General features: G+C 41.3%; 1 protein-coding gene across 1 annotated transcript; it reads right to left on the bottom strand.

Moving 5' to 3' along the window:
* Positions 1–33,876: 33,876 nt before the first annotated feature.
* On the bottom strand, positions 33,877–101,536 carry LOC126250762 (probable small nuclear ribonucleoprotein Sm D2). Its single transcript, XM_049951586.1, has 4 exons — positions 101,382–101,536; positions 59,681–59,801; positions 34,325–34,459; positions 33,877–34,112 (listed from the first exon to the last, which is right to left on the bottom strand). The coding sequence occupies exons 1-4, from the start codon at positions 101,384–101,386 to the stop codon at positions 34,008–34,010; spliced, it is 366 nt and encodes a 121-aa protein (XP_049807543.1). The 5' UTR covers positions 101,387–101,536; the 3' UTR covers positions 33,877–34,007.
* Positions 101,537–144,179: the final 42,643 nt, after the last annotated feature.

Raw genomic sequence — 144,179 nt, 5'->3', positions numbered from 1 at the left:
AAACCTATGTAAAACACATAGTTAGTAATCCCACTAATAATGAACATATATTGGATATAATGGCAACAATTAGACGTCTCTTCTTTGACGATGTCCACATCGAAACTGGTATCAGTATCCACGTCACAGTTGTGGTAACAATGATTATCACAGTACAAAGGACAACTAAAACAAGTAGAGATGGATATGTTCAGTAGACTAGATAAAAAATCAGTTGTGTCATATATCAATGAGGAACTTGGAATTTTTAGCACAGGCCAGGAACATGTAGAGGACCTATGGCTCAAGTTGACCTTGCACTGGATAAATATGTACCCAGTAGAACAGTTCATAATGGGAGAGAACCTCCATGGTATGCAGTCACTGTAAGAAACTTCTAAAGAAACAGAGATTATTGCATAATAGGTGTAAAACACAGCATAGGGCTATAGATAGAGAGATACTGAATGAAACGCATTTGGATGTCAAGAGAGCAGTGTGAGATGCCTTCAGCGACTACTGTAGCAGAATACTGTTAAGTGATCTTTCACAGGACCCAAAAAAATTCTTGCCATATGTAAAGGCTGTTAGTGGCATTAAAGTTAGTGTCCAGAACATAGCGAATGAAGCAGGAACTCAAACTGAGGGAAGCAAAGCAAAAGCTGAAATGCTTAACTCCATTTTCAAATGTTTCTTTAAAAAGGAAAACTGAAGAAAATTGCCCCAATTAAATCCTCATACCACTGAAAAGCTGAATGAATAAGTATTGGAATCAGTGGTGTTGAGAAAGACCTGAAATTGTCAAAACTGAACAAAGCTCCAGGACCTGATGAAATCCCTATTAGATTCTATACTGAATTTGCGGTTGAGTTAGCCCCTCCTACAGCTGTAATCTATCACAGAACCCTCGAACAAAAACCTGTGCCTAGTTCTTGGAAAAAGGCACAGGTCACACTTGCCTACAACAAGGATAGTATAAGTGATCCATAAAACTACCGCCCAATATCCTTGACATCGATTTGTTGTAGAGTCTCAGAACATATTCTGAGCTCAAACACAATGACCTCCTCAATGACAACCAGCTTGAATTTCGAAAACATTGATCTTGTGAAACCCAACTCGCACTTTTCACACGTTATGTACTGAAAGCTTTGGATCAATTAAATCAGGTAGATTCAGTATTTCTTGATTTTCGAAAATCATTTGGCTCAGTACCACACCTACGCTTATTGTCAAAAGTAATATCATATGGGGTATCAAGCGAAATTTCGGACTCAACTGAGGACTTTTCGGTAAGGAGGATACAGTATGTTATCTTGGATGGAGAGTAGTCATCAGATGTAGAACTATCTTCAGGTGTGTCCCAGAAGTGTTATGGGACCCTTGTTGTTCATGTCGTATAGTAATGAGCTTGCAGACAATATTAATAGTAAAAAGCAGGCATTTTGCAGATGATGCAGTTATCTATAATGAACAACTACGTGAAAGAAGCTACATAAATATTCAGTCATATCTTGATATGATTTCAAAGTGGTGCAAAGATTGACAACTTGCTCTAAATGTTCAGAAATGTAAAATTTTGCACTTCACAAAACGAAAAAAGTAGTATCCTGTGACTGCATATAAATACCTGGGTATAACTCTTTGTAGGGACATGAAGTGGAATGATGACATAGGTTCAGTCGTAGGTAAAGCAGGTGGCAGACTTCAGTTTATTGGTAGCATACTGGGGAAGTGCAATCAGTCTACAAAGCAGATTTCTTACGAATCACTCATGTGACTCGTTCTAGAATATCGCTCAAGTGTGTGGAACACATACCAGATAGGACACACAGGTGATATTGAATGTATACAGGGAAGGGCAGCATGAATGGTACAGATTTGTTTAATCTGTGGAAGGGTGTCACAGAGCTACTGATGGAAATGAACTGCTAGACTCTTGAAGATAGACGTAAACTATCCCAAGAAAGTCTGTTAACAAATTTTAAAGAACTGATGGCTCTAGAAATATACTACAACCGACTAGGTATCACTCACATAGGGATCGTAAGGACAAGATTAGACTAAATGCTGCATACACAGAGGGATTCAAACAATCATTGTTCTCACGCCCCATACGTGAGTGGATTGGGAAGAAGCCCTAATACAGCCAATTGGGGTAACTTTAAACTACTTTCTTCCGTTTTGGAAAATACTGTATAAAAAAATAAATTACACGTCAGAACAGATATTGTAACATTTTCATCTATAGTCATTGAGTGCTTGGGAAAATAGAAATTTATAATAATTATGCCCTATTACAGAGGAATTTCAATTTTAATACTGGTACAAAGTTACACTGTCATTCAGGTTAACTTTAGATCAGTCTTTAAAAAATCAGTATTTTCCTATATCTAATGCTCTTTGTAACTTTAGACCATGCCTTAAGGAAAACAGTTGTTAATAAGACATAAAAACAAGCAGTGTTAATTCACTATAGAGTGTTTATTTTGAAATATCAATATATTTGTATCCATCTGGCATTGACAGTTCTCAAATTAAGTGAAAATAAATGTAGAAAAAACATATTTGTCACAGTGAATGGCTTGTAATACATATTAAAAATAATAGTGTACACATTTTCTTCAAAAACAGAACACAACACATTCACTAATACTATACAGGAAATAGATTTCCTCAAATATCTTCATCCGATGAGCACAGGAGGTCATCGCTGATTTCAACCATGCCCCTTTTATTAATTTGTTTTATGCAGGATTCATCAGTTTTCTTTAATATACTGTTCTTTCTGTACCAAATTGAATCCTCTCTCTCAGCCCACATCCTAAATTTCCCTTTTTTAACCATGCAACTTATTCTGAATGTCACACAATTACCTCGCACCTCTACTGCAGTGACTTTTCCAGGATAGCATTTGCCCTCATATACTGCAATGACATAGTCATTTACATGAAAGTCACCTTCAGATGTAGAAGGTTGATTGACAACATCAATTAGTAATTCTTCTTCTACAACCATGTTCCCCTCAGCGATAACAATAGGGCTGTTTACAAGTTCCATGTGATCAGTCGTACTTCTGGTCACATCTGATTCAGCTAAGATACAACTTTAGGAAGCATCTGTGGGCAGGTTACTTCGATTGCTGAGTGTTGCAGCACGAGCTCTTATAGCTCCTCTTGTTTTTGGTCCTGATCTTGGTCGTGATGTACCACACTGCACAAACTCTAGGTCACCCCCCGGTTCATTTTCTTCTCCCTCTGTTTGTGATTGTTTCCTCCTTCCATTGTTTCTACTTAGCTCCCTATTCTCATAAAATGCCCTAGCATCTTCTGTAGACACACTCTTCCTTGGTTCTATGGGAAATTTGTACTTTTTGACACACTTCACATTAAGATCTGATTGTCTTATTGTCTCCAAATATTTTTTAAATTCAGCTCCCACACTTACCATCACATAAGACTCATTTCTTGTATAATCAGGGAGACATTGTGAGACTCCATCACAGTTTACAGGACACAGTCCACATTTCTCAAATCCTTTCACTAAATTTGAAGATGCTGTCTGTTCACCTAACTGCAATGTCTTCGCCAGTAGGCCACTAAATGTACCATTTGGGAGACATTGTTTCTTTTTTCCTCCAGGAGTCTTCCTCCATTGAGAAAGAATATCTCTCCAGTTTTTTTTTTTTTCAGAGAAGAAAAATAAGCCACATCTAGCGGCTGCAGAAGATGTGTCGCATTTGGTGGCAGGCAAATGAGCTTAATGTTATTTTGTTCACAAAGCTCCAAAGTTCTGATTGAGATGTGAGAGCAGAGGTTATCTCCAATAATTTCTCTCCTTCCTTCTTTCTTTAAGGCAAAAGGGAGGAAGTGAGTTTGAAACCAGTCATCAAATACTCCTTGTTCCATCCATGCACTGTCAGATGAATTCATTTGTGTTCCAGAAGGTGTATTGTAAATCCAGTCAGTCCATTTTTGCTTACCTTTAAAAATAAGATATGGAGGAAGGAATTCTCCTGCTGCATTCCCACAGAACATGACAGTGAAACATGATTTTGATGTATTCTCAATTTTCTCAAGATGTCGACACATTCGACGAAACACGAGCTTTCCTTTTGCCGGTATGTCATGAAACCCTGTTTCGTCGAAATTGAAAATATTTTCAGCAGGAACTTCTTCTATCTCGTCTTTGTATTTCAGAAAGAAAGTACTGATTATGTCTTCATTTATGGCAGCATGCTTCCTTGAAATAATTACTGTAAATTTGTGAGAAAGTTCAGAACTATGCGTCTCTAAAAAGGCCTTTCCCCATTCCCATCCAGGCATATTACCTGCAAAGCAGCTTACTTTTCTGTTACAGGTGCCAAGACATGACTTAACTATGCACCTCAAGTCAAAGATTGATATTGGAACACCCATGTTACTGACAGTGATACAATGTTGTACAAAAGATCATTCTTCAATCTTGGTAAACACAGTGGGTCTTCCAACTTTACAGCTGTGCTTGTTTTTTAATTTGCTCACGATGGTTTGTCTTGGAATGTTATATTTCCTTGCAGCTTCCCTCTGGCCTATTCTTCCAGTACCGGTAGTAGTTTCTTCTAATATTTTCTGCAGGGTGTCATTCGAATAACGGGTTTTTGTGCCGTGTTTCCTAGTACCTGGTTTTGAAGGTTTCTGCCGTCCCATGGTCTCTAGAAGAAAACTATAGTATGCTTATTTAACTTCATGACTGAGTGGATGCTTAGGATGAATATTTTAGTTTATTACTGAGCCTACAATATTTTTTTAATATTTTACAAACGAGTTACGTAAGAACTTGTTTAATAGTCTACTACAAGTTTCTTTAATTATTGTGATACGAATTTCCGATCTTTTATTCACATTTATTGGTATGTTCAAGCATCAGAGTCACGTAATTCGTGATATACCAAGTCATTTTCTCAGTTTTAATGTTATAACATCTAGATTTATTAGTCTACTTTCAATTTGGTAAACATTATACCACAATCCTGGTAACTTTGTACCGGTAGAATGTTACCCTAAACTGGGCTAGAATCTGCAACTACCTATATAACAGTTATTATCTCGATAAAGTAAAGAATAATTTCAATTCAAATTGCATCATTGTAAACTCAAAGAATTATTTAACTGTTTGCAAATGATACTTTACAGAGAAGCACATTATTTGTACTTACAATCACAAATTGAAAACACTGTTGTCAGAAATTCTCTTCGCAGCCAACACATTCAAAGAATAACAAGAAGCCAAAGAACTTATAGGAAAGTGGAAAGACAGTTGAAATGCGAACTAGAAATCTCAGAGGCAAAAACAGAGCTAATTTTGGTGTATAAGAACGCCAGTAGATGGCACACCAAGCATTTGAAACAAAAGTAGGAAGTGGTACAAAGATACCCTGACTGGTAAAAAGTTACCCTGATTGACTGTAACTGGTATAACGGGATGCATCATCTGCCATGCGCTTCACAGTGGTTTTTGGAGTATAGATGTAGATGTAGATAGTTGATGAAACGAATGACAATGCTGTGAGAAGATTTCTGGGCGATAACATGAAGGGCACTCCGGCTGCGAGTACCAGCGATGATGCGCTACCATAATTTTATACGTCAATGCTCTGTGCTCAGACGAAAACTCTGTTTGCTGAAAAAGAAAGAGGAGCATCTATGTTTTCATGTGATTGTTGGAGATAAGTTTGCATATAAAAGTAATATGAAGTGCAGAGGTCAACATGTAATCGTGATAAACAAGAATAAGAATTGAATTTGTGGAAAAAAGAAGACAAATATCGTTTAAGAATCTTTATTCGATGTTGGATCCTCAGACCTTCATAAAAACTATTAATGTGTTTATCCAATACAGTGCATAGTGATTTCACCGCGAATTAACATGACTGGGCGCATCTGCTACTATCACGGTCCGAACAGCGCGCAATATTTCGACGTCAGCTTGTACGTTCAAGACGTTCCCTAAACGACCAATTTGTTAGTCAGAAGATACCATACTGCCACTGTTGTTCAACCTTATCGTTCTGAAAGTGTTTCCACAAGAGAAAATCTCATGGCGACTGTGAATATTGTAGTTGTTAAGGGAAACAGCATCTTCATCGCGAGTTGTAGCAGTTTTCTCCTACTTTGCCTGACATTCTCTGAGAAGCAGAAACCTCCGACTGCCAACTCATCCTGTACCTGACCCGTTCTTTCCTTACAGCAGCCACGAAGAAAAACACATTCATCTATAGTCACATTTTTTCACAGATTGTTTGTATTAGATTAGTAAAAATAATGTGTGCATCTAGGCAAAAAAATTCAAAAGAGAGTTTTTTTAATGCAGTACCTATATTATCTTTGTCAAAGACGAAAGTCAAGAGCAAGTTAATAAATTAATAATTTTTTTTCTGTATTATTTAGCACTTTATTTTAGCACTCCTAGGATATGTAGCTGGAAACCTGTTAATATATTTCACTGAATTTGGTTAACGTGAGAACCATTCGATTACAGGATTATTGGAAGAAAGATCCTCAGTTTCAAAGTAATGGAATAGTGATGAGCATGAGCAGAGACAGATGAATGATCATCTTATGCTCATTACATCTTGCTATAAATCCACAGCAATGACACCCAAAACTGGATGATCGATGTGAGATATAATAAATTATTACAACAACAGAATGTTATTAATAATTTATTATACAGGAAGAGGACTATATTTAGATGAATCAATGATTTTTTGGAGGAGGGATTGTCCTTTAGACAATATATACAGAATGAAAGGCATAAATAAGGCATGCTATATAATGCAGATGGTTTTTTTTAAACAAGTGCACTGCATGCACAGCGATGCTTGACAATATGGGTGGAAAATCTCATACTGAAAAGGTCTTTCTACATTTATTAGAGGAGAAAATGCATGTTGGTCATCATATTTAATGGATAATTACTAAAATTGCTTTGTGTTAGCTAACACATTATTGAATCTGGAAACACATTGCACTGAGACACTGAGGTTAAATTAGAGGAACACTCCTAAAAACATGGTATCTGCAAAACTGAGTAAAGGAAACACAATTGCTCGCTATTTGCAAGGCTTGATGATTGGAAAATGGAAGAGTAGACGACATTTTAGTTACATATTTACAAAATTTCAGAACACAGTGGCACAAGTGACGATTTCTGGTTGACAAACAATCTCAAAACCGCTGCTAATTATGAAATACAACACGAATATATCTGGTACCGATAGGCAGGATCATATGCTGTCATACTATTTGTGTGAATGTATGACGACCACTGGCGTAAAAAACTATTCTGCGACTTAATTGACATGCTACTTTTCTATTCGCGTTACCTTTGCAGCAAATACTTGGGGAGTAAAATGACAATCTATGATTACAGAATAAAAATACCAAAGACGTTACTTCCCACAATGGAAATTCAAAGAGGCGTGAGAAAGAGAAATAATAATAAAATAGACATTGTGCAAAGCGGGAACTGGCTTAATGGAAAAAGCAATTTATGAGAATGAGATGTAAAAAGTGCGCTGAACATGACAAGTATTCTGACACGCGAGATGAGTGTAGAGACTGTCCAGACACTCCTGGATACTGTCTCAACATCTGTAAGATAAGATACGATTAGCGAGCATTTTATTTTACAATAGATATATGTTAATATTCCCAGAGGGAGTTTTTTCATGTGATTAATGTCAGATTATCTTCCGTTTTGATGTTCTTATTGCTAATTTTTAAGCTTTGCGGAAGATCTGCTTTTTCTCACTGTTTGAATTGTTTCTTTTCATTGACAATAAATCAGAGGAGCTACAGATATTGTCTGAAATAATGCTAATGACACCATATAGTATGGTCCCCAAGAAGGCATCTTATAAACTTTGGGAATGTGGCGGCAGCACCGTCCAACGCACGCAGGGCTGAACTACGGCACTGCCGACACAAGTAGGGGCAGCTGTACCGTTACGCGGAATTTCGGCAACGGTGCGTCGCACACCGGACCGCACGGGAACAAAGCTGCCCCCAGTGCGAGCTAGTCGACGCGACGCGACACACGTCTCCCCAGTTCTTCCGCCGCAGACCACGTGCGTCGAGTCAACGTGACTCCGCCGTAAATGCGCACGCGCGGTCGTAAACGCAGTCGCGCCAGGAGCAGAACATTCGGTGACGCGGCCTTTTGCCTCGCTTGGTCCACGCGGTCGCGCCACGGCTCGTCACTGGAGTGTACACCCTCCGGGATCGGTGAGCAAGCCGTGCCGCCAGTGCAACGCACCCGCATAGACGAACACCAGCGAAGATTGTTATGTGACATTTATTGTAGCGGTAGGAAAAATAAATGTGTCCGGTCCAGAAACCGCTTTAGTCGTTTATTGCCACAAAGCCTCTCCCATGAGCATAGTGCGTGGGCGCGGCGATAAATGCCGGTTCACTGCACATGAGCGACTGTAAGCGGAGATACAACACGTTCCCGCTTCACTGGTGACCCCGACGTGATCTGAGGCTAAAAAAACACGTGGTGACGAACGTTCGTCGGTACGAGAGACGTGGAACCGCGAGTAGGCTTGCGCGTATACGCCCGCGCCGAACAGTGCTCCGTAGTAATTTTTTTTAACTAACTTTTTTTTGTATTGTTTTTTGTGCGCGTTTGTTTTGATCGCAGACTGCTTAGTGTTATTTTTTTTTGTGTGTTTCCCTTGTCGTGTTATTTTCGCTGTGTACTTTCCTCTTGTACGAGTATTCGACTCTGAACTAAGATGGCGACACTAGAGGAGTTGCAAAAGACCATCGAAGAACTGCTCGCACGCAACACGAGGCTAGAGAGTGAGCTCAGTGTAGTCCCAGCTCAGGTGTAGGCAGCGATAGCCGCAGAGACGGAGATGCAGCTGGACGCCGTCGCTATCTTGGCCGACAGGGTGCAGGACACGCTGACAACGGCGCCTAGCACCGCGGCTGCGGCAGCTTACGACTCTGTCCCCCCACCTCCGTGGCGGCAAGCGCCTCCCGCACCCGCATCGGATGCCGACCTGCACCAGCTAGTGCATAACTTGACCGCACAGGTGGCAGCTCTCTCGACGAAAGTCGACCGGTTGGCGCGCACGCAGCAAGAGGGCAGCACGCGCCGCAGCGGCAGCAGACCGGGCGACAGGCGGCGCGGCTCGCGCAGCCGGCAACGCAGCAACAGCCGCTCCAACGGTACCCCGCCGACGTCACAGCACGCACAAAGCGGCTACTGCTGGTACCACGCCCGCTTCGGCAACGAAGCAACCAGGTGCCGCGCTCCTTGCTCGCACCCAAACGCCAGCTGCGACCGGACCTAGGCGCACCCGGCTGCAATATGATATCGAAGCGTCTGTTTATTGCGGAACGGGGCGCAGGCGTGAGGTACCTCGTCGACACGGGCTCGGACCTCTCAATATTCCCCCGTTCTATGTTACGAGACCGCAGGCGGGCCGAGGCACTCTGCCTTACAGCGGCGAACAGTTCCGCTATTAAAACCTACGGCACACACAGCCGCAATATAGATCTAGGCCTACGGCGCACGTTCTCGTGGACTTTTACCGTGGCCGACGTCAATGAGGCGATCCTGGGTGCAGACTTTCTCGGCCACTACGGGCTACTAGCCGACATCGCAAACGGCCAGCTCATCGACGCCATGACTAATTTAAAGATAGCGGGACAGCGCCGGCAGGCTGCATACTACAGCGTTAAACCCGTGAAGTGCCCCGGACCGTACACTGACATTCTGGAACAATTCCCCGACCTCACCCGCCCAGCCGGTGCACCGAGAGACATCAAACATTCGACGGTGCTCCACATAATAACCACACCCGGACCCCCCACATCGTGCCGCCCACGTCGACTCGCGCCTGACAGACTTGCAGCAGCAAAGGCAGAGTTCGAGGCCATGCTGCGGCAAGGCATCGTGCGACCATCGAGCAGCCCATGGTCATCGGCGTTGCACTTAGTGCCCAAGAAAGACAATTCGTGGCGCCCGTGTGGGGACTATCGCGCCCTTAATTCGTGAACGGTGCCGGACCGATACCCAGTCCCACACCTTCAAGACTTCAGCTACGCCTTGGCGGGCTGCGCGGTGTTCAGCAAGATCGACTGCGCAAAGGCGTACACCAAAATTCCGGTGGCGCCCATCGTAACGCCCTTTGGGCTTTTCGAAAGCCTGTTTATGACTTTCAGTCTTCGGAATGCTGCCCAGACTTGGCAGCGGTTCCTGGACGGCGTCTTGCGAGGCTTGCCATTTTGCTTCGCGTACCTTGACGACATCCTGGTGTATTCCAAGTCGATCGGTGAGCAAGCCGTGCCGCCAGTGCAAAGCACCCGCATAGATGAACACCAGCGAAGATTGTTATGTGACATTTATTGTAGCGGTAGGAAAAATAAATGTGTCCTGTCCAGAAACCGCTTTAGTCGTTTATTGCCACAAAGCCTCTCCCATGAGCATAGTGCGTGGGCGCGGCGATAAATGCCGGTTCACTGCACATGAGCGACTGTAAGCGGAGATACAACACATTCCCGCTTCAGGAACAGACGTGGCCGAGATCGTGGAGCCTTATGACAGTTGGTGCGCAAGCTTGCATTTGACAGACTGATAGGAAAAAGATAGTAGTAAGCCACGTGTTGGCTGAGTGTGGCTGCCCGTAGCGGTAACAGCTGTTTCAAATCAAAATGTATATTGATTTAGCTGCTAAGGTCATTAGTCCCTAAGCTTACACAATATTTAACCTAAATTATCCTAATGACACACACACACACACACACACACACACACACACACACACACACACACACACACACACACACACGCCCGAGGGAGGACTCGAACCTCCGCTGGGACCAGCCGCACAGTAACAGTTGTTTAGTTCGTCTGCTAGATTTCGAAGGTCTATGAGTGGACACCATGTATGATAAATTCTGATGCTAGCAGACGACCTACTCACTATGAAAGCACATTGCTGGTATTTCCAGTGCTTGATGCCATAGGAGAGAACAATAGTGGAAAGAACTTCCATGACAGACTAATAGATCTTGTTAAAGGCTGCAAATCAGATATGTTCTAATAAAATGTGAATCCAGTAAGGTACTGGAAACCAGCACTACAGAAATAAGTGGAAAATTACAGCATGTAAGGATTTTACCACCAGTGTGATGAATAGTTTATAAGTCATTCTGTGTTGAGACCTGTCAGAGAATTAAACCAAAATTGTGATAAAGAGTAACATTTTTGAACTATGTGCTGGAATGTGTATTCCATTCTAAAAAAAATCAGCGAATTTAACAATAGGATTAATTTATATCGTAAAAGTAATGGTAGCATTAAAGAACAGCAACAGTTTAAAAAGTAGAAATAGGTTCATAATTAATTGTTTATATTTGTTGACAATGATGTCAACAAAAAGCAACGTTTTTCATGTTAAAAGTGTAATTTATGCGCAAATCAGAGTGTCTACTAAAAATCTATTTTCAGCACTGAAAAACTGATTACATTTGGAAGTGATTTGTACATATCAATACTTGTATGTATTACTTTGCTTGATCAGGTAGCGACTGTACTTGATATGACCTATACGAAAGTACGGCTCAGTACGATGGTTTGGGCAGTATTTGCGAACAGTCTCTGTACGAGTTGGATGGATGGCGAGTTTGCGGTTTCGGGAAGGAATTGAGATTTTTCTAAGTGCCGAGTTGTGGGCTTAGGAAATTTTCGGATGTGGCGCCAGTGAGCATTTGGTAATATTTTCGAGCTGTGGAAGATACTGAACTCTGAAATTTTACCGGTGATCTAGACAGTGGATTCATTTGTGATTTTTGCCAGTTAGCGTCTAAGGACTTTAATTTGAATCTGAAGCAAGATAGAGTTGGATTTGTTTAAGGTTTTAGAATGAACAGGGACCTACCTTACATAGTATCTGGTTATTTAGGTTCTAGCATACAATAAACAGTGAAAATGTTAATAAGTGAATTCATACTAGTGTGCAATAGAGACAATAGGAATAAACTTTATGTTGAGGACTATCTTGTAAGTTAAACCTGAACAATTTTTCAGTTAAAACAATGGTAATGTGCTCCAAACAAATGTTATTGTATCACTGAATCTTGAACTCAGAAACTGAGTCTGTACTTCTTGTACCAAATCAATGTCTATACCAGCACTGTGTGATAAACTAAAACACCTCAAACCAGCGAAATTATTTCGTGTGTATTTTCTTTCAAGGCGTTTCAGTGAATGATTAACATAAAACTTTATGTCTTAAATAATTATTTAACAGAGACTGAAAATAAACAACATGAGATGTGAAGTTTGTCCAGTCTGAAAGTCAAGATGGTATGGAAATAGCAAACATACTGAATAATAACTATATCAGTGCAGTAGAAAACCTAAAATTGGAAGGAAATAGTCAAAAACAGAAGGGTATTAAGGTACCAAAAAGATCATGCAGTACTATGTTCTTAAGACCAGTCACGGAAGATGAATTGCGGAAAACTATACAGAAACTGAAGTCCAAGAAATCAGCTGGTGATGATGAAATATCAAATCACGTAATAAAGCTGGTATGTGAGGAGATAATAACACCACTGCTGAACATAGCAAACTGTTCTTTCAGAGATGCAATTTTTCCAGAAAAACTGAAGATAACGAAGGTAGTGCCAGTGTACAAGAAAGGGTGTAAGGATGATCCCAACAACTACAGACCAGTTTCACTGATATCAGGTTTCTCAAAAATCCTAGAAATGCTTATGTATACCAGATTAGTTAACTATTTGGACAAACATAACATTCTCATGACCTCACAACATGGTTTCAGAAAGGGTAAATCTACAGAATCAGCAATTGTCAGTCTAACAGAATACATTTTACAGTCCTTAGATGAGAAAAAGGTTGTCTCTGCAATGTTTCTGGATCTTTCAAAGGCATTTGACACCATTGACCATGAAATGCTGATACAAAAATTAAGCAACTATGGCATTCGGGGGCAACCAGGTGAATGGATAAAATCATACTTGTGCAACCGCAAGCAGTATGTATCATTAGGAAACTCGTACCAATCAGAAACCAAATCCATCAAATATGGAGTGCCACAGGGTTCGGTAATGGGGCCATTGTTATTTAATGTATTTGTTAATGATATAGGTGTTGAGGAGGAAGAAAAGAAAATATTGTATGCTGATAACATGACAATACTAAATAGTGACCAAAATATGGAACAGCTTGAGAGAAGAGCATACATATCTGCAAATGTCACAGCTCAATGGCTGTTGGAAAATGAACTGGTTATAAATCTAAAAAAGACTATGTATGCAGTGTTTAAAAACAAGGAAAAGGCTGTAGACATGGATTTAGAGGTTGATGGAACAAGGCTGGAAGAAGTAGAATCTGCTAGATTCTTAGGTATTCTTGTGGATAATGAACTGAAATGGAAAAAACATATTAATAATGTCTGTAAGAAACTGAGCTCTGTCATATTCTTAATGATGCAGCTATCACAGTATTCAGACAAGAACCTTCTGTGTACAGTGTATCATGGACTTTTCGAACCATACTTACAGTATGGAGTGACTGTGTGGGGAAACTCAAACAAACAAGAGACAAAACGAGTGTTCACATTACAAAAAAAAAAAAAAAAAAGCAATTAGAACCATTTTAAGAAGAAAGACCTCTGAAACATGCAGAAACTGTTTCAAGAATTTAGGTATCTTAACTTTTTCATCGTTGTATATATACAAAACAATAATGTACATCACAAAAGGTAGTGAGGACTGGATTACAAATGCTAGTGTACACACCCACAATACACGAAAGAAGAATGAAGTACGGAGCATACCCCACCGACTGGCAATGCTAGAAAAAGGACCCCAGTACTCTGGTATAAGACTACTAAGAAGTCTGCCCAAAACCCTGCAAGATAGTGTACTTCACAATGACTTTGCAAAGAAACTTAAAGACTATCTCATTGAAAAAGAGTTTTACAGTGTTGCAGAATACTTATGCCATTAAATTTGTATATATTGTTACTCATTATCAGTGATGTAAAAATGTAAGCTAAAGGTGTAGGAAAATAAGTGATAAAGAATTTTAATACTTTGACATGTCCTATATTACACGTACATTTACTGTACACAATGCAATCTTACAGGATCAAATAAAATTCAATTCAATTCAATTCAATGTCAGACAGTATTGTTAAAACTTAAATATATTGAATGCATAATGTAAAAACTTTCTTTTGTTTTTAACTTTGTTGTTTAGAAGAATATGTATTTGATTTAATATTTTACTACACAAACTTTATGTACCATTGTTAACAAATATGTACACAATTTTGCTGCACAGTGACGAAGAGTGTGAAATCTGAATGTTAAGGTGAATTTTTTGTTATATGTATTTTGAGTTATGTGTGTCTTTGTGCTATGAATATTATTGTGTAGCTTTGTATGCATAAATTTAAAAAATGCAGAAGGGGTGACGTTACGCAAATGTTATGATCAAATTGTTCTGTAACATGTGTGAAACCCATAAGAGATAGTCAAGTTAAACTGGACTAAATTAATCCCCACTACCCAATAAAATATGAATTAGTTCAAGTGGCTGCCTACACATAACTATTTGGATTTTGATTTTATACATTAAATTGCATGCATAGCTAAATGAGAGGCTATTAGAAAAGCAAGCCAAAATTCCAGTAAGAGTGATGAATCCTGTGTAGATCGTAAAACCCTCTGGGAGTCCTCTGCTGCACCATTCACAGAACCACCTACTTGTCTCCCTGTGTGAAGGAAAATGTAAGGGAGCTCGTAAAAAGGCTGGAGTGGTGTTTTGTTTAGTGGAACAAAGACGGATAAAGCTGCCTCACTACAGTGGGCGCCAGGTATTTGCTGCCAGACAATGCAGAATACACCTCAAATGAGTGTTTAAAGAAATCTAAGGACAATCCCTACTGGTTCATGTAGACACTCTAGGAGTGGGAGAAGAGAGTGCAACTGTGCTTAAAGAGCTCTAATTCTACTGGCCAACACATGAAGGAAGGCAGAGAGAGGTGTGGCAGCAGTCGACTCAGTATGAGTACCAACTTCTTTGACTTCCTATCCGGTGTGTGCTCTTGTCAGCTATCAGCCATGTTTTTGTGTCGTTATTGTTATCCACCATGATCTCTGAGTAAAGACGACATTAATAAAGTGTATATCATTCAGAAGTGTGTCTATAGTACTTCCAAGTATAGCGTAGTATTGGAATACCCACAGGATGGCTCCGTTACTGAACATCATGTGAACTTTCCACTGTTATCATTACAGTTTATTGTGAACAATGTTACCCATAAGACTTAATTCCTCATCATATCACACATCGGACATTGCATGCCAACCTCTTTATTCGAGTGCCATACAGAGTGTTGCTGCAAATACACCAAACATGCTTTCTACTATGCACTCACAGCCTCCCACGCTGCCTTCAGTTCCCTAGGTTGGGGTCTGCCACTGCCTCTGACCCTCCACCCACACCCAACCCTCAAAGACAGTCTTTTTGACACTTCGGGTTACAGTGCTACGAATGCCTAGCTCAAGTAAGTGGTGATCAAATAGGATCCTGATGTCTTGTCCCCACATCTGATTGTGCAGCATGCAAGCATCTATCCCTCCCAACCTGTGTGGTCTTTTCAACCTTCAGAGAATGTCACCCTGCCTCTGCTTACTTCGAACATTCCAGAGTCTTTCGTGATTTAACTGCCGCAGTTATTACTACTAAGCTAGTCATGGCTTCTGCGCCATCTGCATTTGCACCTGTCTCTGCCATGATGTGTGATGTCCCAAAGTGCTCCCCCCCCCCTCCTCTGTAGTGGAGACGTGGGGCACCGTACCTTCTTCGCGTGCCACCCTCATCCCATCAAGTGTACTGCCCTTGTCTAGTAAACAGTTTTGTGCTCTAGTGCTGGCTTAGGCCACCCCCCCACTCTCACGTGATTCACCCTGGTCAACTCGGTTCTGGACATAAGCAGCATGGGAGTGTTCCCTGACAGTATGCACTTGGCTGTTTTGACGTTTACAGAGTTTTGACGTTTACTGACCGGAAGTTGGTTTCACGTGACGAGTCATCCTGTTCGAAGACGCCATCCATGTTGATGTTTGCCTTGTGCCCCATTTAACTGCTTTCATTGTTTGTTGCTGCTTTTTGTTATTTCGTTGCTGCTGTTCCGTTTTGTTATTGTTTAGTTTGTTTTGCTAAACGTGAGTGGTTCCCACGAAACGCTCCGTAAGTGTGAGGAAAGCTGTTCAGATTGTAAAATGTGAAAGAACCTCTACGCCCATATGAGGAAAGTTCATGAACGTGACATCCATGTGTCGAAAAAAGACAAAGGCAGTACGGAATTGCATTTATGAGATGCAGTTCATCAAATAACTGCGGATGGCATGAAGTTGAAGGGATACAGTCGGAAATGCCGCATTAGTTGCCCGCAGTGCTCTCTCCGGTTTCTCACCTACGGCACACTGAGAGCACATATTCAAGAGAACCATGATGTTAGTTTTTAGTGCCAAGAGATAGAATTCGGTTGTATTGCACGTTTGTTTTTTTATATTTATTGTGTTAGTCACGTTTTAGTAAATTTTGTTGGTCCCATGTACATGACTTAAAATACTGCCTTAACATTTTTTTCACACTTTGAAGAGTGGAAAATTTCTTCCGAACAATTAAACAATGTTCGTTATGTAATGGATTGTTCAGAGCAGACGTGACTAGAAAAACGTGCCCAATATTACCACCGCCATCGCTCTTTCAATTTCAGTACTAAAGCAACAGATGCCAGGCGTGTCAAAAGTATGGGCACGAATAAGATAGGCAGTACTTGTCCATCCAACATGCAAGTGACAATAACAGACGACAAATGCTGCTTAAAATTTTTTACAAAACATATGGGACACACCCAAGATGTTGGAAGAACATTTCTGCATAGGAACGATGGGGCAGATTTGTCAGGTAAAATGGATAATGTGACACTTACGTACATGAAACAAGAAATTATCAAATTCATTTGTGTGAACAGACATGTAGGGCATATCAATGTGCTTCATTTTTATATCCTTTTTTTTCTTTTTTCAGGACAGCAGTCACAGGGTGTTCCTGTTGGACAACTTCTACAAGATGTGCGAAGTGCACCAATCGCTGCAAGTGTGGAGAGAATCCATCTCCTTGAGAAAAAAGATTTGCATAACATAAAAAGGGATTCTGATATTGGTTATGCAACGAAGAAGCATGAAAATGATGTAGTGATTGTGAAATTGTGGGTTGAAGAAATGAAGAGACAAAGTGAAAACCCGTTACTGTATTTCAAGCAGCAAAAACAAGTGGATCCTAATTTTCAAGATGAAGACCTCATTCTTATTATAATGACAGACTTTCAGGCTGAACAACTTCTAAAGTATGGAGAAGATAAAATACAGGGTTATTACAAATGATTGAAGCGATTTCACAGCTCTACAATAACTTTATTATTTGAGATATTTTCACAATGCTTTGCACACACATTCAAAAACTCAAAAGGTTTTTTTAGGCATTCAAAAATGTTCGATATGTGCCCCTTTAGTGATTCGGCAAACATCAAGCCGATAATCAAGTTCCTCCCACACTCGGCGCAGCATGTCCCCATCAATGAGTTCAAAAGCATCGTTGATGCGAGCTCGCAGTTCTGGCACGTTTCTTGGTAGAGGTGGCTTAAACACTGAATCTTTCACATAACCCCACAGAAAGAAATCACATGGGGTTAAGTCGGGAGAGCGTGGAGGCCATGAGATGAATTGCTTGCTGATCATGGTCTCCACCACGACCGATCCATCGGTTTTCCAATCTCCTTTTTAAGAAATGCCGAACATCATGATGGAAGTGCGGTGGAGCACCATCCTGTTGAAAGATGAAGTCGGCGCTGTCGGTCTCCAGATGTGGCATGAGCCAATTTTCCAGCATGTCCAGATACACGTGTCTTGTAACGTTTTTTTCGCAGAAGAAAAAGGGGCCGTAAACTTTAAACTGTGAGATTGCATAAAACACGTTAACTTTTGGTGAATTGCGAATTTGCTGCACGAATGCGTGAGGATTCTCTACCGCCCAGATTCGCACATTGTGTCTGTTCACTTCACCATTAAGAAAAAATGTTGCTTCATCACTGAAAACAAGTTTCGCACTGAACGCATCCTCTTCCATGAGCTGTTGCAACCGCGCCGAAAATTCAAAGCGTTTGACTTTGTCATCGGGTGTCAGGGCTTGTAGCAATTGTAAACGGTAAGGCTTCTGCTTTAGCCTTTTCCGTAAAATTTTCCAAACCGTCGGCTGTGGTACGTTTAGCTCCCTGCTTGCTTTATTCGTCGACTTCCGCGGGCTACGCGTGAAACTTGCCCGCACGCGTTCAACCGTTTCTTCGCTCACTGCAGGCCGACCCGTTGATTTCCCCTTACAGAGGCATCCAGAAGCTTTAAACTGCGCATACCATCGCCGAATGGAGTTAGCAGTTGGTGGATCTTTGTTGAACTTCGTCCTGAAGTGTCGTTGCACTGTTATGACTGACTGATGTGAGTGCATTTCAAGCATGACATACGCTTTCTCGGCTCCTGTCGCCATTTTGTCTCACTGTGCTCTCGAGCGCTCTGGCGACAGAAACCTGGAGTGCGGCTTCAGTCGAACAAAACTTTATGAGTTTTTCTACGTATCTGTAGTGTGTCGTGACCATATGTCAATGAAGGGAGCTACAGTGAATTTAGGAAATCGCTTCAATCATTTGTAATAGCCCTGTATGTATGGATGGCACTCATGGCATGACTGCATGCAATTTTCAACTTTTTACTGTTGTCGTTGTTGATAGATATGGTGCTGGAATGCCAGTTGCATTTTGTTTTTCAAATAGGGGAGACATGTGCTTACTGTCTTTTTATTTCAAATGTGAGAAAGAAAGGATGGGCATTGTAAAGAGCAATGTGTTTATGTCTGACGATGCACCAGCATTTTATAGTGCATGGTGAGCAGTAATGGGACCTGTGCCAAGCCAGTTGCTGTGTTCTTGGCATATACAACGGAACTGGTCTCAGAATTTAAGGAGAATGAGAAAAAATCAGCAGTGTTTAGTTCACTAAAGCAATTTCAGACTGAACTGGATATAGATGTTTTTAGTTGTAGTCTGGAGAAAGTGCTGAAAGACTTATTGAATGATCCAGATACTGCAGAATTTGACAGGTACTTTCTTAAGATGTACTGCCAGCGAGTGGAAAAGAGGGCATATTGCTTTAGGCACCGATTGGGCATTAATACAAACAATTACTTGGAGTCCCTACATAAAGTAATGAAATACAGTTACCTAGAAGGGAAAAAGTGCAGAAGGCTGGGCAAGTCATTGAACACTTACTGCTCAAGGATCCATGTATCCAACACAGCATGCTTCATGGCTAACCAATTCCTACCCACAATAATACATTACAGTTAATGATATTGAGGTACAGTATATGGAGCTAATCTAACACCATGAGCAAGGAAATATGCAACTACAAATAAATGAACTTTGAGGTACCGTATCCAATCTCACACAGTATTCAGCAAAATAAAAGCAAGCAAACAAACAAACTGTAGGTAAAGTTAGTCTAACACAATCGGGGATTTCAGTCTCGTAACAACCTTGTGCAAGACACGGCATCAATTTGGATATAGTTCACCAAAAAGAACTCTGATCTTGCCACACTCATTGTAATTTAACAGGTTCTGTGAAGCCAACTGTCCACACTCAGGACATGAGACTGCAAGGCCAGAGCTGAATAATGTTGCCCTGAAGTACAGTGCCACTCAATAGTTCCCTGTAAGTGTCACGGGAGTCTGCAATGCTATTTGTTTTATACACACACAAAACAGACTCACCACTGATGTCTTTATGGGACATGCAGCTGTTTTGTAGCAATACAGCAAGCTTTTAAGTTCTGATAGTGAAATAACTTTAACACAAACTTCGAAAAGGACATTCAATCACTGCACTTGTGTGGACAGCTTGGGATCAGTGCAGGGAGTGACAGGAACTGGCAACACTTCCTAAAGCATTCTTTAGGTAACAACCCCCCACATACTGCAACAAAGAGAAGTTTTTCACAGAAAACTTTTGTCTTTGGATGCATACAGTTCGCGATGTGGTTTTTTACCAGGCGATGGGCCATCTGCTGCAGCTTGAGATTGTCTGCTACAGCAGAAGAGCAGCAGGCACGAATGCATTTTTCCACTGTGAGGAGGAGGGCAGTTGCAGCATACAGAGGTCGGTCCCAGTGGTGTTGTGTCTGCAGAGCCAGGGCAATAGTGGCGTGGTGTGCAGTGACATCTGGAGTGCCACCTTATGAGCTAGCTGCAGGGTTAACACCCCACCACACTGCTAGCTGGGGCACGAGGGTTGATGAACGTGTTGGGGTGCAGGGACGGAGCCAAGCAAGTGGCGCAGTGGCATGCTGATGCTCGATCAGGTTGCACACAGTGGACAATGCACAGTGTACCTTCTGCAGGTGGCATAATGTGTGTCCTCTCGTTTTAGGGCCATAGGTGCTTGCTGCTGCTCCTCTTGCTGGTAGATCAGGTCACACATTGCATCAGAGGCACGTGCCAGCGACGCAGGGAGGGTGAAAGGTACCTTGCCGTTGAATGCATGGTGTTGGCACCTCATGACCCAGGTGGGGTGCCAGGGGATGGATCCAGTGGTGGGGGTCACAAGCACCTCTGTTGGGGCAGGTGGTGATGTGAAAGGCAAGGTGGCATCCACTCTCGGACATCAAGCACTGCCTGCCAGGTTAGCAGTTGCGGACAGGGTACCATTTTCATCACTTGGTGCCACATCGATTTCAATGACTGGCAATGGGCAAGGGATGCTGAGACGGTGACTACACTGACTTTAATCAGTGGAGGTAGCACCATGGAGATATACAGAACACATCTTCTCCCTGTGTTGGGGAACAAGTTGTGGTCCTGAATACTATGGGCGGAGCAGTAGCTCACGAGCATCCACCCAGAGCATGACATACGCGCATGTACGGAGGTTCCAATGCGTGAAGGACATGAGCCAGCCATGGCGTCAGGGGTGTGCCAGGTGCAGGTGCACAATGCAATCATGCAGTTGCTGTACAAATGCTGGGGTGTAAGTGGAGGCTTGCAGGGGCTGTGGCTCGAAGGCTCCAGGGACAGAGAGCAGCTGCCCGTATATGACTATGGCGGGGGACACACTCAAGTAAGCTTTGAGTCACTTGCAAGTCCAGAAGTAGCAGCAGGGTAAGAGACCAAGTTACGGACTGACAGGTAATAGCGGATTTAGGCTCCTTAGTATCTCTGCACCATGCTTTTAGTGGCAGGGTGGCAACTAGCCATAAAATGGATGCATGTACCGTCAGATTCCATGATTATTTTAAACAGGCAAGATGTGAATTGTCATCCACATTCCAGTGTCACATAGTGGGGGCACCCAAAATGTGAGATCCAGTTTTCCATCAAAGTCTTTGCCACTGTATCTGCCATGTCTGACAGTGGCATGGCTTCTGGCCACTGACTGAACCTGTCAATGATGGTGGGGATATACCAGTGGCCATCTGAGGGCCTACATTGTCAATATGGGCATGCAAAAAATAATGGTCCACCACAGGGCAGAAACAATAAGGGCATGCACTACAGCTTATCTTGTAGTGCTGGCATGGGAAACAGGTTTGGGCTCAGTTGGTGCAGCAATGTTGGATATCAGGTCAGATGTTGGGTGGGGCGAAATATACTGTGTAGGTGTTTGAGTGCTGCCTTGCATAAGTCGGGGGAGAGGTAGGGGCAGATAGGTTCTGTGGAACTGCATGGGTGGTGGAACTCGCACATGAGTAAGTGCATACTGGGAACGGTATTCAGTTGGAGGTTGAGGCCAGTGTTTGGGCCACTGTGCAGGCTTAGCAGCTGAGGACTGGCCGCCTGAGAAGGAGCCAGGCAATAAAGTTGACAGGTGGCATTAAGGGGACACTAGTGGCAGAGGCAGTAGATAACATTGTTGGTGCCTGACAAATGCTGCATGTCAGTTATGAACAGCACTATATATTCCTGTTGACGGAACTGCCTGGGGAAGATTGTATGCCTTCCTTTCAACGAAAACCTGTTTTAAGGGGGGGGGGGTGAAAACCGTGAAGAGGCATCCTTCCACTAAGAGCAGTTCACCACCTTGCGTACAGCAAGATGCTCACAGTCCAGTGCAGCCCAACTCCACTGTGGTTCAGAGAGCTTCATGGAAAAGAGTGCCAGTGGCTGCCTGTAACTTTCAATGTGTTGTTAAAGGAAGGTGCCTACAGCAGACTGGCTAGTGTCAATAATAACTGCAAGCTGGGTAGTCGGATGGGGGTGGACCAGGAAGGAAGCACATGAGATCATGTTTCATTTTTTGCTTTCAGTGTTGTTCAGGTGGCGCTAGAAAAAGTTTGACATCCCAAGGAAACTGTGGAGCTCTTTAAAAGATGTGGGGTGTGGGAATTCAGCAATGTAGCGGACTTGTCCATTGGGTGGGATCCTACAGATGGTATCCTGTGTCCAAGGAAGTCAATTTCTTGACACCGAAGACTCATTTCTCCAAGCTGATAATTCCTGCATCTTGGAGGCAGAAAAATACCTACTGGAGGCATCAGTGGAGCTCTGTGACATCACACGAGTGGATGAGGAAATCACCCAGGTAGGCAAAACAACCTGAGCCACCACGTAAGACATTATCAAATAAGTATTGTCAGGTCTGGGCAGCATTGGAGAGCCCGAAGGGTGTAAAAACACAGAGAAAGACTGAACACAGTGATTATTGCTGCTTTCTTCATGTTCTCTGGGATGACCAGAACCTGCATAAATGCTGTTGCACAGTATACCCTGCTCAAGACAGTTGCACCAGACAGTCACTCATGTGATAGAATACAGCAGCAGTGTTTGCTTCTTCAATTTTGGTCTGTTCGGGTCATTCCTCAGACGGCAGAAATGTTGGGTACCCAGTGTAGTTGCAATGTACCGGGACGTACTTCCTGCAGGTGCAGGAAGGGTGTGAGGAGGGCAGCAAAGTGGCCTGAATATGACAACTGCTTGATGGTGATATGGGTGATAGTGTGGGATCTACAAGGAATCCAACGGTGGACTGTCATCTACGATTAGTAATGTCAACGAGGCAGGCTGCCATAGTGAGCAATGAAGTCTGCACCAAGACTAGGGTCCATAATGTCGGCCATGGTAAAGGTCTACATAAAATCTCCGCAGCCACGGCACTGGGTGTGGGAGCAGTATGTTGCTATTATGAAGCCATTTGCCACAGTGATGAGAGCGGCCAGCGGAGTGTAACAATTTGTAAAGATAGGTGGAGAGATTGGAGCCCATGTCATGCAGTTAGGCTGTTGGGGAGGATGGGTTCCGACAACTGTGCACAGACAGGCGCTCATAAATAGTGGAGCAACTGGGCACCCATATTGTGTTTGGTGACCATGTGCGTAGTGGTCAGCAGCTTCCAGCCGTTGCAGAAATGCTCGTGATACCTGCAAAGATCACCTACACCTCAAACATCTTGGCTGTCACAATGTCGGTGAGAGGGCGGCACCTGTGTGGGCATGTGCGTAATGCACATGTGCCCTGCATTTCTGACACGGCCCGTTTCACTATCAGCTGGTATTTCAGGCACCAAATGTGCCAGAATGGGAGGCTTGTGATGTTGTTGCACACCTATGTGGCAATCAAAGGCTCGAGCTGCACAACCGTTAGGGGAAACTGCGTGTAGTCACTAGTAATTGAGAAGCCTGTGAATATTGCCTCTGTGAAACAAAATTAGTCAGGGGTCATGGGTATAGAATGGTAACAGGTGGATGGTGGAACAGGCTGGATGGTAGGAGGGAGTATGTGCACCAGGGTGGTGGCAGTCCCTGTGAGCTGCATGATGTGGCCGAGGAAGGTGCGAAAGCCAGCCATATGCACTAGTACGTTGGGGAAGTGGTGGAGGGGGTGGATTACTTACCAGTTGGGGATGAAAAATGGGATCAGACTCACCCTGCAACATGAGGCATCACTCACTGAGTTAGCACTGGAACAGTAGAGTGGTGCACTGCACTACACATGCGGCCCAGTGTGGCGAGCGCTGGTAGAGGAATGTGATGTCAGCAGCTGCTCTTTGTGTGCTTCAGCTTGCCCTTGTAGAAGTTGATGGGAGCCTGCATTGTAGGAATTACGTTCCTCACTAAACACAACCTAATACTATGGGTTTCTTAGATGTGTGCAGGGTAAAATGGAAAGGTAAAGCATTGGAATAATGTAATAAAAAGACATCCAAATATAAAACAACTCCTTTATTGGAACATTAACAGGTGCCATTAAATACAGAATGCATTTACAAAGATAAGTTGCCACGAAAATAGCTATGAACAAAAATTCTCAATGAAGTCAGTCTGGTAATCCCCATCATTCTTGTATGTGTTACAAGTACATGCCAGGTGTGCTCACCATTGTGTGCAGTGGAATCACTTTACACAGCTTTTTGACATGAGAATCATCATTAATGAGCTTGAGGTATAATAAATGGAGATCTTCAAACAATTCTCAAGGAAATATACAAATACAAATAAATGAACCATAAAATAAACTAACACCTAAAGAACATTAAATTACTGCACTCGTCTTGTTGACAGCTTGGCGTCGGTGCAGGACATGCTGGGAGTTGGGGGCACTTCCAGCAGAATTCTTTTAGCAGAAAAAACGTACGGCAGAGAGATGTGTGGCAGAGAAAACTGTTGTCCTCTGATGCATGTAGTTATCAAAAATTTGTACTACTTTATTTAGTAGAGTGAAGAATACCTGCAGTACAACAGGTCATGTGGACATACAACTATGAAGAAACATTGGACTACCGATGTGTAGTTAAAAACACTTAATTTTTCAAATGGGTTACCAAAATAATCATGAACTATTTTAGGGATAACAACCTTTCATACCTGCAGCTTTGTAACAACTGTTAATTAACAGGCAAGCCTCATTCAAAGAAATTAATTTTTACACTTACAATAATGTTCACCTGTCAATGACACACCTTTATTGACAGGAGACATCATCACGGAAACCGCTCTAGAAATATTCAGCAAAAGGGCACAGCAGCCCACTCCCCTCCCTCCCCCCAAGCTCATGTAGAAGTCAAAATGCATGCTCCTAAACACAGGTAAACACATTAGGCAATAATTACAAATGCTCAGCTGGTGTGTGCCAAGTATGTCTGCAACCAGTGTAAGTGTTAAGGTCACACTCAGGACAGAGCCTTGCGGGACTCCACTTTATTGCGGGAAGCAGTGTAGGAATTGCTGGCAAACCGATCACTGACAGAAAAGATTGGATGATTGGGAGCAAGCCACAGAAATCCCAATCACGTAAGGTGGTCATGTCATGAGCTCTTTTGAGTCATGTCGTCCAATTGGTTTGATGCAGTCTGCCATGAATTCCTCTCCTGTGCCAACCTCTTTATCTCTGAATAGCACCCCACATCCTCAGTTATTTGTTATATTTATTCCAGTCTTTCTTTCTCTGAAGTTTTTGCCCTACAGTACCATGGAATTTATACCATTATGTCTTAACACGTCCTGCAATCCTCATTCCTTATCTTTTCAGTCCACCAAATTTTCTATATTCTTCTGTAGCACCACATCTCAAATGCTCGATTCTCTTCTGTTCATGCTCTATGCAGACCAAAGGAGACAGTGACAAGATGCTGAACCATTCTCATGGCAAACTTCAAGCAGAGTAGGTAACCATCCAGAAATCCGCAATGAGTTAGACACAAGGTCCTTTGTTCTGAAGATCCAGAACAGTCATCTGCTTACCATTCAATCAACCACATGCAGAGGACATTGATTTGCAGCTATCCATTTCCAGTAGGATCTTTCCCCCCTGGTTTAAAAAACGTGATACTCTTGCTTTCCCTCCACTGCCAGTGGAAGAGGGTGAGGAGATGGACTTGCCGTCAAGATAGATTTGGTTGCATATAGCAAGAATAAGCTGCTTGCATTGTATAGGCAGATTTTGTACTGATGCTTGGGCAAAGGGCATCAGCAGATGGTCAGTGATGACAGTACAATAAGATCTGAAATCCGCCTTACAGAAAACTTGAATGTCTTGTCACTTTTTGTTGACGACAAATACACCGTAATATGCTCAATGTCTGACAAAGAGTAATGATTCTGCATACAAAACTTTCCTTGCATTTTTTTTTGTTTGTCTTCTTATATGGTAGTGGTTACTGGCCTGGAGATACTTAAAGAGCAGAGCACCTTTCAACAAATGGCTCATGCTGTTTGAATGTCTGTATCACATTTAATGGTTATGGCAATCTCCACTGACAATCATCAGGAAACTTTTGTTATTATTTTTGCTGATGGTAAGATCACTGTGGTTGTGTGTTTGAGGGTCTCCTAATAGTCCCATGATGAGGCATATCAAGTGGGGAATTGCAGAAACTAAGGCAGTCAAGAATCCAATGTAGAACTGTAACCTCCTTGGCACCAAATCGTATTTTCATTTTTAGTGATCTGACATGGGTATTGGTTTGTTAACAGACAAAACACATTTTATTGCTAAATAAATAGGACTGTTGCATAATACAATAACATCTCTTTAATTTAAGAATATTAAAATTTCTTCAAATTCAGGGCAAGATTTGTTGCTTTGATAGTACCTACCATTATACTCCGTTTACTGACTTTTTGAAAGTAATACACTAACAAAGCCCCGATTCAAAACATGCAAATACTAATAGTTCGAATAAATTGAACTTCACACTGAAGTTTCACATTGCTGTAGTGCTTTCTGAATTAACCTTTCACACTTGAATTGTCCATAAGAAGTTTTTATAACTGTTCAAATAAAATGCTCTACTAACAAAAGCTAATAAGAATGTTTACAGTGTTTCAACTACAATCACGCACAACTTCCATGAATAAAACCATTACTCACTATTGTCCTACCAATCATCATAATAATTCCAGACACTTATTTCATTCCTTTGACAAACTGTTCAAATAATTTTTGGTGTGGTCACTACATGACCAATTGATGAGAGACCTGAATGATGACTCCTCGCACACTGATACGATGTTGTACTATGACTGAGGGAGCAATTTTTTAGTATGCACAGTTCAACATTTAAAAACACCTTTTTAATAAGTTACCACATGTGGTTGTCTTACAGGTACCTCAAAGTGTTATGGTCATTAAAATCACCCTATAAAATAAAGGGTCGGACATAGATGGTATTGAAAGAGCGTAACAAGTTTTCCAAGTAGAAAACATGATTCTTCTTTCCTCCAGTGTATTTCCTTATGAATGGATGCCTTGAAATATTATACATGAAGTTCCAAATTGAAAACAAAAAGTTATTTAAAACAGAAATAAGAAGTGATGTGAAATTTTCCATGTCTGTTTATTTTGTATGAAACTGCATTGACACAGGGTGCCGAGAGAAGCTTTTGCCAGTTGATGGAAGTGCACTCTATGAACAAATTTCAAAAACTCTCCACTGACCTACCTTCTACTCAAAGTACACAGATCACTTGTTTGCAATAAAAGAACAAATACTGTAATTACACACTTACTCTCATTTTATCTTTGACACCTGATGGACGCTCTGAAAACAGTATGTAGATAGAAAAATGAATTGAAAACGTTAAATTATTAAATAGTGTGTCAATAAAACTGAAGTTCAATCTGAAAAATTTCATTTTGTAGTTAAATGAGAATAATATAATGGTGTATCTTACAAATTATCAATGATTGTTTAATGATATGTTACTTATGTTTTAATGCACTTGTACAATTTAAAAAACTGTACGTGTTGAAAGGCATTCTTGTGTTCTATGTTACCAATGCCATTTAAGTCGATGTATCTCCAGCAATAATTACAAACAGTATAAAAGAATTTAATATCTTTTTCAGATCTTTGACACAGTACAATTTGACTGTGAGGAATATTTCAAAGAGTTCGATCACACTGCACATTCATGGTCAGACGAATGAAGAAAAGCAATAGTGAAAATAATCTTTATTGCTTAGATGTGTTAAACGGGCAAGGATTATTATGACTTCTTCGAAATTCAATAGAAAAAAGATAGGGGATAGCTGAGAGATCAAATCTATGATTTCATGGGATGTTACCTCTGCCTCTGGTGGGACTTTCCGAAAGTTGAATTAAATTTGTGTGTTATGAAGTGGTTTCAGTCACTAGAGGGTCTCAGACTGCGAAGCACAAGTGCCAGAGGTTCTTTCAGGTTCAATTCAGTTCTTATAATAATATGCTTTGTAATTAAATAGAATAGCAAAAATATTGTAGGGAATCGGGTTTCCTGAAGAGTTATGTAAAAAACAGTATAGTGAGTGCAAGTATTTTAGTAAGGCAAAATGGCAACATTAGCCATTACAGTTCCACTGGATTATTCTTTTGTGTGTGTGTGTGTGTGTGTGTCAGAGGAAAATGGACTGAATGGCTAACTGTGAGATGGTTGTCACCTGTGATTTGGTTGTCATCAACTTGCACAATTTTAACAGTGATGGAAGAGCGAGCCAAGGTAGTCAGAGTAATCAGGACCACAGAGTCCATCTTTCTTTTCTTCTTTTACCTCCTTGTCTTTATGGAATTTGGAATCTTTAATAATATAACCCAGATACGAGTCTGGTACAGATGACAAGTGGTCTGTTCTGCACTCCGATGTTTGCGACTTACCTCTGCTGGCTGTCAGTAGGGTGTGGGGTTGGGATGAATTGGGTAATACAGTGAGTAACGAACAACTTGGCACAAGGGTGGAAGGGGTCGAGGCACCCATTGCAGACATGGAGGTCCGAGGGAGGATGGAGTTCTTTTCCTCACATGAAGAGATGAATGAAGATTGTAATACGGCCCTGTGACAAGGTGGCAGAGGGAGTAAGACTTCTTTGTGAACTGCATGCTGTCACTTTGAGATGGTAAAGACTATAATATTTTTTCAAAAAACTGAATGCAAGAAATTGGATTGATAGCACTTTTTCCTTTGTTGTAAATTTTCCTTTTGAATGAATATTTTAATTTATACTGTAGCAGTAAATACGTCAGTCAGCTAAATACATTCCAGTACCTAGAATAGAATTTGAAGATATTCGAATAATCATTATGTAGTTTTCTTTATTTGGATCTTCAGAGCAGAAGCTGCTCTAAAGAAAAAAAATACTTCAAGTTGTTGAATTTAGATGGCAGAATTGACAAAGTAAATGCCTTAATTGATTAAATGAGTACCAAGAGGTGTGACGATAAGTTAGAGGAGTAACATCTGAAGTTTATTAAAATGAAAAACTGTGTGAAAAACAGAAATAAACTGAACACACTAAAAAATACATTTAGTATTATGATGGAGAGATACGATAAAGTGTAGACAAATAGTTAACCATAGTGACAGTCCTACAGAATATACAGGTAAAAGGTGAAGACCAAACAGACAACTTAAAGTTTAAACTTAAGCAAGGATTCTCAAACTATGGTAATAAAAAACAAGGGGCAGGCACAAAGCAAACTGATAGTGTGAATGCTCTCAACTACTGAATATTACCTTAAGAGAGCTAGCAAATATTCCACAGTAAATCTTTCATTTTACAGCTGAGTGTATGCTGTCACCCAGTTACAGATTAAAACTCCATGCTGGACCAGGACTGAAGCTGTGAAGACATGCCACGAACACTTACAATGATCATACACTATGGTATCTAAAGTATCCAGACACCCACAAAAACATACTTTTTTCATATTAGGTGCATTGTGCTGCCACCTACTGCCAGGTATTCCATATCAGCGACCTCAATAGACTTTAGACATCATGAGAGAGCAGAATAGGGCGCTCCGCGGAGCTAATGGTCTTCAAACATGGTCAGGTGATTGGATGTCACTTGTGTCATACGTCTGTACATGAGATTTCCACACTCCTAAAAAACCCTAGGTCCACTCAGGGTGTATATGACCCGGGATATCCGGGAAAAACCCGGGATTTTTTTAGAATTCCGGGAACTTTTCCTTGTTTTAGTTATCAGTTAAATTTTTGTGATTTTGACTGGTAAGAACCAATACTCTAACGAAGGATATTACCGTATCCTGCTTCTACAGAATAATGCTGCAGCAAAGAAACATGAACGAGAGGAAAAAAAACGAAAATAAAACTTTAGTCGCAAAGGAAATGCGCCATATACAACAACAAAACACAGTGCTCATACAAACGTCTGCCAACCAAAGTGTGTCAAGGGCTTTAGGAAGAATATGCAGTGCTTCCTAATAGCAAATTTCCTCCGATGAGCGTGACATGACAGCTGTTTACATTTGATTCATTTGAGCAGTTGCGGGCGGGCTCTTGCGCATGCGCAGTTGAGTCGCCTATGGGTAGTACCTTCTCCCACTTCTGGCTACAGATGTGTGGCTAGGCGCCACTATCCAATTGCTCCGGTTCGGAAATATCGTAGATCCAGGGCTGATGCACAGAGCAGTCTGAGTTGTAGTGGGGAGGTGGGTAGTCTCCATGTGACCTGTGTTGATGTTTAGTGATTTTGCTGTTTCCTCTTCGTTTGTTGCTCTCACATTAAATGAAAACAAAACTGATTTCTGTGGCCGGGAGCTATGAAATGAATTAAAATACGTTCGCATAATTATGGAAGGCTAGAATATGTTGTTAGTTTCAGGTTTTATTTCCACCTTTTTAACAGTCAAGCATTAATCACCTTGCAGAACAATGAAGTTTTTTTTTGTCGGTTTGGTAAAGAGATTTGGCTTTTATTAATATTTTGCGCTGAGGCAGTCAATTTATTTGAAACGAAGTGTTTAATTTCACACTGTTGGCTAGTTTCAACTGTTCGCTGCATTTCAAGTGCATGTTTTGCATCTTCTAACTCGTATGGCATTATGCCATAATTAAGAACCAAACATGAGCTAATATAGTACTGGTACTCAAGAAAATTTACATCCGAATCTGGACATATGATTGTGCACTTTAAGCCGAATTATGCATTTTAGTATAGTTCATGAAATTTCGATGCTCCTGAAGTATCCTTTGATGTCTTGTTTCTTTTATGACATAATGCAAGATCTTTTAATGTTTTACACGTAAGAACATGCGGCCTTCCAGGGTCATCGTAGCTGCGCAGTCGCAGTGACGCCTGTTACATGGCGCTCTCTGGCAACTGCTGAAGCGAACCAATTTCTAACAGAGCACGGGAAAATATTGCGAATGATGGTTTGAAAAGTGTTACTTTCAAAGTAAATTTCCTTTTACGCAAGATGAACAATGTGCGAGAATGTACGATGAATTTCTTAAATCACAGAGCGTTTCACTCTCATTTAAAAATCAACTCTTTGAGGATGACCATCTAGAAGAATTTCGAGCCCAGAAGATCAGACATTTACGTCGTTATTAAAAATTTTACTGGCACATTTGTGTGATGTATCTTAAAGTGTAACATGCACAGAATGATCAGCATTATATGTGGAAGCTTAGCTTCTCTTGCAGCTTATTAATCTTCGAGAACAATATTATTTGTGAAAGCTTTGTTTTTCTTCTAGCAAAACTATATATGTTAATTTAAACCATTAACTTTTCTTTTTGTGTGTTCGCGCTACTTAAGAGTGATCTTGCTATTGGTTGACTACATTACGTGTCCTGTGCTGTCATCAGCAGCCAAGATGACGTGACATGAGCTATGACTGGCTTACAAAAGCGCGTCACAAACTCTATTTCATTGCTTCGGAAAGTAACATGCAGTGTTTGGTGGAATTCAAATTTATACCTCCGTAAAACGAAGAAATGCAGCGTACATGTTGCTGCACAGCAAAGATCTTTCCAAAACGTGTTTTTCCCCCCCCCTGGGTTTCGTTTTCTAAAGTGCCGGCAAATTCTACATCTGTGTAGAAAACCATAAACATTCTAAGGATTGATAAGTTTTACAGTGTCGAGGAAAAGTATACTGTCATTTAACATGAAAAAGTGTATTTTCATCCGGGAGAAAGTGTATTTTCAACCGGGAAATCCGGGAATTTTTTTTCTTTGTCCACGTATACACCCTGTCCACTGTTTTTGACGGGATAATTAATTGGAAACATGAAGGGACACGTACAGCACACAGGTGTGCAGGCCGACCTCGTCTGTTGACTGACAGACCAGACAGTTGAAGAGGGTTGTAATTTGTAATAGGTGGTGGTGATGATGATGATGATGATTGGTTTGTTGGGCGCTCAACTGCGCAGTTATCAATGCCCGTACAAATTCCCAAACTTTGCTCAGTCCAATCTTGCCACTTTGATGAATGACGATGAAATGATGAGGACAATACAAACACCCAGACATCTCGAGGCCGGTAATTTGTAGGCAGAAATCTATCCAGACCATCACATAGGAATTCCAAACTGCATCAGGATCCACTGCAATTACTATGACAGTTAGGCGGGACGTGAGAAAACTCAGATTTCATGGTTGAGCGGCTGCTCGTAAGCCACACATCACTGGTAAATGACAAACAATGCCTCGCTTGGTGTAAGGAGTGTAAACATTGGACAATTGAACAGTGGAAAAACGTCGTGTGGAGTGACGAAATATGGTACACATGTGGCGATCCGATGGCAGGGTGTGGGTAAGGTGAATGTCATCTGCTAGCGTGCATAGTGGCAACAGTAAAATTTGTAGGTGGTGGTCTTATGGTGTGGCCATTTATGGAGGGGGCTTGCACCTCTTGTTGTTTTGCCTGGCATTATCACAGCACATGCCTACAATGATGTTTTAAGCACCTTCTTGCTTCCCATTGTCGAAGAGCAATTCAGGGATTGTGATTGCATCTTTCAACACGATCGAGCACCTGTTCATAATGCGTGGCCTGTGGCAGAGTAGTTACATGACAATAACTTCCCTGTAATGGACTGGCCTGCACAGGTCCTGTCCTCACAGGTCCTGTCCTGAATCCTACAGAACACCTTTGGGATGTTTTGGAAAGCCGACTTTGTGCCAGGCCTCACCGACCAACATTGATACCTCTCCTCAGTGCAGCAATCTGTGAAGAATGGGCTGCCATTCACCAAGAAACCTTCCAGCACCTGATTGAACGTGTGCCTGCGAGAATGGAAGCTGTCATCAAGGCTAAGGGTGCGCCAACACCATACTGAATTACAGCATTACCGATGGAGGGCACCATGAACTTTTAAGTCATTTTCAGCCAGGTGTCCGGATACTTTTGATCACACAGTGTATATGAATCTAGTCACTGAATGGCCATGCCAGGAGTATTAAAGGTTTTGTATGAAGAAAGAAGTATACCGCCATGAGATGCATTAATTTTCCTACAGAATAAATTGCACCAGCATGAAAAACTTTGAGGAAAAGTGACACTCGGACTTACGGATCAATGGCACACTTTAAAGAACAGAAAATTGCTCTACATTTTCCACTGTAAGAATAAAACACACATTCAGCTCACTACAGTCACAACAATGTAGTCTTTTTATAAACAGTTGCAACTTTGTGAGAGCCTTGTTAAAGGGTGGGACAGCTTACAAGGGGAACTATTCAGATGCACGAGGTGGAAAATAAACCTTACCCCCAAGCAGCAGTGTCAAAATCTTAAATAATCCTATCAAAAAATTTGAAATCTGTAGAACTAGAGTTCTAGGGAATGCACAAGCTGTTTGATGTTGCAAACATTTCGAAGTTAACTAAGAGGCAATGTATAGAATTTTAAAATGATTAATATTTTAAAACTCACGTTTGCACTGGAAAAAAATAGATAATCCTAACTCAGCACTTAAAAAGTTTCAGAGGGATCAAAATATGTATCTCCAGTAACAATATATATATATATAGTGTATTCAAATTATTTATTACATGAATGGAGTTTGTACAGACAGAATAAAAATTAGTCAAAATCTCTCTCCAAGTCCTGCAATCCACAGAAACAACACACTACAGTCCAACTTTTTATACACTTATTCATTTTCCAGCTGCTGTAGCAAGTGGATTCCGAAGAACCAGTATGACTGAATCCCCTCGCAGAAACATTTTTGATATGAATCTATCTTTGTTTACTGGCTTTGCCTGAAAATACCGAAATTTATATCAACAAAATTATACAACCAACAATATGTCCACAATAAATAACAAGCATTCATTCAAAATTTAGAACAGAATGATCTACATATACACAGTTGCATTTGTTCTCTAGTCCTGTAAAAGCAAGGAGCAGTAATTAACTTCATTTAATTCCATTACATCAACTTCACACATTTAAATATTCATTCCAACATTACCTTTTTCTTTCCTTTACCAGTTCGAGGTAACTCTGTCCACATTTCCTTGACATTTTCAAGCACCATGTTGCAGTGACGATCAAAGGCTTTCACTCTACCAAGTAATTTCTTATTGTTGCGGCAGTTGATGAGTACCTATTTTTAACAGGCATTACACAAATTAGATCATTAACACCACCCCCTCTTAAATATGGTTCCAAAGTAACTATATGGCAAGCACAAAACCTACAATGAATCAAATTTTATTTTCCAACTTGCACATAATTACATACTAGTTGCTCTACTGTGTGTGTGTGTGTGTGTGTGTGTGTGTGTGTGTGTGTGTGTGTGTGTGTGTGTGTGTGTGTGAACGCGCGCGCGCGCGCGCAAATTATCATTTACTCCAAACCTGGTTCGTGTGTCTGGATTCAGAGTTCCAGTAGGTAGCCCCATCCCAATTTCTAGCTTTATTCTTTCCACATTTGACAATTGTGGTTCCAAAAACATGACATTAAGTTCCCTTTCACTTATGAGTGTGGAGTGCTTTTAGGATCTTTTCCAGTAGCCTCATGTTTAGATTTGCTCTGCCAAATGTCCAACTGCCCAAGATTTAAAACAAGCACAACCACTGTTCTCAAAATGTTGCTTTGAACAATATATTAAGAAATGAAATTTAGTAGTGTTTGAATATTTTCAATACTTATACATGTACGCAGAGAGAGAGAGAGAGAGAGAGACAGAGAGAGAAAAGGGGGGGGGGGGAGGGAATTACCTCAAAGTACAGTTTCGGCAAAAATCAAACAATGGAAACTCCAGGTAGGAATATCAACAACATAGGAAAAGAAAGAATACTACTTACTATAAAGAAGACATCAAGTTGCAGACAGGCACAATTAAAAGACACTCCCCTAAAGCTTTTGGTCACAGCTTTCACAAAACAAAAAAGGCAAGCACACATGACTGCCAATTCCAGCATCTCCGGCCAGAATGAGACTATCACCTGGGATGCAAGCAGCAATCTTGAGGAAGCGCAGAAGGGGAAGGGATAGTGCTGTACAGGTGGGGCGAGAGACGAATGCCATCTGGTGGAGTGTGCAGGGACTAGACTGCCAGCAGGTGCAGCATCTGGAGGTTGTGGGGCAGGGAGGTGGGGAAAAATAAAGGAGCAGAAAAGGTGAGGAGCGGGGAAAGATGAGCCCATGTGTTGGCAGAGGGTTGCAAATGAACAGGGTGGGAGACTAGAATGGGGAGGAGATGATAGGACAGAGAAGGCAGGGTCCGCTGCAAACAGATCTCTCGTGCCATTTGCCCCTAACACCCGCAACCCTCCAATCACCCCCAACAACCAGCCACAAAGGAGTGTCCCCTTCACCACCCAGCACGACCACAGACAAACAACTGAACCATCCTTCACCAGGACTTTCATTACCTGTCATCATGCCCTGAAACGAGGGCATCCTACCCGAGATACATCCCACCCCTCCTAAAGTGGTGTTCCATTGCCCATCCAACTTGCACATCATCATAGTCCACCCATGCGCCACTCTCAATCCCAACCCTTTGCCCCATGGATCATATCCCTGTGGAAGACCCAGGTGCAAAATCTGCCCACTCAACCAATCCAACACTTCTTCTACAGTCCTGTCACAGGTTTATCCTGCATCATGAGGGGCCAGGCCACTTGTGAAAGCAGCCATGTCATTTACCAATTCCGCTACAATCATTGCACAGTTTTATATTAGTATGACTACCAACCAGCTGTCCACCAGGATGAACGGCCGCCACCAAACTGTGGCCCAAAGCAAAGTAGACCATCCTGAGGCACAACATGCAGCTGAACATAACACCCTTGATTTCAATTGCTGCTTCACTGCCCAAGCCACCTGGATCTTTCCCTCTACCACCAGCTTTTCTGAACTGCACAGGGCCTCAACCTGTTGTAACGTACAGTCCTCCCACCCTCCATCCAACAGTTATCACTGTTCTGTCCTACCGACTCATCCCCATTCCCATCTCCCACTCTGTTTATTTGCAGCCCTCTGCCAACACACCTGTCCGTCTTTCCCCGCTTTTCACGTTTTCCACGCCTTTTTTCCCCACTTCCCTGCCCCACAACCACCTGACGCTCTGCCTGTTGGCAGTCTAGTCGCTGTACACTCCACCAGACGGCATTTGTCTCTCCTTCCCTTTGCCCATCCCTTCCAGATTGCTGCTTGCATCCCATGTGATAGTTGCATACAGCCCGATACGCTTGAGCTGGTGGTCGTATGTGACGTGCTTGCATGTGTGTGTGAATGGTGTTTGTGTCTCTCTTTTGCTGACAAAGGCTGTGGCTGAAAGCTTTATGTGAATGTCTAAATTGTGCCTGTCTGCAACCTGACATCTCTTCTTTACAGTAAGTAGAAATCTGCCTTTTCCTACAGTGTTAAAAGTACAGTTTCTAATTTTCAATGTTAATGGCATCCCACATGACTGGATCATTCAAGTATGGATGACTGACTTGCACACTGAATTTCCCAGCACTTTACTCCGCACTTGTGAAATCATACTGGTGAACCAGCATTGGTGAACACTCCATACACTGTACCTAATGTGTTGATCAAGAAATATGCATAAGGTTTAATGTAAGTCATTTTTCCCAAATCCCTTGTCCCGCAGTACTGTTGGAGGAACCATATGCTTTGCTGGAGACAAGCATTTGCTGCTTGAAATCAACAGACCATCAAGCATACCCGGTTAGCCTATTTGACAAAGCACTGCCTGTAATTAGCAAAAATCTTTGTTGAACTCCTGGCCTGGCAGATACTTTACCTACCAGATATATTTAAGTAGCAGGTACTGTCTAGATCCTGACTAACCTAATAGACAAAAGGAAAATTCTACAAAGAAAGCAAATTGTGAGAAAAAATTGGTCAGTGCTTACTTTAAGAAGACTACATATTTAGTGCGACCAAGAGACCCACATAAAAGTGAAAAGGAAGACACTATCTTAGGTTCCAGAACTGCTAACTCTTTTCTTCTAGACGAGAGAGGGGTAGTGTGTGGAAAGCGGGAAATGAAGCACTGCGCACTCTCGTCCTAGAGTGAGAGGGATCCACCTGTAACAGGATCAAGGATTGATTTCAGTGACCTGCTCTTCCATTTTCATCTCCCCCCCCCCCTTCCAGGAAGGAACTAATAGTTACCATAGTATCGAAGGACTGGGGGTGACTATGCCCAGAGAAAAAAAAAATTGTCAGTTGTTTTCACTTTTATTAACACCACGCTTTTTACAGAATTACTGGTGTGCAAGTGGGGACCAAATTCCGAAGATATCTTTTAACAAGGTACCGTCTTAAAAACAACACATTTTCAATAATATCTACTACATCTACATCAACAGATACTGTGCCAGTTATCATATGGTGTGTTGCGGAAGGTACCCTGTACCACTATTTGTCATTTCCTTTCCTGTTCCATTCGCAAATAGAGCAAGGGAAAAATGACTGCCTATATGCCTCCTTATCAGCCCCAATTTCTCTAATTTTATTTATGTGGTACTTACACGCAATGTATGTTGGCGGCAGTAGAATCATTCGGCAGTCAACTTCAGTGGTGGTTCTCTAAATTTTCTCAATGATATTTCTCGAAAAGAATGTTGCTTTCCCTCCAGGGATTGCCATTTGGGTTCCCAAAGCATCTCTATTACACTTATGTGTTGTCCGAACCTAGCAGTAACAAATCTAGCAGCCACTCTGAATTGCTTCGATTTCCTCCTCCAATCTGACCTGCTACAGATCTCAAAACACTTTAGTAGTACTCAAGAATAGTTGGCACCAGCGACCTATAAACCGTCTCCTTTAGTCTGATGAACATTCATCATTGAAGACAACATACTGGGTTCTATTACTTAAGAACTGTTCGAGCCACTCATATCTGAACTAATTCCATAAGCTCATTCCTTCGTTAACAGCCTGCTGTGAAATACCGTGTTAAACGATTTCTGGAAATCTAGAAATATGGAATCTGTCTGTTGCCCTTCATCCATAATTTGCAGCATATCATGTACGAAGGTACTTTATGGTCACCACTATAAAAATTGAGCAGTGTGAATTTTGTTATTTGTTGACGACTTATTAACAAAATACATTTTAAAGAGACACTGACGTCCAAGTGTGGTCCAGAACCCGAAAATACTGAATACGACATTCACTGTGTGTTTTGTTTTAGGGTGCAAAAACAACTGGGGTCATAAGAGCCCGAGTTAAAACTATAGAACACAAAGACAGAGAGGAGTTAAGAAACTACACGTCAATCCCAATCGACATTAACAGAAGACAGCTAAAAACAGGGACATGGAGAAAGGGCTATAAAATACACCATAGAGAAATGGAGGTCCAGGACTAAAAATTAAACGGCCTTCACCATATCACTACGATGGATAAAAAGTAAAATGCAGTTGATAGCTCGTGCGTCGTTTGCTAAAACGGCCAATAACTAAGACAGTAAACCCGAACGGGAACGTTAAAAAAAAAGGTGGACAGTTAAAACTTTGGTGCAATGTGCACAAAAAGGTGGGGTAGCGCCACCTCAGAAATGGCGATGGAAAAATGACAGTGGCCCATATGCAACCTAGTTAAAATGACCTCTTCCCAGTGAGAGGTGGACATACAAGCCACTGGGAGAGGCTTAATAATCTGGAGCTTATTCCCATGAAGGGAGGACCAATTGCGATGCCAAAGCAACACCACCTCCTGACAGACGACAACACAGATCATTGGAATGCATATAGGAACTAGTGGGCTGAGGTACAAGGACTGCAGCCTTGGCAGCAGCCTCATTTCATGGCAGACCGATATGCCCAGCAACCCACATGAACATCACAGTGTCTCCGTCAAGAGTGAGCAAGTGACCGTTTTCCTGGACCCGTTGCACTAAGGGATGGGCGTGTACAGCACACAGACTTAGAAGGGCACAGAGAGTGAGCAGAGGGCACAATTGAAAAACCTGTGTCGCCGGTTGTACTTCATGGCCAGATACAGGATGATTAGCTTGGCTGTAAATACTGAGCAGTGTGCCGGAAGCCGATACAGAAAAACATCGACGCCAATGACGAAGGCGCACTCGACACTATGGCCAGTCTCAGAACCATCAGTGTATACAAAGGTACTATCGCAAAGTTCCAAGCGAAGGTCGTGAAACTGAAGGCGATAGATCGAGGCTGGAGTAGTGTCCTTAGGAAGTGAATAAAGGCCAAGGTGAACACGGGCCACCGCATGAAGCCAAGGTCGTGAAGGGTTCACATCGACCGGGGAAGTTGCAGGTAGTATGAAATTAAGCGGCCAGAGCCAAGTGGTTAAAGCGGACTCGAGGAGGTAACATAGAACAGGGATGCACCCTATATCCCGATCAAAGGAGTCATCGAAGGAGGCATAGGCTCGATGGCCACACATTGCTGACAAACAGCTTGCATACATGCTGAGCAGAAAGTCATGGTGGTAGGACAGTGGTAGTTTGCCTACTTCAGCATACAGACTGAACTGGGCTAGTTTAAAAGGCACCACTGGCCAAATGGATGCTACAATGGTGGATACTTTTGAGACAACGTAAGAGGGACAGACATGCAGATGCATAACAAAGCATCCCTAGTCTAGTTTTGAACAGACACGGGACCAGAACAAGCGGAGAGGGTGGTTTGATCTGCACCCCAGGAAGTACCATTGAGGTCACATAGGATACAAAAGGACCACGTACAGAGGGCTGCCAGGTAAGGCACATGGGAGAACCACGAGTGTTTCCTATTGAGCATGAGCTGCAGGAATTTTACAGTTTCAACAAACAGAAAAGCAACAGGACCAAGACATAAAGAAGGCTGTCAGAAATTCATACAAACGGTTTTGTCAGTGGAAAAACGAAAAAAACGAAAGCGATTGTAGATTCTCCACGAGTAAAGACGATCAAGACATGGCTGAAGATGCCGTTCCATGAGACAGGTCGGTTGAGAATTGCAATAGATAGCAAAATCGTCAACAAAAAGGGAGCTGGAGATACCCGTTGGGAGACAGGCCATTATAGCGTTAATGGCAATAGCAAAGAGGATGATGCTCAGGACAGAACCCCATGGCACACCGTTTTCCTCAATAAAGTTTTCCGACAACGCAGAACCCACACGCATCTTGAAAACTCTGTCTTTTAAAAAGTCCTCAAGGAAACGGGGCAGGCAGCAACGGAAGCCCCACGTGTAGAGTACGAAGGACACCAGCTCTCCAGAAGGTGTTGTAGGTCGTCTCCAAATCAAAAAACACAGCCACAGTCTGGGATTTCTGCAGAAAACCATTGATGATGGATGGAAAAAGTGACAAGGTGGTCAACTGTGGAAGGGCGCACTCGAAATCCACAATGTGCTACAACTAGTAAATTGTGCGACTTGAGCCAGCATACATGAATCATATGTTCCATCACCTTGCAACAACAGCTGGTGAGAGATGGCGCAGTAGCTAGAAGGAAGATGTTTGTCCTTACCAGACTTAGGTATGGTATTACATATAGATGGGCAAACCCTTTCATCCTTGGGAACTAGGTCACTGGTGATCACTCTTTTTTGGGAACTGTTCATTTTTACTCTTTCACCATTCATTTGTGCTTGTTCTTACAAAAAATTAGTAGCATAGGTGACTGAAGATGGAAAGCGACAAGAGGGGGCACTTGCCTCCCCCTGGAGTACAGAATTTTTATTCATAACAGAATTCTCACACGCTTGTAATTTTTGCGATTCTTCAAAACCTCTCGTTTAGCCAACTGTAGCATTATGTGGCTGATCGCAGTGAAACAATATATGGTGGTGCACGAAAAGCCGGTCCCGAGTACAGACTTCTCGCCAGTTACGCACAATTTGTTGACCACTATGAGTAGAATAGATAAACGTGTAATAATTAGGCAGTGAAGAAATAACAAGAAAGCTAATGCAAAAAACAACTTCGAAACAATAGATGAGATTGGTGGGCGACAATGAGCAGTCTTGTACACGGGGCCGACTTTTTGTGCACCACCCTGTACCACTGAAATAATATTGTAGAAGTTATCATATTCTCTTTACAAAATGTGACACCAGACACTCTATTATGGAGCATGGACTTCATTTGGTTGCAAGTCAGTCTGCCTTCCATAATAATGACCATGCCCTTTTACCTTTAATGGCACTCGCGTGTGCTGTGCCAACTTCCTCTGCATGTGTAATAACAAAAAATCTTGCCCTTTTACAAATATTTCTTCTGCTATTTATCGAAATAGTGAAGTAAGATGATATTCCATTTTCTTACCTGAAAAAAGGTATGTATTACATACCACATAATTTTTATATAATTTATGTAATTATGAAATACATTTTAATTAAAGGTCATGGATGCTGAATAAAATACGAAAAGAACCAGAAGTTCTGAGTTCAAAAAAGGTTGGAAATTTATCTAGAATGGGCGTGCACAGCAAATGAAGTGAACAACAACTTGATACTGAACTAACTATGAGCAGTCGGCAGTGGAACTGCGACGAGTGGCCACATGAAGGAAGACGAGTCCAGCCGAGCGAGACCAAGACAGACGGGAATGGGACCGAGGCTGGAACCAGACCGACGGAAGTGCTGTTGCAGGAATGAAACTGACCGTTTCCCATTCCCGGGAACTATATGTAGAAATCCACGACCAAAGTGAACTATGAAAGACCGTTCCTTAGAATTCATTCCTCACTCTTTTAGTTCATTTCTGTGAACTGTTCCTTTGGTCCCATTAGTTCACGAACGACCCATCTCTAGTATGACAGTGGCTTCATGCCAGCGTCCAGAAAACATACCCTCTGCCGAGAAACAGTTGTACATACTAAGCAGAACGTTCTTGGCCACAACAGAAAGGTGCTGCAACATCTGAATGTTGACAGTGTGTGGCCCTGGGGTGAGGATCGAGATGAACTGAGAGCATGACCTAGCTCCCTCATAGTAAAGGTGGCATTGCAGCATTCATGATTCGGAGAAGATAGATTCACTGTGAAATGCCATATCAATTGGACTTTAGATTTTGGGTTAAGTTACGCTGAAAAGATGAAAACAAAGAATCTGGTAGAAGATTTAATTTGAAATAAATAATTTCTTTATCTATAACAGGTGGGCATAAAGGGTAAACAGTTACGTCAAACTTGTGACCCACCATAAATAAACTGACCATTGCCTAAAAGACAGTTACCTTGTTTTCATTATCAGTATATCAAACTTTAGTTTCCTGTGTGCAACACAAAAACCTTCACAATGGATACTGGAAAGAAAGGACAACATATATTTAATTGTTACAACTACTGTCCATAAACGTCTTTGCTTCATGTAGTTACCAATTATTATTTTGTAAATGGTGGGATTTTAATGGGTATTCTATTACCTCTGGGACATTGCTACCATATTTCAACAACACACATGTTGACAATTCTACCAACAACTGTAATGTATTCTCTACTTCTGCAAACAATAGGCACAGTTCATATCAATTCAGGCAGACTAGAAAAAATCTTACCTTCATAGTCTCTGATGTCACTGAATTTAGCGTATGTTAAAATGAGGGACTAAGTAAGGAACACAAATTTTTCGTTTTCTCCAAAAAAAATTTCTGCTCTGAGAAACAGCCCTCCAAAGATGACACTACACAAACCATTTTGAAGATGCGAATGGTGGAAAAAATTTTAAAATGCTGTATCTCTGGAACAGTTCTAGATGTTTTGTTTGGGTATTTTTATTTGAAAGATAACTGCTTTATGATTACAAAGAATTCCACCATTTGGACTTATCTGTCAAAGTTCTTTTGCTATAGCATTCTGAACTTTTTTTATAATTTATGGAATTTTTTTTTCAAAACTGCCAATCCATAAAATATTGTTTTTTTCTGTAGGACCATACAGTTCTACAGTCCCTGAAAAGGAGAGCTACCACTTTTCGGCTGAACAGGTTTTATAAACAACTGAAATTTTTGCCATACATAAAACCTATTTTATTACCACATTATCATGTAACAGGTTCATAAAAATTAAAACCTAGCCTTATTTAACATAATTTTAGTTTTGAAAGATGAGTAAGAGACTAATTTTCCAAGCATTTTAAATGGTTACAAAATGTTGTGATAGGTCCAAAGACTTAAAGGTTTCAATTTATACAACTTTTGTCCAGAAATTAGCCAGTCAATGAATTAATAACGCGTTCCACTGCTTCAGTATCTTCGTTTGATATAGAGTGATGCCTGCCTGTCGAACCAATAGGAATAGGGGCATTTACAATCTTCAAAACATTGTTAACAATAAGTGAGAACTGATGGCGCTGTTGCTGTCCCTCAGTTGGTCCATATGGTAGCATAAAGTTCACTACAATTTCGCTTAACTCATAACTGGTGTCTTAAATCTCTGCAATCCACCAGTCAGTCAGTCAGTCACAGTCACACACACATGCCACAAACATCCCCCTTTCTCAGGTTGTGAATCTGAATATTATCCTGCTGTTTCTGAGGTGTTGGCCAAATGAACAAAATTTCTTCTTTCTTGCTCTTTAAAGTTAATAATGAGTTCATCCATCACTGAGTCCAAAAATGTGTCTTCTGAATTCCTTCCACAGGAGTAGTTTGTTTGGATCATTCTTAATTTTTCTGCTCACAGAATTCTTGGATTTCCTCTTTGGACAAAAGAATGAAGGCTGTGGATGTGTAAGATTTCATGACTCTCGTAAAATCCTCAGCATTCTGAATCACAGCTATATTTGGTCTGGAAAGATTGTTTTGTAACATGGTGCTTCAGCAGGCCGCCTACACCATCACAAGGCCCCTTCCCGTGACCAGTAGCACTGCGTACCCACTCAGTTGGCACAAACGACTTACTCAATCCAAACAGCTGGTAGCTATTTTTAAAATGATGAGGGGCACCATCAGAAATAATGATGATCTTCTCTACCCTTGCTTGCAGCTGAAGAATTTTGCACATCACTAGCAAAGCATGTGCTGAGTCATGGCCTGTGTCATCACTTATAACTGCAACACTTGTGGTCTTGTTTTAAAAATATGTCACTCCTGTAAAAATTGAAACCTGGTCATTAATCCAATGATACCTTTATACTTCTTGTGGGAGAATTACAGACCAGTTCTCAGCAAAATCACAGTGAAGCAGTTAACATAGTTCTTCAGCCTGTACACACTCTTTCACTTATGCAATGTGGTGGTGTTGCAATTTCTTCAGATGCTGGTGTGCTACTGCTTCCACTGACCAATTACCAAGTTCATCAACGAAACTGTCAAAGGCAACAGTTGTCTTGATTAGTTTATTTTCCTCCCATGTTGCATATGTAATTTCGGCAGAGTTATCTGTTACGTCTTCCAGGTCAAGTGTCTGTTAAGATAGCCCTCCCTTTCCAGGGCAGCCAACACTTTCTTGAAAAATACGTCTTTCACTTTACGTCAGAGATTACTAATGACTTCACATGCCCAACGAGGTGTCATATGTCACATGCTCCAGGAAGTTCTTCAAAGTTACTACAAAAAGTTCAAAATTCGCGCAGTACATACATAAGACATCTCTAGGTGGGTGTGGAATCACTTAGGTTGCAGTGAATACAATTTTGATCTTCCAATATGTGAAGTTGTACAGGTCCTCTTATAAACTGCAAACATTTCTTTAATACTGAGAGTCTTGTACCTCTTCACTTTCACAACTTTTTGACCTTCAACAATTAGTTATAGTGTCCTCCTTGTTGGCAGTCTGGCGAGAACAGTCCCATTTATCTTCCAGATAAAATGACTGCATTATTTGAACTTTAGCTACTTCTACAGGATGACCATAATAGGGATCTGGTCTTCCAAAGACTCCATTACAGACCTCACATTTCTTGATTTGTCTACCATGTACTGATGGAATGTGGTTCAAAATTTTTTTTCTTTGAAAATGTCTCTGGAATAATAGTTAAAACTTGCACCTTTTCACTGGAGGATCCACAATATTCAACAGCTTAATTGATATTTGTGAAAAATTTCTGGCAAGAGGTGCAAGAGTGCTTTGGTTCATTTTCTTCTGAAGACTGAATTTTCACTTTGAAGAGTGTGGTCAGTTTTGCTGTAGTGTATTCATCTATAGCTTTAATAATTTCTCTGTGCTTTTTTGATGCATAGAGCTTATGACTAATTCACTGACCATGGTTTCTTAACAGGACTAACACCTACCTCTGTAGTTGACACATTCAGGGTATTTAATTCTTCCTCTACTGATGTAAAATCTGTATCATCTGCACCATGGGAGGCTTCACCTTGTTCAGATACTATCATTGTTGTTATTCTGTCAAAACATTTAGAACACATAAAGTCGTCACTGGAAACATCTTCACTTTGAAACAAGCTTCAAATGAGGACACTTATCCCCAACCTGAACAAAGTCTGTTTTTTGTCTGTCTTATATAGCATTCTTTTATGGATATGCAAATAGTCAGCACACTCCACTTTCCTGTGGCCCCAGTCAGAACACATTTCACAGTCCTCTTAACAAAACACACTGCAACTGTGTCAACTGACAAATTCCTCACGAAAATACAGAACTAGTAAAGAAATTAGCACAGAATAACTAAAATACAGTAATGTGCAATGAACAACCACAACAAAGAAGCTGATAAACTACAACAAAGTTTAAGAAATATTTGCAACAATGAAAATTAAAAGAAATAACTTAAACAAAGAAAGTGATAAGAAATAACTGCCAAGAAGGTAATAGAAATGAACATTGTAACATAGAAATTAGTAATGAACAACTTCAGTGAAGATATGCATTACCCTTTAAAATTAAAAAAATGATTTTTTAAAATATAAGCTGTCCAACTTAAAACTGGAAGCTCTCCTTTATAGAGAATATAGTACTACATGACACTAATCAACAGAAAAAAATTAACTTTTCTGGATTGGCATTTTTGAAGAAAGAATTTTACTGTTAATTCTAAAAAAATTCAAAAGACGACAGTAACAGAACTTTGACAGGTATGTCCAAATGGAGGATACTACTGTAATCACAAAGCAATTACCTTTCAAATAAAAAAAATAAAAAACTGTAACAAAATATCTAGAACTGTTCCACAGATACAGAATTCCAGAATTTTTTCTGAAATTTGCATCTTCAAAATGGTATTCGCAGTGGCATCTTTGGAGGCCTGTATCTCAGGGCAGGAATTTTTTTGGAGAAAACAAAAAAAATTGTGTTTCTTACTTACTCCTGAATTTTAACATAGGCTAAATTCAGTAACATCCGAGACTATGAAGGTAGACCCCCCACCTGAAGTGATACGGATTATGCCAATATATTGATGGTTTTTCAAATGATGATGATGGTTGACTGTTGGGAAGGAAAGGTAGCAGGTACAAGGGATAGGATTGTGACGACAATCACATTCTTACATGATATTGCAACATACTCTCTGATTCCACAAACATCCTGGCATATCTCTCTGCCTTCAGCCAGAATGAACTAGAGGAACAAAACTAAGGACAGACCTCTATGTTCTCAATATACATAAACAATTTTTCAAATATAATTAGCAGGACTAGAAGACTGACTGATGACAGTGTTGTTGAAAACAAAGTAGCACTGTCCATGGATGATAAATACAATGGAAATGCAGTAAGAATGCACATTCTACAAGCTGCAACCGCTCCCCCACCTATTTTCCTAACATTCCTAAATGGACTAGGTCTTGCACTGATTAGATAAAGATTTTTGTAGGATGTTTCAGCTATAATATCCTCTCCGGTCTTCAGTTCACAAAGTAGTCAGAAACCCTGACAACTAACACTGTAAACCTTAGATGGTTTTTAGATGGTTTCACGACTGCAGATGCAATGTTATGTTTACATGAAACAAGTAAATAGAACAAAAATGGCCTGATTCCACTACTGCATGTTATATATTGTTTATTACATGTTGAAATAATATTCTAGTATGCTTCTCCCAATTAGGAATGATTCTGTGCCTCTACCCCCATACACACACTTTTAGTATGCAGCCCACTGAACAGTAGAGAAAAAACCAACAGCCCAATTAATGATTTGGCTTATGTCTTATATAAATGCACAAACTGTATTCTGAGCTAAAAGACATGTAACCTCACCAATCATAAGTTATGACTCATATCAACAAAGGTAAATGGAAGTTCCAAACAGCTTAAAAAAAAAAAAAAAAAAAAAAAAAAAATTACCCTGTACCATTACTGACTTATGGTATAAGCACACAATGGTTTTTCAATTTGAGAAATTGCACTTTATCTCTGCACTATGTTAAGTTACAACACTGCAATTAACATGATTGTTTTTAGGAAAGTCTTCTCTAAAACGTTATTTATTATCGAAAATCCCTAAATTCAAAAATAACCAGTCAAAATGGCCTCCAAAGTTTGGTATTAAAAATTTAGAAAATCTATTTTTAGACCCAAAAATAACAATCAAGGAGTGACTTTATTATCACAGTGTTTTCCCTTCTAGTTAGATATCATAAACTACTAGTATTATATCCAGCAAAAACACTGACAAATGTTTCCTTAATTTTTTTTTATAAATTTTTGGAATTTGAGAATCTTCACAAGAAATAAAGTTCAGGGCTAGTTATTTTTTTTTTTTTTTTTTTTGGTGGGGTTTAAGGGCGCTCAACTACTGAGGTCATTAGCGCCCAGTCACTGTTGTTAGAGCACATGGAATCTAGTAAAACTCAAGGGGAGGGGGGGACACCAGAAAGACCTGACAAAGATGCAGATAAAATAAGTAAAAAGGTTAGATGTCTTTGGACAAGCCAGTCAAAGTTATAAAACGCAGAACACGAGCAGCTGCTCGAGCGTCATCAGCTAAAATATCCGGTAAAGTAGATGGCAGGGACAGGACGACACGAGATTGACTAAAGCGGGGGCACGACAATAAAACATGGCGCACGGTTAATGCCTGACCACAAGGGCACTGCGGGGCAGGGTCACCGGAGAGCAGGTAGCGGTGGCTAAACCGGCAATGCCCAATCCGCAACCTGGTCAGAAGGACCTCCTCTCGCCGAGATGGTCGGGAGGAGGTTGTCCAAGCAGTTGGGAGCGGTTTTACTGCCCGGAGCTTGTTTCCTTGGAGGGATGACAAAGCATCCCACCACAATGACACAAGCCTCTTACAGACATCCCCACGAACGTCAGATGACGGGACACAATGGGAGGCTGGCCGAGGCAGGAGGGCTGCAGCCTTGGCTGCAGCATCCGCAGCCTCATTCCCAGGCACTCCTACATGTCCGGGAACCCACAGAAAGCTGACAGGAGAACCATTATCAGCGAAAGAATGGAGGGACTGCTGTATCCGTTGAATCAAGGGATGGACTGGATAGGGAGCTCCAAGGCTCTGAAGAGCACTGAGTGAGTCAGAGCAGAGTACATACGATGAATGGCGGTGGCGGCGGGCATACTGAACGGCCTGATGGAGAGCAAAAAGCTCGGCCGTAAAGCTCGAACATTGGTCGAGGAGCCGGTATTTAAAGGTGGCGGCCCCGACGACAAAGGCACAGCCGACACCATCGTCAGTTTTGGAGCTATCGGTGTAAATAAAGGTGTGACCGGCAAGTCGAGCACGAAGTTCGACAAACCGTGAGCAATACACTGCAGCCGGAGTACCCTCCTTCGGGAGTGAGCTGAGGTCGAGATAAATATGAACCGGAGCCTGGAGCCAAAGTGGTGTCGGGCTCTCACCCTCTCTGAAGATGGTAAGGAGGGCAAAATCCAATTGTCGACGCAGGCGACGGAAGCGGACTCCGGGGGGCAGCAGGGCAGACACATACAACCCGTACTGATGGTCGAGAGAATCGGCGAAGGAGGACTGGTAAGAGGGGTGGTCGGGCATAGACAACAGCCGGCAGGCATACCGACACAGCAGTACGTCGCGCCGGTAGGTCAATGGTAATTCGGCAGCTTCAGCATAAAGACTCTCGACAGGACTAGTGTAGAAGGCTCCGGTCGCAAGACGTAACCCCCGATGGTGGATGGAGTTGAGACGGCGTAAGAGGGATGGCCGAGCAGACGAGTAGACGAAGCTCCCATAATCCAGCTTCGATCGGACTATGGACTGATACAAGCGAAGCAGGACAGTGCGATCCGCTCCCCAAGATGAACCACTAAGAACTCTGAGGACATTAAGGGAACGTGTACAACGGGCCGCCAAATAAGAGACATGCAAAGACCAACACAGTTTCCTGTCCAACGTGAGCCCTAGAAACTTTGTTGTTTCCACGAATGGGAGAACAACGGGACCGAGATGTAAGGATGGCGGAAGGTACGCTTTATATCGCCAAGAGTTGATACAAACCGTCTTCTCTTCAGAGAACCGGAAGCCATTTGCCACGCTCCATGAGTATAGGCTGTCTTGACAACGCTGAAGGCAGAGCTCCAGGAGGCATGTTCTCTGGGCACTGCAGTAGATCGCGAAGTCATCGACAAAGAGAGAGCCTGAGACATTAGGTGGAATGCAATCCATAATTGGATTGATTGCGATGGCAAAAAGGGCTACGCTCAAGACGGAGCCCTGAGGCACTCCGTTCTCCTGGAGGAAGACGTCGGACAATATGGAACCCACACGTATACTAAACTTTCAATCCGTTAAAAAGGAATCAATAAAAAGGGGCAGGCGACCGCGTAGGCCCCACCTGTGCATAGTGCGGAGGATACCTCCTCTCCAACAGGTATCATAAGCCTTCTCCAAATCGAAGAACACGGCTACCGTTTAGCGCCTTCGCAAAAAGTTATTCATGATGAATGTCGACAAGGTCACAAGGTGGTCAACAGCGGAGCGGCGGCGACGAAAGCCACATTGGACATTGGTAAGTAGCCGTCGAGATTCAAGAATTCAGGGCTAGTTATCTCTGGTGTGACTGAATACAAAAATCCAGATTTTTGCACATTTTATACACCTACATGACAGCAAAGTAACAGTAAAAATTTCAAAATTGATATTTGAGTGTTAAAAGTATGAAGTTTTGGAAATGAGGAAATAATTCACATTACACAACAACTCATCTCATAGCTGTTGCCTAATTCATGTGCGATATTGGCAGGTTGTAATCAATTATTATTGAAGATAAGGTACTGAATTATATCCAAAAATTCCAAAAATTACAGAACTAAGCATTTGTCATATCATGGCAAGCATTTCCAGTTAACATATTGTCGAGGTGTGGTGCTTCCTAATCCCAGTCTTGATTGTTAGGAACACTTATTTCTTCAGACAGCTTTTGTAATCCAGAATAACACCTCCCAGTTGCTGTGGTAAGTTCACACACTAAAAGCTTCATTAGTACATTTTTCATTGTTATCAAAATGTTGCACTAGTAGATTTCTTGAATGACGTTCTTGGGCCAGCAGGGTTGTGAAAATACACACATAATCTTTTTCCAAAATTATTCTGTCAACCTATGCAAGCCACCATTGTCCATCATATACACATGCCATTATGTCATTCAATGTTAAAGACAGATATAATTTTACTGACACCATGGTCCTCTTCAGTTTCTAATGTTATATAGCATGAACCATGGACCTTGCCGTTGGTGGGGAGGCTTGCGTGCCTCAGCGATACAGATGGCCATACCGTAGGTGCAACCACAACGGAGGGGTATCTGTTGAGAGGCCAGACAAACATGTGGTTCCTGAAGAGGGGCAGCAGCCTTTTCAGTAGTTGCAGGGGCAACAGTCTGGATGATTGACTGATCTGGCCTTGTAACATTAACCAAAACGGCCTTGCTGTGCTGGTACTGCGAACGGCTGAAAGCAAGGGGAAACTACAGCCGTAATTTTTCCCGAGGACATGCAGCTCTACTGTATGATTAAATGATGATGGCGTCCTCTTGGGTAAAATATTCCGGAGGTAAAATAGTCCCCCATTCGGATCTCCGGGCGGGGGCTACTCAAGAGGACGTCGTTATCAGGAGAAAGAAAACTGGCGTTCTACAGATCGGAGCGTGGAATGTCAGATCACTTAATCGGGCAGGTAGGTTAGAAAATTTGAAAAGGGAAATGGATAGGTTAAAGTTAGATATAGTGGGAATTAGTGAAGTTCGGTGGCAGGAGGAACAAGACTTTTGGTCAGGTGATTACAGGGTTATAAATACAAAATCAAATAGGGGTAATGCAGGAGTAGGTTTAATAATGAATAAAAAAATAGGAGTGCGGGTTAGCTACTACAAACAGCATAGTGAACGCATTATTGTGGCCAAGATAGACACAAAGCCCATGCCTACTACAGTAGTACAAGTTTATATGCCAACTAGCTCTGCAGATGATGAAGAAATAGATGAAATGTATGACGAGATAAAAGAAATTATTCAGGTAGTGAAGGGAGACGAAAATTTAATAGTCATGGGTGACTGGAATTCGTCAGTAGGAAAAGGGAGAGAAGGAAACATAGTAGGTGAATATGGATTGGGGGGAAGGAATGAAAGAGGAAGCCGCCTTGTAGAATTTTGCACAGAGCATAACTTAATCATGAAAGGAGGCTGTATACATGGAAGAAGCCTGGAGATACTGACAGGTTTCAGATAGATTATATAATGGTAAGACAGAGATTTAGGAACCAGGTTTTAAATTGTAAGACATTTCCTGGGGCAGATGTGGATTCTGACCACAATCTATTGGTTATGAACTGCAGATTGAAACTGAAGAAACTGCAAAAAGGTGGGAATTTAAGGAGATGGGACCTGGATAAACTGAAAGAACCAGAGGTTGTAGAGAGTTTCAGGGAGAGCATGAGGGGACAAATGACAGGAATGGGGGAAAGAAATACAGTAGAAGAAGAATGGGTAGCTCTGAGGGATGAAGTGGTGAAGGCAGCAGACGATCAAGTAGGTAAAAAGACGAGGGCTAATAGAAATCCTTGGGTAACAGAAGAAATATTGAATTTAATTGATGAAAGGAGAAAATATAAAAATGCAGTAAATGAAGCAGGCAAAAAGGAATACAAACGTCTCAAAAATGAAATAGACAGGAAGTGCAAAATGGCTAAGCAGGGATGGCTAGAGGACAAATGTAAGGATGTAGAGGCTTATCTCACTATGGGTAAGATAGATACTGCCTACAGGAAAATTAGAGAGACCTTTGGAGAGAAGAGAACCACTTGTATGAATATCAAGAGCTCAGATGGAAACCCAGTTCTAAGCAAAGAAGGGAAGGCAGAAAGGTGGAAGGAGTATATAGAGGGTTTATACAAGGGAGATGTACTCGAGGACAATATTATGGAAATGGAAGAGGATGTAGATGAAGACGAAATGGGAGATAAGATACTGCGTGAAGAGTTTGACAGAGCACTGAAAGACGGGAGTAGACAACATTCCACTAGAACTACTGATGGCCTCGGGAGAGCCAGTCATGACAAAACTCTACCATCTAGTGAGCACGATGTATGAGACAGGTGAAATACCCTCAGACTTCAAGAAGAATATAATAATTCCAATCCCAAAGAAAGCAGGTGTTGACAGATGTGAAAATTACCGAACTATCAGTTTAATAAGTCACAGCTGCAAAATACTAACGCGAATTCTTTACAGACGAATGGAAAAACTGGTAGAAGCCGACCTCGGGGAAGATCAGTTTGGATTCCGTAGAAATGTTGGAACACGTGAGGCAATACTGACCTTACGACTTATCTTGGAAGAAAGAGTAAGAAAAGGCAAACCTACATTTCTAGCATTTGTAGACTTAGAGAAAGCTTTTGACAATGTTGACTGGAATACTCTCTTTCAAATTCTGAAGGTGGCAGGGGTAAAATACAGGGAGCGAAAGGCTATTTACAATTTGTGCAGAAACCAGATGGCAGTTATAAGAGTCGAGGGGCATGAAAGGGAAGCAGTGGTTGGGAAAGGAGTGAGACAGGGTTGTAGCCTCTCCCCGATGTTATTCAATCTGTATATTGAGCAAGCAGTAAAGGAAACAAAAGAAAAGTTCGGAGTAGGTATTAAAATTCATGGAGAAGAAGTAAAAACTTTGAGGTTCGCCGATGACATTGTAATTCTGTCAGAGACAGCAAAGGACTTGGAAGAGCAGTTGAACGGAATGGACAATGTCTTGAAAGGAGGATATAAGATGAACATCAACAAAAGCAAAACGAGGATAATGGAATGTAGTCATATTAAGTCGGGTGATGCGGAGGGAATTAGATTAGGAAATGAGACACTTAAAGTAGTAAAGGAGTTTTGCTATTTAGGGAGTAAAATAACCGATGATGGTCGAAGTAGAGAGGATATAAAATGTAGACTGGCAATGGCAAGGAAAGCGTTTCTCAAGAAGAGAAATTTGTTAACATCGAGTATAGATTTAGGTGTCAGGAAGTCGTTTCTGAAAGTATTTGTATGGAGTGTAGCCATGTATGGAAGTGAGACATGGACGATAACTAGTTTGGACAAGAAGAGAATAGAAGCTTTCGAAATGTGGTGCTACAGAAGAATGCTGAAGATAAGGTGGGTAGATCACGTAACTAATGAGGAGGTATTGAATAGGATTGGGGAGAAGAGAAGTTTGTGGCACAACTTGACTAAAAGAAGGGATCGGTTGGTAGGACATGTTTTGAGGCATCAAGGGATCACAACTTTAGCATTGGAGGGCAGCGTGGAGGGTAAAAATCGTAGAGGGAGACCAAGAGATCAATACACTAAGCAGATTCAGAAGGATGTAGGTTGCAGTAGGTACTGGGAGATGAAGAAGCTTGCACAGGATAGAGTAGCATGGAGAGCTGCATCAAACCAGTCTCAGGACTGAAGACCACAACAACAACAACAAATAGCATCGAACTAAGTTATCTGCAATGCCAAGAAATTTGTGGAATTGCCTAGTTTCTTTTATTGCTATACAATTTTCAAATCTGTTTTGGCGTACTGTTTTGATATGAGGAACTACCTCTTCTTTCTTGCTGATAATATAGGTTATGCCTTTAATAATACCCTTGCAAAAGGCCTACATGTCCTCTATCTTAAGAATTTCGTTTGGGCATTCTTTTTAGGCTGGCTTCACTCACTTCATACTTTGTCGTATCTTCTATTCCGTTGCCTGCATTTTCACCATGGCAAGGGGCAAGAAAGTGCTATTTGGCCTCCAACCCAAAACCTATTTTTTGGTTGTAATTATTTTAAAAATTATTTTTGTTCCTGTGTTGACTAACCCTTTCATCTGAAAAGGGTGTTTCTCAACCTTGGACAACTTTTGTTTTATGTAATTTGTTACATACATTTGACACACATGGACAACCAAAGTGGTGTGCTCCAAGTAGTCACTTAGAATGCAAATTGAAGAACTGCAAACTTCATCTTTCATTTTTGAAGTACAGAAAAAATGGTTGCACTGTTTCCTGGCCAATGACCCAGTGATGCCCTTTTATTTCATCCTGAACCACAAACGTAGAGTTTTCTGCAAAATCAACTAAGAATATGCATTCAGTTTCATAAGGTTGTGCTTTTTTTGTCCTTCAAAAACTTACTTTGAATTTTAAAAACATAGTGGTGACTGAAGATTTTCTTAGCTGTCAATTAAGAATTCACAGTAATCTTCCTGAGATTTAACCCCTGTTATTATTTCAGCCCTGTCGGTTGCACACACTGAAGCTAACATTGTAGGGCAATTCCTCCTCAAGACTCATTAAACAATTCAAGGATGGTTTCTTTACCGGGGCATTTATCACATAAACTCATCATGCGGTTATAATTGTTAGTGTCACATACCATTAAATAAAGTAACTCTTTATGGTTAACATAATTGAGTTTTGCACTCACAGTCATCAGTTTGACATTTTGATGATATAAACAAACACACACTGAGTGAGTTCCTGAGGAGCTGGCCAAATATACCACTTACAGAAAGGGCACAAAATTCTGATCTTCCAGTTTTGCATTCAGGATGGGCATTTTTGAAAGCTACATAAAGTTCATTTAAATTCGACTGCACTAGTCGTTTCTGCTTTGTTACTTTAACTCCGTTTATAACAACTCTTTTGCTACCTTTGCTATGCAGGCATATTGTATTGTTTTCATCATCTTTAAAAAAGCTGGATCTTTTCAATTATTTCTTCATTATACCTACTCCTCTCTTCTTCCCTAAAATTGGTAGACTGCCTTGCTCTTTCACTAATTTTTGGGTTAGTCTAACCACACAATTAGAAACATTGAACTCATGGACTATTTTTTCCCTTGACCACGAGTCAAAGAACAAACTTAAAATTTTAACTTTATCCTGGACTGAACATTTACTTTTTAATTTCTTGATTAAGCTAAAATATTCAATGTCTAATGATTCTGGAGGTGGGTTTTCATCTTTAGAAATACTGTTGGTATCTGCATTATTAAAGCATGATTCTATAACTTCTAATTTTGTCTGAAATTCTTTACACCTCACTTTCAATAGCTGCTTTTCTTTTTCTGCAACTCAATTTTAATTTTGAAGCAGAAGATACCTCTGAATTAGAAGAAACAAAAGCCAATTTGCTAATAGCTTCCTCATTAGAAACCTAAATCTCATTAACAAGGTTACACGATTCTAGTTCTGGATTCACAATAAATATTTTTGAATAAAAGTTTGGGCACAGGAAATTTCCAGGAATCACATTACTTTTCACTGTGGAAGCCGTTTTCTTGCACTTACCAAGGAAAAATGTTCAAGTTTTATTTCCATCAAACCTTTAAAAACTGGCATTTTAATTAATTTTGAGTAGATCAGAGTATTTTTTAATGACTTCACTTCAGAATATATTTTTTCTCATGATACAAACCGATGATACAGAAGAACTTACTATAATTTAAACAAAGTTTGTCTATCTTCATCAAAGTCATTAACATTTTTTAAGTTTTTTGAAACTGATTGATTAACTGTTTTGTGACACTTCACTTACTATCTGTCCAATAGAGTACTATTCACAATATACATAAATGACCTTGTGGATAACATCTGAAGTTCACTGAGGCTTTTTGAAGATGATGCTGTGGTATATCGAGAGGTTGTAACAATGGAAAATTTTACTGAAATGCAGGAGGATCTGCAATGAATTGATGCATGGTGCAGGGAATGGCAATTGAATCTCAATGTAGACAAGTGTAATGTGCTGTGAATACATAGAAAGAAAGATCCTTTATCATTTAGCTACATTACAGCAGGTCAGCAACTGGAAGCAGTTAATTCTGTGAATTATCTGCGAGTAGGTATTAGGAGTGATTTAAAATGGAATGATCATATAAAGTTGATTGTCGGTAAGGCGGATGCCAGACAGATTCATTGGAAGAATCCTACGGAAATGCAATCCGAAAACAAAGGAAGTAGATTACAGTACACTTGTTTGCCCACTGCTTGAATATTGCTCACCAGTGTGGTGATCCGTACCAGATAGGGTTGTTAGAAGAGATAGAGAAGATCCAACGGAGAGCAGCGCGCCTCGTTACAGGATCATTTAGTAATCGTGAAAGCGTTACGGAGATGATAGAAAAACTCCAGTGGAAGACTCTGCAGGAGACACACCCAGTAGCTTGGTAAGGGCTTTTGTTGAAGTTTCGAGAACATACCTTCACTGATGAGTCAAGCAGTATATTGCTCCCTCCTACATATATCTCGCGAAGAGACCATGAGGATAAAATCAGAGAGATTAGAGCCCACACAGAGGCATACCGACAATCTTTCTTTCCACAAACAATACGAGACTGGAATAGAAGGGAGAACAGATAGAGGTACTCAAAGTACCCTCCACCACACGTCAGGTGGCTTGCAGAGTATGGATGTAGATGTAGAAAAAGGAACTCAAACAATCCAGAAGGTGTGGTTATACCAGTCATGTGAATGTCATCTTTGTACAATGGTATCTGCAGATACAACTTCTTACAATCAGTTACACTGAACACTTTAGTACCGGAAGATAGTGAGTGAAGCCTTCGATGTTAGGGACTGAGTAATTGTCCATGATTGTGTGAGCATTCAAGGCATGATAGTCCTTGCAAAGTCTGATCAAGTTGTCCTAAGGCACGAGGCAGATGGGTGAAGCCCAGCTGCTGTCTGAAGGATAAATGCCAGCTTGTAACAACTCATTCACTGCTGTCATTGCCATGCAGAGGAGATTAGGAGGTAGACATCTGGCGTGCTGACTAACCAGCAGTCCGGGTGTAGGGTTAACCTGGTGCACCGTACGATTGTTGATTGCTGACAAGATAAAAAGGTCACATGGGATGGAGCCTCTGATTGAGAGTTTGTCAGTGCGGCGCAGGTGGAGGTCAGTGTATCAAGCAGCAGAAATGACATTGGATGTCAGCTGTAGGCTGGAGCCAGGTTGCTCGAGTGACGCGGTAGTCTCTTCATGCACAGCACAGTCAGCAGGCAGCGGAGGTTTGGACATGGTGCAGGAGGCAGCACCTTGTGTAGGTGCTGAGACAGCCTGGAAGGTGGCTGCTGCAGATGGTAGCTGAGTTGTACGGGTGAAGCTGGTGTATGCACATTAGTGGCACAGTCAACGAGCTGCAAAGGTTCAGTTAACTGCGTCAGGCAGTGCTGGGTGCAGCTGCTGGCTTGGCATGGACAGCAGTGTACTGCACAGGGACAGTTGTGATGCCTACGTATATCTCGCGAAGAGACCATGAGGATAAAATCAGAAAGATTAGAGCCCCACAGAGGCATACCGACAACTTTCTTTCCACAAACAATACGAGACTGGAATAGAAGGGAGAACAGATAGAGGTATTCAAAATACACTCCACAACATGTCAGGTGACTTGCAGAGTATGGATGTAGATGTAGATTCACCCATTTCATTGCATTCTAATTAGTCTTTCAAATTTATTTATTATTAAATTTTAAAATTATTTTAGTTAATTCAGAATTACTCTCAAGACAAAAGCATATAAAATATTTTACACTCTCAATGAAGTATGCACATCCACAAACGACGTTTCTGAACAGGGGTGGTGGTGGTTAGTGTTTAACGTCCCATCGACAACGAGGTCATTAGAGACGGAGCGCAAGCTCGGGTTAGGGAAGGATTGGGAAGGAAATCGGCCGTGCCCTTTCAAAGGAACCATCCCGACATTTGCCTGAAATGATTTAGGGAAATCACGGAAAACCTAAATCAGGATGGCCGGAGACGGGATTGAACCGTCGTCCTCCCGAATGCGAGTCCAGTGTGCTAACCACTGCGCCACCTCGCTCGGTCGTTTCTGAACAGACTGACTACAAAAATTGCTCATCCAGCAAATGTAGTAGGGGTACACAGTTCGTGTACAGACTTGTCACTGATTATTGGGCTCCTGTGCAGACTTGTTACTCTGTTTACTGAGACCCTGTACACTCTTGTCTTGAGGACTAAACTCCTGCATTATATTCAGTTCCACCAGAGACAACTAGCCCCAAAATTTACAAAAATAATGATTTTCTAATTTCAAATATTTATAAAAAATTATGGAAACATTTGCCAGTTTTCTTGCTCTATATAAGACTAGTAGTTTATGAAATCTAATTAGAGAAAATAAATGCACTCTGATAAATCATTCTTTGGTTGTTATTTTTGGGTCTAAAAATTGATTTTCTAAATTCTTGATACCAAACTTTGGAGGTCATTTTGACTTGTTATTTTTTAATTCAGAGTATTTTCGGTAATAAACAATACTGTAAAGGAGACTTTTCTAAAAACAATCATGTAAATTGCAATGCTTTAACTTAACCTACTGCAGAGATGTTCAAATAATTCTAATGTCTCCAGGTTGAAAAACAATTGTGCACTTACAAATAAAAATGGTCGCCATTCAGTAACGGTGCAAGGTAAACTGTTTTTTAAACAGTTTTGAACTTCTCAGTTATACAGCAATCACACATTAAAAAACTAAAAATATTTAAAATGGTCAAGCAGTCTTCATTGTGTCACTTCTTATGGATTGATCCTATAGCTTTTAATTCCATCTATATCAATAACACCAACAAATTATAGTACTGTGTATATCTTCATCAAAGGAAACTCTAGAAGTACATGAGACTCCATGCAAAACCAATTATACTATACCATCATCTAGGACAATAATATGACCATCTCAAATTTCTTCGGCATGCTAATGGTACTATATGGACTGTTTTATTAACAGAAATGTCACAAGGAAACCGGGTACAAAATTTATAGCGTGTCATGACAAGCATCAAAAATAGCAATTACCACATTCAGAACTCTTGTCAGATCTGCTACTAGGGAACGTGAGCTACCTACAAAGGGGAGATTACTAGAATTACATTCCCAATCTAAATTAGACTAGCTATTTTATTGTAACTAAATTCCACTACACTTATGTCACAAACTATAGCACTTTGTGTCCTTTTCCACGTAAGTACAACATGGAATATTTCCTAACCTGCGTGTTGTTTTTCACCGACTGAGTTAAAACTGATAATGGTCCAGTGCTAAATTCTTCTTCTTCTCTCTTTGACAGCTCTTCTGGTGTCATTTCAGATTTTGGCTTGTTTAAAAGTGACCTGGAAATATCAAAATCATTGTTTTCCAAGTCAAACAGATCTTTCAAAAAATAAATTAAAAATACTTTAATACTAGCTTGGTAAAGTACTAAACTAACAGACTCAATCCAGTAATTTGCATCATTCTATAACTGTACAAAGTATTAACCATGTATGACAATCATTAAAGTAAAATATACACAAGACATAATGACGAATTGTTACCTACCATCTCTCACAGCCAGAATTAGCAGTACATGTTTTACAGTGTTCCCACCTCTTGCATTTTTCTTAGTTTATGTACAATATACACCAAAACACTCAGATTCATCAATTGCATGCAGCTTTTTCAGTTATTTATAATGAAAAGTGTCGTAAATGGAGCAATTTAAACCTCAGGCTGCATTACAGATCAACTTGTTACTACAATTTTTATTCATATTCACATTTGTTGACTATTACACTGCAGCCAAATTGTCACCTTAAAAACTAACCTACGCTGAAGCACCAAAGAAACTCGTTTAGGCATGCATATTCAAATACAGAGATATGTAAAGAGGCACAATATGGCACTGCTGTTGGCAACACCAGTATAAGACAAGGGTCTGGCGCAGCTGTTAGATCAGATACTACTATTACAATCGTAGGTTATCAAGATTTAAGTGAGTTTGAACGTGGTCTTATAGACGGCGCATGAGTGATGGGACACAGCATCTCCAAGGTAGGGATGAAGTGGTGATTTTCCCATATGACCATTTCACGAGTGTACCGTGAATATCAGGAATCCGATAAGACATCAAATCTCCAACAACACAGCAGCCGGAAAAAGATCCTGCAAGAACAGGACCAACAATGACTAAAGAGAATCGTTCAATATGACAGATATGGGCTTTCGGAGCTGAAGGTCCACTCATGTACCCTTGATGACTGCATGACACAAAGCTTTATGCCTCGCCTGGGCCAGTCACCACTGACAATGGACTGATGACTACAACATGTTGCCTCGTAAGACAAGTCTCGGTTCAAATTGTATCGAGCTGATGGACGTGTACTGGTATGGAGACAACCTCATTAATCCATGGAGCCTGCATATCAGCAGAGGACTGTTCAAGCTAGTGGAGGCTCTGTAATGGTGTGGGGCATGTGCAGTTGGCGTGATTAAGGAGCCCGTGATACATCTAGGTACGACGGACAGATGACATCCTGTTTGATCACCTGCATTCGTTCGTGCCCATTGTGCATTCCAACAGACTTGGGCAATGCTAGTAAGACAATGCTACACCCTAGACATCTAGAATTGCTACAGATTGGCTCCAGAGTTTAAATGCTTCCACTGGCCACCAAACTCCCCAGACATGAAAATTATTGAGCATATCTGGGATGCCTTGCAACGTGCTGTTCAGAAGAGATCTCCACCCCCTTGTACTCGTACGGATTTATGGACAGCCCTGCAGTATTCATGGTTTCAATTCCCTCCCACACTAATTCAGACATTAGTCAATGATGTTAGCAGTTTTTTTTTTTTTGGCTCTTCAGTGTAGATGTCAGGGAATATCAGTCCTACCACATCAACCAACCTAAGATTTTGTGGGAGGAAGCTAGCCATAGTTCCCACAATGATTTTCCTCTTGTAATGGTTTTTACTTTTCCTTTTGATGTATCCTTATAAAATTTAAATTTAGCCTGGATGATGTTTAAGAAAGGAAATAAAGAAATACCATCTAATTTCTGTTCAGTTTCACTTTTTCCACCAAACTCAAAAAATTTTATAACATACAGTCCGATAACCATCTGACAACAAATAATGTTTTGTCCAAGTCTCAGTTCAGATTTCTAACAGGTTCTGATATTGAGAAGGCTACACACACACACACACACACACACACACACACACACACACAAAACACAGTGAAAATGTACTTAATCCATTAAACAAATTACAAGCTACTGGTATATTCTGTGGTCTGTCAAAGGCATCTGACTGTGTAAATCACAATATCCTTTTAAGTAAACATGACTATAGTGGTCTGACAAGAAATGCTGCAAAAGTTTCAACTTCTATACCTACAATAAAGTGTGTCATTAGGAAAAGAGAGATAAATTAAGCTGTCGGGTATCACCCAACTGGGAATTAATTACAACTGGCATCCCACAAGGTTACATCTTAGGACTCTTGCTTTTTCTTGTGTATATCAATGGTCTTTCATCAGTAACATTGCCAGATATCAAGTAAGTTTAGTTTGCAGATGATACAAACATGGCAATAAATAGCAGGTCAAGTGTAGTCTTCGAAAGATTGGTTAATGGAGAATTCGTAGACATTAAAAAATAGTTCCTAATCAATTCTTTCTCACAAAAACTTAAAAAACCACTACATGCAATTCAGAACTTGTAAAATATTCCCACCAGTATACACCTAAAATATGATGACAATCAGATAGAAGAGATTGACAGTATTAAAATTCTTGATATTTCAGCTTGATAATAAAGTCAACTGGGAACTCACCAAAGAGCTGCTAAACAAATGTCTGTAAGCAATGTGAATGTTGTCAGACATATGGGATGTAAAAATGAAACAGCTGACGTACTCCCCTTACTTTCCGTAATGTCATACGGGATTATTTTTTGGGTAGCTCATTAAGCCAAGTTAAAGTTTTCTGACTGCAAAAAATTGTAATAAAAGAACATCCTGCAGTGGCATGTTTAGGGAAGTAGGTACATTATCTACTGCTTCCTAAAATATTTATTCCTTAATGAAATTTATCATTAAAAATATCTTTTTTTTTCCTTCTTAAGTCAGCAGCTCAGTTCATGGAATCAATACTAGAAATACAAAAATCTTCACAAAGATCTAGAATCACTTACTTTGGCCCAAAAATATGTCCATTATTTAGGAACACACATTTTCAGTAACTCGCCAGCAGCCACAAGAAGATCAGTTTAAGAGGAACCTAATGGATTTATTGGGGGCCAACTCCTCTCACTCCAATTATGCATTTCTTAAAAAGAAAAAACAACAACTGGTTTTTGTGTACGTGTACGAGGTCTGTTAGAAAAGTATCCAACATTCTTTTTTGTGAACACTTGATGGACTTTACTCTAGCACTTTTGCACGAGCCGACCTTGAACCATTGTGCGAAGTGCATGGACTTCTTCCTGCCTTGGTAAACAACAGTAGGGTGAGGTAGTGTGTAGTGCTTGCACTCTTTTTCATTGCAAGGGAAATGACGGAAAGACTGGAACAGCTGTAATCCATCAAATTTTGCTAGAAACTGGGCAGAAGATTCATACAGCTTTCAGTGACGTGCTATGGGCATCACACAGATGAAGGAGTGGTACAACTGGTTTAAGATGACTCTGCACATTGATGTAGAGTGAGCCATGCTCCAGTCAGCCGTCAACATGTGAAAATGACCTGGTCATTACCAAAGTGAATGCTGTGGTGATGCGGAACAACTATGTGACTATCAGAGAAATCGTGGAAGAGGTGAGCATTGGCTCTTTTTTTTGGCACATTCCATTGTGACTGAAGATCTGGTCACGAAGAGCGCATCTGCAAAATTCATGCCGAAGCTGCCGACTGCGGAGCAAAAGCAACTTCATGCTGAAGTCTCACAAAACATACGGGACTCCACACATGGTGACCCAAACTTTAACACCATAATCACTCGTGATTAGTCCCAAGTTTATGGGTACGACACGGGAACCAAATCCCAGTTGATCATTCCTGATCAAGACCAAAGGAGGCCTGCCATGGGCACAGCACCATCAAAGTGATGCTGACTTCTTCCTTTGACTCCTGCTGTATGATAAACCACAAGTACACACCACAGGGTCAATCAATCACCCCAGAGTAATACAGGGATGTCCTCCATCACCTACGAGATGCAGTGCAGTGCAAGAGACAGGACTTGCTCTCAACAGGAAATTGGCACACCTCTCCATTATGACAATGCTGCAGCACGTTCCTCGCACTTGGTTCAGACTTTGACAAAAAACCACATTCTCATACTTCAAACTGCTTACTCCCCTTATTTGGCTCCCTGCAACTTCTGGCCATTCCGCAAGCTCAAGAGGCTACTGAAAGGAATCTAATTTCAGACAAGATAGGAAATTATGGCAGCAATGACAGCCAAGCTGAACTCCATTCCAAAAGAGGCGTGTCTATTACCTCACAAACAAAAATATGTTTAAATATTTTCTGACTCCTTCCATATTCATGACAATCATTTCATTTGTGAGCTGTGAAAGGTGCATTTGCATATTTGTTTCTCATTGTATATATTTATTGTGTATTCTTATTATTTTGAAATTTTCTACGTCCTGGAGGATCTCTTCACTGTGGATCAATTAGAATGAAACATACATCTAATCTAATTTCTAATCCTCATGAGAAGATGATCATTTCTCATATTTGATTCTCTATTTTTCCATTATAGCTTGCAGAGTAGTACAGAGCAATCTTGTTGTCCAGACCTTTGTGCAATTTATAACACAATAAGTTTCTCTAAAAAAAAAAAAAAAAGTGCTCCTTTACTCTGATCAAAAGAAATGATAAAATGTAAAGGACATGAACCTTCAGCTGAAGTTTACCTGTGGCCCTATGTTGCATAATGTCTAATATGGACTACTTCAATTGTGTCCCATAATGACTATCCATTCTCTTTATAGCAGATGTACTCCTATGCAACTGGAAAAAGAGCACTGATCACTGCCATAATCGGACACACAGAATTCCAGACATGACTTTCCTAAGGCAAAACAAGCAACACACTAACAGGATTTGGAGGAAAAAAAACTGAACCTTTCCATTCAAGCTATGACATCTCCCAATCACTACAATGGTAATTCCTCTCTGTGTAGATTTCAGCCATCAAAATTTTGTTGGCATTTGGAGGAGAAAGTTTGTGACAAATTAAGTGAAAGGAGTTTTCAGCAAAAAATGCCCTTCTTTGAACTTTTTCGTTATTTTCCGCCAACCCTGATGCATCTAAGGGTTCTTTCAAAAACACAGTCTTTGGTTTGTCTTCCCCATGACATTAGCTATGCTACTGTTCCAATTTAAGTTGTTCATAATTGTAATTCCTAGGTATTTAGTTGAACTGACAGCCATTAGGTTTGTGCAATTTACCGTGAAGCAAAATTTAAATGACTCCTATTAATACTCATGTGGATAACCTCAAACTTTTTGTTATTTAGAATCCATTGGCACATTTGACACCATTTTATTAAGAAGCAACATGCAATGAAACTGACATGAAACCAGTATTGTGGAAGGCTGTGGGTATGATAACATATGAACGAAGTTAATCAAAGAATGCTCATGCGAGTTGAGTTCTATCCCAAGTTATGTGTGTTATCAATCTCTTATCAGCAGAACATTTCCAGACTGGCTAAAATATGTTGTGTTTAAGCGTCTCCTTAAGCACCTGACTGCTAATAATATATTGTCCAAGTCACAGTTTGGATTTCGTAAGGGTTCTGATATAGGGAAAGACAGCTATTTACACTTCCAGGGAGAACATATTTAATTCATTAGATAATAAATTAGAGGCTACTGGCATTTTCTGTGACCTGTCAAAAGCCTTTGACTGTGTGAACCACAGCATTCTCTTAAGTAAATTAGAAAATTGTGGTATCACCGGCAATGCTGTGAAATGGTTCGAGTCTTATATATCTAACAGGAAACAAAGGGTGTCATCGTGAAATACCTCTGCAGGAAGTAGTCAGTCTTCATCTGACTGGGAATTAATTACACTTGATGTTCCTCAGGTTCCACTGTTTTTTCTTGTGTACATTAATGACCTCTCCATCTGTTACACTGCCAGATTCTAAGTTTGTTTTGTTTGCAGATGATACAAATATTGCAATAAGTAAAACGTCAAGTACAGATTTAGAAATAGCTGCTTATCAAATTTTCACTGACATGACTAAGTGGTTTAAAGCTAATTCACTGTCAAACTTTGAGAAACCCAACAACATGCAGTTCAGAACCTGCAAGATACTTCCTTCCAGCACGTGTATAACATATGAAGACATGCAGATCGAAAAGGTTGACAGTGTTAAATTTCTGGAATTGCAACTCGATAATAAATCCAGTTGGGAAGGGCATACCACACAATTGTTTAAGCACCTAAATTAATCTGTATTTGCAGTGAGAATTATGTCAGATGTAGGAGATATAAATATAAAAAACTTGCATACTTTGCTTATTTTGTTTCTATTGTGTCATATGGGATCATATTCTAGTGCAAATCATCAAACCAAGCAAAAGTTTTTAGGGTGCAAAAGTGTGTGATAATCATTTGTGGTGTAAATTCAAGATCATCATGTAGAAACCTATTCAAGGAACTTTGTATTCTAACTACTGCTTCTCAGTATATTTATTCCTTAATTAAATTTGTTGCAAGTAATACATCTCTACTTTCAACCAATAGCTCAATACTATGAATAAGAACAATCTACATAAGGACCTAAAATAACTTACCTTGGTCCAAAAAGGGGTCCAATATTCAGAAACACATATATTCAATAAATTGCCAGCAACCACTAAAAACTTGGTTTCAGATAAAGCATGGTTTAAACAGAGTTTGAAAGACTTTTTGATAAGCAACTCCTACTCTATAGATGAATATCTTAACAGAGACTGTTAAGCCAGCTTAAGTAAAAATGTCTGTTAGATTTCAGTTTTGACAAAACTTGGTCACAACAGCCATCAAGATTAGGTATTTTGTGTATAATAAATTTATTAGTAGTGCATAAAAATATTTCATTCTGACAGTGTGTTAATTCTGTAAATAATAGCTGTTCCAGTCTAATGCACTGTATTCGCCTATTTCGATAATATCCCGACAAATGATCAGGGTAGTAAATGTTATATTCAAATGTTATACGTTATACTTTGACATGTTCCGCGCCCACAAGAATCATCTCATTTTTTGGATCTATCAAACGAAAATTGAATCTAATCTAATCCAAAGCCTAAGATGGCGGCTCAGTGTGTCTTCTAAACTGTTTTTATATAAACTGGGAAAAGCTGTGGATCCCTAACACTTCGCTTCCGAATGCTATGTACCACTAACTTAACTCACAGACTTTCCTTCAATTACTGTGAACTATGACCTTTCTGAAAGGAAATTACAAATCCAGCTGCGCAACTGAGACAATAACCATTACACACATAATTCGATTAGAAACAGTTTGGGAGGAATGGTGTCAAAAGCCTTCTGAAAATAAAGAAATAGGGTATAAACCTGAGATTTCCCTTTCAATGGCATTCATTACTTTGTGTGAATGAAGACATAGTTGTGTTTCACAAGAATATTATTTTCCAAATCCTTCATGGTTATATGTCAATAGCATGATGATCTGAAAGGTACCTGACACTGTACAACATGGTCGATTAATAACAAAGATATGGTCATACAGAATTTGATATGTAATCATTTGATGACTACAACTAGTAAAACAAAGTACATTTACTGGACAGTAAAAGTTCTACAAGTCAGAAAGCAACACTAGGGGTGTCCCACGGAAGTGTAGTATAATCTCTATCCTAACTACACATAAACATTATTTCACACAAGATCAGCTCTGTCACTGGATGATCTTGCAGAAATGAAGAAAGACCGACAAAATTTCCACTTGATGTATTGAATGGCAGTAAACTTTAAATGTGCATAAATGCAAGATTACTTCCATAATGAAGGGGAAGAACCAAATAGCATCAGATCACATTATTAATGCATCTTTAAGAATAGGGATATTATTAAGAAGCAATGTGCAATGAAACAATGACATGAAACCAGTATTAGAGAAGGCAAATGGAAGGCTTACATATGTTAGAAGGTTCTGAAGTACTGAGAATCTGTAAGAGAATCACATAAGATCCTAGTGCAATCAATTCAAGCCTATTGTTCTAGTGTTTGGAATCCTTGTCACGTACGCATACTAGTAGCCAAACAAATTTAGAGATGTGCTGATAGAATCATAACAAGACATACTGCAGCATTGCCTTAGTCTTTAGCTGGAAGACTAGTTTGATGCAGCTCTCCACACTACTCTAGGCTGTGCAAGCTGCCTCCTCTTTGAACAACAACAACAACAACAACAACAACAACAACAACCACCACCACCACCACCACCACCACCACCACCACCACCTACATCCATCTGAACCTGCTTACAGTACTCAAGGCTTGGTCTCCCTCTATAATTTTTACCCCCTCACTTACTTCCATTACCAATCTGACAAATCCCTTATGTCTCAGGCTGTGTCCTACCAACCTATCCCTTCTGTCAGTCAAGTTGTGGCATAAATTAATTTTCCCCGTTTGATTCAGTACCTCATTTATTGGTTGGTTGGTTGGTTGGTTGGTTGGTTGTTTGAGGTTTAAGGGACCAAACAGCAAGGTCATCAGTCCCTTGTTTCAAATATACTCCATTCTGCTAACGGGACATCTCAGAAAAGTCAGAACAATAAAACGGAAAAAGGGAAAAACGTAAAAGGGCAGTCACGTTGTCATTGGTAAAAAACAAATGTGGGAAGTCGGCAAGAGAACGAACCCAACACTATGCTGAAGCAGCATAGGCAAGACCACCTGTGACTTAAAAGGTACAACTGCTATAATGCAGAAAATACGTATGGGAATAGAAAGACTAACCAAGCCTTAAAAAAAGGGTTAAAAAAGAGTAAAAGGGGAAGAAAAGAGGATTCCGGTCAGGGAGGTGAATCGGGAATCTCTGAACACTGCCTACAGTGGGAGACACCCAAACACTCACCGCCCTGCCCCAACACCAGAGAGATTAAAAACCTTAAAACTGAGAATAAAAACCACTCTCCCGGAGGAAACCGAGAACCAGAGAGACCATCCGGGAATCGTCAGCCAACATCAAAGGTAAAGTGTGGGGGAGTCGGTACTTAGCACGCAGAGCCAAAAGAAGGGGGCATTCAACCAAAATGTGGGCCACTGACTGGAAGGCTCCACAACCACATAACGGGGGTGGCTCATCACGCAAAAGCAAACCATGGGTCAGCCTGGTATGGCCAATGCGAGGACGACACAGTGTGGTCGAGTCCTTTCGGGAGAGGCGAAAGGAAGAACGCCATGGGCCTGGTGTCACCTTAATTGCACGAAGTTTATTAGACAGTGGAGTAGCCTCCCAAGAATTGGTCCATGACTGTGCAAAGTGGGATTTGATGTGAAGCCGTAAATCCGCTGCAGGAGGGGTTACAGAAAATGGGGGGTAAGTAACTGCTCCCCCAGCCAAACGATCAGCGAGCTCATTTCCCGGGATACCCACATGGCCAGGGACCCATAGGAAGTCAATGGAACAAGCAGCACAGTGAATATCAGCGAGATGGTCATGGATGGCAGAGACCAAGGGATGGCGCGAAAAACACCGGTCAATAGCAAGAAGGCCACTCATCGAGTCCGTACATAACAAAACACGGTTGTGTTGGGATTGTTTAGTAAAGGTAAGGGCCCGGGAAATTGCCATCAATTCCGCAGTAAACACCCCACATGTAGGTGGCAGCAGATGATTTTCCGTTCCAACAGAGGACGTGAAGGCATACCCAACATGATCAGCAGATTTAGAGCCATCAATGTAAAAAACAACAGCATCTCGAAACTCCCATAAAATTTGGCGGAAAAAGGAACGGAACACCACCGGGGGGATGGAATCTTTCGGACCGCGGCGGAGATCCATCCGAATTCGAGGAACTAACCAAGGAGGGGTGGAGGGGAGGGAGCGAGGAAGACAGGACAAAGAAGGAAGCTGAAAATCACGGTAAAGAGACGCAAGGTGCAGCCGAACCGGTAAACCCGCCCGAGGGCGGGAGTCGGGTGGGCGACGTCCATGGTCTGGGAACAGGATAGAATAGGAAGGATGAGTGGGAGAAGAACGGATAGTGAGGGCATAAGACACCAGAAGCTGGGACCGCCGAACAGAAAGGGGTGGGATCCCAGCTTCAACCAGGAGACTCAACAGGGCTAGTAGGGAAGGCACCGGTGGCCAAACGGATACCACGATGGTGGGCTGGATCCAGCACGTGCAGTGTGGAAGGAGCAGCTGAACCATAAACTTGACAACCATAGTCCAAACGAGACAGAACTAGAGCACGATAAAGACGGAGGAGGAGGGAACGGTCCGCACCCCAAGAGGAGTGGGCAAGGAAGCGAAGGACATTGAGTTTACGGAAACATCCTACCTTCAGGAGTCTGATATGGGGCAGCCAAGTGAGCTTGTTGTCGAAAAGACCCAGGAAACGAAACTGTGAAACCACGGGCAATCGTTGTGCAGCGAGATAGAGCTCCGGATCAGGGTGGACCGTAGTACGGCGACAGAAGTGGACCACCCGCGATTTTAAAGGAGAGAATTGAAACCCATGTGAGAGGGTCCATGCAGAGGCACGCCGTATAGCCACCTGGAGCTGCCGTTCTGCAGATGCCATCGAGGAGGAACTAACCCAAATGCAGAAATCATCCACATACAGGGCAGGGGCGACCAAGGGACAGACAGAGGCCACAAGTCCATCGATAGCAATGAGGAAAAGAAGGACACTCAAGACAGAACCCTGTGGGATGCCCGTCTCCTGGGTCCGTGGAGAACTAAAAGCAGTACCAACTCGAACTCTGAATGACCGATGGATCAGGAACTGGCGGATAAAAATCGGGAGTGGGCCCCGAAGACCCCACTGATGAAGGGTTAGTAAGATGTGATGGCGCCAGGCCGTGTCATAGGCCTTGCGAAGGTCAAAAAACACTGCAACCAAATGGCGGCGCTGGGAAAAAGCCTGCCGAACTGCGGATTCCAAGCGAAGTAAATGATCGATTGGAGATCGTCCCTCTCGATAGCCACACTGGTAAGGGGACAATAGATCCCGAGATTCGAGGACCCAAGTGAGCCGACGGGCTACCATCCGTTCAAGTGAATTACAAACAACATTGGTCAAACTAATTGGCCGATAGCTGTCAACAGATAGGGGGTTCTTACCAGGCTTAAGGACTGGAACCACAATGCTATCCCTCCACTGAGAAGGGAAGTCACCCTGGAGCCAGATACGGTTAAACACCCAACGAAGATGTTGCCGTTGTGGAGCACTGAGATGTTGAAGCAGTTGGTTATGAATGGAATCTGGGCCAGGGGCCATATCATGAGAAGAAGATAGAGCAGAAAGAAATTCCCATTCAATAAAAGGTTCGTTATAAGATTCTGACTCACAAGTGGTGAAACATAAGGTGAGAGCTTCAGCCTGCTGTTTTTGATGAAGGAAAGCAGCTGGATAGGAGGCTGACGCTGATGCCACTGCAAAATGGGTTGCAAGATGTTCTGCGATAACTAATGGGTCCGTACAAATGCCATCTGGGAGGTGAAGGCCTGGTAGGGTGGACTGCCGATGGCAACCTTGGAGAGAGCGAAGTGTAGCCCATACCCGTGACACAGGGACAGTGGAACCAAGGGAAGAAACGAATCGTTCCCAACATATCCGCTTGCTCTGTTTGATTAAATAACGGGCTTTAGCGCGAAGGCGTTTAAAGGTAGTAAGGCTGGCTACGGATGGGTGCCTCTTAAAGTGTTGCAAAGCTCGACGGCGATCACGGATGGCAATGGCAATGGCCGTACTCCACCACGGGACTTGCCGGCGACGAACTGGTCCAGATGAGCGCGGGACAGCAAGGTTAGCAGCGCAAACAATCGCGTCAGACACGTCACGTAGGACGTCATCAATACAACCCGACAAAGAGGGAGAAAACTCGACCTGTGCAGTGTATAGAGGCCAATCGGCGCGGTGGAAAGACCAACGAGGTAACCTGTCCATCGCGGAGCGGGAAGGGAGCGTGATAATCAACGGGAAATGGTCACTATCACAAAGGTCGTCGTGTGGCGACCAGTGTAATGAAGGGAGGAGAGAGGGAGAAGAAAGAGAAAGATCAATGGCAGAAAAGGTACCATGACCGGCACTGAAATGAGTAGGGGAGCCATCATTAAGAAGGCACAGGTCGTGGTCTGCAATAAATTGGTCTATAAGAAGACCTCGTCTAGATGGAAAGGCACTGCCCCACAAAGGATGATGAGCATTAAAATCCCCAAGGAGGAGGAAGGGAGGAGGAAGTTGCTGAAGAAGGGTGGTTAAAGCAGCAGGTGTAAGAGTCCTGTCAGGAGGGAGATAAAGATTGCAAACCGTGACTGCAGAGTCTAAGTGGACCCTAACAGCAACCGCTTCCAATGTAGTTTGGAGAGGAATCCACGTGCTAGCAATGTCTGTACGGACCAACGTACAAACGCCACCAGAAGCCCGCAAGGGTCCGACCCGATTTCGACAGAAAACACGGAACCCACGGAGGGTCGGTGAGTGAGCATCAGTAAAATGAGATTCCTGGAGAACCACACAAGCCGCAGAGTAGGACGAAAGAAGGGATTTCAATTCCGGAAGGTGACGATAGTAGCCATTACAATTCCATTGGAGAACCACAGAACGATGGTTTAAATGAGGGCTGAACACGCTAAATCCAGTCATACCGCCGGGTCCCCACCCGTCACCGACAAGGAGGGGGCGACATCCATGAATGACAGGTCAGAATCCGGTTGTGAAGTCGGGGAAGGGACCTCCGGTGACATCAGAGGCTCTTTGTCCCGGGACTTATGTTTCTTCTTCTTTTCAGGCTGAGATCGAGGAGGGCCGTGTGGCATAAAGGAGCCAGCTGCAGCAAGATCAGGAACAGAAAGAGACCGGGCGACCTGGGGGCCGACAGACCGCGGCTCTCGCGGTCGCCGCGCGGCAGCAGACCTTTGACCTGGAAGGTGCCGGGAAGGGGCATCCCGGGAGAGGCGCCCTTGACCGGCAGACACCGAAGGAGTGGGACACTTCTCCGGCTGGGGAGGGGGAGCAACGCCCATAGGAGAAGGTGTGGGAGCTGCAGGGGAGGGGGGGGGAGGAGTGGGGTCCGGGATGGGGGTAAGGAAGGGGGAGGAAGGGGTGACGATGTAACCAAGGCATAACTAGATGTCATGGACACAGGGTGCAGTCGTGCATATTTCTTACGGGCCTCTGTGTAGCTTAAACGATCGAGGGACATATACTCCTGTATCTTTTTTTCTTTCTTATAGACTGGGCAATCTGGTGAACGTGGAGAATGACTACCACGACAATTTACACATACAGGAGGGGGAACACAGGGACCCCCCTCATGAAGTGGACGTCCACAGTCACCACAGAGTGGGTCCTGGGAACAGCGAGAAGACATGTGGCCAAAACGCAAGCACTTAAAACACCGCATAGGAGGTGGGATGTACGGCTTCACATCACAGCGATAGACCATAATCTTAACTTTCTCAGGAAGGGTATCCCCTTCAAAGGCCAGGATAAAGGCACCAGTATCAATACGATTATCTTTAGGACCCTTCTGAACACGCCGAACGAAGTGAACACCCCGCCGTCCGAGATTGTCCCGAAGTTCCTCATCAGTTTGAAGGATGAGGTCCCTGTGAAAAATCACACCTTGTACCATATTTAGAGACTGGTGAGGGGTAATGGACACAGGAATTGTGCCAAGATGGGTACAGGCACGAAGGGCCGCAGATTGGGCAGCTGAAGCGGTTTTTATCAGCAAGGAACCCGACCGCATCTTGCTCAGGGAGTCCACTTCGCCGAACTTGTCTTCAATGTGTTCCACAAAGAATAAAGGTTTGACACTGGTGAAAGTATCCCCATCAGTCCTGGTGCAAACTAGATAACGGGGGAAAGGTTTTGCCCCTAGACGACGGGCCTGACCCTCTTCCCAAGGGGTAGCCATGGAAGGGAAGGCCGAAGGGGCAAGAGAAGCAGCACTTGAGGAATCAGTACCACGCAGAGAGACAGCCGCAGAAGAACGGCCAGAGTTTTGGACCCGTATGCGTTTCATCTGCATAGCGTCCGCCCTGATACCACCCACTCCGATCAGGGGCTCTCCTCACGGGCGCCACCCAGCCACAGCAAGGGCCGTCTGGCACGGCGGCCATTGCCGGGAGTTCCGATGCTCCAGGATGACGAGCAACCACTCCAAGGCATGCATGAGGAGGTCACAGCTCAGGTATCAGAAGTGTGATCCCTGTGTGTTCAGGGGGCTCAACCAAAAGGGTACATAGCGACCCCACCACACGGGCTGGCTACCGTGCTGGCTATGCACCCTAGCATCAAACAACGACGTGAAAGAAAAGGTGGAATGTACTAGGAGGGCGCACGTCGGAGACACTAGGTAAGGTGCTCTTCCCCAAATGGCTCACACTACGGAGGAGAAATTGTGGAATGGAGGTCAAACCCCAGAGGGGGACCAAGGAATGCCAAAAGGAGGAGACGAGTACGCAACAAAGCCCGAGTGTAAAACCAACAGAACCAGGAGGATAGCGGGGCCAACATAAGCAAGGACACCAATAGTAGGAGAGGAGAGGGCGAGGGGAAAGGAGCATGGAGGGGAAGGGAAAGGAAATGCAGCCCGGGAGAGAAAGAAGGCTGCAATGGCTCGGGGCCCCGTGCTCGCCACGCACGTATCCACAAAAGAGTTGTGGACCCCCTGGGGGGGACCTCATTTATTATTGAATCTAACCATATAATGATCATCATTCTTCTATACACCCACATTTCAAAAGCTATTCTCTTATTGTCTGGATTGTTTATCATTCATGTTTCACATCCACATGAGGCTACAGTCCACACAAATACCATTGGAAAAATATCTTCCCAACACTTAACTTGATATTACATCTTAAATTCCTCACTTTCAGAAATGCCTTTCATGCAACTGATAATTTCCCATTTTGCTGCCCAAATAGCAGTCAGAATTACAATGTCATCAACAAGTCTCAAAGTATCTTCTGTCTGAACTTAAAATAAGTTCCTTGCCAAATTTCTCCCTGATTTCCACCCTACCACTCTCAATGCACTTACTGAACAACAATGGGGATAAACAACCACAATCTCTCCTGAACTACTGTTTCCCTTTCATGTCCTCCAACAATAACTGCAGTCTGATTTCTGTACAAGTTGTAAACAATCTCTCGTTCCTATATTTTATCCCTGCTATATGTAATATTTCAAAGAGTGTAGTGCCCTCCACACTGTCAAAAGTGTTATCTGAATCTACAAATGGTATAAATGCAGGTATGCCTTTCCTCAATCTATGAGGGGTGATCAGAAACTAAGTTTCAAGATTGATATATCCTGGAGTTTCATGTGTTATAGAGAAATTAGGAGTGTGGTGTAATTCCTATACATATAGTTGGCAATTGTGCAGAGTTTCAGCCAGCTAATACCTACAACACTAGTTGTAGGTAAACACAAATGGCAACTCATTTGTATCAGCTCAGTTATTTTATTTCTGTGGGCAAAACACGTAAATGGGGCTGAAATTCACTGGCAGCTGGTAGAGGTTTACGGAGAGACTAATGTCTCATCAGTATGTCACAGAAAGGCATCTGAAGTTTGCAACCAGTAGCTGGGAAGTCAGTGTGACCAGGGTTTTCACACTTTCTACATGACATGGATACAATTCACCCTCATGTAATATACACCATATAGTGGAGGGTGAAATGCATTCTGCTGCAGCAATCCTGGTGTTTGTGCCTGGCATTCTCTCCAGTTTTAACAAAAGCTCCAGCATGCAAGTTGTCAACACTGTTTTTAGTCTACCTGCATGTTGCACATTGGTTTTAAATGAACCTATCTCACACAGCCGCTCATATGAACTAATGAACACACTACTATCTTGCAGTCTTCTCCAGGTATATACTTCATTGTTTAGCTTTGTTTTAGGGTGCAAAAACAACAACTGGGGTCATATGCGCTCAAGTAAAAACTATAGAACTCTTAAGACAGAGAGGAGTTAAAAAACAACCATTTGTCAATCCAAACCGACATACAGAAGACAGCTAAAAACAGGCACGTGGAAAAATGGCTAAAAAGGGCACCATACAGAAATGGAGCTCCAAAATTACAAATTAAATAGCCTTCACCATATTGCTTTGGCAGATAAAAAGTAACACGCGGTCAACAGCCCACGCGTCATTTGCTAAAACGGTCAATAACTCAAGGTGGCAAATCCAAACAGGAACGTAAAAGATCAAAAAATGGACATTCCATCAGGAAGTGGCAGACAGTTAAAACTTGGGTGCAATGTGTACAAAGCGATGGGGTAGCGCCACTTAGTAAATCATGATGGCTGAAAAGGCAGTGCCCAATATTCAATTGAGTTAAAATAACCTTCTCCCGGAGGGAGGTCCGAGAGGAGGTCGTCCAAGCCGCTGAGAGAGGCTTAATAAGCCGTGAAGGGAGGACCAGGACCATTGGTGATGCCAAAGGGACACTACCTCCTGACAGACAGCAACACACAGATCATTGGAGGGAATATAGGAACTCATGGGCTGAGGTATGAGGACTGCAACTTTGGCAGCAGCACCAGCAGCCTTGTTTACTGGCAGACCGACATGACCAGGAACCCACAGAAACATCACACTGGCTCCACCAAGAGTGAGCGGTTGACAGTTTTCCTGGACCCGCTGCACTAAGGAACGGGCGGTCTACAGTGAACATAGACTGTGAAGGGCACTGAGTGAGTCTGAGAAGAGGACAACTGAAAAGGCTGTGTTGCCAGATATACTCCACGGCCTGATACAAGGCGAAGAGCTTGGCTGTAAATAATGAGGAGTGTGCAGGAAGCTGAATCGAAAGACGCGGGTGCCAATGACAAAGGCACACCTGACCCCACAGTCAGTCCGAGAGCCAAGGTGGCGAAGGGTTCACACCCACCGGGAAAGGTGCAGGTAGTGCGAAGTTAAGCTGCTGTATCAAGCAGACTCCAGGAGGTAAGAGAGAAGGACGAACCCCATACTGACGGTCAAAGGAATCATCAAAGGAGGAGGCATAGGATAGGTGACCACGTATGGCAGACAAACGGCATGCATACCTGCGGAGGAGAAAGTCACAGTGGTAGGACAGATGTAGTTCAGCAGCTTCAGCATACAGATTTTCAACCAGGCTGGTGTAAAAGGCGTCCGTGGCCAAACGGATGGCACGATAGTGGATAGTTTTGAGATGGCGTAAGAGGGATGGGCGTGCAGACGCATAAACAAAGCACCCCATAGTCGAGTTTCGAATAGACAAGGGACCAGTACAAACGGAGGAGTGTGGTTCGATCAGCACCCCAGGAGGTACCACTGAGGACACGTAGGACATTGAGGAACTGTGTACAGCGGGCTGCCAGGTAAGAGACATGGGCGGACCAAGAGTTTCCTATTGAGCACAAGCCCCAGGAATTTCGTAGTTTCAATGAACGGAAGGGTAACAGGATTGGATTGGATTGTGGGGGTCGAAGGAACCAGACTACAAAGGTCATCGGTTCCTTGTTCCATGACCACAAATACTTACAAGGCATAAAAACAAGTAAAGGAGGTAGCAAGGGATGACACAGAACAAGAAAGACACAAACAAATACCAGAAAACAAGGAAATAAAAGCACATACAGATTTACAGTGGTGGGCCGACCATAGAAACAACAAAGGAAAAGCCAACCACCAAGAAAGACACTGAAAACCACAATCTAAAACCGTAGGCCAAAAGCCAGGCTCAACACAACATAGGACACAAACCCTTAGATCGAGCGATAAAAGCCCCCTGCACGAATAAAACTCAAAACTAGGTCTGCCACTGCAGCATCATCCGATAAAAGTGCAGGGAATCTATCAGGCAGTGCAAATGTCTGCCTGAGTGCAGTTAAAAACGGACAGGCCAACAAGAGGTGCAAGAGATGACCGTGCGTCAGCCAGGTGTGGCCAATGCGGAGCTGGCAGAGAACAACTGAGTCCTTGCAGGAGGCTCGAAAGAAAAAGTGCCACACACCAGTAGTTTCCTTGACGGCCCGAAGTTTGTTGAGTGAAGGCAGGGTGCGCCATTCTTCACCCCAGGTGCAAAGTACCTTCTGCCGCAAAACTGACGTGAGGTTACTCTCCGAAAGGCCAATCTCCAAGGCTGGTGCACCAACAGCCTGCTTGGCCAGCGTGTCAACATGTTTATTTCCCGGGATGCCAACATGACCCGGGGTCCACACAAAGACCACAGAGCAGCTGCAACGGGCAAGAGTATGGAGGGACTCCTGGATAGCCATCACCAGATGAGAGCGAAGGAAACACTGGTCAATAGCTCGTAGAGTGCTCAGGGAGTCACTACAGATAACTAACGGCTCACCTGAGCAGGAGCGAATATACTCTAGGGTGCGACAGATGGCGACCAGCTCGGCAGCGAAAACACTGGAGCCAGCCAGCAATGAGTGTTGTTCATAATGATCCCCTAGAGTAAGAGCATAAACGACATGACCAGCAACCATCAAACCGTCAGTACAGACAACGTCAGAGCCTTGAAAAGTGGGAAGGATTGAAAGAAAGCAGTGGCGTAGGGCCTCAGGAGGGCCCTGTGCCAACTCGAGCCGAAGGTATGGGCGGGGGACATACCACGGGGGTAGATATATATATGGGTCCAGAGAACAGGTGTGAGAGGGAAAAACTCAAGCCCAGAGAGAAGAGCCCGGACACGAACCGAGATCATACACCCTGATTGGGGCCACCGCTCTGGCAGATGGATGACCGAGCTGAGATACAGCATAAGGTAATCGGGATGCCTGAGCAAGCTACAAACGTGGGCAGCGTAAGCGGCCAGTAATCATTGGCGCCAGATTCGCAAGGGAGGGACACCAGCCTCCACAAGCATGCTACTGACAGGGCTTGTGCAGAAAGCTCCAGAGGTGATTTGGATTCAACTGTGAAGGATACGGTCAAGCAACCACAACGCGGAAGGGGATGCTAAACCGTAAGCCAGGCTACCATATTCTAGATGGGACTGGATTAACGCCTGGTACAGCCGTAAAAGGGTAAACTGATCGGCACCCCAGCTGGAGTGACTCAAGCAACGTAGAGCATTAAGATGGCGCTAGCACGTTTGTTTAAGCTGCCGAATATGAGGGAGCCAAGTCAACCGGGTATCAAAAACCAATCCCAAAAACCAATGAGTCTCCACCACTGAAAGAGGTTCGCCATCAAGATAAAGCCTTGGCTCACGGTGAACAATGCGACGCCAGTAGAAATGCATAACGCAGGTCTTGGCAGCCGAAAAATGGAAGTCATGTGCTACAGCCCAAAACTGCGCCTGGCTGATAGAGCTCTGCAATGCCAGTGGAGCTACAGTATAGGCAGAAGTCATCAGTAAACAAGGAAGCTGAGACAGACGTTCCCACCGCCGCAGCAAGCCCATTAATTGCAACTTAAAAGAGGCAGACATTCAAGATGGATCCTTGCGGGACCCCATTCTCCCTAACTCGGGAGGAATTATGGGAGGCCGCAACTTGCATGCGGAAGGAACAAAGCAACAGAAAATTTTGTATGAAAATCGGGAGCGGACCCCGAAGATCCCACCCATGAAGCGTGGTGAGGATGTGATGTTGCCAAGACGTAAGGTACGCCTTCCGCATGTCAAAAAAGACGGCAACCAGATGCTGATGGCAGGCAAAGGCCTTACGGATGGCGGACTCCAAGCTCACTAGATTATCGGTGGCAGATCGGCCCTTACGGAACCCGCCCTGAGACGGATCAAGAAGGCCCCGAGACTCAAGCAGCTAACTCAACCTCCGGCTCATCATGCGTTCACGCAACTTGCAAAGAACGTTGGTGAGGTTAATGGGGCGGTAGCTGCCCACCTCCAGTGGGTTCTTGCCAGGTTTCATCACAGGGATTACGATGCTTTACCGCCATTGCGACGGGAACTCACCCTCAACCCAGATACGGTTGAAAAGGTCTAGAAGGCGTCGCTGGCAGCCCACCAAGAGGTGTCCGAGCACCTGACAGTGGATGTGATCTGGCCCAGGAGCCGTATCAATGCAAGCAGGTAGGGCACTTTAAAATTCCCACTCACTGAATGGAGCATTGTACGAGTCAGGGTGGCACGTGTGAAACGAAAGGCTCCAACGTTCCAACTGCTCTTTCAGGGAGTGGAAGGCCAGCGGGTATTTCGCAGAAGCAGAACTCTGAGCACCTGCTAAGTGGTTTGCAATTGTGTCGGAGTCGGTAAATACTGCTCCATTCAGTGAAAGCGCAGGTACGCTGATGGGTGTCCGATAGCCATAGAGTCGTCTAATCTTCGCCCAAACCTGTTATGGAGAGGTATGTAGGCCAATGGTGGAGACACAACCTTTCCCAGCACTCCTGTTTGCACCGGCGAATGAGGCAGTGGGCTTGCGCACGGAGCTGTTTAAAGGCAATGAGGTGTTCCAATGAGGGATGCCACTTGTGATGCTGGAGGGCCCGATGGTGTCATTGGAGAGAGGCTCAATAGTGGCAATGGAGGTGAACAAGTCCCAGTCAGCCTTGTTCATAGCCCATTTGCAGGAGCACCCAGGAGAGTGATGCTGTGGCAGTGACAGAAAGATCGGAAAGTGGTCATTACCGCACAAGTCGTCATGCACACTCCATTGGACATACGGTAATAGGCTGGGGCTGCAGATCGAAAGGTTGATGGCTGAGTACATGCCATGCGCCACACTGAAATGTGTGAAGGCATCATTATTTAAAAGAGAAAGGTCGAGCTGTGCTAACACTTGCTCAACAACGCTGCCTCGGCCTGTTGCCACTGATCCACTCCACAGAGGGTTATGGGCGTAGAAGTTGTCCAGTAACAGAAAAGGTGATGGCAATTGGACTATCAGTGCAGCCAGGACATGCTGCGGGACATCACCATCCGGTGGAAGATTTAGAAACTGGAGATAGTAACAGTCTGAGGCATCCACACCAGAACAGCCACAGCCTCTAAAGGTGTTTGTAGAGGGGGGACACTCGCTGTAAAGAGAGTGAAGGATGTAGATGCCACCATATACCCTCTCATAAGTTGCCCAGTTCTTTATAATCTCGATAGCCGTGGCGTGGAGGGCGCGGGTTCGTGTGGCCGGAATCCAAGTTTCCTGAAGAGCAATGCGGAGGAAAGGGTGAAGGATGAGAAGCTCAGCAAGATAGTGGAAAAAAACCGCTGCAGTTCCACTGGAGGATAACATTGTCCATGGCCGAGAAAGGCGTGAAGGGACCGAGGTGGCAGATTACGCTGCTGGGTCACCTGTTGCCACCGACCGAGTACCTGTGCGAGTGACATTGATTGTGTCTGAGGGTCTGGCGAGATCTAGGTCCTGAGCGGACGCCAGAATTTCTATCTCGTCCTCAGACACAGAGCTTGTAGGTTGCGGTGAGGTGGGTGCCACCGCTAGTTCCTTGGTCTTAGAGGTCTTCTTCTTGAACTTTTCTCACTGCTCCTTGGGTTTCACTGGCTGGGAGGGCTTCACCGATTCAGTCTCCGGGACGGAGGAGGATCACGAAGCCCTACGCCCAGCTGCTTGTGGCCACTTATGCCACTGCCGGGCGTCATCCTTCCCACTTGTGGAAACCTGGGAAAGGAGGGACCCAAGGGACCCCTTGCGAGTAAGAGGAACCAAAGAAGTTGGACGCTTCTCTGGCTTAGAAGCGGGGACGAACGTCCCCAATGGGTGGTGTGGGGTGGGGGGTGTTGCTCCTGAGGTAAGCGGCGCAGGAGCAACAGGGTGGGTAGTGCCCCCCACGGTCAAGGGGGGCATGTGGAGTCATACAGCTAGGGGAGCCAACTGGAATTCGCTGAACTGATGGGGCTATCACGGTTGTCGTAGAGGCGGCATATGAGGAAGTCATTCGCACAGGATGGAGTCGTTCATATTTCCTCTTAGCCTCAGTATAGGTCAGTCGGTCCAGGGTCTTTTATTCCATGATTTTCCACTCTTCCTGCAAGATCCTGCAGTCTGGCGAGCAAGGTGAATGATGCTCTCCGCAGTTGACGCAGATGGGAAGCGGGGCACATGGCGTATTGGGACGTGATGGGTGTCCACAATCTCGACATGTGAGGCTGGAAGTACAGCGGGAAGACACATGGCCGAATTTCCAGCACTTAAAGCACCACGTTGGGGGAGGGCTATAGGCCTTGACATCACAGTGGTAGACCATCACCTTGACCTTCTCCGGCCTCGAAGGCCAAGATGAAGGCACCGGTAGCAATCTGATTAGTCTCCAGACCCCAATGAATGTGCTGGACGAAATGAATGCCTCACAGCTTGTCATCAGACTGCAAAAGTAGGCCCCTATGGAAAATAATACCCTGGACCATATTTAAACTCTTATGGGGTGTGATGGTAGCTGAAACATCCCCCAACTTATCACAAGCAAGTAACCTTCATTACTGGGCAGAGGATGCCATTTTTATCAATACTGACCCAGAGTGCATTTTGGACAAGCCCTCCACCTCCCCAAACTTGTCCTCTAAATGATATACAAAGAATTGAGGCTTCATTGACATGAAAGACTCCCCATCAGCTCTCTTACAAACTAGGAACCAGGGCGAATAAGTGTCGCTGCCATCCTGAGTCCCACGACGTGGCCAGGGAGAGGAACGATTTGAGATCATATTTTTGAGCACTGAATTGAGCCACAGAATGCTTAGAGACTGCTGGCAGCTGGCCACCAGCAAGAGATGATGTACCTTGCTTCATTGTTGGTCATCCGCCCTGATGCCACCCACTCCAACCAAGGGCCCTCCAGCCTCAGCAAGGGCTACCTGGCAGGATGGCCATTGCCAGGAGTACCGATACCCTGGGGAGATAGGCATCTACTCCTTGGCATACGTGGGGAGTTAACGGCGCAGGCATCAGCAGAGTGATCCCTGTGTTGTCAGGGGGCTACAACCAACAGGGTACATGGCGGCCCCACCACAATGGACTGGCTACTGTGCTGGATATTAGGTGCAAGGAAGTCCACGGTTGTCATCTCCGCAGAAAGCAACACTGTACAGTACATGGTGGAAACCGCACCCAGGAATGTATCCTCGCCCAAGAGATGGAGAACGAGTGGGACTGCAATGCAACGACAAGAAAGCTGGCTAAAGGTCTCAATGCACGATGGACACAATGCACCATGTAAGGCGCCCTTCCCCAATTGGCTCACTCTTGGGAAGAATTCTGAAAGATGGAGTTCAAACCCAAGGGTGACCATCACATAAAAGCCAAAACGTGTGAGACTCCTTTTAGTCACCTCTTACAACAGGCAGGAGTACTGCGGGCCTCTTCTTACCCCCAAACCCACAGGGGGAGAAGGGCAACAGACCCAAGATGTAAAGATGTTGGGAGAAACCAACTGCATCGCCAGAAATTCATACAGATTGTTTTGTCAGTGGAAAAGTGAAAGCCATTGTCGATGCTCCTGGAGTAAAGACAATCAAGACACTGCTGAAGATGCCACTCAGTGAGACAGGTCTGTGGAAAACTGCAACAGATGATATAATCATCAACAAAAAGGAAGCCAGAGATGCCCGGTGGGAGACAGGCCACGATACGATTAATGGCAATAGCAAAGAGGATGACACTGAGGACGGAACCCTGAGGCACACCGTTTTCCTGGGTAAAGGTGTCCCACAAGGCAGAACCCACACGCATCCTGAAAACTCGAGCTTTTAAAAATGCTTGACGGAAACAGGGCAGGCGGCCACAGATGCCCCACGTGAAAAAAATTACGCAAGATACCAGTTCTCCAGCAGGTGTCATACGCCTCCAAATCAAAAAACATGGCCACAGTCTGGGATTTCTGCAGAAAACCATCCATTACATGGATGGGCAAAGTAACAAGATGGTCAACTGCAGAACGCCACACTCAAAATCCACACTGTGCATTGGTCAGTAAATTACCACCATACCAGCCGAACATGAGTTATGCATTCCACCACCTTGCAACCGCAGCTGGTAAGAGAGATAGGGCAGTAGCTAGGAGGAAGGTTTTTGTCTTTACCGGGTTTAGGTATGGATATGACTGTGGCTTCACGCCAGCGTCGGGGAAATGTGCCCTCTGCTCAGATGTGGTTGCACGTATTGAGCAGAAAGTGCTTGCCAGCAAGAGAAAGGCGCTGCAACATCTGAATGTGGATGGCGTCTGGCCCTGGGGGAGAATCAAGATGAACTGAGAGTGTGAATGAGCTCCCTCATAGTAAAGGCGGCATTGTAGCACTCACGATTCTGAGAAGATAAGGGTATCGCCCGAGCCGCCTCCGCTCATTTCCGGTGGACGAAAGCAGGGTGATAGTGGGAAGAGCTCAAAACTTCTGCAAAATGGTGGCCCAAGGTGTGGGAGATAGCAATAGGGTCCACGATAACATCATCTGCTGTGAGGCCAGAAATGTGGAATGGAGCCATCCAAGGTTGATCCACGTGATAGAGGAAGGTGTGGAACTGTTAAAAGAACTAGTGAATGAAATCCAGCTAGCTTGTTTGCTATCCTGCTGAACGCAGCAACACTTTGCCAATGTAGGATGCCTGTTAAAAACGCGGAGAGCACGACTCCGTGTGCGAATTGGATCGCAGCATGCCTCAGTCCACCAAGGGACAGGGACACAACATAGTAAAGGGAAACATGAGAAATGGAAGGTTCTGCAGCAGTCAGGATAATGTTGGTGATATAGTCCACCTGAACATCACAACTGGGGAAATCGTGTTCTTCAGAGGTCACCAGAGAGGAGGAGTGAAGTTGCCAGTCAGCCTTAGTAAGCTGCCATTTGGGCGTGCACGCAGATGGGGGTAGGAGTCAGCAAATGGACAGCACACAGGAAATGGCCGCTCGAGTAGGTGTCAGAAAGAACGGACCACCCAAGATGATGGGCAAGCTGGGCAGTGCAAAAGGATAGATCCAAATGGGAATAGGTGTGCAAGGGGTCGGAAAAGAAAGTTGGTTAAGATGGTCAGCCAAGAGGGCACTTCTCTGACAGGTCCTGGGAGAACCCCACAGGGGATGATGCGCAATAAAATCACCGAGTAGCAGAAATGGGGGAGGTAGCTGCCCAATAAGCTGAAGGAAGTCTACCCTGGTGACATCAAACAACAGAGGGACATAAATGGTACAGAGGGAAAAAGTCAGGCGGGGAAGGAAAAGGGGAACTGCAACAGCTTGAAGACAGGTAGTCAGAGATGGGTTGACTATGGATGCCACCCCGTATGAGCAGCATGACACCCACACGAGATGGAATGCTGACCTCAGGGTGAAGGTCAAAACAAATCAGGAAGTAATGTGAAAGCTCGAAGCGGTTGTGAGGGTGCAATTTCATTTCCTGAAGCAGAGTATAAAGGGATGCTGTGATGCTAAAAGCAGTCATAAATCCTCTTTGTGGGACCGAAGGCCACGAACGTTCCATTGGAGGACAATCATGATGAGGAAGAGATGTAGGAGCGTCAACTCGGTGGCTGCTGAGTGGCGGCCGATGTAGAGTCACTACTACAGGGCACAGAAGCAGGAGGATCCTGCTCCATGGGATCCACAGAATCATCAGTGTGCTTGCGCAGTCAGTCTGTGGAGCCCAACGCTGAAAAACAGTTGGTGGTGCGCACCGGCGATACAAAGGCCGGCCGGGCTAGCGTACCACGTGGTGACCCCGCCGAAGAGGATCTTCAAGTTGGCGAAGGAGAAGGCCATTTGCCTTTGGTGGACTTCAAGCCCTTCCGGTTAGAGGAAGACTTGGGTGATGTTTGGCTGGAGGGATGGAGGAAGTCTTAACGGGAGTACTCCTGTCCTTTCTGGGCTACCGGTTGTGTAGCTGGTGGCTGCGCCCTTTGAGGCGAGAGTTGGACAGGGGAATGGTGATGCTACCTTGACACTGGGTGATTTCACAACCTCAGAGCTGAATTTTAGGTCGCATGGCTGCATTGCCATGTCCTTAATGGAGCAAGGGGTAATTATAGGTACCAGGAGAACACAGGGTTTGCGACTAGCCAGTAATTTGTGAGCAACTGGGTAAGGCACTTTTCCTTTACCTGGATCTCTTGAATAGCCCACTCATCAAGATACAAGGGACAATCCCAAGAGGCGGCGGCATGGCCGCCATTGCAGTTGATACAGTGGGGAGGAGGAGGTGGGCTATCGCCCTTGTGTGCATCCCTATCACAAGTGATACATTTGGCGGGGTGTCGACAAGACATTCTAGTATGTTTGAAATGACGACACTGGTAGCAGTGCATCGGGTTTGGAATGAACAGCCGGACTGTGATAATTTCATAGCCTGCTTTGCATTTGGACGGAAACACCACTCTATCGAAGGTGAGAAAGAGTGCGGGTGGACACTAGGGAGGAATCAACCTTTTTCATTACACAATGGACGACAATGACACCCTGATTAGAGAGGTAAAATTGGATTTCGGCCTTGATTAAACCGTCAAGCAGCCTGGTGTAAATTACACCACAGGAAGAATTCAAAGTTCTATGGGCCTCGACACGAACAGGGTAACCAAGGAGAAGCGAGGCAGCAAGCGCTTGCTGTGCTTGAGCATCACAAGCAGTCTCCAAAAAGCAAAGTGCCATTCCATAAACAAGAGCAGCATTTCACAGGGCCAGCAACTGCATCAACACCTTTCTGAACAATAAACAGATTTACTGTGGCGAAGGACTGACCGTCATCAGTATGTGAGACCACAAGGAACCGTGGTGCAGCGGGAAGGGTCTTTGAAGCATTAACTTCCCCTGAAACTCAACTTCTGGATCCTTCAATTTACCCAGCTCCCTCTCCTTATGTCCTAACTTTTTACAGCTTCTTTAGTTTTAATCGACAGGTCATCACCAAAAAATCTGAATCTGAATCCACATCTGCATCTTGACCTGTCTTATCAGACCAATCATCATGTTGAGTGCCACAGCTGATTGACACTTAATATTAATGAAACCACCACTGTTGTATTAACATTTACTGTTAACAATATATGACAGAAACCATCCACTTTGGTTATTTTATCCCTATTACACGTCCAATGACATTACATCTTATGTAACAAATTTGTTCACAGGGTATGAGTGTTCTGCGAGGTCATAATAATTACATTCCACATAACTACTTTACAACAGTTTTGTATACGCACTCATCTGTTCTTTTGCTGATATGCATTATTGTTTTGTAAATGTTGTATCTAATTTTTGAAATTTTTAAGTAACTTTTTACAAGTCTTTTCTATATTTCAGATTTTGTCTTTACTTGCAACAATTATGATTCTACAATGAGTGTACTGCACTCGACAGAGGCCATTCAGTTTGTTCACCTCACTCGGGGAGCAGTTCTGTCTGGACAGTTTAGTGTACATGGCACGTCATGTCACATGCATTTACTGCTGAACATGCTTCTGCTAGGCAGTTGGCAAAATGTTTATGTGACTGCCATTTCCAGATTTTGTTTCTAATGTTATGTCTACCAATGATACCTTCTGTAACACACTGGTAAACCTTATTTATTACAGACTGTTGGTAAAGTGAGCTGCCTATTTTATTCGTTAAGATGGTATAGCTTTTAGCCGTAATTCCTCATTTTGTTTAACTGCAGGCAACATCCTGATATTCTATAAGAAAGAAAGTGGTTGTAACAAAAATGTTTATTAATAAAGTTTTTGTCTCATCAATCATTAACATTGGTTGAAAATCTGGTTTCAAAATCTTAGTGTTACTTAAGCATTTTCAATCCTCCCAGTGTTCACACATTCAATTCCATGCAAACAACTTTCTTTCATGAGGTCCATCCATGTGAAATCAACCACTGGTCTGGTTCTTGACATCTCAGTTTTTGATATTCTTTTGTACATTTATAGTAGTAGTTTGCATGATAAATTGCAAAATAAAATTTGTTTGGACCTTTCATTTTTGACAATTAAAATAGTTCAAAGAAGTTTTAACAATAACTTTTCTACAGCAGAAGATACCTTCTCAAAAATAACAACTTGTTTTTTAAAAATAATACTTTATTATTTTATTTCTAGATGCAGTTCAATTTCATAATACACTCCTGGAAATGGAAAAAAGAACACATTGACACCGGTGTGTCAGACCCACCATACTTGCTCCGGACACTGCGAGAGGGCTGTACAAGCAATGATCACGCGCACGGCACAGCGGACACACCAGGAACCGCGGTGTTGGCCGTCGAATGGCGCTAGCTGCGCAGCATTTGTGCACCGCCGTCGTCAGTGTCAGCCAGTTTGCCGTAGCATACGGAGCTCCATCGCAGTCTTTAACACTGGTAGCATGCCGCGACAGCGTGGACGTGAACCGTATGTGCAGTTGACGGACTTTGAGCGAGGGCGTATAGTGGGCATGCGGGAGGCCGGGTGGACGTACCGCCGAATTGCTCAACACGTGGGGCGTGAGGTCTCCACAGTACATCGATGTTGTCGCCAGTGGTCGGCGGAAGGTGCACGTGCCCGTCGACCTGGGACCGGACCGCAGCGACGCACGGATGCACGCCAAGACCGTAGGATCCTACGCAGTGCCGTAGGGGACCGCACCACCACTTCCCAGCAAATTAGGGACACTGTTGCTCCTGGGGTATCGGCGAGGACCATTCGCAACCGTCTCCATGAAGCTGGGCTACGGTCCCGCACACCGTTAGGCCGTCTTCCGCTCACGCCCCAACATCGTGCAGCCCGCCTCCAGTGGTGTCGCGACAGGCGTGAATGGAGGGACGAATGGAGACATGTCGTCTTCAGCGATGAGAGTCGGTTCTGCCTTGGTGCCAATGATGGTCGTATGCGTGTTTGGCGCCGTGCAGGTGAGCACCACAATCAGGACTGCATACGACCGAGGCACACAGGGCCAACACCCGGCATCATGGTGTGGGGAGCTATCTCCTACACTGGCCGTACACCACTGGTGATCGTCGAGGGGACACTGAATAGTGCACGGTACATCCAAACCATCATCGAACCCATCGTTCTACCATTCCTAGACCGGCAAGGGAACTTGCTGTTCCAACAGGACAATGCACGTCCGCATGTATCCTGTGCCACCCCGTGCTCCAGAAGGTGTAAGTCAACTACCCTGGCCAGCAAGATCTCCGGATCTGTCCCCCATTGAGCATGTTTGGGACTGGATGAAGCGTCGTCTCACGCGGTCTGCACGTCCAGCACGAACGCTGGTCCAACTGAGGCGCCAGGTGGAAATGGCATGGCAAGCCGTTCCACAGGACTACATCCAGCATCTCCACGATCGTCTCCATGGGAGAATAGCAGCCTGCATTGCTGCGAAAGGTGGATATACACTGTACTAGTGCCGACACTGTGCATGCTCTGTTGCCTGTGTCTATGTGCCTGTGGTTCTGTCAGTGTGATCATGTGATGTATCTGACCCCAGGAATGTGCCAATAAAGTTTCCCCTTCCTGGGACAATGAATTCACGGTGTTCTTATTTCAATTTCCAGGAGTGTAGTACAACTGCTCAGAAAATGTAAATTACAGCTTGTACATTGACTGCCATGATCACCTGCCATTTTTCACATTAACTGTTCAGATGCTGCAGAATTTCCAGTGAAATTTTGAAGCAAATCACAGCAGTTTTTCTCTGTGTACTCTTAACAATCCTTTGTCACGCATATGACACAAAACAGTATTTTATTTATATTGCAGATAACAACTGTTCTATATAGTATGAATTTTGTGCCTCAAATTGTAATGCCTGTGTGACAATACTTTACTGTATTACGTTCACATTTCTGATACAGTGTTACACAACATTTCTGTTACAGTGTTACACAACATGTAAATTCAACAATCTGTCCTTATTTGCTATCTAGGTGTCTAAACTATTTCTCGGTTTAAGAATGTCATCTGTTGAGAGATCATGTGTGAATAAAGAAAAACTTAAACAGGATCCAGGGAAGAACGCATGAGATCAGATATGCACAAAAGATTTAAATTACGTAGAATGAAAGAAAAACAAGCCCCTCAAACTGATAGAAAGAATTTTAAATTCAAGTGTGAGCAGCACTTGATAAGACAAGTGCACAGCACAGAGAAAAGCTAAAATTATTAGGCAAGACAAAACATCTCCAGAAAAGGGTTCTTATAGCAGTAGCACGTCACTGGAAAGCAGTTGCTAAAGTAAGAGAGGTTTGTCAAATAGCCCAAGGAGAGGTAAAACAATGGCAGCAAAATTGTTTGTTACCAGAACTAGCATGAAAGCTGACTGTAGCTTATAAATTCAAACTTGGAGTCAAAAGTCTGAATTAATCAACAAAAGCCAAGGTGACACAGTTTTATCATCTTGACACTGGCAGGACAGAACCAGGTAAAAATGAAAAAGCTACTATAAAGAATTCCCAAACTGGGAGGGTGTAGAAATGCACAAAATGATGACTATAGCTGAAGCCTACAAACAGATTGTGAAGGGATATCCTGACTGTTTTATTAAAAAATCTGTTTCAACTTCACCTATTATTCCTATTTCTTTTATCCTCCATAATATACGTGTATGTAGGAACCATGCTAATGCACAGTTTATGGTGGAAAATATAGGAAAAGAAACAGTATTCCCACTCAAGACACAAGAATTCTCCTTTTAAATGACTCTGAAAACTTACATGTTGTTTATGTAGAATTATAAAATTGTTTTCATCTTCATTTCAACGGTAAACTCCCTTTCATTTCTCCTATTTCATTCTAATGTATTATGCCTTACGTGTCATACAAACAAAAGTCACACACACACATCACACAGACAACATTTTCAAAGAAAGAAAAAATAAATGTGACATAAATGTCTGTGAGAAATTTCTACTGTGTTGTCTTAATAGTGAATATTTAATTTATAATATAACAATGTTTCACTGAAATTGACAACACAAGAGAAATGAGTTTCAATAAAATCTCTACCACTGTAAATCTGTATGTGCTTTTATTTCTTTGTTTTCTGGTATTTGTCTGTGTCTTTCTTGTTCTGTGTCACCACACAGGCAACAAAAATTTCTGTTTGTTTACATTAACTGTATTTATCTTCAATGGTTCAAACTTATTGCCTTACTTACAATGCATACTACTACAATGAAGGAATGAAAAGTTTTAGCACATAAGTAGTGCCACCCATGATGATTTTTTCACAAGGTATTTGTTGTCACAATGTGATGCATGAAACCATGGAATGACCCACTTATTAATTTTTCGAACTTACAAAACTGTGCATTTTTTATTGTTCTGAAACCTGAAGACCACCATCTCAAAAATTATTTCACTTACAGACCTGGAATTTATACTATTTTATTAAGTTTCTTACTATTTCATAACCCTGCTTCTTTTTAAATTTTGAAACTTTCAGAACAGTAACTTTTTTTCTTGGGGGGGGGGGGGGGGGGGAGGAGAGAGGTGTTAGGATGTATACTAAGTTGTAATGCAAACTTTAAATGACAAAAACCAAATAAAGCTATAAAAATCATATAGTGCTCGCTTCAAAGTACCCCACGAACATGTATCTGCCTTAGTTGATCAGCACCAGCAACCCATGGTACAAAGACATCCCATTTATATTAAATACAACAACCATTTCCTAGATTGTCTTAAATTCTCTCCCACCACACACCTTGGTTGTCACCACTGATGCCACCGACTTCTATACTAACATCTCCCCTGTACATGGTCTGTCCGTCTGCTGCTGATGAACATTTCCTCAGTAGTCAGATCCTGCCTGATTCCAAACTTATGACATCCTCCCTGCTCACCTTAATTGACTTAATACTTTCAACCAGCTACTTCACCTTTAAGGGGCTAACATACAAACAGATGGACTCAGGATGAGGCTGACCTGTTAAAATTCCTAGAATCTCTAAATACCTTCTCCCAATTAAATTTCACATGGTCCTATTCTGAATCTCATGCCACTTTCCTTGATGTTGATCTCTTGCTCACTGAAGACCGGCCACACACTTCTGTTTACATTAAACCTACTGACAAGCAACAGTAATTACATTTTGACAGTTGCCATCCTTTCCATGTCAAATGTTCCCTACCTTGGTATTTGAGGCAAACATATTTGTTCGGATACATACTCTTCACAGCCATACCCCACTATTCTCACCTCAGCATTCACTGCACATAATTACCCCACAAGCCTCACTTCAAGGCAGATTTTCTGGGCCATTATATCCAATCCTGACACTGCTGATAAAAAAACACTCTTTGGAGCACATCATTTGTCACTTAGTATTAGCCATGTCTTGGATGTATTAATGAGCTACTTCCAACAAGGCTTTGACTTCTTAAAATCATGCCCTGAAATGAGATCCACTCTGTCAGACTGCCTACCACACCTAGAGTAGCTTTTCATCACCCTCCCAATCTTCGCAGCATCCCTTTCAGACCCTATGCTCCTTCTGCACCCAACTCCCTAGCCTATGGCTCCTACTCTTGTGACCATCCCCACCACAAGACTTGCCCCATGTACCCTCATACCACTACCTATATCAGCCCTGTAACTGGCAGAACATATTGTCAAAGGGAGAGCCACCTGTGAAATGTCACATCATGTACCAGCTGTTATGTATACAATGTTTGGCATTTTACATCTGCATGACTACTACCAAGTTATGAGTTAGGATGAATGGGCATGGGTGTATACCAGCATCACACAGTTCCTGTTACAGAACATGCTCTACAACATGACAGCCGTGACCTCGGTATCTGTTTCACCACACGAGCTATCTAGATTCTTCCCCAGACACCAAATTCTCAGAACTCCACAGGTGAACTAGTGCTAAAACATGTCCTTGGTTCTCGCCACCCACCTGCCTCTAATTTACATTAATTTCTTCCATCTCAACATTTCCTCACAGCAACTACTCCTTTCTTCACTCCATTTAGTTTTTTACATCTTTCATTTTCTGACTTGTCTGTATTTCACTGGCCCCCTCCCGCGTCTGTTACAACATACGACGCACTTAGCTTTTCACTCCTAGTAACTCATGCACTATGTTTCAGCAGTAATCTCCGCCTTGCATATTATCCTCTCTTCCACCTGTAAGCTCTCAGGTTTTCAAACCTTATCCGGAGCAATTGCCAACAATCAGTCTTTCCTTCTCATCCTGTCTGTAAGACTCCCCTGAACTATGGTTCTGGGTGACTTTTCCGAACTCTACTGCATTTCCTAAAACCTCTCCAGTTTCTTTCCCTTCATCTTTAACCCTTCTACTGGAAGAAAGAGCAACTGGCTCTGAAAGCTTGCATAAGTAAAATCTTTTTTATGTTTCTGTTGTCCTGTCACCACTTGGTGAGCAGATTTTCTATCTATCCACTAAACCCCCCCCCCCCCAACACACACACACACACACACACACACACACACACACACACACACACACAATGAAATATGCATGCTATTCCTTACATTATGTTAACTGTTGTAAGGCATGGTTTAGCATAATGTTAGAAGTGTGCTATTTAGTACTAAGAATTTCATTTTAACTATAGTTTTATGAACCAGCTTGCAAATTCATTTCCATATGTTCTTTTTGGAATTTCACTATGAACTCTGGCACACACATCAATAAATAATCTATGACCAACACAATCTTCAATACAAAACATTCCAGTTTTGAAATTATCAGAATTAAAAAAAGTTTGGTTGAGGGAAATTTAGCACATTTATGAATTTCTTCAACTAGCACACATTTTCAAAGGTTATAAACTGAATAAAACAGTATAAATGTCAGGTCTGATCAAATACGGCCATTTTAAGATTTAAAAATGCCAGCAAAACTGCAAAATTTTGGAAACTTTAAAAATTAATCACTTAAAAATGGTAAGCTCAAACAATCTAATTTTGGATATCATATTTTGACAGGTAGAATAAAATGCCTATAAATTACAAAATTGTAAACCATTAAGGCTTTCTTTTTTACTGGCAGCTTTCACATGGAATCACTCTATGATTCTCAAACCGAGTATTGGCGATGATTAAATTACGCTCACGCAAAATTCTATCAGGTGGCTTCCTCTTCATTCCTTTCCTCCCATCCGAATTTTCTTACTAAAAAAACCACCACTTCCTTTTCTAACTACTGAATTCCAGTCACCTATCACAAACTCTTGTCTTCCTTAACCATCTGAACAACATCCTTTATTTCGTGGAACAGTAAAATCTCTCAATTTGTTGAGCATGCCAACATATATACTTGCACTACAGGGCAATTTCATCTCAAATGATACAGGTCAAGAGTGAATGTCTCACATCACTATTCCAAAGTTTGCTGGAAATAAATAAATAAATATATATGTTTAAGTGCTACATAATATCTCTCTAGAACTACAATATTTTGAGTTTCTGATGATTTGCTAAAACACTAAAGACCTCTATAAATGAGAGTATTTGTGAGAATGTTGTAACAAAAGGGAAAATTGAAAAGTTTTAATAAAGAAACCAAAAGTGATAAAGATCTGAATTTATTTTCAATAAATACTTTTGTTCCCAATACTATGAGACGATTAATACAGACACTTCTTAGCCTATATATTTAATATAATAGAGGGAAACATTCCACGTGGGAAAAATATATCTAAAAACACAGATGATGTGACTTACCGAACGAAAGTGCTGGCCGGTCGATAGACACACAAACAAACACAAACATACACACAAAATTCAAGCTTTCGCAACAAACTGTTGCCTCATCAGGAAAGAGGGAAGAAGAGGGAAAGACGAAAGGATGTGGGATTTAAGGGAGAAGGTAAGGAGTCATTCCAATCCCGGGAGCGGAAAGACTTACCTTAGGGGGAAAAAAGGACGCGTATACACTCGCACACACACACATATCCATCCACACATATTCAGACACAAGCAGACATATTTAAAGACAGAGTTTGGACAGAGATGTCAGTCGAGGCGGAAGTGCAGAGGCAAAGATGTTGTTGAATGACAGGTGAGGTATGAGTGGCGGCAACTTGAAATTAGCGGAGATTGAGGCCTGGTGGGTAACGGGAAGAGAGGATATATTGAAGAGCAAGTTCCCATCTCCGGAGTTCGGATAGGTTGGTGTTGGTGGGAAGTATCCAGATAACCCGGAAGGTGTAACACTGTGCCAAGATGTGCTGGCCGTGCACTAAAGCCTGTTTAGCCACAGGGTGATCTGTGGTTAAACATACCTCACCTGTCATTCAACAACATCTTTGCCTCTGCACTTCCGCCTCGACTAACATCTCTGCCCAAACTCTTTGTCTTTAAATACGTCTGCTTGTGTCTGTATATGTATGTGTGTGTGTGTGTGTGTGTGTGTGTGTGTGTGTGTGTGTGTGTGCGCGCGCGCGCGCGTGTATACCTGTCCTTTTTACCCCCTAAGGTAAGTCTTTCCGCTCCCGGGATTGGAATGACTCCTTACCCTCTCCCTTAAAACCCACATCCTTTCGTCTTTCCCTCTCCTTCCCTCTTTCCTGATGAGGCAACAGTTTGAATAGTCACAGGATGTGAACAGTCTTCAGAAATGATAAAGTTGAAGGATTGCAAATTGTCAGCTATGACATTAATGCATGAAATTCTTACACTGACAAAATATTTGTACATAAAGATGAAAGAACCTGAAATTTTTTGGTTATTTAGAAATTATTTTCTCCAAATCCCCAACCTAAAGGTTTTAAAAATTTCACAGTACATCAGTTGGTCATCGTACTTGGGGAATGTACAATCACAGTGGGCAATACTTGCCTGTACAAAATATGAGAAATTTGTAGGTACACCTAGCTGTACTCTCAAGCTCAAAAAATCATGGACACGAACTTACCATGGATTTTAAGTAAATGTCATGCAAAAGTAATATTTCTGAATCAAAATAAATGCTTTACAACATTATAAGTGATTGGGAAAAAGATTCAAAATTTTGTTCAAAAATGAGATATAGAATATTTATATCCATCTCTCTTTTTTAACATTATTCACAAATTATTATTGTCTTCTGTCATGATTTTACTTCATGACTTTCTATGAATTAAAATTACCTGCGATGTAACCGTCAACACTAAATTGTTTAAAAGAGTTCATTTGTTTTTTCATCTTCTTCTCATTGAACTTGTATAGCCGAGCTGAATTTGCACACAGACAAAAACAATCCAACAACAGCAATACTTGGGAAATGGGAATTGCACAATGATCTTTTGATGATGGCCATTTGGAAGTATTAGCAGGACTTGGGGTGTCAAAGGAGACAGTTATATCTTGCAGATCTGTCCCATCTACCACTGATTGTCGTACACACATGAAATGAAGTGGCTCATTATAAAATCTTATAATGTATACTGTGGTCTCAGCATTTCACACAAAGTAATAGGCTGCACTCTATGGAGAACCGTTCTTCCAATGTATGTGCCACTACGGGATGCAACCTAGTTGTGACTTGATTGAATTCTTACCACAGGGTTCATAGCAGACCACTCTTCTCTCTTTTTCAAATGGAATTCCCTTAATATACTTACTTAGGATTAAGTTTTACATTTGTTACTAATGTTGATAAGGTGTGTACAAATCCAGTAGCATCAACAGCTTCGTGCTGGAGATTAAATCCTGTTGCAAGATGTTTACATAGATCTCCTTACCCCATCACATTCACTTTTTCCAAGACCTGTTGCTGAAAATTTGAATTTTTTGTCACAATTCCTGTACTACAGTGTTGACCAAGCTCATAAAGCTGAAAGCGGTTTTTAAAATGAGATACTGCAATATCTGTCACATACACACGTTTAAAAATGCATGGCCTCTAGCTATGGCCTGTGTCTGAATCTTCTGCATACGATGGTGAGCTATTCCTTTCATAACTTAGTGCCTAACCTCTGTAACAAACTTTTCTGGCTCTACTGTCTACTTCACCAATGCTCCACCCTCCGACAATGTCTAGGTTATGTCATTGTCAGTATCCTGAAGGTGTAATGCTTCAACAGTCCACTTCAGCACCAGGGCACATTGCACACTATTGCAACCAACATTTATCTTGTGGCTCTTGACACGTACACAAAAGCCTCAGGTCCATCTCTGTGTACTACTTTCGGCGAAACAAATAAGTTTCAAGTTAGTGCAGTAAATACATGTACGTATTTCCTTCACTTGTTGGCATTTTACCCATTTTTGTTGTAAGGAGTAGCATTTCGTGAGGCCAATTTTTAGATTCAACTTCTCCTTTTTTATTAGGAGATATGTTTCTCTTATTGATCTTATCATATATCTTTTACCTTTTAAACTTGTTCACCATTTTCACTAACAGACAACATCAGCCTGGTTAGGACTTGACCTGCTGCAATCTTTGTCATCACTTATGCAATATTCCAGAGCAACAGTACGCTTATGATCTTGCAACAGATACCCACATTCTTTATTTGACAAGCTTTTCAAATCAAATATTGTGAGGATGTGGGTATGTGTTTTTGTATCTGCTGCTTAGAGTAGCTACCTGGGATCAGTGTCAGTAATTGTACCTTCTCAGTATGGGTGGTGGCTGCTGAGAGCAGTAGTTTGGTTTTGAAACTGCACATCATATTTCGTGCACATTTCACTATCTTCAGGTTCTGCACCAACTACATCAACATTACACGCTTCACAAAATTTTGAAAATTTTTCTTGGGTAAAACGTGTTTCAATTTCTTCCACTTTTCTTTTTACATACTGTTTTCCTCTTCTGCTTCTTACCTCTCCTGGCCATTTGGGGGGGGGGATATAGTAGAGGCAACAGCAGAAATGCTAACATTCAATTCATCAACAACAACTTCACACCCAGAAATACAAAAGTCTGGCACGGTCTTCTTCAGTTTCACATTCAGGTGATTGAGTGTTCTGGTGGGTTGCCACTAAATTTCTTCTTGTAGTGAGTGTAGCAATTCCTGCACAATGGACGCAATGCTAATACCATTACTTGGGGGACCAAGATATTTCTGCAACATCCCTGAGAGATTTCGAACAACTACCACCTTCTTGTTTCTATTTTCATAGTCCACACACACCTCGCTCTTTCACTACTTTATTTTCTCACTGGCACTGCGTCCAACAAAAAGTTCAAACCAAACACAAAACTCTATGCAGAATGGTTTACGTGCAAGTTCTTACTCGTTTGTTATAAACAGAAGAGCACTGAAAACAGTGTCGCCAACATGCATATTTTACACCAGAAAATCAGTGATGTGAAATATGCTGACTCTGGAAATTTTTTTAACACTTTACACAGAAAAATATTGCCCTCTGTGTTTGCACAGACTACCAACATATGAACCAAACAATATTTTCTGTAATTCTCGAAAATTTTAGGATGGGGTTTCGAAGTAAATAATTCATAAAAGCCTTTAAAAAGGCAATTTTTTACAGTTTTAATAACAAACATTTACGTGATACAGATAGCTGAAGTAGAGAATATACTGTTTATAATTGCATCAGTAGTATCTGGTAACATGACCAAAGATTGTTGTTTTGCGACTTTCCAAATAAGGAAAAAAAAAATTAAGTGGAAAAATTAACTATTTCCGCCTTAAATTTTACTCATACAATGAAGGCTTTCACGACTGGATGGTACTGTTGCTGATAACTCTTCCGGGTTATATGGCCGTGGTCCATGCAATTATTCTATTCCTAACGTTTCGTCCAATACTACGTTGGACATCTTCAGAGGTATGGCTGGTCCTGCTCAGTCCTGCCGACTGACGAGTCGGGTGTCGGAGAGCAGCCTAAATACCGAGGAAAGTGGGTGTGGTCTAGCTTGCACATAGTAGCAGAGAGAAAACTAGTCAAAGATAAAATGTAACTATCAATAACAGTCCGTCATAGATAAAAATCACTTATCGATTCTGTAATGCCACTGTCCATATCTCGCTTAATTTCAAGGCCTCTTTTTTCTATGGACCATGGCCATATAACCCGGAAGAATTAACAACCGTCTTAAATTTGTAAGATAAAGGAACCCCATCAGTGTGCGTGTGTCAATCAATGCACCGAGAGGGAGATTTAACACAAAACATCTACCATGTCTCCAGTACTTTTGGTTTATTAGTCATATTATTTTGCTCTTCACTGTTTTGAGAGTTATTTACAAAATATAAATTTTTCAAAGGGCCTTATCATTTACAGAAATTAAGATAAATGGAAAATACATTATTTGTTAACACTTATGCTATAGAGGTGCAGTATACATTTTTTTAGAGAAATCCATGACCATGAGTTGACATGACCTGTATGATTTGAGATGAAATCACCCTACTGCTATGAAAATGATCTCACTGCACTGTACACAGTATCTTATCCACATTCTTATTTTCTTATTCACTATTACAACCACTACAGCATTATCCTCCTCTGATTTTCTGTTGATAACCCCATAATGATCTGACAAGAAGACCTTCCTGAGATTGCTCTTTGCTAGTTTCCACTGCGACTTCAACCTATTTATTTCTGTTTTAAATTCTCTAACCGATTAAGGGGTATACCATTCCATACACCAACCTGTAGACTGTCAATTTCATTTTCACTGATGACATCCTCAGCATCCCCACCCGTAGATCCAAATATGGGACTATTTTACACAAGAAGACGCCATTATCATTATGCCATACAGTAGAGCTGTATGTCCTTGGAGAGGGGAAAGGATGATAATGGCTGGAGTTTCACCTTCCTTTCAGCCATTCCCAGTAACAGCACAGAAAACCAGGTAAGTCAATTATCCACACTGTTGCCCCTGCAACTCATGAAAAGGTTGCTGCCCTCTCCAGAAACAATGGGTTAGTCTGACCTCTCCGCAGTTTTCCTCTCAACTGCAGTTGCATGAACAGTATTGTCACCATTATTATAGAGGTGCACAAACCACCTCCCCTTGGTAAAGCTGTTAGTTCAAGGAGAAGGGGAGGAGACAACATCGTCCATATGAAAGAAAGGAAAAAAAAAAAAAAAAAAAAATCCTTGGTGAACTTAACTGGGAATTCTTCCTAGGCAAAGTTCTCAGAAGATCCTGGTGGGTTAATTAAGAGAATCTGTCTGCAAAGAAGAATATGCAACCATTATGCTGCCTCCATGGCATATGTCACATTAGGAACCTGTAAAGGGACATTTTTCCTCGCCCCTATTAGGCAATTGATAATATCTGTAACAATGTACACACTGATGCTGCCATGTACTTGACAATAACTAGCTTATATATAGATATTACGAGTTTAAGGAGTATTGGAGATAACAGCCGTATTTTCTCTATTGAGTTACAATGATCACAGGCCTTCATACTGTCAACTTTTAAAACCCACAAATTCGTATTCAATCCCAGGCGAGGTAGTTCTCAACATCTGTTATTGATGTGCAGACAATCAGGAGAACTACATAAACCATGCTTCCATTAATCAGACAACACAAGTGTGTAAATGCTGATACACTGTGATTCATTATTCATGGTGCTACACTGTTTTACAGGAGGACCCTCTAAATTTTATTTTTTTCTGGAGAGAAGATGAGATAGATAATAATGCTCACTTTTATGATGTTAACATCACATTTTCACTTAAACCTGTCATAGATTTGATCGACCAAAAATATTAACAAAGACAAATACAGAAGAGTTAAAACATGCTGTAATGATATGCAGTTCACAAAAGCATACCAGGGACTATCTAATTCTAGCACAATGCAAATAACATCATAGCAGCTGTAACAAAACTAGGATGACCTAATCATCCTATTCGCCCTAGCCCATAATTTAAAGACACAGAGTAACAAGAGATCTGTATCATAAGTGATGGTTCCTATTCGTACAGTGTTTGGGGGTTTTCTGCTTTTCCACACACCCCTCCAACCTTTGGTTAAGTCAGATTCTCATTAACTTTTTTGTCTGTTCCAAGTACACAGTCATGGACAACTTCACACTTCGAACGATAGCTGAAGTAGGGGTACTTACAAACACCTGCCCAAAACCAACTGTTAAAAATTAGCCTTCGACGGAGAGAGACTAAAAATGATTAGTACTGAATAAAGCGTTAGTGAGTGATATTGGCCCCCAACTGCCTTGAAATTTTGGTTATGTTGAAAGACTGACCTAGGTGTAGGATAGGTTTAAAAATGATAATTTGGTTGCGTTGGCGAAGTTAACGAATGTGAATGCCAATAAAGGTCAATAACTGATGCAAAATTACGAAAAACGCAAATTGGGCCACAACCTTACTAAGGCGCAAACGAATGAAAGAGCTACGTGCTAATGGAATTTTTTAATAACGGAACATTTGGCTTTTGGGTTGCAATAGCTCATTTCAAAAGCAAGAACAGGGCAGAGCTATGCTCCTACGTACTGTAAACAACAACAATAAATCTATAACACGCTAGCGTACAAGTCATCATTAAGTTATAAATTACGTCATCAAGTTATATACTACAACGAATATCAAGTTAATTGATTAACGAAATGTTATACTCGGCAGGGAGGGTTTCAATAAACAACTTTAGCCTATACTAGACATGTGGCTAAGACAAGTATGGTGATCGCTTATTTACGAGCGCACAAAAAAGTTCTGGGCAAAGTGGGACCCAAGTTCGTTTAGTTGTAACAAATACGCAAAACGACAAAATACTACGTTTCATTTTAGCAAGAATTCCTCTTTCAGACACAATATTTTCAATAACATATACACAATCACAAATAAATTCAATGCACCAACCGGATAACATGGTCCGAGAAAGAAACAAAAACCATAAGAATAAAACCCTGTTTCTACATGCAATGTTACAAAATATAAGACAAAACATACTTACGACATTTCTTATAATTACTATAGCACTTTCGTTCAAATACTAAAAGAACAGAACTATCGCTTCCTCAAAATCCAACAACAACGCCACTCTACCGCAATATCTCGAAATCAGAGTCGATATTCACTCTTTAATGATATTGATTTCAGCTCAAAGATGTATGAAGAATATGTAACCAACACTTCGACCATAAATATCTATGGTCGAAGAACCAACACCACATAGGTGGCATTGATGTAACCATGGACGAAAGAATTCTTACCTCCATGGATGTAACGCACGTCGCTGCAACTGTGGCAGAAACATTGATCATAGATTATTTATGGGAAGAAACGCTGCACAGGGACATGATCGTTAATAATTCATGGTTTAATATCAGCTGTTTCAGATATGTCAGCTAGGAAAATAGACTTCTAGAATGCGGAAAATCCAAGTCATAGAATAGTTCAGAACTAGTTATCTATTTTTTTTAAAATTATTATATCCATGGTGGCTGAACACCAACAAAGCAGTTTCAAGAATAAGGAGAAACTAAAACTTGACCCACTCATTTTTGAACCATTAATTTATTTTTCTATTATTAAATTATTGAGGCTAGTAGTAGATTTCTTCTTTGCTGAGACAGTCTATATAAAATATTTCAACATGCAGTATGGTACTTTAGAAATACAACACTCATTTTAAATCTTATCTCATTATTAGCTACGACTGTTAACAACATATACCGATACATGAAAGTTAGAATTACGAGATCGTCTAAGACACGTCACACGTCAGCAAGATATTCAGTTACGGCCACACGCTGTAATCGGTATGCCGATATGTCTGCTCACTTAGTATCTGCGCTGACGCAACTTAGATTGTGGTCCAGAAACTTGGAAAAATACGAGATGTGTGCAAATATGAAAGTTGGAGGTTTGAGCAAAACTGCTCAAATATGTGGGCGCTAAACCACATCTGAACAGAAATGTTGCGGTAATTCATCATTAAGAGAAAAGGTATTCATTGCACAAAAGTGTGCAAGCCAAATAATAGCCTGAGCCCACTCAATATCACCTTGCAGACATTTATTAAAGGAAATCAGGATATTGACAGTATTTTCGTAATACTTACATTCACTTATGAAATTTGTCATTAATAACCCATCCCAATTCAAAAATAACAGCAAAGTGCATAGCTACAACACTAGAAGAAAGGATGATATTCACTATTCTGGATTAAATCTAGCTTTGGCACTGAAAGGGGTGAATTATGCTGCCACAAAAATCTTTGGTCATTTGCCAAATAGTATTAAAAGTCTCACAGATAGCCAACCAAAGCTTGAAAAAGAATTTCCGAATGATAGCTCCTTCTACTCAATAAATGAATTTTTAGATATGAAGTAGCAGCTGCAAAAAAAATCTGTAATGAACACTTATGTCAAACTGACTCATTCCACATCATTACAAAATGTCGTAGATGTGGTCTATGGAAAAAGTATTAATTTAATGTACCTTGTGAACTGGAAATTGCTGCAAATATGATGCACTACATATGTTTGAGTTGCTTATTTGTTCAATCCAGTGTTTGTTGTATTGGCATGCACACTGAATTCTCAATTGGATAACTGTGTATACCCTGATCACTTGCAGAGACTGCCTTCTGGTTAACAGGCAACGGCCAACAGAATTGCCCACAACTCGCTGAACATTCACTCAGACACACGCCACGTGATTGGGAATACTCTAAATTACAAACTGACGTGTATCAACGCCTAAAATTAATGTTTTTGTAGATTTTGGATGACAACTGATCTATATCATTTATAAAGTTGATACTAAGAATATGTACCCTTACAGTTGGTGCCCATATATATGTGTAGATCAAGTTGTCAATCCATTCATTATTCAACATCAGCTAGTGTACTCAAAATGGATCTGATCTAATTAAGTAAAGTACTAACGAAGATAGAATTAATACAAACAACTAACTCCACTCTATCTTTTGCCAATCAAGCAGGAATTTTAATAACAGTGGTAAACAAGTTACTAATTGATAAATATATGTTTCTTAACATCAACTTTAACAAGGACCAGACTTTATAAAGCTTTCGATTAAAAAAGTTTGTGACACTATAGTCTGATTTAAAGTAGTTGTCACTTGACAGGCAACGTGCTGCAGGGCTCCCGCCACCAATAAACCAATGGCAGCCGGCGCTGTCGGCTGCCACTGCGTTGCCACTTCGCTCTGCCGAGCTGCCTGAGGCATTGTGCCAGCCAGTCCTCAGCGAGCCGTTGTAGACGTGCGGGTGAGAGATTTGAGTGACTTGTAGCTTCGCGTGTTTACGATGTCTGATGGGAGCAGTCGCAAGAGAGGGAGGCCGAGGCTGCACACTCCTCGGAAACCTCCAAAAAGTGGCGGACATGGCGTCGTTATACGCAGTCAGGCGCGTGAATACGTGTGTTCCTTAAGGGAGTATTTTGAGAGAGAGAGGGAGGCAGGAGGGCCTCTCGTTCCTTTGGATAAGGTGGTGGAGCGAACTGCAGCTGCTCTGCAAGTTAGCGAACGATCAGTAATAAGGATCTGCAAGGAGAAATTCACGAAAGAAGGCTCAAGTGAATCAACTAAATTGGAGACACCTGGGAAAAAGAGGCGACTGGAGAAGAGGGTCACAAAACTTGACTCTTTTCAGGAAGATGGCATTCGTCGTCAAATATACGCATTTTATTCGAGGAAGGAGTATCCAACACTCAAAAAACTACATGCTACCCTCACAGCGGCTGACCTGTTTCAGGGTAGTAAATCGTCTTTGTTACGAGTCGTGAAAATGTTAGGATTCCGCTATAAATCCATCTCTGGCAGAAAGTTACTAATGGAACGCCAAGATATTGCAGCCTGGCGATGCCGCTTTCTTAGAGAAATAGTGGGGACAAATTTTGATGATATCGTTTGGCTTGATGAAACGTGGGTGAATGCAGGACACAGTTTAAAAAAAGGCTGGACAGACGATACCATCAGCGGAAGTATGGCAGCTCCGATCGGCAGAGGAAAAAGGATAATTGTAGCACATGCCGGAAATTCAGAAGGTTTCATTCCAAATTGTCTGCTACTATTCAGTTCAAATAAGACCTCCGACTACCACGAAGAGATGAACCACAATACTTTTGTGAAATGGTTTGAAGACTGTGTGCTCCAGAACTTAACAAGAAACTCTGTCATTGTTATGGATAACGCTCCTTATCATTCAGTAATACAAGACAAAGCACCCACAAAGGCAACGAGGAAAAACGACATTGTTAGCTGGTTACAGAAACATAAGGTGCAGTTCGACAGTAATTTTACAAGGGCAGAATTATTAGAACTTGTATCGCAACACAAGCCAAAGAAACCGATTTACATTGTGGATGAAGTAGCAAAAAAATACGGGCATAAAGTGCTCAGATTGCCTCCTTACCATTGCCATTTCAACGCAATAGAGCTGATTTGGGCTCAGGTTAAGCGGCATATTGCTGAAGAAAATAAGAAATACACATTAACCGAAGTGGAACGCCTTTTGAAAGAGGCAGTTGAAATTGTGACATCGGAAGACTGGCAGAAGGTAGTGCATCACCTGAAAGGAGTGATACAGGACGCATGGAACAATGAAGGTATCTTACAACAAAGTGTCGAAGACTTGATTATATCTGTCAATACGAGCAGCGACACGGATAGTTCCACTGACTCTGACTCTGAATTAAGCGGTGTTTTCGCATTGTCTGATTAGTGTGTAGTGTACTTACTGCCATTAAATAGTGTGTTTGTGAATTTATTTCGATTAATTCTTATTCTTGTTGTGAGACTAAGAAATACTGTGTGGCCAGCTCTCGACATCTCCATACGGTAAGTTAGACTGAATTTTAATTTTATTTCATTTTGTATATACACGAAGATGTTATTCAATGTGTGTAATAGTTTTCGAGATTTGCAATCTAAAGAAGAAAACTTTTCCGGACGCGGAAATTTCTCACACTTCAATAGTTAATGTAACAACGGCCCTAATTAAAATTAAGAAAAGATATTTGATTTGCTTATAGATACCACTGAGACCGATACTGTACGTAAATTTCAAAATATTTACATAATATGTATAGGAGATAGAGATTTTAACGTCGTACTTGTTTCGGGTTCAGTACTGATAGCGTTGCTTAAAAATTCTGTTTTCAGAAATTTATATACAAGAAACGTGATGCACTACGAAAACTTTGAAGGGTTCTTTGCTGAGTGCATTATTTTGTTAATGAATGGAAAAAAATATTTTGCTGTGACACCAATAGTTTTTCAACAATGACGTGATAAGTTAGAAGCTGTTTGCGAAATCGAGAATTTAAATGGTTTCAAACAAATTAACGTAACTCTTGTCCTAATTAAAATTAAGAATAGATATTTGACAGATTGAGAGACATTGTAGAGATATACATCATATGTGGGTTTGAAATTTTTTACTTACTTTTTGTAGAAGATACAGGCTTTAAAACGATTTTCTGTCGCCGGGGGTAGCGATGCGCTGAGGCGGCTGCCTCCAGCCAGTACTTGACGTGACAACGCCGCAACTTCGCAGCGCAAACGTCAAGTGACAACTACTTTAAATCAGACTATAGGAGCCGTCTCTTGCTATATGGGTTTTGACATTAAATCTAGAAGATACGTCTTCTGCAAAATTCACAGGAGTATGTCATCATTGCTTCTTAGATTCACAACCCTTACTAACATGTGTTTGGTTAGTTTAAATGCATACTGAATTTCAGATGGTGGATCCACAGGTCTTCACGGTCTCATAAATTTGTCGATGATGCTTCTTGTATCAAGACCAAGATTCTATGTTCCTTTGGAGCCATCTATTGTCTCATCATCCCTATTGTGAACTTAAAATATTCGAATTTAATCCTCTGTGGTAAGCCAATGTTTATCTTGATGTTACTGAAAAATTATCCATGATACTCTTTCTGTTAACTTTTTATGGTAAGTTTCCAAATTAAAACATCTTTAATTCCTTCATCTATCTGTGTGTGTCAATAGACTCAAATAAGTGGATAAAGCAATACCTTGGATACCAGAATGAGATTTTCACTCTGCTGCGGAGTGTGTGCTGATATGAAACTTCCTGGCAGATTAAAACTGTGTGCCGGACCGAGACTCGTACTCGGGATCTTTGCCTTTCACGGGCAAGTATTCTACCTGCTTGGGTAGCTCAGTTAGTAGAACACTTGCCAGCGAAAGACAAAGGTCCCGAGTTCGAGTCTCGGTCCAGCACACAGTTTTAATCTGCCAGGAAGTTTGATATCAGCGCACGTTCCGCTGCAGAGTGAAAATCTCAATCTGGAAACATCCCCCAGGCTGTGGCTAGGCCATGTCTCCGTAATATCCTTTCTTTCAGGAGTGCTAGTTCTGCATGGTCTGCAGGAGAGCTTCTGTAAAGTTTGGAAGGTAGGAGACGAGGTACTGGCAGAAGTAAAGCTGTGAGGACCGGGCGTGAGTAGTTCTTGGGTAGCCCAGTCGGTAGAGCACTTGGCCGCGAAAGGCAAAGGTCCCGAGTTCGAGTCTCGGTCCGGCACACAGTTTTAATCTGCCAGGAAGTTTCAATACCTTGGATAATTTGGAAGTGGAATATGGATGTTTTCGATTGACCATTTCCATTATAAGTTCTGCGTATGAGATCAGAGAGGTGAAGGACTACTTTCAGAGATGTCTTGTGTGTACAGGTTCCACTGCTTACGTGTATTTTGCACCTTCCCTGGTCCAAGAGCGTGGTATACAGCTTTCAAACATTGGGTGTTGGTTATTTGACTTAGTTTCAACGAAGGTCTCCTTAACAACAGATACAGGTGTAGTCATACCATGCCAAATCATAATTTTAATTGTGCGTTTATTTGGTTTCATCTTATAAAAAGAGCATGTATAACTATTAGTTAATTTTAGTCTTCTGATTCTTTTTATCTCTCGAAATATTATTAATCCTGTCACTATGAGTTTGTTGTTTTTTAGTGGCCATACATGTTTTAATGTTGGGATTCTTTCTGGTCATTGTTTTATTGTGACCTGTGTGCATGTCATCAGTGGGTCAACAGTGACTTCCTTGAGATCCATTTGGTTGTTGGCTAAACCATCAGACTTGGATTTTTCAAATCTTCTTTATGATGTTGAAGATTTTCATAGTTATTCATGAGTCATCCATTTATGTTATATGCCCATAACATTTTAAGCCATATTTTCGGTACAATGAAACTGAATTATCCCGTCAGAGAATTTAATTCTTCTGAACTTCCAGCTGAGCATCCAGATATTGGCTAGGATCTTGAATCCAAATATTTACCATAGTATGTCATTTCATGTTTTCCTTTACATTGACTGTTAGGTAGTGGTATAGTTTGACTTCAGTGGAAAGAGGTTTCTTGTTATGAATAATCTGGATGATTGTATAGACTTCACATAACTTTTATGTGGAAGCTTTAGTATCAATTTATCACTGCCTATTCTTCTAGTAATTTTATTGAAATACTTGAAGTACTGAAACCGAGTGAAGCTGCCATTTCTTGTCAAAAGGTATCATACATCTACATGTTTCGAATTCATGCACTGTTTCTTTTCATATGAGAATTGGAGGCAAGTGCTATCAACAATCTCTTTAAGCTTCTCTAGGGTATGTCTGGATGGGAATACTGAAGAAAGGATACAATCTGTCAGCTTGGACCAATGACAACGAAAGATAATACAGATAATCTATTGCAAAGATTTAAAAAAAACTTAGGTGAATGTTGAGAAACAAGGGAAAGTAGTAGAGAGAAAATAAATTGTCGACATATATTGTATACAGCCATATTTCAAACATATTGTTATTTGTATCGCTTTTTAGAGTACAAAGCCCTTGTATCCTATTCTTCAGTTGACCTGTACAGATTAACTGAAGAAAAGGACAATAGTGTTACTGAAAGCAAAAAAGTGACAAATGTAACATTCACATGGAATACCTATATAGGTCATCTGAAGTGTACAGGATACAAATTTTATTTTGTAGTTTTTCACCTTCGCTATTAATAGTATCCTACTGTTCAGTTGAGCTATATAGCCAATGAAGTACATGATTCAAACTTTATATATGTTCGTTTTTTCGTGTTTGCTTGTACTAGTATCAACTGAGGAGTACAATACTAGTACTAGCAACAAAATTAATATAACATAAAAAGTAAGAAGCTAAACTCACGAAACACAAATTCCTAGTGAGCATATGAAACTCTATTCAAAAGAAGAAAAGGAAAATAGATGAAACACCCCAAACACCACTAAAACCCACCATTTTCCATAATTTTCATTGAACCCCCAGCCCCTCCTCAACACTAATCTAGCTAACATATCTTGGTGGATAAATGTGGCCAACACATTTAAGGAAATACTTAAACAGTCAATATGTATCTAGTACACTCCATCTCCAAGAATATTAATACAGATGGCTCTATAAAGTTGAAATGCGACGTTACTTCCTCCATGCAACAGATTTTATAGTCCCCAGTAACCCTCTATACCATTCATACAAACCCCAGCAGCTGAACTTCTGAATTCAGTGTTTATGATTGACGACAAGGTGTTGAAAGCCCATCTTCCACAAATCTCTGTATAATGAAGACCCATCTGACATCATTATAGAACCTTCAACCTGAAGAATTATGATAAATAATTTCGGTGCCAGATGGGACATTATGATCTCTGTAAAAGACAGTAGGTACGTTAATGTTGGTCTTGTTTGTCACATTCTGGTATCTTTACTAAAGATCCATCCGGAATCATCATCACACTGCAGGTGTATCTGATTCTCAAATTTATTACAATGAGTGTAAAATAATGTTTACACAAGTAACAAACGTGCATAAAGAATTTCAATATAGTTCAGATGTTTGACACGTTCATAGTTAGTCAACACTCACATTAGTTAGGTTTCGACCCCTTGATTATTTGATAGTACTCAAACCTAGTTCAGCATCATGAAACGTGATGTACTGCAACTGTTTTCTTCTTCACATACTTTCACACTATCACTTTCATATGTATCATAAACTTACAACTATATTCGTTTTCGGTGCAGTTCTTTCTTATGTCTGTATGTGGTACCTAAAACTCTACAAGTATTTATCTTTCTTGACTTTAGGACATGTTGATGCATCGTTCCCTGAAAGAAAAAAAATAATATTAACTTAAAACTAAATCTTCATGGATAAGCATATAGTGGCTCGTTGCCTACTAATACTTTCTTAGATTAGATTAGATTAGATTAGATTAGATTTTCGTTCCATAGATCCGTGCTGAGGAGATCCTCGTGGCTGTGGAACATGTCAATTTTTTTTTAAGCTGAAATAACAATACTAATAGTATGAATATATACAATACATCATTTGTTTCCATTAAAAAATTCGTCAATGGAGTAGAAGGAGTTGGCCACTAGTAAATCTTTCAGGCTCCTTTTAAACTGATCTTTAGTTGTAACTAAATTTTTTATGTTTACTGGCAAATTATTGAAGATGTGTGTTCCTGAGTAGTGGACCCCTTTTTGAACTAAAGTAAGTGCTTTTAAGTCCTTGTGCAGATCATTTTTGTTCCTGGTATTGTATGTATGAACTGAGCTGTTTGTTGGAAAAAGAGATATATTATTTAAGACAAATTTCATTAATGAGTAAATATACTGAGAGGCAGTAGTTAGTATACCCAGTTCTTTGAAGAGGTTTCTACAGGACGTCCGTGAATTTACTCCACAAATAATACGTATTACATGCTATTGGACTCTGAAAACTTTTGTTTGACTTGAAGAGTTACCCCAAAATATTATACCATATGACATTATGGAATGAAAGTAGGCAAAGTATGCAAGCTTTTTCATTTTTATGTCGCCTATGTCTGCTAACACTCGAATTGCAAATACATATTTGTTAAGGCGTTTCTGCAGTTCTGTGGTGTGCTCTTCATATTCTCTTCATGTTCTCAACCATGTATTCATTCACTTCAGTGTGCAGTCAGGCTATCACAAAACTTACTTCATGTCATGTGTGTATCTCTACTTAAATTATAAATCCGCAAGTTAAAGTGTATTAGAGGCATGGTTCAACCCCTTATTCAGTTTGCAACTTATACTGTACTCGCTTGTTTAACTGCAGCAAGCTTTTCTCGCCTGTAAAGTGTGATCAATGCATGGGGTTAATACTTAAATTTTTAAATATTGTACATACACAGATACAACGTATACAGTAGCATAGCTTAAGTAAATATCTCGTACATTAACATCACTTTCCTGCATATATAATTCCTTAGCTTATCTTTGTGTGTCTGTATATTGTGTAGATAGTCGTAGTTGTAGTATAGACTCTCCCTTAATTTTCTATGTTTCTGTTTATATGATAAGTTTTACCAATGCCAGTGCAGGCTGTAGCTCATCAGGTTTGTTTGTTTTCGGCGCTCCAACATTTCCCTTCTGTGCCTGTCTGGCGCACATGTGTTTGCAGTTTGTTGACCAGCGTGCTATCCAATGCGCATGCACTGCGTCTTTCTTATACCACTTGCATCATGATGAGTTGTGTATTGCATTGCAAGCTACCATGTGTTTCACACGTCCATTTATTTGTTCACAAGTGGGCTACACACAAGGTGAAGTGTTGTATTTAGAGTATCTTCGTCTCTAAACACATTAAAGTAGAATTCTCCCTTGTTACAACCACTCATCTTATCGTTTACACATTTGACATGTAAGAAGATATACAGACAAAAATTTTCCTTAACAACTAACAACATAAATTCTGGAATGTGACTTTCCAGCAGCCTAAATCTAAAATTATTATACATATATACAACTTAGCAAGTATACAGCCCTCCTTTCAATATATATACATTTTCAAGTCTTTGTGTGGGTAGAGATCCATATCTTTACCCGTGTTCATGTGTACCAATCTATATGCTCCGGGGTAGGTGATTTTAGTAATTATGTATGCTCCAGTGTATAGTAGTTGCCACCTATGGTTCAGTTTTCCAATTTTTGTGGATTTGGGATGTGTTCCAGGTAACACCTTTTGCCCTACATAAAATTGTGTTGTAAATTTTAGCTTTCTGTCATATATTCCTTTCCTGTATTTAGCCCAGCTTTCAATGTTGATTACTGCTTGTCGTATTTTATCGTCCAGTGATAATTCCTGTATCGGAATCTTGGGCAACGGTTTCTCCTGCATCTACTTGTTTGCAATTCAACATCAGCTCATTTGATGTAAATCCAGTCAATGTATGGAGCAGGTTATTAACAACTTGTAAGAGGGGAGTGACATATTTAGCACACGTCATATGTTTTGAGGTATATAGGTCCTTACAATCCTGTTGAATTCCTTGAACACCCTTTCTATGGGGGATGCTTTAAGATGAAATTTGGTTACTGAAATGTGTTTCATTTGTTTAGAATCAACAAACTCTTTCCATTTATATCCAATAGAATGCGAGGCATTATCTGTTAACATGACTACTGGTTTTCCTGCTTTTGCAAAATTATGCCTCTTTGATTCATCTTATAATTGAACTGGCTGTAGCGTTCTGTACAGCATACAATTTTATGTATTTGGTGAAAAAATTATACAGACCTGCTATATACTTGACTCCACCTTTACCTCTGGGATAGGGTCCAGCTACATCCAAAGATACCTTTTATAGAGGGTTTTAGCCACCATGGGATGTAGTTCAATCTGTTTGGAGAAGTTAGAATGTTTTGTTGTCTGGCAGACAGTACACTTTCTTACCAACCGCAGTACTCTTCATCTAAGCTTGGAGAAATAACAATATTTACCTATTTTGTCAGTGTGCTTTGCAGTGCCATAATGGTCCCAAGTATTGTATGTGTACAAGATGAAATCATTCACATATTCCTCTGGCAAACACATGCGCTGTTGTTCTTGTTCGAGATGGTTCCTATGGAACAGAACACCTTTGCGATTAGTGAAAATCCTTTTTCAATTTTTCACCACCGTTTTGCATAAGTTTCGCTCTTAACTTACTAACCTTGACACATGTGGATATAGTATGGTCAGAGTGTCTTGTCTTTCATCAACATAGCTCTTATTTCACCTTCTTGCTCTAAAGGATCGTTAAATTCCTCTAAGTCTTGTGGTAATCGAGAAAGAGCATTAGCTATTATGTTTTGATTTCCTTTTATGTACACTATTTCAAAATCGAATTCTTGAAGATACATACACCACCTTGCTATCCGTTGGTGTAGCAATTTACAAGTTAACAAAAACGATAGTGACTGATGGTCACAGTATAGTTTTGTGTGTGTTACCCCAAAGGAAATATTCAAACATTTTAAAGGACCAAATTACAGCCAAACCCTCCAACACCATAACTGAATATGAACTTTTAGCTTCAGATACGGTATGGATGGCGAAGCTGATTATTTTAGGGATGAATTTTCCCTCTTCTTCTACCATTTAAAAAGGAATGCACACAAACCCTGAGAAGATGCGTCAGTGCATAATCAAAAATCCATCATCAAGTCTGGTTGAGATAAAACATTAGCATTTAATAAGGCCTACTTGATGTTCTCGAAATCGGTTTGACATTCCTTATCCCATAACCAAGGTCCGTTTTTCTGGAGAATATTGAGTAAAGGAGCACTGTTTATAAGTTGGCTAGAGATGAATTCCCTGAAAACTGAGACTATCCCTTAACTGCCTCTTGTTTTGAGGAACAGGACAGTTCCTAATTGTATCAAGTTGTTTAGGATCTGGCAGTATGCCTTGTGAAGAAATTATGTGTCCCAAAAATTTTACCTTTTCTTGTCCTAAATTAGATTACTTGAGATTTTTCTGTTACTCCATGTTTGGAAAAGCAATTCAATGCTTGTTCAATTAATCTTGAGTGTTCTTCGCAAGTGGGTGAGGTGACTAAAAGTACGTCAACTTATACTGTTTCCTCAAAAGTTCAGGCCCTAGCACTTTGTCCAGAGCAGAGATAAATACACCTTCAGTAACATTCAATCCAAACGGTAATGCTTGAAATTCGAAGCTCCTGTCCCACGTTTAAAGTCGGATACTTCCGACTTTCTTCATGTAGTTTTATTTACCAATATGAAGACCAGAGGCCGATTATGGTAAGAAGTTTAGCATTATGGAATTTCATAAGCTGTTCCTCTAAATTGTCTGCACGTGTTTGGACTAGTATAATAATATTATTAATGTCACGTCCATCAAGGACCAAGTGCACCTTGCCATCTGGGTTACTCACAGCCAAAATAGGACTAGAGTAAGTGGAAAATGATGGTTGTGTTATGCCCCATTCAAGCATCCTGTTAATCTCTTTTCTTACAGCTTCCCTCTTTGTCCATGGTATTGGGTATGAAGTAGAACAAAAAGTTTCGTGAGGATATACCTACATTTTGTACACAAAATCCTTAATGATACCTGGTCTTTTTCAAATGTTTATAAGCAAGTATCAGTTCCCTAAGTTCCGCTTGCTGTTCTTGAGACGAGCGCTTTGATTCACTTTCATTTGTGCTTATTGTGTCGACGTTAACCTCTTCAGCTACCGACTGTTCGTTGCTGTATGTGTTGATAAACATGACTACGGGATTTACCAATTCAACCTCAAAGTCGTGAGTAACTTCAGTTTTATGTCTATCATTACTTCCTCTAGTTAGGTCTACTGCAAATAATTGGTTATTTAAAGTGAAATGACATTGGCCCTTGCCTATATAAATTTGTTGTTGGTTTGTCCCAAATGTATACATACTAATTAAAGTCAACTATTAATTTCTCTACTATCAAAAAATTGCTTCATACAGAAAACTGTCGTGATTGGATGGGAATTCAAGCTTGTATTTTGACTCCTTTCGATTTCTGACCAGCTGCAGTTTGTACCTTGTAATTTTTGCACTGGCAGTGTGGGTATACGTCCATGTTTCTTCAGTTCTTGAAAGAATCCCTGTGACATCAAATTAGTCATAGCACCCGCGTCAAGTACAATGGGCAGATCAAGGTGAAATATTTTGGATTCACTAGTAGCTTGTACCTTGCCTCTGTCAAATTTACCTGTGCATCCTCATTACTTTGTTACAGATCATCTTTCACATCACGACTCTGACTGTATCTGATGAAGCAAGTGTCGATCAAGCTCGTGTCCCCACTCTCTTCCTAGGGCACATAACAGGGTCCTACTGTGACCGATTCAAGTTTACCAGCGTTGTGGTGGCGTTCTTCGCATTACGCGTAACTTTAACTATATGGACTGTTGTTGTTTGATTACGCCAGTTAGTATCCTGTGATGCTCTCGACTCAAATAATATTTGCTTTTGCATGTTATTTGGCATATGTGAGTTACTTTGCTGGTCAAATTCCGCTGTTTGTGTAGATTCCGCTATCTGCTATTGTTTTGTGTTTGCCAAGCGATCGGCTGATTATTGACAGTAGCTTGTGTCTGTACATATTGTACTGGCTGGTCATAGGCTACTTAGTATTGTAGTTGTTTTTGTTAAATTTTTGCCCATTTCTTTTAAATCTACCTTTGAATTTATGGCTTTTGCCATTGCCTTTGTGATTACTGACACCTTTACCATTGTTCTTTGAGGGGTAAGGTTTCCATCCATGTACTTTGAATCTGGTGTTTACTTGTTGGTCCGTAAATCCCTGTGGCACTATCTAAGTATTAACAGGCCTGGATTGTACTGATCTCTCTTTGTATATCAAATCTATTGAGTCCAGTACAGACAGAAAGTATTTGGTGTCGCGTTCCAGGATGGTAATGAGTTTCCTCCTAATGTGGGTAGGTAGATGACTCCTTCAAATTTTCAGCACGTCTGCTTGAGATACTGGGTTCGTCCAGTATCTGGTTTTATTCAAATATTTTTCAAAATAGCTCCTTAAGGTTCCATGTGTGCTACTCAATGGAGCTAGGTTGAACATGTCTGAGCCTCTCTTATACAGTCTCAGGCCAATATTTATCCAGGCTCTCTCAAGCCACGTTCCACAATTTTTGTAGCCCATAGCAGAACGCCAGCCTGTGTGTATCCAAGAACAAATCTAATTTTTTGGCTTCAGTCCAGGTACGAGGTAAGACATTTCTAAGTGCTCTGATAAAGACCATGGGGTTTGTTCTTTTCCCCTCAGAGGTAAATACCAGAAATTGTCGATGCATAAGTAATCCTTCATATGTAAGTAATGTAGACAAATACGCCGAGCTGTCAGTGAAGGGTGTGTTTATGTTCGTTAGTGGCGTAGCGCATGACAATTGCGCTTGCTCGAAAGGTACAGCTGCTGGCAAGTGTTGTTGCATTCTGCAACTTTCACTATTTTGTGGGTAACCAATGAAGGTATTTAACTTCTCTAAAAGCATTTGTTTGTCTTCTGTCAAATGTCAGTAGTTTTAGCAATACTGCCTCATAACCTTTCCTCTGCTTCCTTTAAACCTTAATCTACTTTAGCCAGAAATTGGCTTTTTTTCTCTTTTAGAGCTTCCCCTACTGTATCTACACAAATCTTCCACTCTGATACTACCTTTTCAGCAAGAGTGTTATCCTTATCCAGTATCTCGGCATCAGCTTTTTCAGTTATTTCCCTTACATCTGCATATATCTCATCTCTCTGTTTTGTGGCAAATTTTGACTCTAAACTTAACTGGCCCACTCTAAGACTTGACTTTTGTACTTGTGTAGGTAAGTTTTTGCACACATCTTGCAGATCGCTGACTGCGTCCGTCACTTGGGATTTCGTCTCCTGAATTTGAGAATATGCTTCACTAACGTTTTGTAACTCACGTGCAACTTGTTCCTGTTTATCGTCTATGGATGATAGGCTTTACGTTAAGGTATTTATATTGCGGGACATGTCGGTAATTCTTTCTTCTTTTAGTTGGTAACCTAGCTCCGTTAACTTCCTGGATTGTTCGCTAGATAATTCAGTGCGTATAGTTTCGCTCACCTCACTAAATTGTTGACTAATACCACTCTTGAAATCGTTAAATGCCAGATTTTGCTTTGCCTATATTTTCCTGATGTTTTGTAAACTGCTGTGTTGTTTTGCAAAGTGTTGTGTTATTTGTTGCGTGAGGGTTGTCAAATTTTGTGTCTCACTACTATTTAAATTGTTTTTACGAACTGTTTCTTGTTCTTGCAGTCGCAATATTGTGAGCAAGTAATCAAAGGAATTTTCGCTGTTGCGCTCTTCAGTTTCACTATTTGAAAAAATGTTTCCCAGTGAGAACTGAGAAATTGTCTCATCGAGCATCATAAAACTGACATCATGATTAGTTATACTACCAGTGTCACCATTTACTGATAGTGGGACGCCAACCTCATTGTTTTGGTTGCCATTGGCTAGTTCACGAGTTGGTGCATTACCTTCAAGTGTTGCCAAGCTCGGATTTCTGGCATCTCAGCATATTGCATTTTGTAATGAATTTTCAGCAATGGCCATTTCCTTCGACTCCATTGTGAATAGTTTTTAACAAAATTATGAATAAAATTGTTGAAAAATGCTATTTTGTCTGTATCAGTACTTTTCAATTGAAGTAGGTTTAGCTGCATATTCACTAATGAACCTGGTTATTATCCGACACAGTCTTATAGAATTTAAATGACTTTTCTTGCATTTTAATGGCGACTTTGTACAAATTTTCACCTTTTCTGTACAAATGAACTTTCTGTAAAGGATATTAATTGGAAGGAAAAGAGATTATCTGCTGCCAGGGCCATATAAGTTTACAGCATAGCAGCTTCCTACCTTTGTTGCTGAAATCAGCATTTTCAACTTAATAATAAAAATATAATAAAAGTTTCAGTAGTGCCCTGTAACAATAATATGATTCATTTCTCTCAAAATTTTTTATCTCAGCAACTGAAAAGCCTGTTCATATTTCGCTTGGCGCCGTTCTGTCATGGTCGCCATTGAATAGGGATGTGGAAATGGATTAATAATTGCTTGAATAATCAGACAATTGATTGGAAAGAATAGTTGAGAACATTTTGAACGTAATTTATGAATCTGTGCACAATCTTGGGTGGACTTTAACTGATAACAAAATCAACAGACCTTGTATATCATTACATTCAAGGTCAATAAACATAATTTGCGTTCCTTACTGCTGCTTCCAGCAGTATATGGAACCAAATAATCACTGCAAGCATTGACATTGTCGATCTGTCTACAGGTTATTAATCACACCAAGCACAATGTTTTCAGTATAAATAAAACAATTTCAGTAGGTGCCTATCAAGTCCATCGTGTTTAGTCTTGAGCGTCAATGCAGGAATGCTCCTCCACATATGGCATTGATTATTCTTGTCTGCACCGAACCTCATGATGTAGGATCTCGGCAGTGAGTGAACGATGAACAGATAGGAGATGAATTAATAACCAAGAAGATAAATATTCCTTTTCTAATAACTTTTTATATTATTTTTAATGAACGGTTAAAATATACATTTTTAACAATGCTGGTACAACAGATCCAAGCATACATCTGTACACTACCACTTTCCGAAACAAAAAGGTGAAGATACAAGAATTCATAAACTGAAGAGCATATTTCTTACTTTGCTTCATACAGATATTTAACGATGCATCAAAACATTATCCTTGCCACAAAACAACTCTTAAATTTACTTTTGGTGGTGTCTTTGGTTTATAGCTCATTCAGTCTACATATAGCTTATAAATAAGAAAAGTAATATGATTCAATAAAAAGTCACACAGAAGGAGATATCACAAGCCACATGCCGCTCAGTTAAGTTAACCAAACCTTTCTTCCTTTGATTACAGACCAATTTGAAAATTGCATCAGAACACCCTGTACTGAAATTACAGGCCCACCAAATTCAAAATCCCGCCACAAGATCCCCCCTTTTATACTTGGTTTTTCCAAAAGCAGACTCATCAGGTTCGTCAATAATATCTGACCCCCACCTCCCAAAGGTGCTCTATACTTTTAAAATTCCCCACAGGCTTCCTGACCAATAGAGTACCAGTCAAGAATGGTAAGCTCACTCACATGACATTAATGAACACCACCACACAAGCCATCTCAAACACCAAAAATATGTGATCTTTATGATATCTCTCAAGGCCAGCTTTGACATCTCAAACGAGATTCCTCTTTGGCTCGAATCGTACGCCATAATTTGTCTTTGCTGCATCTCTAGGTGTATAAATCATGGGTACGAGACATGAATCACTAATCAGGTGCGTATGTTCGCTGCACTCACGATAGTGAACATAATGAAGTAGTAGCCCACACAACTGCAAGAAACGAAACACAGATATGTCTGTGCGTAATGCCTAATTCAAATCATCCTACAAAGGAAGGACAAAAAGTAAAAATTGTCCAGAATGAAGATTAATTCTCAGAAAATATCTCAGAATCACCAAGAATGAAAGTTAGTACCTAATAAATTTAAACAACTCACTATCAGACTAAGGTGTGATTCAAAATATCTACACAGATTATTTAAAATTATCACAAACGACAAGACATTTACACAATATTTATTCTTTGGTGACATTTTCATTTATTTCTGTTTATAATTATGATGCTTTACCATAGAAGATACCAGATTTATTATCTATTGCCCGAAAATAAACAAATTAATAGCTATAAGTGATATATGACACCATTGGTCAAAGCCAATGAGTTAGAATCCATTCTTCTGTGTACCCATCTGATTCAGTGGTAGCCCTAGTAATTCTTACTACGTTATCAACAAAGGCAAGGCGTTTGATATCGACTTTTTTGCTTTTTTATCTCATATTTACTCCAAGTATTTCCTTTTTATCTTTTTTGGTGATCTTATCTACTACCAAATTTAAAAGTGATGGAGAGAAATCATTGCCTTGCTATGTCCAAGTTTATATATCTAAACATTATGTTACTATAGAGCTCTTTTGTTATCCATATCATATTCATGTAACAAATTAAACAGGAAGGTGCGGCCAACTGAGTCACAGGTTTCATTTAAAACATACGAGCGTGATCATTGTGCAAATAGACTGGTAGATTGTAGTATCATTTTGAGATTCCAGATCTGTTCCGAACAAATCGACTTCGTTGAACTCTGTGTGGCATTCACTTAGCTTTTATTCTGTCTGTTACTCTAGTCTGGTGAAGAATTCACAAAAAATACTTTGTAGGTGACTGGCAAAACAGAAATGTGGTGGTAATTGTTCAGCTTCATATTGCTACCTTTTGTCTATATAGTGAATCAATGCACTTTTGTGATCATTAGGTACTACTTTATTCCCTCAAAAATCCACAATAATTGCCTGTAATCTGTTAATCATGGATGTGTCTCCAAACTTGAGCATCTTAGTAATTACACTGTCAATCCAGGTGTAATATGATGAATATGATGTTACTTATCTCATCATATGTTCGTGAAATTGAGCCCTTGTTTCAGATGGATCTGTCGAAACTGTATTTTTCTGTAAGAGCTTCACAGCTGTGTAGTTTCTTGAAGTACTGCTTCAAGATGTCACAATTAGCTTTTGTATTTGTCTCGACAGTTCCATCTGACTGACCAAAACAAGTACTGGTTAATTTGTAGTTTGCTAGTTCTTCAGTACAAATCCTATATAAATTTTGCATGTCGTTCTGATAGAAGGCTATTAAATTTCCTCTATTCAAGTATATTTAATTTGTCTGTTTTTTTTAGTTTTTCTTTTGTATTTCCGAAAAGTTCTGCTGGGTCTTCAAATGGTTCAAATGGCTCTGAGCACTATGGGAATTGACTTCCAAGGTCATCAGTCCCCTAGAACTTAGAACTACTTAAACCTAACTAACCTAAGGACATCACACACATCCATGCCCGAGGCAGGATTCGAACCTGCGACCATAGTGGTCACGCGGTTCCAGACTGTAGCGCCTAGAACCGCTCGGCCACCACGGCCGGCTCTGCTGGGTCTCTGTACACCAATGAGTACTTCAATTTTTCCAGGCTCAAATAAAAATTTCCATTGTTCTAATATAGTCTGGCTTCCACCACCAGTATTTGTGTACTCTTAGAGGTATATGGATTTTCTTTGCTGTTTCTTTGAATGGTGTCGAAAGGGGTATCTCATGTTTGTATGTCTGTTTTCAGCATCTGTATAAATTCCTCTGCATTTGCAATTACTCTGGAATGAAGGATGGTGTTGTAAGTTTCACACATTCTTGCTGACTAGGACTGAACCGAATTTGGTTAGTTGAAGATAATAGTCGAACTCTAAATAACCATTGCATATATACACATTAATGACTTCCCAAGTGAATTTCCAGTGATTGTTACATGATAGATCTGGTATCTCCCATATAGTTCATCGATAATTTACAGGTCATTATTTTCTGTAGGTACATCTTAAAGGGTGTGGACGTAAGTTGAAGGTGGGACATTGTACATGCATTTATTAGATCTTTTCATTGACTTTTGTTTTCTAATTTGGCGACAAATTCCTGATTACGTGTCTGCATCCCCAGTCTCCACCGATCTGCACATAGAGATCCCCAAGTACGATTTTAACGTGGCGCTGAGAAAACAGAAGTTGTGATCAGAACTTTTCAACTTTGTTTGTGTCAGTGTCTCTGGTCGTTGGAGTGTGTGCATTCCCCAGAATACAGATCTTGTTGGGGCATTTAACTGTGAGAAGAGAAAGATGTTCTGAAGGGGTGAAATGTACCACTGAGCATAGCATAAGTATATAGTATCCTTTGTGACAGATTCAGCAAACAAAGGGGCTGTATGAGCCGCTTTGGTGTTGAGCCATGGGCGCATTAAGATATAAACTCTACGTTTACATATGACACATCTTCTGAAAGAAGAAAACCAAATTTCGAAAACAGGTTTTTGATGTTGTGTTTACATGCTAAGGTCTGAAGCGGATTTGCTAGCCCATTTAAATAAGGCGCCTGGAAAAAGGCTGATACATTTTCTGATTTAGTCAGGACAATCACTGTCTCTCTTCGATAAGATGAGTCTAATATTTCTAATTATCCTTCACTGTACAAAAAGCCACTCCACATATACCAGCTGATCAAAAGCTCAGTATAAATTTGAAAACTTCATAAACCACGGAATAATGTAGATAGAGAGGTAAAAATTGACACACATGCTTGGAATGACATGGGGTTTTATTAGAACCAAAAAAAACAAAGATCACAAAATGTCCGACAGATGGTGCTGGACAGCAAAACGTCAGTGACTGCGCATGACAATCGTGTATAAAAGGAGCTGTAATGAGAGAGAGACTCAGATGCGCCAGCAGTCACAGCATGTTGACGTTACCTGAAAAGGCGATTTTAGGGAAGCTGTATTATCAGAATGGGGAATGTGGTAGTTCAGCGTTACGATCCTATCGCCAGAGGAAGGGGATTCGAACGGGTAACGGTCCGTTGAGAAATGCAGCTGTGGCGAGAATGATTTCGAAGTTCGAAGCCACGGGTTGTTTAGACGATAGACCCCGTAGTGGCCGACCGAGCACAAGGCGTAATGTTGCTGAGACAGTTCAGGAAGAAATGGAGACTGTAGCTGGTTCGTCTATGCACGGGGAAGTCAGCGCTCTTGCAGTCGCACGTCGCACCAGCGTTCCATACACTACTGTTTGGTTGGCACTTACGCGTACCCTCCGATGCCATACGTACAAAATCCATCAGCATCATGAACTGTTACCTGGCGATTTAGTGAAGCGGAGGGCATTTGCGGTGTGGGCGTTTCCAAAGATGGCGGAAGATGACGATTGGTTGAGTAATGTGTTGTGGACCGACGAAGCTCATTTCACGCTCCGAGGGTCTGTCAACACCAACAACTGCAGAATTCGGGCTACCGAAAATCCTAGAACTGTCGTGGAAACTCCATTGCACGACGAGAAAGTCATGGTATGGGTTTGATTTACCACATCTACCGTTATTGGGCCTTTTTTCTTCGAGGAAATGCTGTGATTCTGGTTTTGTAACTGCTACCAAGACGGGTGACAGCTACGCCGATATGTTACAGTATCGCATCACGCCCAGCCTGGTTGATAAACACCTGCTGGAACGTACGATATTTATGCAGGATGGCACTCCAACCCGTATTGCTAGACGCGTGAAAGATCTCTTGCGCCCGCATCTCGTGGTCGTGCGGCAGCGTTCTCGCTTCCCACGCCCGGGTTCCCGGGTTCGATTCCTGGCGGGGTCAGAGATTTTCTCTGCCTCGTGATGGCTGGTGTTGTGTGCTGTCCTTAGGTTAGTTAGGTTTAAGTAGTTCTAAGTTCTAGGGGACTTATGACCACAGCAGTTGAGTCCCATAGTGCTCAGAGCCATTTGAACCATTTGATCTCTTGCGTGCGTCGTTTTTTGATGATCGTGTGCTCAGCCGCCACTTGCGTCATGCTTGGCCTCCCAGGTCCCCAGACTTCAGTCCGTGCGATTATTGGCTTTGGAGTTACCTGAAGAGGCAAGTGTATCGTGATCGACCGACATCTCTAGGGATGCTGAAAGACAACATCCGACGCCAATGCCTCACCATAACTCCAGACATGCTTTACAGTGCTGTTCACAATATTATTCCTCGACTACAGCTATTGTTGAGGAATGATGGTGGACATATTTAGCATTTCCTGTAAAGAACATCATCTTTGCTTTGTCTTACTTTGTTATGCTAATTATTGCTATTCTGATCAGATGAAGCGCCATCTGTGGGACATTTTTTGAACTTTTGTATTTTTATGGTTCTAGTGAAACCCCATGTCATTCCAAGCATGCGTGTCAATTTGTACCGCTCTATCTACATTATTCCGTGATTTATTCAGTTTTAAAATTTATACTGACTTTTTAATCACCTATTACTAGCCGCAAAATTAAAAAAAAAAACAAGACGAAACCTGACAGCCCAAGCACGTATCATAATCGGTTGCGTTTGCACGTGAAAATCTATTGCGGAATTGGAGAACTGGCAGCCAGAAGTGGATTTACAGATTAGATTTTGAAGTGTTTACAAGACCACCCAGAACCGGTATTGAGAAATCGGTTTATGCAATTATGTTTTGGGAACCCCATGTAAATGGGGTGGAAGACAAATTCGTGCTTACAGAGTTAATCTGTGGCTCATATGGCAAAACATGTGCATTTTGAATAGTTTATATGATGGAGAATTGATTGCTGTTAATAAATAGTGATCTGGTTTCACTCCGGTTGCATTTTCATAATTTACCAGCAGATATTCTCACAGCTATAAACATGTTTTAGTATCAGTGGAGTTCACCAAACAAGAGAATGAGAAAATATACTATAGTGATCAACAGACATAGGTCACAGCTAGATAATATTATGTACTACCAATGTGTGATTACTTGCAGGTTTTCAAGTGTATGTGTGTGTGTGTGTGCGATTTCTCTCTACATGTAACAAGAAAGGTTCTGTACATGCCATAAGGCAACAAAACTGCTAAACTATTGCTTTGCTGCTAATTTCAGCTGCTAACAGGGCAAAAATCTTTAATTTAACGCAAATCACTTAACAGGTTGTAATTTTGGGAAAGGAAGAAAGTGGTCAAATTAGTAACATGTAAACATCAAACATTAATTTTTATTTATTGTTTTGTGTCATTAAATTGATATTCACATGTCACACGTTGACAAATGTAATTGGTTTCTCCAGCCTCTGCCTTATGCCACATAGCTTTGTTATGCGCCATTAATTTAGCCTGAAGATACACAGTAGCAATTCATTGTATTAACTGTCACTCACGCATGTCTTCACAGACAATGGAGAGACTCGTGTATGTGCTTTGAAAATTCATTTGGTAGTTCACCAAAGAAACAACAAGCAGGATTACTAAGCCTGTCATAAAAGTTGTTTTATTTTAAGGTAAATCTTACTGGAGTAGAACAAAAGCATTTTTCTGTGGCTGCACTATTTTAAATACTGCTATAGATGGGTGAAGAAAGGAAGCTTTTACAACCTTCATAGTAAAGGCAACTGGATTTGCCACAGGAGTCTTTCAGTAAGTGTAATCATTTGAGCACATTTAGGGAACAGTGGTAAGTTCTTTGCACTCAGCAAATATTAACATTTGCATAATTTTTTCACAACATATCCTGATACACAATAAATAATATTATCCTGGTATTCACTGAGTGTTGCTGAATCAAGAGCCACAAAGTAACTACTACCTTCACTATCATCAGTGAACTTATCACTTTGCTTCTTAGAACACATAAATTCATGGACACTGAAAGAGCTCACTTTCTTCAGCAACATTGTTCTAAGAGCAGACTGGAACTGTAATGTGGTGGAATTATTGTTCCAACCTAGATCTGATGCAAGAAAGAAAGAGTTCTAGATGATCTTGTGAGAGATTGTATCTTAAAAAATACTTTAGAGGTTTGGTATTCTGAAACAAAAACTCATGGGAGAGGTTTCTAATACCACACATGCACATCAAAAATTCCAGCACAAATGTTTTTCATAAATGTACTAATGCCCCCACCATCAATCCTTAATGTTTGAAGCTAGTTTTGTGATTTATAAAGAAATTCATTCAATAATTTACATATTCAGCTCTCAATGGCCTTTGCAGGAACCTTCCTAGAGTTTCACATAGCATACAGTTTATCAATAAATCTGAACAATTCTACAGTGCCAGAGATGTCCTGAAATTCTGTGTGCTGGGAACTCTCTAGGAAATCAACGGCATCAGCAACAGTGGAGCTTATTGTCTGGGCTGCTAAAGAGATATTCATTTTCTTATTATGGAAATTCATATGTGAACCAGAGAGTGATTTGGCCAATTTTAAAGATCCGCACTCTAGAAGATAATGTAACTCCAAATAAAGTTCCACTTCAAATCTCTTGCTTCACAGTAAATAATTGCCTTTTCAGCTAAATTATTACAAACTAATTTCAGCATATGATATGGAACAAAAATTACATGAGCATTACTGTCATTGGCAGGATGCTCGAAGTAAGGGTCAAAACATTCCAGATTCACTGAACACCCAAGATTTTTCAGTGCTGAGTGTTGACAGCTGCACCATCACTTGTCACTGATATAACAAGAATTCCCACAGAAAACAGTTTGTCTACAAACTCTCACAATTTAAGTCATTACATGTGAAGACAGTTTATTCACAAAGAAATATGCAATTGAGCACCTAAACTTTTTAGTATATAAGACTATCTGAAAAACTGAAACCTTAGTAGCCAGTTCTTCTCCACCTATATTGAATATTGCTCAGATTAACATAGTGTGCCTACACTTTCTTGTTGTTGTTCTATACAAGCTACTTCCTAATTGACATTCTATCGAAAATAAGTTCACACTCTTTAAGATATCGCCTGTCACTGGTATTATATTTTAGATGGTTGAAAACCTCTTGTAGATAGACAGGTTCCCAATTTACTGATGACACCCAACCACACAGAATACTGGTGTGGGGCAACAGAAACACAGTGTACAAATCTCTATGCCTTAGGGGAATAGAAATGCAGAGTGAGGGCAAATTGTTTGGTTAGTTCACTGTATCGCATGGATTACTTCTTTGCACCACTGTTTTTCAATTGGCTTCTAAAGGAAAGCCACTAAAACGTTCGTGAAGAACAGTTTCCAGATTTTCATTTACACAGTTTCTTTTTTACAGCAGAGTAATCAACTTCGTCCTTGTTTTCATCTTTTTTTCGCGTCACTTAAGTTTCAAGGGCAATCGTCTCACTTTTTTCCTAAAGGCCACAATCCTGTGAGACACATCAGTCTGAACTCTTGCATCACATTTATCATGATTGCCATCGGAGTCACACAACGTATTTGTAACTTGGGTCTCACTCATTTACTGAAAAAGAATTAAAATAATCCATAGCAATAGTTACGAGCTACTACAAATTCAGAGACATACATTAAGAGCAATATGTGTCCTTGTTGGTAGTTAAATACATGGTTTTACCTCAGAAACTAATGGTTTATTCCACACAAGTTGCCTTCTCCGATTGATTTTCACTTGCAAATTGCCTGGGAAACTGTATAAACTTGGTATAGCGTCATCCTTCAGCAGCAGTCTATCAGGACCAGGAGGTCGGAACACGTAGCTGTCTTTTGTAGAATGAGAGCTGCAAATGACACTATGTTTCGATGGAGTCCAGTATTCCCTTTGTACTGCATGCACCCATTTCTTTAGAAGTTCTGGATGCAAGTGAGGAAATTAAAAAGATTTTAGATATCTCTTTACAGCATTTGAATTTCTCGAATACTATGTTTTAATTCAGTATCTTCATTTAAGATTTTGTTGGGATATTTGTGCCTATGACAGTAAATTTCTATTTCTTCCAGAATACTTAGTTTTGGATCCTTCAGTGTTATGTGCAAGATATCTACAGCACGTTCTAACTGGTTTATGTGATGATTTCCTGTTCTGATGTGATGATAGAATGTGGATTTGTTTGTGTCGTTATGTACTAAATATTCTTGAGATTGTATTTCGAGATTTCTGCCTGTTTGGCCTACATAGAATTTGCCACTGTCATTGCAATTGATTTTATATACACTTGCATATGTGTCTGTTTGTGGATTGGTGGTTTGGTTTTTCCAGATCGGACTTGTGTTTTGATGTTGTGTGCAATGCGAAAAGTAAATCGTACTGTGGTTTCCTTTAATATTTCGTTTAATTTGTCAAATATGGTTTCTGTATATGTCTGTGGTATGTAGGTAAATTTTTTTCGTCATGTTTGTTTCTCCCGTCAGTGTTATGTCATTATGGTTTAAATGGCTCTGAGCACTATGGGACATAACATCTGTGGTCATCAGTCCCCTAGAACTTAGAACTACTTAAACCTAACTAACCTAAGGACATCACACACATCCATGACCGAGGCAGGATTCGAACCTGCGACCGTAGCGGTCGCGCGGTTCCAGACTGATGCGCCTAGAACTTCTCAGCCACACTGGCTGTCTATGTCATTATGTATTATGTTGTGTACTGCCTTTGTGTGTTTTTTGTATAGTCGGCCTGCTATATTGGGGCTATAGTTATTTTTGTTTGCTATTAATTTTAGTGCTGGTAATTCTTTCTGTATTGCTGCATTTTGTAGTGGGAGGTCTATTAATTGTTTATCATGAAGTGTAAATATGCATATTTGTGTACTTTGGGATGGCAAGAATATTCATCTATGATGTCTGGTGCATGTTTTCTGCAAATTTCGAATTCATGCCTGTTGTGTATGTTTTCTATCGTTAGATGTAGGAACTTAATTGATTTGTTGCTATGTCGGCTTTCCCAGTATCTTAACAGATCATATTCATGTCGGTTCTTCAGCTGCATCAAACTGTAATCTGCACAAAATATTTCTGCGGTCCACCTGACTGCCATCATCAGGTTAGAAAAGCTAAGCCACTCTTGTGGATAAGTGATTGAAACCGTGAGAGACAGAACCTTTATATGCAACGAAAATACGAAAGTGCATGCCCTGAAGTAATGTGCAAGCTCCCACACGCTGCTGCTTCCCCTGACACAAGAAGAGTTGCAACGCCTCCAGTGGTGGATACTGGCGAAAAACGATATATCGTGAAAAATTTATTTATTTATTTAGATCCCATAAATACAATACAGTGAGACATTCATATGGATGTAGGCCGTGTCAGATTATTACAAATTACATGAAAGGAACATATAAAAAATCCCTCTTGCATGAGGAGATGTTGGTATAAGACAAAATACACAATAACAGGTATAGACAAAATTACACTTAAAAATGTTAAAATAAAGGTAGCTCTTACTAACTACATAAAAGACATGGTAATGGTAACAATGATTCCAACTATCATAATGAATAAGAGTACATCAGATTTAATTAAAAGAAAAAAATCAATGAGAGTTATTCTTCAACCAAATAAAAGTAATTATCTATTAGATAGTGTTTGAGCTGTTGTTTAAATTTGAGAAGCTCGCAGACAGCTGATTTCAGTCATGGTGAGAGAGCATTGAACATCTTTCAGCTCATGCAGTGGACTACTTTTTGTACAATACTAAGGTTTTTTAATTCATAATGGAAGTCCATCTTTGTCCTGGTTTGTGGGTTTGGTATGAATCATTGGTTTTGTGTAGTGTTCATTTTTACCAATCAGACATAACAGGGAGTAGATATATTGACATATAGTTGTCAGAATGCCTAACTTTCTAAAAAAAATGCTTCTACAGGAATGTCTAGGATGGACTCCATTATCCTAATAAATCTCTTCTGAGCAAAGAATATTTTTTTGAAATAAGGGTGATTACCCCAGAAAACTATTTCATACAACAATAGTGCATGGAAGTAACTAAAATAAGCAGTTTTTGAAAGTTCTGGTCACAGGCTGTGGAAGTAATACGAATAGAGAATGTTGCTGAGCTGAGTTTTTTGAGAAGTTGTAAACTATGTTCCGACCATTTTAGATTGCTGTTAATGTGTACACCCAGGAACTTGGATGACTCAACTTGTAGTAACTCTTTACCACTGCATTTAATACTTAACAGATACTCCACTTTTTTACTTGATTGCAAATGAACAAACTGGGTCTTAAACTTCCTGGCAGATTAAAACTGTGTGCCGGACCAAGACTCGAACTCGGGACCTTTGCCTTTTGTGGGCAAGTGCTCTACCATCTGAGCTACCCAAGCACGACTCATACCCCGTCCTCACAGCCTTACTTCTGCCAGTATCTCGTCTCCTACCTTCCAAACTTTACAGAAGCTCTCCTGCGAATCTTTCAGGAGTGCTAGTTCTTCAAGGTTCGCAGGAGAGCTTCTGTAAAATTTGGATGGTAGGAGACGAGATACTGGCAGAAGTAAGGCTATGGGTATTGGGCGTGAGTCGTGATTGGATAGCTCAGTTGGTAGAGCACTTTCCTGCGAAAGGCAAAGGTCCTGAGTTCGAGTCTCGGTCCGGCACACAGTTTTAATCTGTCAGGAAGTTTCTGATCAGCGCATACTCCGCTGCAGAGTGAAAATCTCATTCTGGAAATTGGGTCTTGCTAACATTTAGCAATAACCCATTACTTTCAAACAAATTAAGTACTTTATTAAAGACAATATTAACCGATTCCTCAAGATTGTGATAGGGAGTTCTGTTGATGAGGAGAGAGGTGTCATCTGTGAAAAGAGTAAAATGAGTTTTAAAGCTGGTACACAAGGAAAGATCACTGGTAAAGAGGAGGAAGAGAAGGGGGCCAAATACAGAGCTCTGAGGAACACCACACCGAATAGAGCCCCAGCTAGATGATACAGAGTGTTCCTCAGAGTCGCTCAACATGACCTTCTGCTTTCTTACAGTTAGCCAGGATTTAATCCATGAGGCAGCTGATCCACTTACATCGTAGTATTCAGCCTTTGGTAAGAGGGTTTCATGGTTAACGGATGGCGACACACAGAGCATGTGCGAGGCCCACAGAGCGTGAGCAATCGAAAACAGCTGCAGCCCCTCTCTGCGTTGATCATAGCATGGCTGATCATCATTTTAGCATTTAACACTGGTTTCTACTTATTGCGGAGACAGCGCTACAAAACATGTTTTCCTCCATTTTATTTGCATATCGGCACGCATTCGGAGAGAAATGACTTTACTATAGTGCAATTTCCAACCTGCATTCGCAGAGAAATGGCGTAATTTTAGTGCAATATTTTCAGTATGATGTAGCTCATTAGTACACGATCTCTGGCCGCCTCTGCACAAATCTTCTTACAAGAAAATCATAGTCTTTTTACACAAGCAAATTTTCTCCTAATTTACTTCCTCAGATTTCCAGCAGTAATGAGCCCATTAAACAGTCAAGTTATCTCGTCGTAAAATCTTTGGATTGTATGTTATTGTTTGAAACGCTGCACAGGATTTATTTAAAAAAATACGTTGTATCACACAGCTACAAAAACGACTTACTTCATATTTTATTCAAGCAACAACCTACTAACATTGCCAGCTTATTAGAAAAACAATGCCCTGATACCAACTGTGGCCTTACATTAACAGGTGCATTTTGTTTTTATTTACTACAGTGTCTTTGAATCCCAACATCTGAGCCATCAGTAGGCCTACCTCATTTATAAAGTCGTAGCTAAGGGTTTGTCACTTTCAATACTGGATTTGTAGTGGGCTAGTGGGCTCCAGCCTGCCAGATTTCGATTTTCCATCGATCAAAATGACGAATGGTGCCTTTGAAAACGGATACAGCTCATCTGCTACGCTTCCCTTGTCCAAACCGAGCTTGAGCTCCATGTCTAATGAACTCATTGTCGACGAGATTGTAAACCATAATCGCCCTTTCTTTCTTACTCATTTTGCGTTCTCAGTAACTAGTACACTAATGGTGCTGCAACGGAAACACCAATTCCTAGGCAATATCTTGAGCTAAATCCCAAATGATACCTTTAATGGAATCCTGTTTGTTGGATGATAACATTAAGCTGATTTCCCAAATGGATTAGAAACTTCTATTGCATATTATACCACCAGCTTCCTCTAACTGTGACAGCTAATTTGCATATGAAATAACACTAATCACTAGTGTATAAATTTTTGCCATGACTTACCGAAACCGTAAAGTACATTAATTTTTATCATCATGTCACTTCCCTTTAGACTGCCCATAGTTTCAAAAGTTAGCGGTATGATGCACTATGTGGAAATTCGTACATTCTTCTTTCGTTTGTTTTGTTGTAGTTTTACCAGTTTGTTTCTTCATCCACTTAAGTAGATGGTGCAGAGGCAAGGGAAGGAATTAGCTTACAAATATCATGTTAAGAAAGACCATGTGTTGGTTAGCATATGAGTGACTTGTACTATTATAGAAATCAATGGGAGAACATCTCGCATATCTAAATCCAGACCCTGCAAATCACTGTGAAGCTCCTAGCAAAGGTTCTTCCATTTCTGCTCTATATTAGGGTTACTTATCCCTCATTCCATTCTTGTTTTAGTGTGGGAAGAATTTTACCTCAGTGGGCGCTGTAATTAGTGAACTGTTATCTTTCCTACGCATGTGAGAGCGAAATACAAATGTCTGCACAACATTCCTAGAGCCTTATGTCTCTTAAGACTTTGTAAGCAGGATTTTGTGGCGTAGGGTGAGAGGGAGGGGGAGGGACGGGGACTGAAGGGGTAGGGAAGAGCAGGAAGTATTGCTTCAAGCCTCTGCCAGTTTAGGTTTTTCACCATTTCTACGAGACTCTGACGAGGGTGAGACAATTTGTGTTCTTTCACGCATACCTTCTTTGTGTATGTTCAATATGCCCTTTATGTCCAGTTAGGTGGGAAGTGCAAGTGTTTTGTAAGCAATGTCGTTTGCAAACTAACTGTATCTTCCCAATATCCTGTCAATTAACTGAAGTCAGCTGACAGCCGTTGCAATAATTGTGCCTATGTGATCATTGTATTTCATATCGCTACTCTCATTTATTTGCATGAGCTGAGTAATTTGAAGTATGATTCATTAATATTTTAGTCATAGGATACCACTTTTTTGCGTTTTGTATAGAGATTCTGAACATTTAAAGCAACTTGTCAACATTTGTGCCCTTCTGAAGCCAGAATTTCGTGCAAGTCATTCAGTTCGAGATTCCTCATAATGTTTCTGTTCATAATACTTTCTAATATTCTACACCATGTTGTTGTTGTTGTTGTTGTTGTGGTCTTCAGTCCTGAGAATGGTTTGATGCAGCTCTCCATGCTACTCTATCCTGTGCAAGCTTCTTCATCTCCCAGTACCTACTGCAACCTACATCCTTCTGAATCTGCTTAGTGTATTCATCTCTTGGTCTCCCTCTACGATTTTTACCCTCCACACTGCCCTCCAATGCTAGATTTGTGATCCCTTGATGCCTCAAAACATGTCCTACCAACCGATCCCTTCTTCTAGTCAAGTTGTGCCACAAACTTCTCTTCTCCCCAATCCTATTCAATACCTCCTCATTAGTTACGTTATCTACCCACCTTATCATCAGCATTCTTCTGTAGCACCACATTTCGAAAGCTTCTATTCTCTTCTTGTCCAAACTAGTTATCGTCCATGTTTCACTTCCATACATGGCTACACTCCATACAAATACTTTCAGAAACGACTTCCTGACACTTAAATCTATACTCGATGTTAACAAATTTCTCATCTTCAGAAACGCTTTCCTTGCCATTGCCAGTCTACATTTTATATCCTCTCTACTTCGACCATCATCAGTTATTTTACTCCCTAAATAGCAAAACTTTACTACTTTAAGTGTCTCATTTCCTAATTTAATTCCCTCAGCATCACCCGATTTAATTTGACTACATTCTATTATCCTCGTTTTGCTTTTGTTGATGTTCATCTTATATCCTCCTTTCAAGACACTGTCCATTCCGTTCAACTGCTCTTCCAAGTCCTTTGCTGTCTCTGACAGAATTACAATGTCATCGGCGAACCTCAAAGTTTTTACTTCTTCTCCATGAATTTTAATACCTACTCCGAATTTTTCTTTTGTTTCCTTTACTGCTTGCTCAATATACAGATTGAATAACATCGGGGAGAGGCTACAACCCTGTCTCACTCCTTTCCCAACCACTGCTTCCCTTTCATGCCCCTCGACTCTTATAACTGCCACCTGGTTTCTGTACAAATTGTAAATAGCCTTCCGCTCCCTGTATTTTACCCCTTCCACCTTCAGTATTTGAAAGAGAGTATTCCAGTCAACATCGTCAAAAGCTTTCTCTAAGTCTACAAATGCTAGAAACGTAGGTTTGCCTTTTCTTAATCTTTCTTCTAAGATAAGTCGTAAGGTTAGTATTGCCTCACGTGTTCCAACATTTCTACGGAATCCAAACTGATCTTCCCCAAGGTCCGCTTCTACCAGTTTTTCCATTCGTCTGTAAAGAATTCGCGTTAGTATTTTGCAGCCATGACTTATTAAACTGATAGTTCGGTAATTTTCACATCTGTCAACACCTCCTTTCTTTGGGATTGGAATTATTATATTCTTCTTGAAGTCTGAGGGTATTTCGCCTGTCTCATACATCTTGCTCACCAGATGGTAGAGTTTTGTCATGACTGGCTCTCCCAAGGCCATCAGTTGTTCTAATGGAATGTTGTCTACTCCCGGGGCCTTGTTTCGACTCAGGTCTTTCAGTGCTCCGTCAAACTCTTCACACAGTATCTTATCTCCCATTTCGTCTTCATCTACATCCTCTTCCCTTTCCATAATATTGTCCTCAAGTACATCGTCCTTGTATAAACCCTCTATATACTCCTTCCACCTTTCTGCCTTCCCTTCTTTGCTTAGAACTGGGTTGCCATCTGAGCTCTTGATATTCATACAAGTGGTTCTCTTCTCTCCAAAGGTCTCTTTAATTTTCCTGTAGGCAGTATCTATCTTACCCCTAGTGAGACAAGCCTCTACATCCTTACATTTGTCTTCTAGCCATCCCTGCTTAGCCATTTTGCACTTCCTGTCAATCTCATTTTTGAGACGTTTGTATTCCTTTTTGCCTGCTTCATTTACTGCATTTTTATATTTTCTCCTTTCATTAATTAAATTCAATATTTCTTCTGTTACCCAAGGATTTCTATTAGCCCTCGTCTTTTTACCTACTTGATCCTCTGCTGCCTTCACTACTTCATCCTTCAGAGCTACCCATTCTTCTTCTACTGTATTTCTTTCCCCCATTCCTGTCAATTGTTCCCTTATGCTCTCCTTGAAACTCTCTACAAACTCTGGTTCTTTCAGTTTATCCAGGTCCCATCTCCTTAAATTCCCACCTTTTTGCAATTTCTTCTGTTTCAATCTGCAGTTCATAACCAATAGATTGTGGTCAGAGTCCACACCTGCCCCTGGAAATGTCTTACAATTTAAAACCTGGTTCCTAAATCTCTGTCTTACCATTATATAATCTATCTGATACCTTTTAGTATCTCCAGGGTTCTTCCAGGTATACAACCTTCTTTTATGATTCTTGAACCAAGTGTTAGCTATGATTAAGTCATGCTCTGCACAAAATTCTACAAGCGGCTTCCTCTTTCATTTCTTCCCCCCAATCCATATTCACGTACTATGTTTCCTTCTCTCCCTTTTCCTACTGACGAATTCCAGTCACCCATGACTATTAAATTTTCGTCTCCCTTCACTACCTGAATAATTTCTTTTATCTCGTCATACATTTCATCAATTTCTTCATCATCTGCAGAGCTAGTTGGCATATAAACTTGTACTACTGTAGTAGGCATGGGCTTTGTGTCTATCTTGGCCACAATAATGCGTTCACTATGCTGCTTGTAGTAGCTAACCCGCACTCCTATTTTTTTATTCATTATTAAACCTACTCCTGCATTACCCCTATTTGATTTTGTATTTATAACCCTGTAATCACCTGACCAAAAGTCTTGTTTCTCCTGCCACCGAACTTCACTAATTCCCACTATATCTAACTTTAACCTATCCATTTCCCTTTTTAAATTTTCTAACCTACCTGCCCGATTAAGGGATCTGACATTCCACACTCCGATCCGTAGAATGCCAGTTTTCTTTCTCCTGATAACGACGTCCTCTTGAGTAGTCCCCGCCCGGAGATCCGAATGGGGGACTATTTTACTTCCGGAATATTTTACCCAAGAGGACGCCATCATCATTTAATCATACAGTAAAGCTGCATGTCCTCGGGAAAAATTATGGCTGTAGTTTCCCCTTGCTTTCAGCCGTTCGCAGTACCAGCACAGCAAGGCCGTTTTGGTTAATGTTACAAGGACAGATCAGTCAATCATCCAGACTGTTGCCCCTGCAACTACTGAAAAGGCTGCTGTCCCTCTTCAGGAACCACATGTTTGTCTGGCCTCTCAACAGATACCCCTCCGTTGTGGTTGCACCTACGGTACGGCCATCTGTATCGCTGAGGCACGCAAGCCTCCCCACCAACGGCAAGGTCCATGGTTCATGGACCATATGGATATTAATATTATTGGTTGTGTATCAGTTTTGCTACCCTTTTTGTAGATGTGCATGACCTGTTCTTTCTTCCAGTGACTGCAAACAACTTTATGTTTGCAGGACCTCAGCTATATTTTACATTGAAATGGGGCTAACAGAGTTACAAAGTCTGTACAAGAGTTATATTGGAACAAATAAGCCTACAGTCACAAATATTAAGTCAAAATTGACCTGGTGTCGACGCTACTATGAGCGTCACAGTACGAGCAGCCCTTAGCGGCTCGCCATCTCACAACTGTTCATGACGTCGCCTTTCCGGCTTAGATCTTTTTTAATACGTGACTTGTAAGTACTGCATCTTTTCCAGTCAGTACAAACTTGAATTTTATTAATTTACTATATACCTAATATGTTTTAGAACAGTTAGTCTAATTCTGAAGACGACGCTCATAGTAGCGTCGAAACCAGGTCAATTTTGACTTAATATTTGTGACCGAGGGCTTATTTGTTCCAACATAATTCTGGCACGGTCACTGAACTTTAGCAGCTATGTTCAAAGTTTATCTGTACAAGAGTGTTCTACTAAGTACATATGTAACTAGTGCTTGGTCAACTGTTCTTCTAAATGTGAGCCAACATTCTACATATCGATGTCCAGCGTTAATGTTTCGATTTCTTCTTTGAGATATGACACTAGTGCCTCTTCATCTAGTTAAATGAATATTCAAATCTTTTTTCTGTTTTAGTTCCCTTTACAGTTTGGTAATCATTGTTGGTATAACTACTTTTGGTACGTTTCATTGTGGACTCTTGAAACAAAAGCCCAAAAAAATTGGCAATATATTGGATGTAACTGTTTCCCTTAGATCTAATATATTTCCAATATTTTTGGGCTTCTGAAATAACTATTGTAAAGAGATTTCAGACAAAGCATATAGCACTGATTTTCAATATGTTTTGTCACACCCACCTCTTATAAATTAGTAATTGTCCTGATCGATTGTTGGATGGTTAAACTCCTCTCCAATGAGGAAATTACGACTGGGGAACATACATGTTAATGAGCTGACATTTTCTCTACAGTTTACATCTGTTAGTAGATAGAAGGTCACAACCCCACATCCCCCCCTACTTCCTCTCAGTGCTGCCCGCCTTCCACGGGACGGCAATTGCCCCGTCCCTTGCTGCGTCTTAGCACCGAGCCACATGAGGTCACAGATGTCCCGCACCCGGCCAGTAGTCAAAGGGAATCGGCAGACGATTGTAATGTGACCAACTATTCTCGAGGCGCACGGTGGTGGGTGCCTGCCACACCCTCTAGAACGAACAATACATTTGTTTTCGAAGGGTAGCATCTCCCTCTCACAGTTGTGCCCTTACAAACAACAGCTTGTGTTTCGATGGATACAGCTGACGACAGAAGTGCCAGGCTATCTGCTTGTCCCAGAATGAACAAAGGGTGTATCCCATTTTCCAGCCACAACTGTCAGAAACGAAGGGTGGTTTCGATAGCTCCCTCGTTGTACTTGTCACAGAATATTTTTTGGAAAACAGGTCTTCCCTCACAGTAGTGTTCCATTGACTCAGCCACCTGCACCTAGCCTGCTTGAACAAAAAGGAGGCTTGTTCTAATTTGTTGGTGTTGCATTCTGAGATCCTATTAGTCCTCTGCAAAATAAAGTGTGGAGCATGGAGATATTTTAGCGTAACCCTTCCCCACAAACATCATCAGTCTTCGACATTCCCTAGCTGTGATCATGTGCTCGTAAAATGAAACAGTCAGCGAGTAGCAGTGCCATCGGCAGTGATGATGGGAAATGGCCAACCTTGGACCTATTGCTTTGTTAGTGTTGATAAAAAAATTATGAGTTCAAGTTGCGACAGTTATAAAATTTCACAGCAAAATATTCAGATTTTTCGGGATTGTAATACATTTTCGTAACAAGTGACTATGAAAGTTCTCTTTCTCGCAGTTGCAGGATTCATTCCCGAAATGCTGGCCGACACAGAGCGTCAGCTGGAAGCAGCCATGTAAGTATTCAAATCGTAACAAAAGCTTATAACATTTTTAGTGTTGTTCTGGCATTAGAGTGGAAGCTGGATGCTGAAACTCGACAGCAGAAGCAAGCCGAAGAGATTATGCTATCGTCATGTAATTCCATCACGAAACTCTGTGTGCGTCTGATAGTTGACATGTTCAGAAAATAGCTCTCGATATATTCAGATCGTAATAAGTATTTATAAAATTATTGATTCAAATGACTCCAAGCACTATGGGACTTAACATCTGAGGTCACCAGTCCCCTAGACTTAGAACTACGTAAACCTAACTAACCTAAGGACATCACATGCCCGAGGCATGATTCGAACCTGCGAGCGTAGCAGCAGCGCGGTTACAGACTGAAGCGCCTAGAAACGCTCGACCACAGCGGCCGGCCTAAAATTTTTGATCTTGCTGTTGCAGCGTTAGAGCGGCAACTGACCAACCCTGAGCGGCAGCTGGAGGCCGAAACGTAGCAGCAGCAAGAATGTAAGTACATTTGTAATACATTTCTGTGAGACTTTTCTCCCATCATATACATTGGTGTGAGACACATATTCTTCATTGTTGTAGATGTTGCTACGGAGCGAGAAGAGGAGAATCTAGCAGGGATGTGTGTCGAGGATGATGACCAGGAGTTATCTCTTCCATCTGAGATGAACATTTTTTTTCATAGTTATGTACAATGAATATCTCGTTCCCGGCAATTTCAGTACTCATTTTTGTTGTTGAGCACTATGGGGGTTACATTTGAGGTCATCAGTCCCCTAGAACTTAGAACTACTTAAACTTAACTAACCCAAGGACATCACACACGTTCATGCCCGAGGCAGGATTCGAACCTGCGATCGTAACGGTTGCACGGTCCAGACTCAAGTGCCTAGAACCGCTCGGTCACACCGGCTGGCTTTGTTATTGTTGTTTCTTATAATCAATATCTCGTTGTTGACGACTTCAGTGAGATGCATCAATGGCTCAGTAGCAGTACTGGCGACACTGAAATACTGGAGTGGGTGCATGAGATGGCGGGTACTACGGAACCTGAAAGGCGTCCATCTGGATGAGGAGGAGAAAATACAGGACTGGGCAGGAGAACTAGCAGAAAGACCGACTGAACAGTTCTATCCATGTACCCAGAGAGTAAAAGTTGATTATAATGCAACCGTCGCTGTTACAGCATATAATTATTATTATTCTCAACATAGCATTATACAGCCAACCCAGTTGCAGATAGCTATTAGGTACAATGACATAGGTTTCAACACCTACTATGGGTGTCTTCATCAGAATGAAACATTAATAAATCCTATAAAGTAATAAACAGAAAATTAGGTATGCACACAAAAATACATTAACCAAGATGACAATTTTCATAACATAGAAAGGTTACTTATGTAAAATTACATATTACATTGACAAACAGCGACAGTCAGAATATAGAGCAGCTATGCTCAAGTCAAAAGTAAAATGAAACGTTCCAGCCTTTGCCACGTGTGCCCGGCTGGGAACATCAGACTGATCGGCCCAGTGGCTTACATTGCTGCCACAAAAACAATACTAGCTGCGTCGACCAGCTGGCGGGACAGTGACATGTGCCCATTTGAAACATTATAACACAAATAACTGATAAAATAAAGACAGTTAAATTTACAAATGAAATGTAAAGAAAGAGAGCTCAGTGTCTTTTTTTCTATCTAAGAGCCATCTGTTAGGCTTTATTGAATTTGTTATTACGTAAAAGAAAGAATGACACAGAAACATTTTTTAAAAATTCAGAAACTATTTGCGTGAAGGTAACGTTAGCAGCACATACCTATGAGAGTCGAAGAAAATGATGTTTCGGAACCAGAAGCAGGAAAAATGTAGTAAAAATAGAGGAATAAAAATTCCACAATTAAAGTGGGTTTGACACTCACTTTCAAGTTGAGCAATTAGCTAATTTCGGTATCAAGAAACATTAGGTCAGTTTCCTGCCTGAGACTGTAGAGAAGTATATTTCTTTCTTGAAACGAATGACGCCAAAAATTACACTCTGTTTCCATGATGCTTTACGTTTTGTGCAGACCTCGCTCCAAAAACTTGTAGACACTCACTGGTCTGCATATCCTAATGAGGAAAAATTTCAGCTTGTGACTAAGAAAGTTTTCCTTTATGCGTATCTGGATAGTAAGCCAAAACGCTATGAAACCAGGCTACCCGAAATATCTGCATTTAGCAATACTCTCACGGCATGCCATAACTAGTGCACATTATAAGTATGCCATTAATGCCTGGCAGGAATTTACCTTCCCAATAATGTTGAATAAACAACACTATACGCTTGCTTGAGGATGTTTTTGAGAAGTTCTGGTGTGTATGCATTGCCACATACTTTCTGGACCCTGCCTTTTATTACATGACGCCTTGGTTGTCCTGGGATACAATGCTCAAGAAAACGAGGTGGAGCACCGAACTTTTAACTGATGGTGATATGCTTCTTTTCTTTGAGCGTGGGATCTATGGGGGACTTTGATAGTGTGTCCATAGACATGCCAAGGTAGGTAAGTGACATATGGGTGTGGGGTTCAATGCATCCATCAATTCAAGTTATATTGTACATTTGGATGTGATTAACTTACACGGGCATGCCATGATGCAGCCAGTGGCAGTTGGTGACTTTCAATGCATGCTCAAAAACGAATAAGAGTAATTAGGTCGAAAAATAATGAGTATTGCGGTTGACTTTAATGTAGGGTATGTGGTGGAGGAAGACCTCATATACCCTGTTAGTACACATGATATAAGAAGCGACTTGCCATTATGTCCAGAGCAACAAATTCTGTGAGGAAGCACTATTCCTAAGCTGATGACCATTGTGCACACAAGCAGAGGCACATAACTCCTTATCTTAATCTCCAGCAGTGCCTCAGCTTAGGAATGGAGGTAGGTGGAATCACCCAGACTATCTCCTTCAGTCAGCCCCACTGGTTGAAGGAGTGTATTGAATTGATGTTGTTGTTGTTGTGGTGGTCTTCAGTCCAGAGACTGGTTTGATGCAGGTCTCCATGCTACTCTATCCTGTGCAAGCTTCTTCATCTCCCCGTACCTACTGCAGCCTACATCCTTCTGAATCTGTTTAGTGTATTCATCTCTTGGTCGCCCTCTACGATTTTCACCTTTCACGCTGCCTTCCAATACTAAATTGGTGATCCCTTGATGCCTCAGAACATGTCCTACAACCGATCCCTTCTTCTAGTCAAGTTGTGCCACAAACTCCTCTTCTCCCCAATTCTATTCAATACCTCCTCATTAGTTATGCGATCTAACAACCTAATCTTCAGCATTCTTCTGCAGCACCACATTTCGAAAGTTTCTATTCTCTTCTTGTCCAACCTATTTACTATCCATGTTTCACTTCCATACATGGCAACACTCCATACAAATACTTTCAGAAACGACTTCTTGACATTTAAATCTATACTCGATGTTAACAAATTTCTCTTCTTCAGAAACGATTTCCTTGCCATTGCCAGTCTACATTTTATATCCTCTCTACTTCGACCATCATCAGTTATTTTGCTCCCTAAATAGGAAAACTCCTTTACTACTTTAAGTGTCTCATTTCCTAATCTAATTCCCTCAGCATCACCCGACTTAATTCGGCTACATTCCATTATCCTTGTTTTCCTTTTGTTGATGTTCATCTTATATCCTCCTTTCAAGACACTGTCCATTCCATTCAACTGCTCTTCCAAGTCCTTTTCTGTCTCTGACAGAATTACAATGTCATCGGCGAACCTCAAAGTTTTTATTTCATCTCCCTGGATTTTAATACCTACTCCAAATTTTTCTTTTGTTTCCTTTACTGCTTGCTCAATATACAGATTGAATAACATCGGGGAGAGCCTACAATCCTGTCTCACTCCCTTCTCAACCACTGCTTCCCTTTAATGCCCCTCGACTCTTATAACTGCCATCTGGTTTCTGTACAAATTGTAAATAGCCTTCCGCTCCCTGTATTTTACCCCTGCCACCCTTAGAATTTGAAAGAGAGTATTCCAGTCAACCTTGTCAAAAGCTTTCTCTAATTCTACAAATGCTAGAAACGTAGGTTTGCCTGTCCTTAATCCTTCTTCTAACATATGTCGTAGGGTCAGTGTTGTCTCACGTGTTCCAGTATTTCTATGGAATCCAAACTGATATTCCCTGATGTCGGCTTCTATCAGTTTTTCCATTCGTCTGTAAAGAATTCGCGTTAGTATTTTGCACCTGTGACTTATTATACTGATAATTGGGTAATTTTCACATCTGTCAACACCTGCTTTCTTTGGGATTGGAACTATTATATTCTTCTTGAAGTCTGAGGGTATTTCGCCTGTCTCATACATCTTGCTCACCAGGTGGTAGAGTTTTTTCAGGACTGGCTCTCCCAAGGCTGTCAGTAGTTCTAATGAAATGTTGAAACTTCCTGGCAGATTAAAACTGTGTGCCCGACCGAGACTCGAACTCCGGACCTTTGCCTTTCGCGGGCAAGTGCTCTACCAACTGAGCTACCGAAGCACGACTCACGCCCGGTACTCACAGCTTTACTTCTGCAGTACCTCGTCTCCTACCTTCCAAACTTTACAGAAGCTCTCCTGCGAACCTTGCAGAACTAGCACTCCTGAAAGAAAGGATATTGCGGAGACATGGCTTAGCCACAGCCTGGGGGATGTTTCCAGAATGAGATTTTCACTCTGCAGCGGAGTGTGCGCTGATATGAAACTTCCTGGCAGATTAAAACTGTTTTAATCTGCCAGGAAGTTTCATATCAGCGCACACTCCGCTGCAAAGTGAAAATCTCATTCTGGAAACATCCCCCAAATTTTAAGTGGCTCATCATTTTCAATTATAACTTTGTTGCTGTAGAGATGTCAAAGGTTTCAGAAGAGTTTACGAAACTATCTGTTTGCGTATCTGTATACTGGACATCTCCAAACTCCAAATGTACCAGTTCCACTATAAGTTTGCTAAAACTCACTTCGTCAAACCTGTACTTTACATGAGTAGCCTCATTTCTTGTGTGAAAAACTGTGATCCATATGGAGTAATGAGGTGTTATCGTAATGAATTCGACACATCAGGATATGTAGCCATTAATCGAAGATGTATGCATATTGTACAATAGATGGAGCCGCCAAGAGGCAGCCTAAGGGTGTGCGACATGCGGCATCACGTGTCCGCATGGTCGAAGACTACTTGCAGAGCCTATACGATGATGATGGCAGTGCTCCACTGCAACTTTCACATATGGTACAGCAAACTATTATTTGAATGCGAGGTTAAGAGGTGTACACTGTGCTGCAATGTAAAGTAAGATTGTCACTTCATGACTATAAAAAGAGATATTTGTGATGATGAGATCAAAACCCTCCCATACTCGCAATATTATTTGCTTGAATTGCGAGAGGGGATAGGGGCTCCAGTGGTGTGAATGAGAGAGAGCTTGCGACAAATAGTATGGCTCTTTTATCGTAGCTTAAATATTGTATGTGTATGGTGTATGGCATGCGTGCATGTGTGATTGCTTGTGTATCTGTGTATATGCATGTGAGTGCGTTTGTGTTTGAATGCCTCTGTAAATATGAATGCCTGTGTGTAAATATATACAATTTATTTTTTCTTAATAGGTAGCATACTATTTATGCATGAATATATAAGCACCATGTGCTGTCAAAAATTATAAAAATCATAAAAATGTGCAAAGTATATATAAAAAAGTTTTAAAATTCTAGAAAAATCATAAAAGAATTTAAAAATTGTAAATGGTGAAAAATATAGTTTTATAGTATTTCTCTCATTTGCACTAAATGTGTGTATGTGTGTGTGTGTGTGTGTGTGTGTGTGTGTGTGTGTGTGTGTGATTGTGTGAGTGCATGTGTAAATGCAATGGTTTTAAGTTTCACCTACCACTAGCTGTCCAATAATACTAGTTTTAAGTGTATATGCATGTGTGTGCCTTCGTTTTCGAATGCCTGTGTAAAGCTGTATGCCCGTGCAGTCGTTTGGGCTGGAATTTTAGAGCCACCCACTTCATTGTATTATTAAATTATTTCAGCTGTTTGAGGTGAAAAATTTGGAGCCTCCTATATAAACATATAAATTAAGTCTTCTGTTTGGGTGGAACTTCACTGTTAATAGCAATAGTAACACTGTAACAGAAACTGCGCCGCTGAAATAGCTGTAATCAGTACTGCAATGTAAAGTGGAAATTTTCATCCAGTACTTTTAGTGATGTAGGAATATTCAATTAGTACTGTAATGTAAACTAAAAATTTTTTCAACCAATACTATTGTTTGTAAAAGCACTTGTATATGGGCAGGGAAAGGGAAGAAGATTGTCAGATTCTGCTTACAACAACAACGTATAGGAGGTCGAGTGGTCAGGACTTGTAAGTGGGCATCCAGAGCTGCTGTTAAATGACTGAACAGAAAATTAGGTAAAATAAAGAGAATATATTTCAGTGTCCAGTACACAAAGGGCGCGCCTAGGATCGGAAGTTACTAGGTGTAGGCCAGTCTAGCAGTATGAACAACTAAATACGTGGGCAACAGAAAGGGAGGTAGTTAATGTTAACTTATGTTGGTGGCTGGTCATGGAACGCAGAGCTGGAGGCTCTACTTACCACGAAAGACATCTGTTCTGCTCTAGATCTGGATCACAAAAGAGAGAAGCAACTGTGTTCTTCAACTGCAACTAAGAGACAACCAACTGTGTGGCAAACATGTCTGAAATTATATCAGCTGTGCTTGAATAAAGCCAGAGCCATAGGATCTGAGGAAAGATGTATACTATCTAAGTGGTAGCTAGGTAAAGAAAAACATAGAATGTGAGGTAAAAAAAGTCATTTATTCTCATTAATTCAACTT

This window comes from Schistocerca nitens, chromosome 1 (genome assembly GCF_023898315.1).
Source record: "Schistocerca nitens isolate TAMUIC-IGC-003100 chromosome 1, iqSchNite1.1, whole genome shotgun sequence".
NCBI classification, from domain to species: Eukaryota; Metazoa; Arthropoda; class Insecta; order Orthoptera; family Acrididae; genus Schistocerca; species Schistocerca nitens.
Note: the sequence above shows the minus strand (reverse complement) of the source record. Positions and strands in the feature narration are given on the sequence as shown.

Bases quoted from the DNA above. Each gene is read 5' to 3' on its own strand.
- LOC126250762 (XM_049951586.1), bottom strand. The intron at 34,460-59,680 runs GTTAGGAAATAT...TGTTAAAAATAG, and splicing joins CGGTGAAAAACAACACGCAG to GTACTCATCAACTGCCGCAA. The intron at 34,113-34,324 runs GTAATGTTGGAA...CGGTATTTTCAG, and splicing joins CTGGTAAAGGAAAGAAAAAG to GCAAAGCCAGTAAACAAAGA.